The following is a 144,179-nucleotide window of genomic DNA, read 5'->3' as shown; positions in this document are numbered from 1 at the left end:
TTGCTAAGGGTGCAGTATGTTATGTCTTGGTCCCCTATATCGAGGGTACACTGTGTAGCCATGTTTGGGTCTCCTATATATTAGGACAAGTACTGATGGTGCACTGTGTAACCATGTCCGGGTCCCTATATATTAGGATCGGCACTAAGGGTGCACTGTGTAGTCATGTCTGGGTCCATTATATATCAGGGCAAGTACTAAGGGTGCACTGTGTTGTCATGTCTGGGTCCCTATATATTAGGACGAGTACTAAGGGTGCACTGTGTAGTTATGTCTGGGTCCCCTATATATTAGAACAAGTACTAAGGGTGTACTGTGTAGTCATGACTTTGTCGGTATTATTGTATCTTGTCACCACCAGAAGCTAGTGGTTTGACAGGGTTTGGATGGAGGAACACCCCTGTCACACCCCTAGTTCCCGATTAGCTACATTCTGTAAGGTCCTTGCAGCAGTGTGTGTAGTGATTTTTGCCTTGGGTGGAGGGTTAGGGATTAGTTTTCCTGCTAGGCTCACATTATTAGCTGAAAATGTGTCAAGCACCCTGTATCTTGTCTCCACCAATAATACCAACGTTGGCCCCTATATATCAGGATACGTACTAAGGGTGCACTGTGTAGCCATGCCTGGTTCTCTTATATATTAGGACTAGTACTAAAGGTGCACTGTGTAGTCATATCTGCGACCTACATATATTAGGACAAGTAATAAAGTTGTAATGTGTAGCCGTATCTGAGTCCCATATTTATTAGGTGTTAGGGAAATTCAACAGTTTCCTTTATATTCTGTCGGGCTCCAAATTAAAGTGGTACTGACCGATCAGGAGGATGCAGACACAGGGACAATGCTACTTTATTTACCCTATGTGCTGATTCTTTATAGTATTTTGAAAATGCCAAAGACAATTAATATACATACATAGCAGTTTCTTAATACATCACACTTTTTTCTATCAGTTGTCCTCCTCTCTGCAGATGTTAGTCCTTGAGATACTTCCTGACCATCTCATTAATCAGTTTTGGCAAGAAACATCTTAAAATAAGACAGGAAAATTTGTGGTGGGCTGCTTTTGGGCCCAATTAATATTTCCGACTAGATACTCAAGGTGACATCTAGCATATATCTAGGTGAAAGTTGAAAATCTACACATAAATGTACAAATATATATATGTGTAGCTAAGTCTTATAAAACATAAGGAAAAAGGAGACATCATGGAGTCTCTAGGCCTACAGCCTTCACATAGGTCAAGTACTAAGGGTTCACTGTGTAGCCATGTCTGATTCCCCCATATCTTAGGTCAATTGCTAAGGGTACACTATGTTATCATGTCTTGGTCCCCTATATATTTTAAGATAAGTACTAAGAGTGCACTGTGGAGTTATGTCTCGGTTCCCTATATATTGGGACTAGTACTAAGGGCGCACTGTGTAGTCATGTCTGGGTCCTCTATATATTAGGGCAAGTACTAAGGCTGCACTGTGTAGCCATGTCTGGGTCCTCTAAATATTAGGATGAGTACTAGGGGAAACTATGTAGCCATGTCTGCATCCCTATATATTAGGACAAATACTAAGGGTACACTGTGTATCCATGTCTGGGTCTCCTATATATTACGACAAGTACTAAGGGTGCACTGTGTAGTCGTGTCTGGGCCCCCTATATATTAGGACAAGTAGTAATAGAGCAGTGTGTAGCCAAGCCTTGGTCCCATATATATTAGGACAAGTACTAAGGGTGCGCTGTGTAGCCATGCCTTGGTCCTATATATATTAGGACAAGTAGTAAGGGTGCACTGTGTAATCATGTCTGATTCCTCATATCTTAGGACAATTACTAAGGGTGCGCTATGTTGTTATGTCTTGGTCCCCTATATATTAGGACAAGTACTAGGGGGGCACTGTGTAGTCATATCTTAGTCCCCTATATATTAGGACAAGTGTTAAGGGTACACTATGTATCCATGTCTGGGTCTCCTATATATTGGGACAAGTACTAAAGGTGCACTCTGTAGTCATGTCTGGGTCCCCTATATATTAGGAAAAGTCCAAAGGGTACACGGTGTAGCCATGTCTGGGTCCTCTACATATGAGGAGAAGTACTAAGGGTGTACTGTATAGACATGTCTAGGCCCCTATATATTTGGACTAGTACTAAGGGTGCACTGTGTAGCCATGTCTGGGTCCCCTATATATTAGGGCAAGTACTAAGGTTTCACTTCGTGGTCATGTCTGGGACCCCTATGTATAAGGACAAGTAATATGGTTTTACTGTATAGACATGTTGGGGTTCCCTATATATTAGGACTATTACTAAGAGTCCACTGTATAGTCATGTCTGTGACCCCTATATATTAGGACTAAGGATGAACGGAATGGTCATATCTGGGTTCCTATATATCAGGACAAGTAATAAAGGTGTACTATATAGACATGTCTGGGTTCTCTATATATTAGGACTAGTACTAAGGGTGCACTGTGTAGCTATGTCTGTGTATCCTATATATTAAGACAAGTACTAAGGGTGCACTGCGTAGTCATGTCTGGGTCTCTTATATATTAGGACAAGTACTAAGGGTGCACTGTGTAGTCATGTTTGGGTCTCTTATATATTAGAACAAGTGTCAGGGTAAAATTCTAAGTACAGCACCAATCGGGCCCACCCCACTTGCCCCGCTGCCGGCGGAGAGAAGAAAACACCACACGGAGGTCTGGTATAGTTTCTCACACGGGACATGGCTGCGCTTCCCGCTTTATTACAGATTACATGAGATCTTATACCCTTTGTCTCATCACCAGGAATGGGTGATGGGCTTATAACCATATATGGGAAGTCCGGATTTCCGGCCTGAGACAGTGAAAATTAGGTACATAGTGGAACATCTTGATATGGCACTTCTGGGAAAACGGCCAAGTACACGCGGCCTTCGTCTGGTTCTTCTTTTGCTGTACACTTTGTCTTCGCCTGGCAAGGCCTTTGGCATATCTGGTATAAGGCGACATATACGTTTTTTCTCATTTGGAATTGAATAGAACTTGCATATAGGTATAAAGCATAAAAAACATATGGCAATATATATATATATATATATATCCTCACACAAGTACCAATGGTGCACTGTGCAGTCATGTCTGGGTCTCCTATATATTATGACTTGCTGATATACCCTGCTTCTCCCGAGTTAATTTGGTACTGGTGTTTATCTGGTGTTCACATGGAAAATCTTATGAAGTCGTGGTTACTTTAGAGATACCGAGGAAAAACATATGTTCACCATTTTGCATAGTTCTCTGCGTTACCCAGGAAGCACCACAGGGAGGTAACCATGCAACGTTTCCTTTATATAAAATGACATCAGGAAGTGAGAGAATTAGATTCCATATGTAAAATTTGAGCACTTAGAATTGAATAATCGAGTTGGGACCCATTAACTTTTCCTATATATGACATATTCAATGCTTATGGCAAATTTCATGTTTCTACGAGAACGGGAAGTGAGAGAATTAGATTCCGTACGTAAAATTTGGACGCTAATTCTTTTGTGCTTAGAATTGAATAATTGAGTTCGGACCCATTAACTTTTCATGTTTATGACACAATCAATGCCCGTGCCAAATTTCAAGTTTCTATTACACCAAGAAGTCAGAGAATTAGATTTCGGACGTAAAATGTGGACGCTAATTCTTTTGCGCTTAGAATTGAACAATAGAGTTGGGACCCATTAACTTTTCCTATTTATGACATAATCAATGCTCATGCCAAATTTCAAGTTTCTCTGACATCGGGAAGTGAGAGAATTAGATTCCGCACGTAAAATTTGGACACTAATTTTTTGTGCTAGAATTGAATAATCGAGTTGGGACCCATTAGGTTTTCGTATTTATGACATAATCAATGCTTTTGCCAAATTTCATGTTTCTACGACATCGGAAAGTGAGAGAATTAAATTCTGTACGCAAAATTTGGATGCTAATTCTTTTGCGCATAGAATTGAATAGTCAAGTTGGGACTCATTAGCTTTTTCTATTTATGACATAATCAATCTTCGTGCCAAATTTCAGGTTTCTGTGACACTGGAAAGTGAGAAAATTACATTCCGTACGTAAAATTTGGACGCTAATTCTTTTGCGCATAGAATTGAATAATCGAGTTGGGACCCATTAGCTTTTCCTATTTATGACATAATCAATGCTCGTGCCAAATTTCACGTTTCTATAACACCGGAAAGTGAGAAAATTACATTCCGTACGTAAAATTTGGACGCTAATTCTTTTGCGCATAGAATTGAATAATCGAGTTGGGACCCATTAGCTTTTCCTATTTATGACATAATCAATGCTCGTGCCAAATTTCACGTTTCTATAACACCGGAAAGTGAGAAAATTACATTCCGTACGTAAAATTTGGATGCTAATTCTTTTGCGCATAGAATTGAATAGTCAAGTTGGGACTCATTAGCTTTTTCTATTTATGACATAATCAATCTTCGTGCCAAATTTCAGGTTTCTGTGACAGGAAAGTGAGAAAATTACATTCCGTACGTAAAATTTGGACGCTAATTCTTTTGCGCATAGAATTGAATAATCGAGTTGGGACCCATTAGCTTTTCCTATTTATGACATAATCAATGCTCGTGCCAAATTTCACGTTTCTATAACACCGGAAAGTGAGAAAATTACATTCCGTACGTAAAATTTGGACGCTAATTCTTTTGCGCATAGAATTGAAAAATCGAGTTGGGAGCCATTAGCTTTTCCTATTTATGACATAATCAATGCTCGTACCAAATTTCACGTTTCTATGACACCGGAAAGTGAGAAAATCACATTCCGTACATAAAATTTGGAAGCTAATTCTTTTGCGCATAGAATGGAATAATCGAGTTGGGACCCATTTGCTTTTCCTATTTATGACATAATCAATGCTCGTGCGAAATTTCACGTTTCAATGACACCGGAAAGTGAGAAAATTAAATTCCGTACGTAAAATTTGGACGCTAATTCTTTTGTGCATAGAATTGAATAATCGAGTTGGGACCCATTAGCTTTTCCTATTTATGATGTAATCAATGCTCCTGCCAAATTTCGAGTTTCTATGACACCGGGAAGTGAGAGAATTAGATTCTATACGTAAAATTTGGACGCTAATTCTTTGGCACATAGAATTGAATAATCAAGTTTGGACCTATTAACTTTTCCTATTTATGACATATTTAATGCGCGTGCCAAATTTTAAGTTTCTATGACATTGGGAAGTGATTTAGATTATGTACATAAAATTTCGATGCCAATTCTTTTGCGCTAGAATTGAATAATCGAGTTGGGATCCAATTACTTTTCCTATTTTGGAGATAATCTATGCTTGTACCAAATTTCATGTTTCTACGACATCGGGAAGTTGGAGAACTTTTGGCGAGTCAGTCAGTGAGTATGTCAGTCAGTCAGTGAATCAGTCAGTCAGTGAGTCAGTGAGGGCTTTCATCTTTATATATATAGACAAGTACTAGGGCTGCACTGTGTTGGCATGTCTGGGTCCTCTATATATGAAGACAAGTCCTAAGGGTACACTGTGTAGCCATGTTTAGGTCCTCTATATATGAGGAGAAGTACTAAGTGTGTATTGTATAGACATGTCTAGGCCCCTATATATTTGGAATGATACTAAGGGTGCACTGTGTGGCCATGTCTGGGTCCCTAAATATCAAGAGAAGTAATAAGGGTGTACTGTTAAGGCATGTCTGGTTTCCCTATATATTAAGACAAGTACTAAGGGTGCACTGTGTAGCCATGTCTCTGTCTTCTATATATTAGCACAAGTACTAAGGGTGCACTGTGTAGCCATGTCTGGGTCTCCTATATATTAGGACAAGTACTAAGGGTGCACCATGTAATCATATCTGGCGCCCTATAAATTAGGAGAATAAATGTCTCTTGGCCCATTTGCAATTCCAGAAAGGAGAAGATGAGTTAGAGGCATCGTATATGCATGCAGCTCTCTCTATTTTACTTTATAGGCCTTATGAAATGCCAGGCCATTACTTTGACATCCATCAACTGCAATGAAGAGAACCACATCCATTGTTTCCTCCTCTCTGGAGTGCTGATTTTGGGGGATGTGAACCCCCATTCTCCTAATAAGTGGGAGCCCTGAAAGTGGAGCAAAGTTACATTTATTATGGCATAAACTTAGAATATACCATAAATTTCTCCAATGGGAATACTCCAGCTGCCCTTAGAAGTGGTCCAATATCACAGAGCATCAGTTATACATGTTATAATACTAAAGTAGAATAGCTTTACTGTAGCTAGGTTGGAGCCTCTCTGATCTGTGTTAACACACAAAAAGGTTAAATGTGTGTTGCTTAGAACTGCTCTACCCTCCTACACATATAATTGACAGTCCTGTTGTTTTCTGCTGTGAACAGAAGAAACTTCCTAACTAGTTATTTAGACTAGGAACATAACCAGGTTTAAAATATATCACAGTGGTGTCCAGTATTCATAAAGACAGGCGCACTGGAAATTTAAAGAGCATCACATGAAAACTGATTTAAGCACATATAACCTTTCTTAGAAATACTTTGGGTCCAGTTGCTAGAAAGAATGGCGCAGTACTTCTGGCTGTACCTGTGATGAGTCAGAGTCCTCTGAGCACAATCTGACCAGGGTATCGTGGCCCTGCCAGTTCTAAAACACAGGGCCACATATATGTTATTCATGAAAGATTGCAGCTGGGAAACTACAACCGCATTGACTCTAGCTAATAGAGCAGCAGAGACATTAGAATAGGCTTCAATTAAGGCTGGTCAATCATTTTGGTTTCTTGTAGGTGTATTAGAGGCAGCAAAAACGCTTTTTCGCATTAAATATTTAAAAGCGGAGTAGTCTTAAGTAAGAGCAAGTCGTTTTTCTGTATTTTAATTATCTTTTAGAGTAGTGGAAAAATCAAGCTGCTGTAGACAATATTTGTCCATGGAAGCCTTTCCTGCATGGGGGATAATTAGCTTCTATTGCCTGTGTTAGAGCCTTCCTCTATGATCACTACAGTAAAAGCAGTATAGCTTCATGGTACTCTAAGAGCTAAAACACATGGGCGTGTTTTAGCACCGATATGCAGCGGTGAAAATCACAGCCACATAACTGCACAAAACAAACCGATGATTTCAATGGTTTCGTTTTCACTATCGTGATTCTTGCGGGCTATTGCTATGCGAAAGAAAAGATAGTAAAGCTGAATATAAATACCAGCTGTTAGTTGACATTTTGATCAAAAAATGGAAGCTAGCAGGCCACTTCACATCTCCTGGCTATACCGCTAGTCCCTACACTAACCAGGAGTCCAGCGGCACCGGACACAGTTCACACCGCAAGCTGCAACAGCACAGACAACAGGGCACAGGTCACACCGCAAACTGTACCGGACAGACAACAGGGCATAAGTCACACTGCAAACTATACCCGACAGACAACAGGGCACAGGTCACACCGCAAACTGTACCGGACAGACAACCAGGCACTGACTCTACAGGCACTGACTTACAGCAGACTACAGCATATAGTGCGAACCACACAGACTCCCCCCAGAGCTCACATGCACACAGATGAAACTCACAGCAAGTCCAAGTGTCCTCATACCGGGGGGATAGACAGACAGCCATCAAGCTGACATAGGGAACTGTGTCAGGAATCCACCAACTGACACACAGAGCGACGCATAAGACGTTTGGAGGCTGCACCTATCAGGAAAAGGGAAAAGGGGTGCTGTATGTGCTGCAGACTAGGACTACAGGTGTCCAAACCATCTTTAGGGAAGCAGAGAGACCCAACAGACCTACATGCAACCACAGATCTGAGTGGGAACAAAACAGATACATCCAAACAGTACAAGACTAGCATCATCTACTGACAGGAGCTGGGTTTATATGTGCTGCAGACTAAAGGTAATTGGCTACTGGAGAACACTACACCCAGCCAGCTCAATTAACCCCAACCTGTGAAGTTGTGCTGCTAGGAACCTTAGTACTACAGATCCCAGCAGCACACCCTGACAGGCTCATACGCAATGTATTGTGTATGGAAAGCATTTGCATATGTTTCCTATACAAATGTATAGGGCTCATGCTGCATGGTACACAGAGTAATAGAGCATGCTCCATTCTATTCCTCATGTGTACCTACGTGCAGTGTCTAAACACAGATGTGCATTGACTTTCATGTGATTGTTCCCAGCAAGAGAAACCAAGTAATCTTGTAGATATGATACCTTTTGATGGCTAACAAAAATACATGATGTCATAACGAGCTTTTGAACCTCTCAGGATTCTTCCTCAGGCATGATGAAATAGGTCGGAAGAGGCATGTGTATATATGTACACACACACACACACACATATGTACGACAAGGCACAGACATGGATGTGATTAATTTGCATTTTAAAGAATGCCACAACAGGATGAGTAGAGAAATAAATAAATACTTAAATAGTGCCTCGTGTTTCGTGCTCCCTCAATTAGTATTAGGGGGTCACCAGGCCAGAGTGTTATCTGTGCTATAGTCTGTGTCTCATACTTCCCATTCATGCATGAATCTTCTTGAAGAATTCAGCCCTCTATTGAAAGTGTCAAAAGTTGTTATAAATTTGTACTCCCAAATTCTTCTATGGCTTTCTGATTTGAAATTCCCTTTAAGTATAATGACTTTCATGTGTTCTATGTTGTGTTCCCCTAACACTATTTTTTGCATGATTTTCACTGCAATGTTTAGGCAGCCTTAATGGTACAAGCCATGTGAAGGGAATTTCAAAAGTCTCCTTTACATGGAGCAAAAATATTCTGCACTGAAATTCCAGAGTTTTTGAAAAGCTATTTGAATTTGTAAATCCACACAATGCCTCTTTATGCTGCAGATTTCAACACGGGTTAAAACCTGATTTTCCTGCAAGAAAATCTGCAGCACAATCCAAATCATTTTGCTACCTTCACACATTGTGAATTTGCTGAGGGCTTTCTGCAGCAAATACGTATCAAATCAAGAATGGCCAAATCTGCACCTACTTGTGGAAATGCTGCGGATTTCAACCCTTGCATTTAAAGGGTTGAAATCCAGAGCATAAGCAGACATGCTGTATAAGTAGACAAAAACGCTGCAAATTTGTTGCGGAAATTTTCCACTGCATATAAAGATTTTAGAAACCTCCTCCACATGGCTTGTACTGGATATGCTGCTGACTTTCTGTAGCAAAACCCACTGCAGAAATTCCACAGCACTTATGTTATGTTTGAAGCCTAGTAGAGATGAGCGAGCACCAAAATGCTCGGGTGCTCGTTACTCGGGACGAACTTTTCGCGATGTTCGAGGGTTCGTTTCGAGTAACGAACCCCATTGAAGTCAATGGGCGACCCGAGCATTTTTGTATTTCGCCGATGCTCGCTAAGGTTTCCTTGTGTGAAAATCTGGGCAATTCAAGAAAGTGATGGGAACGACACAGCAACGGATAGGGCAGGCGAGGGGCTACATGTTGGGCTGCATCTCAAGTTCACAGGTCCCACTATTAAGCCACAATAGCGGCAAGAGTGGGCCCCCCCCCCCTCCCAAAAACTTTTACTTCTGAAAAGCCCTCATTAGCATGGCATACCTTTGCTAAGCACCACACTACCTCCAACAAAGCACAATCACTGCCTGCATGACACTCCACTGCCACTTCTCCTGGGTTACATGCTGCCCAACCGCCCCCCCCTCCCCCCCACAGGGCACACCAAAGTGTCCCTGTGCAGCCTTCAGCTGCCCTCATGCCACACCACCCTCATGTCTATTTAGAAGTGCGTCTGCCATGACGAGGAACCGCAGGCACACACTGCAGAGGGTTGGCACGGCTAGGCAGCGACCCTCTTTAAAAGGGGCGGGGCGATAGCCCACAATGCTGTACAGAAGCAATGAGAAATAGAATCCTGTGCCACCGCCATCAGGAGCTGCACACGTGGGCATAGCAATGGGGAAACTATGTGCCACACACTATTCATTCTGTCAAGGTGTCTCTGAATGCCCCAGTCAGACCGGGCTTTTTAATTCATAGACACAGGCAGGTACAACTCCCTATTGTGAAGTCCCTGTCGACCGACAGCATGGGTGGCTCCCTGGAACCCACCGGCGATACACAAAAATATCCCATTGCATTGCCCAACACAGCTGAGGTAGTAATGTCGTGCTTAATGCAGGTGGGCTTCGGCCCACACTGCATGCCCCAGTCTGACTGGGGTTCTTTACAAGTGGAAACAGATGCATTTACAAGTCCCTGTGGACCCACAGCATGGGTGGGTGCCAGGAAGCCACCAGCGGTACATAGAAATATCCCATTGCATTGCCCAACACAGCTGAGGTAGTAATGTCGTGCTTAATGCAGGTGGGCTTCGGCCCACACTGCATGCCCCAGTCAGACTGGGGTTCTTTACAAGTGGACACATGTAGGTTAAACTCCGTGTGCACCTACAGCATGGGTGGCTCCCTGGAACCCACCGGCGATACACAAAAATATCCCATTGCATTGCCCAACACAGCTGAGGTAGTAATGTCGTGCTTAATGCAGGTGGGCTTCGGCCCACACTGCATTCCCCAGTCAGACTGGGGTTCTTTACAAGTGGACACATGTAGGTTAAACTCCGTGTGCACCTACAGCATGGGTGGCTCCCTCGAACCCACCGGCGATACACAAAAATATCCCATTGCATTGCCCAACACAGCTGAGGTAGTAATGTCGTGCTTAATGCAGGTGGGCTTCGGCCCACACTGCATGCCCCAGTCTGACTGGGGTTCTTTACAAGTGGAAACAGATGCATTTATAATTCCCTGTGGACCCACAGCATGGGTGGGTGCCAGGAAGCCACCGGCAGTACATAGAAATATCCCATTGCATTGCCCAACACAGCTGAGGTAGTAATGTCGTGCTTAATGCAGGTGGGCTTCGGCCCACACTGCATGCCCCAGTCAGACTGGTAATATGTACCTTAACAGTAACCGCGTTGGTGGTAATGTGTTGGTGACTGCGGACCTAGTAGCGCGGTTTTATTTTGTTGGTTTTCGGAATGTGGCCAGGATTAAGTGGGCTGTGGCGGGGGATGTTTTTGAGGCACTACGTGTCCTCTCCACGTGTCCGTGGTTATATGCACCTTAACAGTAACAGCGTTGGTGGGAAATGGCCTCGCCGCCATCATGTCTTTGGGAAGCCTCTGTTTCCACACCCCAGAGACATACCATTAGCAGCGGTATAGGCAGAGCCCATAATTAGTAACATTTCAGCCGTAGCATTAGGACAGGCCCCACTGACATATCACTAGCAGCATTATAGGGGGAGCACAGTATGCGTTCCATTTCAGTAATAGTAGCACTCAAGACAGGCCCCAGTAACAATTCCGAAGCAGCAGTATAGTGGGAGCGCAGTCTTCGTTCCATTTCAGTAGCTGCAGTATAGACAAGGCACAAGTTACATTTATGTAGCTAAAGTGTAGGCCAACCCCACACACCTTTCTGTACCATGAGTGCAGGCGAAGAACATAGAAATTGCTATGATTACACTGTAGGCGAGGGGCCACAAAAATTGCTGTATCAACAGTACTAATGTACATCCAAAAAATTGGCCATGGCCAACCAAGAGGGCAGGTGAAACATATTAATCGCTTTGGTTAATGTGGCTTAAGTGGTAACTAGGCCTGGAGGCAGCCCAGTTTAACGAAAAATTGGTTCAAGTTAAAGTTTCAACGCTTTTAAGAGCATTGAAACGTATAAAAATTGTTTAGAAAAATTATATGAGTGAGCCTTGTGGCCCTAAGAAAAATTGCCCGTTCGGCGTGATTACGTCAGGTTTCAGGAGGAGGAGCAGGACGAGGAGGAGGAGGAATATTATACACAGATTGATGAAGCAGAAATGTCCCCGTTTTGGATGGTGAGAGAGAACGATGCTTCCATCCGCGGGTGCATAATACGTATTGCTTAGGTATCGCTGCTGTCCGCTGGTGCAGAAGAGAAGTCTGGGGAAATCCAGGCTTTGTTCATCTTGATGAGTGTAAGCCTGTCGGCACTGTCGGTTGACAGGTGGGTACGCTTATCCGTGATGATTCCCCCAGCCGCACTAAACACCCTCTCTGACAAGACGCTAGCCGCAGGACAAGCAAGCACCTCCAGGGCATACAGCGCGAGTTCAGGCCACGTGTTTAGCTTCGACACCCAGTAGTTGTAGGTGGCAGAGGCGTCACGGAGGACGGTTGTGCGATCGGCTACGTACTCCCTCACCATCCTTTTACAGTGCTCCTGCAGACTCAGCCTTGACTGGGGAGCGGTGACACAGTCTTGCTGGGGAGCCATAAAGCTGGCAAAGGCCTTGGAGAATGTTCCCCTGCCTGCGCTGTACATGCTGCATGATCTCTGCGCCTCCCCTGCTACCTGGCCCTCGGAACTGCGCCTTCTGCCACTAGCGCTGTCGGATGGGAAGTTTACCATCAGTTTGTCCACCAGCGCCCTGTGGTATAGCATCATTCTCGAACCCCTTTCCTCTTCGGGAATGAGAGTGCAAAGGCTCTCCTTATACCGTGGGTCGAGCAGTGTGTACACCCAGTAATCCGTAGTGACCAGAATGCGTGTAACGCGAGGGTCACGAGAAAGGCATCCTAACATGAAGTCAGCCATGTGTGCCAGGGTACCTGTACGCAACACATGGCTGTCTTCACTAGGAAGATCACTTTCAGGATCCTCCTCCTCCTCCTCTTCCTCCTCCTCAGGCCATACACGCTGAAAGGATGACAGGCAAGCAGCATGGGTACCGTCATCAGTGGGCCAAGCTGTCTCTTCCCCCTCCTCCTCATGCTCCTCCTCCTCCTCCTGAACGCGCTGAGATATAGACAGGAGGGTGCTCTGACTATCCAGCGACATACTGTCTTCCCCCGGCTCTGTTTCCGAGCGCAAAGCATCTGCCTTTATGCTTTGCAGGGAACTTCTCAAGATGCATAGCAGAGGAATGGTGACGCTAATGATTGCAGCATCGCCGCTCACCACCTGGGTAGACTCCTCAAATTTTCCAAGGACCTGGCAGATGGCTGCCAACCAGGGCCACTCTTCTGTAAATAATTGAGGAGGCTGACTCACACTGCGCCGCGCAAGTTGGAGTTGGTATTCCACTATAGCTCTACGCTGCTCATAGAGTCTGGCCAACATGTGGAGCGTAGAGTTCCACTGTGTGGGCACGTCGCACAGCAGTCGGTGCACTGGCAGATTAAACCGATGTTGCAGTGTCCGCAGGGTGGCAGCGTGCGTGTGGGATTTGCGGAAATGTGCGCAGAGCTGGCGCACCTTTCCGAGCAGGTATGACAAGTGGGGGTAGCTTTTCAGAAAGCGCTGAACCACCAAATTAAAGACATGGGCCAGGCATGGCACGTGCGTGAGGCTGCCGAGCTGCAGAGCCGCCACGAGGTTACGCCCGTTGTCACACACGACCATGCCCGGTTGGAGGCTCAGCGGCGCAAGCCAGCGGTCGGTCTGCTCTGTCAGACCCTGCAGCAGTTCGTGGGCCGTGTGCCTCTTCTCTCCTAAGCTGAGTAGTTTCAGCACGGCCTGCTGACGCTTGCCCACCGCTGTGCTGCCACGCCACGTGACACCGACTGCTGGCGACGTGCTGCTGCTGACACATCTTGATTGCAAGATAGAGGTTGCGTAGGAGGAGGAGGGTGGTTTAGTGGAGGAAGCATACACCCCCGCAGATACCACCACCGAGCTGGGGCACGTAATTCGGGGGGTGGGTAGGACGTGAGCGGTCCCAGGCTCTGACTCTGTCCCAGCCTCCACTAAATTCACCCAATGTGCCGTCAGGGAGATATAGTGGCCCTGCCCGCCTGTGCTTGTCCACGTGTCTGTTGTTAAGTGGACCTTGGCAGTAACCGCGTTGGTGAGGGCGCGTACAATGTTGCGGGAGACGTGGTCGTGCAGGCCTGGGACAGCACATCGGGAAAAGTAGTGGCGACTGGGAACCGAGTAGCGCGGGGCAGCCGCCGCCATCATGCTTTTGAAAGCCTCCGTTTCCGCAAACCTATACGGCAGTATCTCTAGGCTGATCAATTTTGCAATGTGCACGTTTAACGTTTGAGCGTGCGGGTGCGTGGCGTCGTACTTGCGCTCAAACTGTGGCGCTAGCGACGTCTGGACGCTACGCTGAGAGACATTGCTGGATGGGGCCGAGGACAGCGGAGGTGAGGGTGTGGGTGCAGGCCAGGAGACGGTAGTGCCTGTGTCCTCAGAGGGCTGTTGGATCTTAGTGGCAGGTTGGGGCACAGGGGGAGAGGCAGTGGTGCAAACCGGAGGCGGTGAACGGGCATCGTCCCACCTTGTGGGGTGCTTGGCCATCATATGCCTGCGCATGCTGTTGGTGGTGCCTCCCCAGCTGATCTTGGCGCGACAAAGGTTGCACACCACTGTTCGTCGGTCGTCAGGCGTCTCTGTGAAAAACTGCCACACCGTAGAGCACCTTGACCTGTGCAGGGTGGCATGGCGCGAGGGGGCGCTTTGGGAAACAGTTGGTGGATTATTCGGTCTGGCCCTGCCTCTACCCCTGGCCACCGCACTGGCTCGGCCTGTGCCCACACCCTGACTTGGGCCTCCGCGTCCTCGCCCGCGTCCACGTCCTATAGGCCTACCCCTACCCCTCAGCATGGTGTATTACCAGTGATTTGATTTCCCAGGCAGGAAAGAAAGTGGCGCAAGCCTGCAGCCAAAATAGAATTTTTTCCCTTGTTTTTCAAAGGACAAGCCACACTGCGTGTATTCAATGAATACTACTAAGTTTAATAACTGTGTTGTGGCCCTGCAAATGTGTCAGAGAACTGCAGTGATGCAAAGTTATTCGCTCCAGCAGATCAGGGATTTCCCATGCAGGAAAAAAATTGGCGCAAGCCTGCAGCCAAAATAGAATTTTTTCCCTTGTTTTTCAAAGGACAAGCCACACTGCGTGTATTCAATGAATACTACTAAGTTTAATAACTGTGTTGTGGCCCTGCAAATGTGTCACAGAACTGCAGTGATGCAAAGTTATTCGCTACAGCAGATCAGGGATTTCCCATGCAGGAAAAAAATTGGCGCAAGCCTGCAGTAAAACGTAGCTGGCTGCGTCTGATTTTTTTTAACGTTCTGCACGCAGCACACACGTACCCAGAGCCCTGAGGACTGTCAGAGGCAGGCGAAATAGAATTTTTTCCCTTGTTTTTCAAAGGAAAAGCCACACTGCGTCTATTCAATGAATAATGTATGTCTTCTGGCCCTGCCTACACAATTCTATTCCTGTAGTATTAATGCCGGGTGCAATGGTCTGCACAGCCGGTTTTGAGAAAAAAAAAAAATATGCAACACTGCTAACAGCAGCCTGGACAGTACTGCACACGGATAGATATGGCCCTAGAAAGGACCGTTGGGGTTCTTGAAGCCTACACTCACTGCTAACACTCTCCCTGCCTAACCACCACTTCTGTCCCTATTGCAGGGCGCAATGCTCTGCAGATCCAATTTTGAAAAAAAAATAAAAATACAGTGCTAACACAGTACTGCACACTATTAGATGTGGCCCTGAGAAGGACCGTTGGGGTTCTTGAAGCCTACACTAACTCCTAACGCTCTCCCTACAGCAGCTCCAGTACGATACCACTGTCCCTCAGCTAACTCACAAGGCATCTGAGCCGAGCCGCGGGAGGGGCCGATTTTTATACTCGGGTGACATCTGATCGCCCCAGCCACTCACAGCAGGGGGGTGGTATAGGGCTTGAACGTCACAGGGGGAAGTTGTAATGCCTTCCCTGTCTTTCAATTGGCCAGAAAAGCGCGCTAACGTCTCAGAGAGGAAACTGAAAGTAACCGGAACACCGCGTGGTACTCGTTACGAGTAACGAGCATCCCGAACACCCTAATATTCGCACGAATATCAAGCTTGGACGAGTACGTTCGCTCATCTCTAAAGCCTACCTTTAGGTACAAAATTGGCCAATGTGGATTTGTAGTGCATTTCCTCCACTTTTTCGGGTTAAGAACACCTGCAGCACAAGGGTTGAACTCCACAGCAGAATTCTCCAATATAAACTGGCATGATGTGTGTCGCGGCAAAAATATATGGCCGTCTAGGGAAAGCGGAGTGTACCTTGTGAATGACGTCATATGACCCATGCTACGGCGATAGCCTGATGAGGGACAGCAGAGTGTACCCTGTGACTGAAGTCTAGGTGACCCGTGCAGTAGGGCTGCCACACCTAGAGTTCAGTACGTCATATGACGGAGGAATTAAATGACAGAGCCCACACAGTTATGGATTCATCAAAGAATTCCCAACAAATCGATGTTGGGCTTCTTTATTTATAGTCCCCTTACATTGGGGTGTCGCAACATCATTGGACAATTAACTAAGCCCGTTTACTGGTTAGTTTCCAATCCAACATTTCTCATAGGTCAACTTAACCCTTCTTCGTGTCCATTGGTTACACCTCATTACTCCAAGAAATATCATAGTTCTTTGCACAGTTCTCAGTCTGACCTCTGATTGGTTACTTCTCAGACATTTCATGGCATTCATTGGATACATTCTGATTCTTCATTTGCATACCTTCCAGAAACTTCCAAGTCAGCAGTGAATAACTCTTGATGGAGTGCTGAGAGGCCCAAGTAGCTCGAAGTCCTTATCTTATCTCACCATATGTGTTCCTTGTACTTTAGCTAAGCATGTGGTCGGCCATTTTGTGTAGTCCTTTTCATATGACTGTGGCGTAATATTAAATATTACTTATATACCCACATTTACATACATATAGGCACACATACATACACGTGCACCTACATATATAGATATACACATATATATATATATACATGTGCATATACATATACACATATTTCAAGTTTATGAACATTATTCTCTAGTCTTAGTGTGAGGCGTCAACCCCTCCCTTAGTATCTTGTTATTCCTAGGGCCCCTTCAGCTAACATGTGGAAGCTTCTTGATATTCTTATCTCATCTAGACATATGTCCCTAGTTTGTGAAGTAACTTCTCCTGGTATATTTCAATGGCGTCTCTAATTGCGCAGTTTTAATTCATATAACAATTATAATACCTTAATTTCCATTACATCTCCTCCTCTTATATGATTTGAAACTGGGCAATGCAATCTTCCTGCGGTGGCTTCTTAACGTCCTCCTCTTCACAATTAGTAAAATATATATATTCACAGAACACATTATATTCTATGTTGCTATTATCTTATGCTTTTGTCAAGGATGACCCCTGTGATAACAGGTGTCTCATTACCAGTTCCTGGTCTCGTAGGTAGTTATAGTGCTTTAATCACTTTTTAACATACCAGAGAGCATTACCTGGACCTTGGTTACTTGCTCCTTAAGAGAACAGCGACGTACATGATTTATTCTTTCATCATGTATATACTCACCCAATATGCTACTTGATATGTCAACTCCTAGAGTTTAGATTTCTAAGAAACACAACACTTTATTATCTTCCCGATCAGCCCTATTACTGCTACTCTTAATATTTCAATATATGTTAACTCAAAGACACATATACAATTTTATTATCATGACACAAATATGTATTCTTCATTGGTCCCACTGTTTTGAGATCACCTCTGCTGTCCTACTATGTTATACCACGCAAATATCTCACTCTCCTTCCCGACCCCAAACTAAACTATCCTACAGGGGCAGGTTGCCTTACCTAACACTGGGAGAAGGGCATAAACGCCTTGGGCTCTCTTCAGGAGTCCACACCCTTTACCCATACAAGGTAACACCCCATAGGGTATCCCCTCGCTGGAACCTATGGCAGCTATGCTATCCCTGGGTAGGAGAAGGAGCGTGCGTGTGTCTTCATGAGACAAGCAGAAGCGGAACACAATATTGTAAAGAGGTGTTTAGGAAACACATTTCAAAGTACAGTCCATCTTTGTTCAGCTGTCCATAATTCATGCAGTCTTTGTAAGCGAACAGTACTTGCTGCTTTGCTCTGTGGTTCAATAGCTTCATAGATCAGGTAAGCTAGTATGATAGACATCATGGAGATTTCTCCTTAGAGATGATACTGGAGGGACAACAATTCCACAATGTTAGAAGAACACATAGAAATATTAGACATTTTAAAGTTTATATTTGTCTGTTTCTCAGTCTCAATCTGTGATTCATAATTTGTGTTTTTCATCAATCTGATAACATTTCTTCACAAATGCTCATTATTGGTCATTAAGTTAGACTGAGTATACATATATCTCTGAACCTACATTCTATAGCATTAACACTCTAATATTTAAGCAAATTAGGCTGAGCAGCTAAGCTAGCATTTTAAAATTCCTAAGACATTTTATCACAATCCAAACATTAAACACTGAGGAGAATAAATGGATGGCATCCACTGGGCCTGTAGATTTACTTGCCTGAGCCTCATTTGCTCTGGCCTGAGATCATATCAGTAAAGTTCAGTACTCCCACTGCAATACCTATTGCTCCCAGTAGGGTGTCATACCATTACCCCTTCCCCATTATTATTATGAGGATAAGTATTACATTTATTTTACATAGGATACAATGATACATGATTACTCTCCTGCCCCGGTCACTCTCTGGCAGTGACCAGCGTGAACCCAGTTTGTTTTCCCTTCAGGCTTCACTGAAGTAGCTGTTATCATCAGAACATGTTTCCAATATCCTGGCTCCAGAACATGTGTTGTATACACGGAGTCAGGATCTGGAAGGGAAGCAAACACTGGTTTATGCATCCAATATGAATGTTTCTACAGGGCCTGGACATATCCAGAGAAAGTACCATACTGTATAAAAGCCGTTATTTCTATTATCTCTGGAATCCCATACCCACAGAATTACCTCGTTCAACAATTCGGTTGCTGCCTCTGTAGTGGCAAAACGATACCTGATCGGACAGGCCTTAACGTATACAGATAAGCTGTCAACACAGATATGGCATAATATACAAATACATACAAATTTGCAACCTTTAGAAGTGGGTAGAGCGGCCCAGGTGTGCCTCTGTACTGCCTTCAGTACTCTCCCTATGTTATGTAAAGCACAGGTCATATGATCCTGGGTATACCTGGCAGCGACCGTGCTGAATCCAGGGACAATCCAATGTTGAGACACAAGGTTTCACATCAGTCTTTGACTGGTGTGTTTCTCTGTGTGCACAATGGGCCATCATTGAGTAGAGGGCATGAGAGAATCATAAGCAGTGGTCTCTTCACACAGACCGGCGTCCGTCTGGCTTGCCCCTGCCTTCGTCCAACAGCTCAGTTATTAAGCTCACTGGAGGGGCTGGGGTTACAGGTTTGGACGTTGACCTAACCCTCTTACCCTAGGTCTTGCTACAGCTGCCTTGGCAGCAGCGCCCACGCGTGCGTTTCCTTTTGCTTCTATTCAGTCCTCCTCTAGTATCCCTAGCTATGTAAGCAACATAAGAGCCTGCATGTTAGGCAGTAATCTGTGTATATGTCTGCCTTACCCTCTGCCGCTCTACATGCTTCTGTCAGGGCCTTCACTTCCGCCTCCTGTGCTGACAGATGAGGTGGAAATGGTTCTGCTCTTGTTACCTCATTCTGTGTGACTACTGCATACCGCTGTACCTGCCATGTTCCTGGTATCCTCAGCCATCTACAAAACAAAACTTGAAATCTGGGTTAGCCATCAGTTCATCATTTTACATATTTAAACTTCTCAGTTTCTTGTGACATGAGGGTAATGCGGTCAGGTGACAGGAGTGCATCCTATTACTGTAACTAAAAAAACTAAAATATTCTCAGTCTTTCTCCCCCCTTCTAAATCCAGCGGAAGACCGAAGTGCGGTATAGCGCCCAATCCAGCCACATGGCTTCTGCCGGATTTAGAAGTACACCACACCACAAAACAAAATATGGGGGTAGAAGAAACTGTACACATGTTTCAAAATAAATACCACAATCCTGCCCTGATACATATACTGGGCATATCCTTGACATAAAAATGTGTTAAACCTATATATTTATTTATCTCTCCGCCAATTAGGAACGCCAGACCAAACCAAGAGTCTGACTGTAATATACCTGTGAGGACTGTATAGCACTTGAAATAAGCAGAACTAATACATATATTCTCAATATATATCATACACAGCCTGAGCTGTACATTTTCTATGTATGTTATAATTATTTAGTACTCATGTTCACAATATTCTTTAGCACAGGTGAAATACTAATTTACCAAGGGCAGTTACAAACATCAGCTAAAACTAAGTGTCCATATTGTAATGCTGACATTGTGTTCTTACCAAAGCCGTCACTGTCCAGCAGTGGCCACCTACTGGTTGTGAGAGAGGCAGAAAACAAAATATATATAAACCATGTACAAATACTATAGAGATATGCAGTTATTAAATGTAAAGGGAAATTCTATCAACAGCTCAGATAACAACAAAACATATAATACTGCATTCTGAACACATTATTTGAAGAGGCAGCGGTTGGTGGTCTCCGTATGCAGATGTCTCACCAGTATAGCAGGGTAACAAGTCAGTAATATTAACCTTTTATGCTGGACCGTAAGCTGTCTATACAGCGACCTATATCTTCGCCCAATCTTTCTCAGCTGTGTTATAGTCTTTCTCTTTTCCTGGATGTCTAGTGTCTGAGCATAAAGTTGCTTGCGAAGATTGTCATTGTCAATGTTAACTTGTATAAACTCTGTACACTGTCCCAGTCCAGTAATTGTCTGCGTATGCGCAGATGTTCTGTCATCTGTCACTACTGTGTCTGTATAGTCTAAGTTATCGACACTCTTATAAGTCAATCCATTGCAATCAGCGCATCTGACAGGGGTGCTTTCTGTCTCCAGGACTATCTGCCTAGTGGACGTTTGAACACATACTTCCCCTTCCCCCTCATTTCCCAGTGAGCCTTCCATGATCCACCTGGTTATTACTAAGCCTCAGGTGTATCCTGCAAAACCATGTACAAATGTCATCACATAGGTGGATGCTCCCCCCCCTTTGTCTATGCACAGCCATCTGGGGCTGATACCACCCCAGTGCCGTCACGACGGGTCACTAGGCGAAAAAAAATCCACCTCCGTCTTGTACTCTATGGGGTTGATACCACCCCAAAGTGACCAAGATGGGTGATGATATAAAGCTTAATATAATGGCTCACTTCATCGTCCTACCCAGGTTGCGCATACCCAGGTCACGGTGGTGAATAAGCTGAATCTCACCTACCTCAGGACAAAAAGAACTTATCACTCAGAGAAACAACAACATTTTAGCCGACCGGCATCTATACATTGGCATCCATGCCATACATGTATATACTTATGGGAAATGGGGGCAACTCAACTGCTACTGCTGTTCATACATCAGTGACTTAAGGGCAATACAGTACATTGAGTCATTGTCCAATTCACGTCTCTGACAGTGAAATTGGATTACACATATACACTTATAATGCTGGGGAATTATCAGCTGCTGAAGACCTACAGGCACCTCACAGCAATCTATCAAATGTGTGTTAACAAAAATCATAAAACTCCACTAGGAATGCAATTAATTAAATTAAATTAATTAATTAATTAATTAAGTAATAATGTAAAATATATATATACAATTCTCCCCAAGTTGCGGTGACAGCAATAAACTCTTATCTATACATATTCAGTCTCTAAGAAGTCAATTGGCAGTCTACCAAAATTAGTGTAATCTGCTACAGACGGGTTGCGGTAAGTTAACTCATTGCAACTGACAAGAACGCGCTCATCAACAGTAAGTTATTTGAATAACAGCATCTTTAAACTAATTTAACCGCACTCTATCGTAAGTTGTGTCACATATAACGGTCAAGTCAGTCTTGTCATCTGGGTCATTATATAGCGTGCACGTGACATGTACATATATATCTGCAGGCTGTTCCCTTCTGTATTGTCAGTCTATGTAATGCTTAAAAGGTCTTATTCCCTCAGTCAAGGGAGTCTCTGTACACACAAAACTTTGTCATCACATATAGAATAGTCAGGGGTCAGAAACGCTCTTTTCTCCTTAGGGAGAGCAACTATATACTATAAATAAGTGAGGAGACTCAAATGGCCACGCACGCTCCTCTGGGTAATATGCAAATAAGGGAGATGGAATAAATCCTCCACAGTGCCACCTACTGAAAGGCAGCATTCCTTCGAGTCAAAGTGGGACTTTTTATACAAGTCTTGCTACAATGACTGACTCCTACTGTACACTGATGATGGGCAATAACCCGGAAACAGCTGTATGTACATGGGGTCTGGCTTTGCTTTTGATTCCCAGTCATTGTAGCAAGACTTGTATAAAAAGTCCCACTTTGACTCGAAGGAATGCTGCCTTTCAGTAGGTGGCACTGTGGAGGATTTATTCCATCTCCCTTATTTGCATATTACCCAGAGGAGCGTGCGTGGCCATTTGAGTCTCCTCACTTATTTATAGTATATAGTTGCTCTCCCTAAGGAGAAAAGAGCGTTTCTGACCCCTGTCCCTGGCCTCTCACTAGCAAAAGCCAGACTCCTACTGTACACTGATGATGGGCAATAACCCGGAAACAGCTGTATGTACATGGGGTCTGGCTTTGCTTTTGATTCCCAGTCATTGTAGCAAGACTTGTATAAAAAGTCCCACTTTGACTCGAAGGAATGCTGCCTTTCAGTAGGTGGCACTGTGGAGGATTTATTCCATCTCCCTTATTTGCATATTACCCAGAGGAGCGTGCGTGGCCATTTGAGTCTCCTCACTTATTTATAGTATATAGTTGCTCTCCCTAAGGAGAAAAGAGCGTTTCTGACCCCTGTCCCTGGCCTCTCACTAGCAAAAGCCAGACTCCTACTGTACACTGATGATGGGCAATAACCCGGAAACAGCTGTATGTACATGGGGTCTGGCTTTGCTTTTGATTCCCAGTCATTGTAGCAAGACTTGTATAAAAAGTCCCACTTTGACTCGAAGGAATGCTGCCTTTCAGTAGGTGGCACTGTGGAGGATTTATTCCATCTCCCTTATTTGCATATAGAATAGTCATTAACACATTTAGACATACCATAAAAGTGTCAGTCTAAGACCTTGCAGCCAGCGACAGTCAATACAGGAAAAGTTACACAAATAAATCTGACAGACTCAGGAGGAGCACATAGGAGGGAACAGATAAGCACACATACAGCAGCAACATTCACTAGTACACGAAATAGCGCATCACGTCACACACCAAACCACAGACCAGGGAGCAGAGCTCAGGAGACAGGCAGTAACACAATGGGTTACTTACCGCGGTCTCTCTGTGTCCTGGTCTCCACCTCCGGAACGTCCGTGGCTAGGGGTGCTGTTGTGAGGCCCGCTTCATTCTCCACCAAAAATGTCGCGGCAAAAATATATGGCCGTCTAGGGAAAGCGGAGTGTACCTTGTGAATGACGTCATATGACCCATGCTACGGCGATAGCCTGATGAGGGACAGCAGAGTGTACCCTGTGACTGAAGTCTAGGTGACCCGTGCAGTAGGGCTGCCACACCTAGAGTTCAGTACGTCATATGACGGAGGAATTAAATGACAGAGCCCACACAGTTATGGATTCATCAAAGAATTCCCAACAAATCGATGTTGGGCTTCTTTATTTATAGTCCCCTTACATTGGGGTGTCGCAACATCATTGGACAATTAACTAAGCCCGTTTACTGGTTAGTTTCCAATCCAACATTTCTCATAGGTCAACTTAACCCTTCTTCGTGTCGGCCATTTTGTGTAGTCCTTTTCATATGACTGTGGCGTAATATTAAATATTACTTATATACCCACATTTACATACATATAGGCACACATACATACACGTGCACCTACATATATAGATATACACATATATATATATACATGTGCATATACATATACACATATCCACATATTTCAAGTTTATGAACATTATTCTCTAGTCTTAGTGTGAGGCGTCAACCCCTCCCTTAGTATCTTGTTATTCCTAGGGCCCCTTCAGCTAACATGTGGAAGCTTCTTGATATTCTTATCTCATCTAGACATATGTCCCTAGTTTGTGAAGTAACTTCTCCTGGTATATTTCAATGGCGTCTCTAATTGCGCAGTTTTAATTCATATAACAATTATAATACCTTAATTTCCATTACAATGTGGATTTAGAATCTGCAGCATTATTTATAAACACTGCAGATTCCATGTGGAAACTTTCTGCTCCACGTGAAGGAAATTTTGTTTTGTAAATGCCGCAAAATTTCCACAGCAATTTCTGCTGAAGAAATTCTGCAGTATTTACAGCCTGTGTAAAGCCAGCCTAAGGAAGAATTCATACTCGGCAGATTTGTTGCAGACATTTCTGCATGGGAGTTCATTAACATAAAATTTTTGTCTGCAACCCCAATTCAGATGAACGGAAAAAGTCAAATAAATAAAATGTCTCACCACTCAAACATCTGACTTACTCCATGGATCAAACAGCCAACATCACATAGATATACCTCCTGAAAAAAAATGCAGCACAGTGGCATAGCTCTAGCAGTCACAATGGTGACCTAGCTTCTAAGCCAGGGGGAGGGGTCAAAAGGCCCCCCGTACCACAATAAGACATATTGATGCCCCCCACTTCTCATTGTATAACACAGTTCATGCCATTCCCCCCTCCTCCGACTTCCTGCACTAAAATGGGACAGGAGATGGGGGAGAAGCTGAGCACTGTTATATAGTCAGAAGTGCTGTGTATCCTGCCTCTGTGTGAGTAGAAATGAAAATAACTTCACTGTGTATGAGATTGGACATGGTGGCAGCATGCAGAGTATATAGAAATTAGAATGTCTGGCTGGGGTTTGTCCTGTGGGGCATGGATTATATGGGGGGCACAAAGGGGGCCATAGTGGCAATAATGGTGATAATACTGTGCCTAATAGTGGCCTCCTCTGTGCTCTCACTTCCTAATTGTGGTCTCTTCTGTGCCTTCACACCCTAGTAGTGGTCCAGCTATTATTAGGGTATATGGGCACAAAAAGGGACACTATTAGAATGTGGGGGCACAGAAGGGGCCTGTATTAGAATATGGCAGCACATTGATTGGGGCATTTAAATGCTGCTGTCATAATTGGTAGCGTCATATAAAAGGTTAGCGGGCTGCAATCAGCGTGAGTGCTGATTGTGGCTATTGCAGGCGGATGTTAGGTGTCAAAAAGAACCAGCACCCACTATATATGGAACAAGATAGGCTTACTATCCTGCTCAATAGAAACACCGCACACGGAGGTTATACTTGTACGCTTTTTAGACTTTAGGGGTTATTTAAGACTTTAGCAACATGGATCGCAGCTAGTGCTGCATCTGTGAGTCAGTGGGAAAATGTCAGTACCATGTGAAGGACATTTTTTAAATCCCCTCCACTTGGCTTGTACGGTAAATGCTGCAGAATTTCCACTTCAATTCCATCAATCGAAATTTTGCATCATTTATGTCACATGTGAAGATGACCTTAGACACATTCAAAGGAAAGACACGTCAATTTGCTTGGTAAAATAACCAAAAAGATGTGCAATAGGATAATAGAAACGGAAGAAATGTTATTTAAAGAGGTTTTTGGAAACTTTAACTGGCACTCCTCTTAGGTTGATAGAGACAATAACTTGGCCTAAAGTGCCCCTGCTTTTCCCTGTACCACCGCTGGTCACATGATATGCTATTTCATGTTTTCTGGCTGCTGTGCTGACTCCTCATATAGCATACACCACCTTTCAAAAGTTTTAGAACACCTCAATTCTTCCAGTTATTTTAGACATTAGAACAGTTGTCCAGGAATGATGTGAAATGGTTCAAAGGTAAGTAAAAAACAAAAATATTATTAAATTTTAACCTAAAATGAAACAGTAATCTGAATTTATGATTTTAAGAAGAGGGCTTTTTTCAGAAAATACATTAGGGACAACTTCTCTGCAGAACAGAAAGCAGATTGTGGTTTGAATTTGGATGCAAACTATTCCTACAGGAGTTTCAACATTTCTAGATTACTTTCAAACCCTCTGATTCTATATAACTAGTGTTACAACAGACACTTGAATATGGTGTGCTGTGCTGTCAGCTTGCTCACTTCATATATCTCACGATCCACTGCTTGCTCAAGCGGGTTTACCTGCCCCCAGTTCTGGGCTTTAAACAGCAAAAAATTCCATGCAGGAAAAAAGTGTCATCCACGCTTGCTTGCAGAGTAAAATTTGTAATCTTCTTTTATTTAGCCATATTTAAAATTGCCAGGTGTACACATCTCTAACCAGACGTGTATCGGCTGCACAGAGCCTTCGTCAGTCACCACTGCATTACACCCTCTAGGCAATTAACCAAAGCAGACAGACTTCCAATTATAACCCTTAGATGTGTAGGTCTGACCTACAGAGAAATTACAAGAAAGCCAAGGTGGCAGTCAGTACAGTTTCCTGTAGCATCAAAAGACACTTGGAAACTGAAAGAAACGATCGCTCTGCTATTGGACACTGCCAAGGCCCTAATTCCCTTGCTTTGGAAACAAAAAGAGCCTCCCACTGTCGACTTGTGGAGGGATAGAGTTAACCTCCTCACTAACCTAGAGGAGCTTTCAAGCTGGGCGAATGGGACCCATGATAAATTTATTGAGACATGGGCCCCCTGGCGAGCAGTGGGGTTCGTCCGTCCTGGAGCCAACGTGGAGCAGACGACAACCTGAGATCCTTGCACTGACCCTGTACAATGTAAGTACTTTGGGCCTCCACGTAATCTCAACTCCTCCCACCGTCACCCCCCCTCTTAGAGGCTTCTCCTTTCTGGAATTCATCCACTGACCGCCTTTTCTCTGATACGCTCTATGTTAAACCCCATGGAGCAGACTGAGCTTCGTAACCAAACCAACCCCTCCCCCCCTCTCCCTACTCCCACCCCTTCCTTGCCCCCCCTAGCCCCTGCCCGTTTGTTTCCCCCTTTTCTCTTATGTATAAGGGGTCTACGTCTTTGTTTATCTCTCCTTTTGAAAATGGTTTTCTTATGCCCTGGCGCGTCGTTTAAGTTAATTCCCGCATTGGGATTGCGTGCTAGCTCAAGCTTTTATTTGCTTCACTAAGAGCATATATTATGGTTTGACAAGCCGGGTGGATACCGTGCTCAGACCCATTCTGTGTTTGTATGTATGTTTATATGAAAAATTTCAATAAATACTGATTAAAAAAAAAAAAAGAAACTGAAAGAAACACTGACAGGAAGAGGTCTGGCAGACCAAAGGCCACTACAAAATCAAATTACAAGTTTTTGAGAGTCAGGAGTTTGTGTGATCAGCAGCTTACATCACAAAATCTGCAAACACAGCTTAATGCAGCAAAAATAAACAAGTTTCTATTTCAACTGTAATGAGAAGACTTCTATCTATAGATTTGACAGGTAGAATATGAGTAAGAAAGCCACTGCTAAGATTGCAAAAAAAAAAAAGACTTGGTTGGACCAAGTAGCACCTCTAGTAAACTACTGAAGAATGGAAGAAGGTCTTATGGACTGATGAATCAGAATAGGACATCTTTGGTACATCACACAGGGTTTTTGTATGATGTAGAGTAAGTGAAAGGATGGTTCCTGAGTGTGTGATGCCAGCTGTCAAACATGGAGGAGGAAGCATGATAGTCTGGGTGTTACGAATTTATGGATGTGGATCCCCTGGACCAACCCACCAGGCCGAGGCCAGTCCTGGAGCGGTTGGTAGCTGACTGCTCAGATAGACAAACCGTTGCCAGGAAAAGGGAGACTGACTCTTGGCAACAGAAAGAATGGCAGACCCCCATCTTTAAGCAAGGCGATCACCCCGATAAGGGAAGTCCTGCACTGGAACCTTGGGTCTGACTATCCCTGATAGGGTAACAAACATAGGAACTGGCAGCAGACAAAGGAGCACACAGATGCAGGACAGATCAAGGGCAAATCATAGACAGGAATGGAAACTGACAGAAAATAGATGTACAAACAGATTACATATGCAAAAAGTCTCAGACAGAACAGAAGGCCTGAAGCAGACCCAACACAGAGAGGCAGACAAGACACAGGTCAGACAAAACTCAGACTGCAAATACAGAACTAAGACAGAACAGAGTGACCGAAGAAAGCTGAGTGTCAGGAACGAACAAGCACCAATTCTGAGGCAACCAGGAAGTGCATCAGCTCAGCTTAAATAAGTGGGTAGTGCCTAATTTAAGCCTAAATCTATCAATCCTGGATCAAACACCCGGGGCTGTAAAATATCTCGCTAGTGGGCGGTGCACAGCTTGTCACAAAAGGGTACAAGGAGTTAGCTTTGCTATGTCCAGCTGGAGGCAGGAAACCCTACAGATACAGAATTAGAATTGGTGACCATGCCAGCATAGACAGATCAGAAAGCCTACAACAGATCCAGCACAGAGAAGCACGGACACATATACAGATATGGAATGAGAGCTGGCAACCACGCTAGCATAGACAGATCAGAAGGCCTGAAACAGACCCAACACAGATCAGACAAAACTCAGACTGCAAACACAGAACTAAGACAGCACAAAGTGACCAACGAAAGCTGCGTGTCAGGAACTAACAAACACCTATTCTGAGGCAACCAGGAAGTGTATCAGCTCAGCTTAAATAGAGGAGTAATGCCTAATTAACCCCTCAGGTGAGCTGAGAGCAGAGAGCTGGTTAACCCTCTCAGTGCTGGACCAAAGCAGACAGGGAGAGCAGAGGGATGCTAGCAGCTGCTTGAAACCTCATAAGGGCTGCAAAAATGAGCAGAGACCTTACACTGTGGTTCTTTTGCTGGATCCAGAGTTAGTATTTGCGCAGGGTGACAGGCACACTGGACAGTAAGCGTTACCACAGCATTTTGGTACACCATGCAATACCCTTTGGTGTACGCCTAGTTAGTCAGGAGTTTATATTACAGCAAGACAATGATCCAAAACAAATTTCTAGGTTATGTCAGAACTACGTAAGACGTTGGTAGGCTTCAGAGAATGGAATGGCCTGCACAGTCTCCAGAAGTACACAGAATACACTGTCTGTGTCTTGACCTGGGGTAGGGAGATGGACTATCGAGTGGGATGAGTAGGTTCAGAGTTGGGGACCCCCTGTTAAGACATCTATATGCTTTAATAGGGTGAATGGAACTTATCTATGTGGGACAACCCATTAAATTGAAATAGGAGCCGACATCCATTACGATACCCAGGACATAGGAAATGAAGATTTATTCAATGTCGACATTAATGAGTCTAGGAGACATAAAGGTTCTCAAATCCAGACTGACTTGTGACATCACAACAGATTCTTAAATACTAGGTAGGCAGTCTTATTCGAAGCTAATACTTATTGGTTCATCTTATCTCTTTTACTAGTTACATGTACAGAAAATAGTGGTAGGCAGAGCCAAGGGGGGCAGCAGGTGGGATCATCGCTGCATCCCAACATCCAGTTTACACTCTGCTCTTCAGCTTTCCATATGTCCAGAGAGGAGGGGTACAGAATCAGCACCTGGGCAAGCTCCTGGTACAACAGCGCCCCGTTTCCTTGACGACCACTTACGTCACAAAGCAAAAGTTTACATTCTTGAGAAAGGAGATTACATACACATGTTTATAGTTAGGGAACTTTAAGAAAAGGTGAAGTTAGTATACAGTAGCTAAATTTCATTTGTTGGATACTTATAATTACGTTTATACTTATGTGTAACAGAACAATATATATTTAATATGCTTCAGCCTTCGGGCTGGTAACAGAGAAACAATAGCTTATAAGTCCCCGTACGACAAAATTACACATGCATAGCAACGCAGTGCAGAAGCCAGGGGAGGAGCTATAACACAGGGTTTTGCAACCTGCAGTGACTTATGTGAAATGTAGTTTGAACCTGCAATGACCTCCCACTCAGTTATTTTTTCAATATCTCAGAAAACCTCAGTTAAACCAGTTTCACAAGAGCGTATTGTAACACGTCTGTAATACAATTCCATATTGATCTGTATTTCCAGTCATTGGTTTTCTTTTCTACTAGGCAAATACAGATACGTACTTGCCCAGTAGAAAATAATACCAATAAATGCTAATACCACTGGCGTAACTATAGGGGATGCAGGGGAAGCGGTTGCACCCAGCCCCACGAGCCTTAGGGGACCCCATAAGGCCTCTCTTATCCATATAGGGAGCTCAGCACTATGAATTAAGCAGTATAGTTTAGGGGGCTCTTACAGGTTTTGCATTGGGGTCCAAGAGCTTCAAGTTACGCCTCTGGCTAATACGGAGGCAAAAACAGACAACAGTAGCACATGCTGCATTTTTAAAACCCTGCTGTGAAAAATATGGCCATGTGAAAAGACACATAGATTTATATTACGGACTGTAAAACACGGACTAACTACAGACCAAAAAATTATTCTATATATTCTTCTATATATATTCTAGATTATTCTATAATTTTTATAATATAGCAATGCTTGTATTTAGAAAAACTGAAATATGCTCTTTATTGATTCCTCTTTATTCTTTCATTCATTTCTATGACATGCAGTATAAAAGTTTCCTTTTGTGATTATTCATGGATAAATGATTATTCTGCAGTGATAAAGACTACTTTTCGTGCAACTGTTTGCAGTTGTAGTGGCCCAGAGTTAATAGGGCCCGTCCATAAATGTTCTACCGTGTTTTCCCGAAAATAAGACAGTGTCTTATATTATTTTTTGTTCAAAAAGTTTTAACTTTTTTACATGTATAGCTGCCTGGACTCTATTTAAATTGACTTTTTTAATTAACTGTTAGCAGGGCTTAATTTTGGAGTAGGGCTTATAATTCAAGCATCCTCAAAAAGCCTGAAAAATCATTTTGCATCCTCAAAAAATTCTGGAAAATCATGCTATGTCTTATTTACAGGGTATGTCTTATTTTCAGGGAAGCAGGGTATGTTTGTCTCATGTCAGTGTCTTGTTTGTGGAATGCATCAGGGTTGTGTGTGTTGCATAGCTGCGGGACTGAAAGGATTAATGTCTGGTATGTGCTGTCCTGTCTGGAAAGTGTAACGTTTTGTGTGTATCGTCTGTGGTCATGTGATTGCGCCTGATAAATATGTATTTGCAAGAATGCAATGAGCAGTCAGGTCAGAAGGAGAAAAGAGAAAAAAGTAGTAGGGAAGAGAAAAAGTAGAAGGATCAGTAGAAGTGGTGTATGTAGTACCGTAGTAGGAGAGAAGTGAGCAGTTCAGTCAGCGAGAAAGGAGCAAGTCATCTGTGTGTAGGACAAGTAAGAGACTCAGCAACTTCCCCATGCCCGACTTGGGCCCCTTCTACCCAGGAAACCTTGGCGCTGCTACTGAGCACCAGGAGTAGGAGAAGGCTCTTACAGAGAGTAGTGGTCTATGGGAGTGAGTGTTGGCCAGTAGAGAGAGAGAATTGCTGGGAACTGGATCATACAGATAACTGGCACTGTGGATTTTCCGAGTACCTCAAGAATCCTCTATTTTGCATCACTCTAGTTCCTCTATTTTTGTACAAAGACTATTTGTTGAATTGGAGTTTTGCCAAGGTTACAGTAAACGTACAGAACCAACTGTTCCCGGTTCTTGTTCAGACAGTTGTCCTGTTTATGGACTACTTTATTTCATCTGGAAGATCCATCGCAGCAGACGAATGGTGGTGTCACGAGTGACAATTGGATTTAAGGTAATCTCTGGTTACTACCCCTTTGATCTCCCTCAGCAGCACCGTGGTCAGGCCCCGAGCTACCCCAGGGGAGGAAATGGTAGAGCCCCGTGACAAGGCCTTTCTCTACCCCGCTGTCTCCTCGGCTGTGGGCCCGCTCCTCGGACGCTGCACAGTCAGTGTATATTGTCTAGGGAAGTGAAGGAAGAGCAACACAGAAGTTATAGGATGTTTATTTTATATTCTGATTAGAGATGAGCGAGCATACTCGTCCGAGCTTGATGCTCGTTCGAGTATTAGGGTGCTCGAGATGCTCGTTACTCGATACGAGCACCACGCGGTACTCATCTCGATTAAACGAGCACTGACCATTAAATTCAATGGAGCCGGCAATACAGCCGGCTCTATTGAAAGCAATGGGCTGCCGGCGTACGCGGGATGAATTGTCGGGAAGAGCTTAAATATATAAGCCCTTCCCTGCAATTCATCTAGAAATGTGTAAAAATAAAAAATATATATATACTCACCTGGTCCCGGCAGAACGATGTTAGCCCATTGAATTCAATGGAGCCGGCAATACAGCCGACTCCATTGAAAGCAATGGGCTGCCGGCGATCGCGGGATGAATTGTCGGGAAGGGGTTAAATATATAAGCCCTTCCCTGCAATTCATCCAGAAATGTGTAAAAATAAAAAATATATATATAGCATTTTGGTGCTCGCTCATCTCTAATTCTGATCAATATTTTACGTCTATCTAAAAATACAATCGCCCATTTGTGCAACTTGCTTATGCAAAGTTCCTGCATTTTAAGAAATCTCGTCCACAAGCTGCAGAGAAAATCTGCAGCGTAAATTGACCAGATTTAAAATCTATAGCACATCAATTCATGCTGCAGATTTTCGCTGCAAATTTCACACCTTAAAGGGGTTGTCTCGCGAAAGCAAGTGGGGTTCAGCACTTCTGTATGGCCATATTAATGCACTTTGTAATATACATCGTGCATTAAATCAGAGCTATACAGAAGTTATTCACTTACCTGCTTCGTTGCTGGCGTCCCCGTCTCCATGGCTCCATCTAATTTCGGGGTCTTCTTGCTTTTTTAGACGCGCTTGCGCAGAAGGGTCTTCTCCTTCTGGTCGGTCCGGGCACGAGCGGCGTTCTGGCTCCGCCCCTTCTACACGTCATCGCGTAGCTCCGCCCCGTCACGTGTGCCGATTCCAGCCAATCAGGAGGCTGAAATCGGCAATGGACCGCACAGAGCCCACGGTGCACCATGGGAGAAGACCCGCGGTGCATCGTGGGTGAAGATCCCGCCGGCCATCTTGGAGAAGGAAGAAGTAGGAAGAAGGAAGAAGTCGCAGAGCGGGGATTCGGGTAAGTAATATATATTTTTTATTTTAACACATCCCTTGGGTTTGCCCTGTGCTGAACGGGGGGCCTATGCAAAAAAAAAAACCCGTTTCGGCGCGAGACAACCCCTTTAAGGGCTCCTGCAGACGAGTGTAAGCAGAATTACACTTGCTCTTGTCCAGTGAATAAGCCTTTTTTGCACACGTAATAGCGTACATAAATATTTGTTTTCCATTCACTGTAGCTGTGCATTTGCACGCACAAAAAAAAAATTAGCCCTATGCCATGCTGTCATCATTGACACTGCCTACTGTAATCACCCATAAGTAGTCAAAATGTGCGGCATGACACCATCCTGCAGGGTTTCTGGGAAAGTACTTTGTGAGAGAGGAGCTGAGGTTGAAGACATGTCTTCTGATGACGAGGATGTTCTTTGGTTGTGGAGATTGTTCTTAGAAGGAGGCTTCGGCGGTTTGGGGTTCCTAACTATCTCTAAAATGTCTGCTGTGCCTTCCCTGCAATTAGTTGCAAACTTTATAGCTTCCTGACAGTTGGCTGTACAATTATGCCGTCTTTCACGCATGTTCTTGTGGAGTTCTATTGGGCCTTTGGTGTACAAATATGCAGAAAAATAGAGCATATTGTGTATTTTTTTCGCCCGACGGAAATGCGAGCGCAAAAATGAGTAATGTGAGTGAATGCATTGAAGTCAATGGATTTTAATGTAAGTGGTTTACGCAAGCATATTTCCACGCACAAAAGCGTGCCTGTGTGAAGAACCCTCATATGAGGTGAAATCCACACCAAAATCTGCAGAGAATCCGCTATGTGTTAACATACCCTCAGGATGAATTCATATGGGGCAGATTTGTTGCAGAAATAGCTACACCTAAAAATTTGTCACAAAATCTGAATTTGGATGTTTCGGCTGCATGTGTATTGTATTCTTCAAGCCCCATTCTGATGAATATAGTGGAAATTTAGGACTATCATGTAAATTTCTGCAACAAATCTGCCCCAAGTGAATGCATCATTAGTAAAGTAGTTTGTATCTTCGTCACTAAGATCATGTGCTGCTTGGTTTATGTTGTGAATTTGCAGAGTTCTCATCAGGTTCACTGTCACTGCGCAGTACAGACAGATATTCTATCATTTCTTGACCCTCTGACAGTAGATCATTGCTTGTTACTTCCATTTTCTTCCCATGAAATGGAACATCCTGTTTACTTTCCCGCAGTATTTTCTCATTTGCAAAAACTATTTTTTCTCCATTTTCCAATGAATAATTATTTTGGACAGGAACTTTTAGTTTTTCTGTGTTTAAAAATTCATCTTCTTTGAAATTTCCTTCTAAATGTTTAATGGTAACTTTATTATCAAGACTTTTCTGTGGGATGAAAAGAGAAAAGGTCAAGAAATATGTAATCCGATTTAAAGGAAAATCACACTTTGTTACACTTTTGCTAAATTAATGAAAAACGGACTAAAAGGGAATCTTTCACCTACTTTTCGCGCTTTAGGCTAAGCTTATGGGCTAAAAGTAGGTGAACTGCTGAGTCCTGGGATGCAAGTGTAATACTTACCTTCCCTATTGTTCCCCCAGTGTCAGTGCTGAAAACCACTGCTCAATGAGTGATGCTGCTATGTAGTCAACCTGTTCTAATTTTACAATTACTTAGCAGCGCCCCTCAATACAGTGAGCAGCAGCTCATACCGAGGGAAAACAACAGGGGAGGTACGCATACCACTTACATCCCCAAATTCAGCGGGTCACCCACTTTAAGCCCATAAAGAAGGTGATAGACTCTCTTTAAAGGCAAAAAACACATTTTTCCATCCTTGCCCCCCTCACCTGATTGCCTGTCACACTCTGTAGGTCTCTTCTCTATATTGCAGTCACTTCCATGCAGTGCAGCCCCCTGTCAGATGCTTATCAGACACCATTTTGAGAGTGAGATTTAATACTTTTACTCTAAATCAATCATTGATGCATCAGCACAGCATTAGCTAGGGGGCTATACCATCTCTGACTGCTGGGGGGTTGAGTTTAACTATCATTATCTTTTATATTCTTCTAAATAAGCTACAAAGTATGTAATCAGGAGGATGAGCTGTGATCGCCTCTATTATAACTGTGTGACAGGAGCTGTGTGGTCATCATCAGTAACAGAAATGTCTTTATCCTCCTTTAGAAAATGGGGAAACAATACTGGTAATCCGGCGCCGCTCTCCAATGAATTTCAACAGGCAGTGGGATAAGATTTATCCAACTTCTCTTTTTATTGCGTCAAATACAATCAGCAGATATGTGGTTTTAATTGACACAATAAAAAGAGAAGTTGAATAAATCTTATCCCACTGCCTGTTGAAATTCATTGGAGAACAGCGCCGGATCACCAGTATTGTTTTTCAATTTGCTCTATTTTGTTCACCAGTTTATAGCTCGTTCTGGTTGGCAGTGCCTTCTAGTGAAATTAAAGGGGTTGTCCCGCGGCAGCAAGTGGGTCTATACACTTCTGTATGGCCATATTAATGCACTTTGTAATGTACATTGTGCATTAATTATGAGCCATACAGAAGTTATAAAAAGTTTTATACTTACCTGCTCCGTTGCTGGCGTCCTCGTCTCCATGGTGCCGACTAATTTTCGCCCTCCGATGGCCAAATTAGCCGCGCTTGCGCAGTCCGGGTCTTCTGCAGTCTTCTATGGAGCCGCTCGTGCAGAATGCAGGCTCCGTGTAGCTCCGCCCCGTCACGTGCCGATTCCAGCCAATCAGGAGGCTGGAATCGGCAATGGACCGCACAGAAGAGCTGCGGTCCACGGAGACAGAGGATCCCGGCGGCCATCTTCAGCGGTAAGTATTGAAGTCACCGGAGCGCGGGGATTAAGGTAAGCGCTCCGGTAAGCTTTCTTTACCTCCCTGCATCGGGGTTGTCTCGCGCCGACCGGGGGGGGGGGGGGGGTTGAAAAAAAAAAAAAAAACGTTTCGGCGCGGGACAACCCCTTTAACTTTCACACAAATCCACCCCCCCCCCTTTTCCTTCAGTTCCTTGAGGCTTCTGGTCCCCGGACATCTTATTGGGCTCCGGACCCTCATACACACCAGGTTTGCTCTACCCCTTTTCTATCTCTCTACCCTCCTCTAGGGAGTTTCTGTGGTAGGATTCATGCAACAACATCACACAGTTTGAGTAATTCACTACAAACATATAAACTTTATTAGATCTGAGCTGGTCTGAGGTCGTATGACCATCTCAGGAGGCGTTATGAGGGACTTAAAGGAATATGCCAAGCACAGTGCCGTACAATATATAGTTGCTGTGTTCAGTATTGCAACTCATTCATGTTCACTTCATTGGGACTGAGCTGCAAAAAATGTCATGTGACCTATGGATGTGATATTACAGGCCAATAAATAGGTCAGTACACTTGTCCGTGTGCCATGGTCCCTTCAAAGAGCTAATAGGTCTGATTGCTAGAAGAGGGACTCCAACTGATCTGACATTGATGATTAATCCTAAGGATAGGTCATCATTAGCAGATCTTCAGGGACCCAACTTCTGACATCCTGACCAATCAGCCGTTTTAAGTGCCAAGGCACTTTGGCAAGCACTGGGACCTCTTCTTTGGCTTGTGACAGATTCCTTAAGTTCACCCAGGAAGCTGCTACTCGGTGAGCACATCGGACCAACCTATTTATTCCATGCACGTGCCCACACACTGTCCTCAATATTACAAGGTGAGTAAATCTTTGGATGAATTTACTACACGACTGAGTAATTTTCCTGTTCCATTCATACTCCAAAATGAAATCCAGTGAACCTCTTCATCATCTCTATTTACAACTTGACTTCCCTTGACTGTGAAGAATTCCTTTATAATACTGAAATAATGGGACTTACCTGTTCAGGAAAGTCCTCTGGCAAATAATAAAAACCTTCATGTTCTATGATATACCATCTACAAGCAAATAATAAAACAAGTGTGTTAGTCATGTGTCCTCTTGGTGTTACGAAGTTTACCAAAGTCTTGCCTATCATCCAAGCATTCTGCCATATAAGAAAACCATTATATTGTATATATACAAGGTTGGACTTCGGAACTGCAGGCAATCTTCTACCCAATGAGCTTCAGATGAAGTTGTCTTCTCTTGAATCTCATGGGCCAGGTTGTGTCAGGTCCCTGCTCCTTCCTCTGCACCTTTTAGCACTAGGTCATCCTGACACTAATCTAGTTCTCCTGCCCCCTTCCGTCATGCTCATCCTTTAAAGGCCATTCCAATTTATCCATTTATAGATATTGCCACTAAACCTTTGCTGTCTTCAATCCACTGATTACCTCTACATTGAAGCACTTATAGGTAAGAATGTTTGCCCATTACTCTCATCATAGCCCAGTACCTAAATAATTGTCACCAGCTCAAAAAAATCGTCCATTTGTGAACTGTGTGAAAAATGGTGCAACACCCCAAAGGGATCCTCTTCAGGTATAATGATCCTATTCAGCGTATCAGCTTAACCACTGGAGATGAGAAACCATTCTGCCAGCCTGGAAAACCACTAATCCAGTAGGGTGTGAGCGTGCTAGACCCCCAGGGCAGGTAAAGACAAAAATCCCTCAGCTTTGATGCAGATGTAATGGAGAGAAAAAGCAATAGGCTCATTCAAGGCTTGACCTGACTTCTCAAGATTACAATAATCAAGCCTCTTGGCTAAATGGGCACATCAAAACTTTATTCCAATTCATAAATGTGCCCAGTCCAGCGTGTATCTGATAAAGGGGCACATGCCCTAAAACTTTATATTTGCTTGCATTAATAAAGGGAGAGTCAAATTGGTTATACAATTCTTTCCTCAATGAGTCTACTCAACATACCACTTGCCCTAACTTGTATTAAACTAGAATTAGGGAGGCTGTGGTCCATATATAGAATCAAATTTTGGAAACTGGCTCTATAAAAATTTGTATTCCCACATGAACTTTATAAATGAGCATTCCACAGGCTCCGGCATGTCAAGCTAAAAAAAAAATATAGGTTTTATTTTTAACCCATGTGAAACAAAACTATCCCCCTCAATTTACAGCACTGAGTGCACTTCTCAGCGGGGCAGAGAATTTTTGTGCGTTCGTTGAGCTCTGGAAAAAGAAAGAATTAAGTGATAATAAGTGCAGTGTTTAGAAATTGTTCTTTGAATAGAGACTAGCAGAACGGCACTTGTTTGTTGCTTTCATAGCATTTACACCCCAAGGAATGCAAAAATGTCCCACTGAGACCCAAAGACTTCTATTGTTAGCTCCACAAGGCAGTGTGCGGTATGAAACATATTGCTAATTATCTGGGAAGAAAGAGCAGAGAATTGTACTTTATTCTGAACACCGTAATTGGATTGTACAGTTCTGAACTGAATTCAATTTGTTAGTTTTCAAACTAAAATGGTGCTTTCTTAGGTTATAGCTACTGTAGATGGCCACATACGGCAAGACACAAGTCCCAGTAAACTCTTGATTTCCAATATGGAAAAAATAAGTTGCAGATGATTACTGTAAAAACTTTGACACAAAAACGTGTCTCAAAGTAGATCTAAACTAATACAGTAGCTGTTGTTTTAACCATTTATGACCAAAGTGTTCAGTCCTGAATGACCAGAAGCTTTTTAGTGGTTTTATGCATGTAGTATTTTAATGACCTTATTTTTTTCCCGGGCTACTAAAATGATTGCTGTGTTTTTTTTCCTTCAACATATCTAGATATCTTTATGCATTAAGTCGGGATGGACCCTCTGACTATTTATGGATCAGCCCTCTCCACGCTTCTTTCAGTTCGATCATTTGCATGTTGGTGTTGTCTTTCATAGTATCAAACCAGTGCGTGCTTTGGCAGCCCGGTCTTCTTTTGCCGCTGACTGCTCCAAGTATTATCGATGTTTCTAATGAATTAGCTTGCATTATGTGTTCAAAGTATGGCAGTCTCTGTTTCGTAATTATGCCCTCCAATGAAAACTTTGGTTTGATGCGGACTAGGACTATTTTGTACGTAATCTTGGCGGTCCAAGGAATTTGTAGGAGTTTCTTTCAGCGCTAATGTTTGTAGGCATCAATTTTCCTCTTGTCCGTTTTCCTCAGTGTCCAGCCCAGTCATCTAGTCATGACAATTCGGCCCTTGTCAAAGTTACTCAGGACTTTACACTTGCCCATTTTTTTTTTTATTTCCAACACATCAACTTCAAGAACTGACTGGTTATATCCCAAACCTTAACAGATACCATCGTCACAAGATAATGTTCTCATATAACGTCACTTGTTCATGGTCCTGTAGTTTTGTGAGTAAAATGGCTGTTTACTGGTAAAATCATGCCAGCCATTGGCAATCAAAAGTTTGACAAAAGCATCCAACTAAATAAACTCCAAGTCTGCAAGGATTTTCCACTATTCTAGACTTCAAGAGATTAGAAAACGGCACATCAAAATCTATAGGACAGTAATGGGTACGCTCTGTATCATGTCCAGCAGTCACTGTGCATGGAGGGGGAAGAGATGCTGAGCTGTCCTTATTTATTATTATCAATGGCGTCATCCCTATGCCATATTGTATGATATTGTAACATATCTAAGATGTATTAATTGATCGTTTACCTTTGGGCTCTACCAGTAAGACGATCTTTTCCCTTTGCTCTGCTGCTCATGGTATTCATGATTCTGAGGGTCTTTTCGTTAGAGATCTGTTTTCCTGCACCTGCAAGGATTGGTACAACATTGTTTATAATAGATTTAGGCTGCTTTCACATCTGTGTCAGGGGTTCTATTTTCTTGCACCATTTGGAAAGCAGGATAGGGGAATCCTTTGGCCGAAAGGGATCCATCTTATGACGTAACTAAACCGTGCCAAACTGACCGCATTGACGTTAATGGGGTCCGTTTGGTTACTGCTTAGTTATCCAGCATTTTACGGAATGAAAAGGCAGTGCTTTTGCTTCCGGTATTTTGTGGCACATCTGCGATGTAACCTTCAAGCGGAAATTCCAGCGCAGATGTGAAAGTGGCCTAAATCATTGATAAACCTTTTAATATGATACTCTTCTAGCAAATGCTTTATCTTCAACTACAGTATAATATTTAGTGTAAATGTTGTAAAATGTGATACCAGTTCACATGTAGTATAATAATATACTGCGAATTTAAAGCAACCATGCAGTCAGGAGCTGAAAATTGAAATGTAAGTCAGTAACTACAGGGGCTGATTACCTGCTATTTATTTTTCCTCAACTCTATTAGACCAGAATGGTGATCTGTGACTATAGTTTACATACAGTGCCTAATTAGAAGTAGTCTGGGACACACACCCTGCTCATAATTGGTTCAGGCTGCAGAGAAGGCAGACAGGTGTGTGTCTCAGACTACTTTAGATTACATAATATATCTAAACTATAGTTACAGATCACAGCTCTGTCCTATTAGAGCTGAGCTAAAAAGCAGCCAAAGAGCATGATCTGAGGAACAATGCAAACAAGTAATCATTCCCCATATAGTATAATTCACAAACCAATTTTAAGCTCATACCGGTGAGTTACTTTTAAGAGATTGTAAGCAATGATAAATGGGTTTAAACTGTAAAACGTTGCAAACGCATGCATTTCCGAGCAGCTAGAATTGAGGTGGTGGCAACTCAATGACTTATTCTTAAAAAGAACTAGCAAGATTTATTAAACATGGTGCAAAGGAAATGTTGGGTAGATGTCTATAGCAACCAATCAGATTGCAACTAACCTTGAAAAAAGGCCTCTACAAAATGATAGCAGGAATCTGATTGGTAGATATGGTCTACTGCACCATGTTTCCTTTTGTACCAGTTCTGCTAAATCTCCCCATTGAGTCCAGTTTGCTCCCATTGGTATCACATTGACAAAATATGATTGCTTGAGTGTCATACATGTGCCAGATATGTGCTCCCACTTTCTTATTTCTATGCTGTCCGTTTGAAACAATTTTGAAATAGAAATGTGAGATGTTCACCACTATTAAGACAATCACCTTTATTTTCAGCCACATTGTCTCTGATGTGCAGTTTTCTTCCCCAGTCTTCTAAAAGGCAAAAATAAATAATAAAAAAAAAAATAGAATTGTGCAAACTTTTCATCAAGGTCAAAATCATACAGTACACTTTTAAAATTTACTCGGATTAGGTATGATGGGGTCTACAGCTAAATTGCATTTTTGGTTTATTTTTCGTACGTTATAATTACTTATCAGCCCCAAATTCTTACTTCCTTGAGTTGCCTAGCTCCAAACACAAACATTTTCAAATAGGCCACTCTGTCTCTAGGCATAACTACACTAGCACTGTCTTGCCCACTTTAATCTTCTTCTGCACTGTGAGTCAGGGTGATAAATCTAGGATACAGAGGGAAGGAGGAGGAAAACCGGAGGACTGTGGCGCTGCTGTGAAGGGAAGACTAAACTGGATGAAGAAGAGTCCTTTATTAGGATGATGCTGAAACAGCGTTTATATTTTAATAAAAATCCTAGGAAATGCGTCATCCTAATATAGGACTCTTCTTCATCCCATTTGGTCTTCCCTTTGCAGCAGTGCCATGGTCATACTCTTTTCCTCTTCCTTCTCTTGGTTTGCCTGGGGTTGGATACTCCATTTTCCCTGGATGGGCTGCAGATGTATACATTGTCCTCATAAGGGGTTGTGCCGTCAGCGCAACCCATACAGGTGAATGCTGTATCCTTTTATTTCTTGCCTGTGATCCGCTGATCTATGGAGCGCTTTTTTGTTTTTTATGATCCGGGATATGCTTCCAGACTACACAGCCACAAATGTTGATCCTGCCCTTCATTCCTGAGGTCCTGCAAAAAAGAGATCTAAAGGATTTTTTTGGCTTGCTCCCTCCATAGTATGGCACCTTCTAGGCATGCACAGCATAGTGTCACTATTCAACATGACCTTCCGTTGGATGCTGATTGAATAAATTATTGATCAATTGATTGCAATCAGGCTGTGTTCCCAAATGGCATCTGATTTTCACTTCCATCATGTTTCTATGACATTTTCTAAGCATTTTTGATGTGCATGTTAATTGCGTTTTTCTGCGAAATGCCATGGTTTTGTGATGTTGTTTCTTAAGGATTGGCTTGTACAAGTGAAGCAGATGATTCTGTTTGCTTGGAAAACACCAAGGAGATGCTGTAAAACAGTGATTTAGCTGCCAAGTGGGAAGACAGCTTTAAGCCTCTAGCACACTGCATGTTTGGGCTGGTACTGTATGTATTAATCCATTGCATGGCTCCATTACAGACTATGAGGCTATATATATGGTCGTTTTTTTTTACACCCACCTATGGTCCACGTGCAAAAACTTGAGGCATGTCCTTTTCATCTCTGTTTTACGAACGAGAAATAGGACATGCCAATGCATATTATGGTGCAGAGTCCATGTACTAATAGCAGCACATCGACAGGTGTTTTGTGCTGTCCGATGCAAGTGTACCGGAGTTATTTGGGTGAAACTCGCAGTACAGCAAGTATGCACCTAGCCTTAGATTGATTTCTTCACAGATTTGTTATGAGAAAATAAATATTTTTCCTCTGACTTCACTGTACTGCTCTAAATTGGTTATGAGAAGTGCATGCATGCTGATATAGCCAGGGACACACATCTGTGTCAAAGGCAATATAAATCTTGTTTATTAATAACATCATGGTACAAATATACCCAAAATGATGCAGCAATAGAAATACACGCCGCCCCAAAGTAATAAGAACTTATGATTGGCTTAGTTTGTAATTACTGATGTATGTTAACGCGTTAAGGTGTATGTTACTACTAAACACGTGATTTCTTATAAACAAAACTAGAATAGACTTATTAATATCACTGCTTGGCCTGAGGAATGCAAAGGTAGGGGGTATGAGCAGCTCCCCCTTATGAGCTGTGGGGGTCCCAGGGCTTCTTGTGAGAAAGACCTGTGGGAGAGCAATGTTAGGCCTGAGAACTGTGTGTGGGAGATACAGCATAAGAATCTAATACATACTAGTGTATAACATGAACAAGTTATCCACTTAGCTGCTAGCTATTTACTACCGTAAGGCCGCCTGCAGACGAGCGGGTCGGATCCGGCAGCGAGAAATCTCGCCGCGTGATCCGACCCCAGAGCCTGCAGGGACGAGCGCGTACTCACCCGCGCCTGGCGGCCCCGGCTCTTTGATGTGCCGGCTGCCGCGCAGCCGGCGCATGCGCAGACCGGAGCCGGCGGCCAGGTGAGTGCGTGCCCCGCAGAAAATTAGAACATGCCGCGGTTTGTTTGCCGCGCGAGATTTCGCGCGGCCAAACCGCGGCCATCTGCATAGGAGTGCGTATTGTAATGCACTGCTATGCAGACTTTCAGCGGCGGAAATCCCGCGGGAAATCCCGCGGCGGGATTTCCGCTCGTCTGCAGGCGGCCTAAGAAGGTAGATATACTAAGATATATGCATATTAGCCTAGGCTGATGTGAGAAACATATAAAAAATATATATATATACACAATAGTGAAACTTGTCACCGAAAGGACCAAAAATAATAAAAATTAGCTTTTATTGATTTTTAAATAATAAAAAGGCTTCCTTATATTTTCTCATATGTGCTAAAAGTCACACAATAATTAAAAACAGTAGGGCTTAGATATATAGATGAATACTGCTCTGTCCCAACAATCTAGGTGCATTGGCCGGGAATTGAAACCAGGCCTCCCGCGTGGCAGGCGAGAATTCTACCACTTCTACCACTTTTGTATTCCCTGATGTCTTTTTCTATCCAGGGTTACTCAGATTTCTATTTGTCAATGACTTGCGCCACCAGATGTTTATTAAAGTGTGGTGAAGCACTCACTGTCAGTGACCTTGAACACTTTTAGTTCTCTATCACAGGGTAGGCCTGATGTCCTCTGATTAGTCACGGTACAGTGATGTCTGTTAATTTACAGTCAGTAATATTGTACCTGACACACACATTTACTAGTACTGTCGTCCCATTTATAACAGTTGCTCATTAATATTGCTTGGGTCGTATTTGTTCTTATTATTTCTAGAACAATATCGCGGTGATTGATTTATATAGAAATCACCCCGATATGTCACCATTAGGTGTTAAGTCCGGAGTATGTTTTTGTATAACGCAGACCCAAGCTTATATTGGCTTGATACTCTATGGTATTCCCTTATGCCTATGACTGATCGCATGAGCCATTCATTTCTTATGGCTCATGTGATAATATACCAAGGTTAATTGCAACCAGACGACAGTTTCAGTGATTATCAAGGATAGAGATAAGTTGTTCCAAATAATAGTGTGTTTTCAATATGTTCTCTCTCCTACTTATACATAGGCTCTATTCCGGAGAGATGATGCTCCCACTTGTATAAGTGATTATTACAGGTAGAACATATATAAGATGAATAAAGACAGTGGCTGCATTAAATGGAACAGCTGCAGTATTCATCTATGAGCTACTCATGAGATCTCTGCTCATTTTACATCCTGACAGCCTGAGAGGCGTAATATTCCGCTGTGAAGCCCGTCACGGCGCCCCCCAGAGCCCCTATACTTACCTGCGGGAGATAGCGTGAAATCGCTTCCCCGCCCACCACCGCCGCGTCACCGCTCGTCACCGCTCGTCACCGCCCACCGCTCTCGCGTCACCAGCCGTGTCACGTGACGCGGCCGGACCGCGTCATTTGGCGTCATATGACGCTCGGCGGTGGGCGGGAAAGCGTTTTTTCACGCTATCTCCCGCTGGTTACAGCGGGAGATAGCGTGAATGGACGGCTTCCATTGACTGCAATGGAAGCCGTCAGTGCGTACAGCCCGTCCTCACCCGCAGAAAATAGAGCATGCTGCGGGTGAGGACGGGAGAAATCGCGGTGCGTAATTCCGCGGTGGAATTACGCATCGTGAGCATGGAGCTATTAGGTTCAATAGAACCTAATAGCTGCGTGCAACGCAGCGGATTTTCGCCGCGAATTACGCGGCGGAAATCCGTTCGTGGGAAGGAGGCCTAAGCCCTACTGTTTTTAATTATTGTGTGACTTTTAGCACATATGAGAAAATATAAGGACGCCTTTTTATTATTTAAAAATCAATAAAAGCTAAGTTTTGTTATTTTTGGTCCTTTCGGTGACAAGTTTCATTAAAGTTGAAAAAGGATTTCATTGCTACGGTGACAATATATACACAATAGAATGCATATCTTATTGCTATAACATATTGAATTCAGTCATCGCTACAAAGACCTGGGTGCACATATGAAAACTAGCAGGTTCTTGATGTTCCAGAATCTTATGTCTGCATTCAAGTAGCTAGGAACATCATCTCAGTGCATTGCAGTTGATCATCCCAAAAGATATTCCATGTTGATCCTGTATTAAATCTGCAGCAAAATTAGCAACTTAAGTCTCCCATTGATTTTAATAGGAATCCATGTTGTAGTCTATACAGAGTGCATATTTTTTTAAGCGCGTATTTTTACTCCACATCATGAACAAAAAGAACCGATATACCACTTCTTGACACGGAATCTGCATTGGTTTTAACGCATGCAGATTAACCACATTGAATGAGGCTAAAATCTAGGTACAGATGTAGTGGCAACTGATTTATTGTGTGTACCCACTCACACCATCCTTGAAGTATATATTTATGTCTATAAAATAAGTTACATACAGTGCTGATTCGGTGGTAGAACACACACCACCAATAGAGATGAGAGAACGTACTCGTCCGAGCTTGATGCTCGTTCGAGTATTAGCGTGTTCGAGATGCTGGTTACTAGAGGCGCGCATCACGCGATGTTCGAGTTACTTTCACTTTCATCTCTGAGACGTTAGCGCGCTTTTATGGCCAATAGAAAGACAGGGAAGGCATTACAACTTCTCCTGTGATGTTCCAGACCTATACCACCCCCCTGCAGTGAGTGGCTGGCGAGATCAGGTGTCACCCGAGTATATAATTCGGCCCCTCCCGTGGCTCGCCACAGTTGCATTCTGACATAGCTCAGGGAAAGTGCTGCTGATGCTGGAGCTGCTATAGGGAGAGTGTTAGGAGTGATTTTAGGCTTCAAGAACCCCAACGGTCCTTCTTAGGGCCACATCTGACCGTGTGCAGTACTGTTGAGGCTGCTTTTTGCAGTGTTGCACCTTTGGTTTTTTTTTTGTATATCGGCCGTGCAGAGCATTGCGTCCTCACTCTGCAGTAATTTTACATAGTATAGGGCCAGTAGTGCTGAGGCAGGGACAGTGAAAAACGTGAAAGACATATACTGTCTATATAGGCAGTGGGCTTTTCCCAAAAAATTTGGGCTAAAAATATCTATTTGGGCTGCCTGTGACCGTCCTGACTGTACTGCGTCTCTGCTGGGGGTAGTAGTCCTAATGAATACGCAGCCAGCTAAGTGTTACAGCAGGCTTGCGCAAAATTCTTTCCTGGCTCTGCGTTGCCCGTTACATCATTGCTGTCATCCTGTCCAGAGGGAAACAGTCTGCACTACAGTAATTTTACATAGTATAGGGCCGGTAGTGCTGAGGCAGGGACAGTGAAAAACGTGAAAGACATATACTGTCTATATAGGCAGTGGGCTTTTCCCAAAAAATTTGGGACAAACAAATATATTTGGGCTGCCTGTGACCGTCCTGACTGTACTGCGTCTCTGCTGGGGGTAGTAGTCCTAACTAATACGCAGCCAGCTAAGTGTTACAGCAGGCTTGCGCAAAATTCTCTCCTGGCTCTGCGTTGCCCGTTACATCATTGCTGTCATCCTGTCCAGAGGGAAACAGTCTGCAGTAATTTTACATAGTATAGGGCCAGTAGTGCTGAGGCAGGGACAGTGAAAAACGTGAAAGACATATACTGTCTATATAGGCAGTGGGCTTTTCCAAAAAAATTTGGGACAAAAAATATATTTGGGCTGCCAGTGACCGTCCTGACTGTACTGCGTCTCTGCTGGGGGTAGTAGTCCTAATTAATACGCAGCCAACTAAGTGTTACAGTAGGCTTGCGCAAAATTCTTTCCTGGCTCTGCATTGCCCGTTACATCATTGCTGTCATCCTGTCCAGAGGGAAACAGTCTGCAGTAATTTTACATAGTATAGGGCCAGTAGTGCTGAGGCAGGGACAGTGAAAAACAGGAAAGACGTATACTGTCTATATAGGTAGTGGGCTTTTCCAAAAAAATTTGGGACAAAAAAATATATTTGGGCTGCCTGTGACCGTCCTGACTGTACTGCGTCTCTGCTGGTGGTAGTAGTCGTAATTAATACGCAGCCAGCTAAGTGTTACAGCAGGCTTGCGCAAAATTCTTTCCTGGCTCTGCATTGCCCATTACATCATTGCTGTCATCCTGTTCAGAGGGAAACAGTCTGCACTGCAGTAATTTTACATAGTATAGGGCCAGTAGTGCTGAGGCAGGGACAGTGAAAAACGTGAAAGACATATACTGTCTATATAGGCAGTGGGCCTTTCCAAAAACATTTGGGACAAAAAAATATATTTGGGCTACCTGTGACCGTCCTGACTGTACTGCGTCTCTGTTGGGGGTAGTAGTCCTAATTAATACGCAGCCAGCTAAGTGTTACAGCGGGCTTGCGCAAAATTCTTTCCTGGCTCTGCTGTGCGTTCTGTAAGCTAAGTCAGCCTCCAACCACAGGCCAATAAGCGGCACATTTAATTACAGCGTTCTGTTTCTGCACTACTGGTAATACACCATGCTGAGGGGTAGGGGTAGGCCTAGAGGACGTGGACGCGGGCGAGGACGCGGAGGCCCAAGTCAGGGTGTGGGCACAGGCCGAGCTCCTGATCCAGGTGTATCGCAGCCGACTGCTGCGGGATTAGGAGAAAGGCACGTTTCTGGCGTCCCCACATTCATCTCACAATTAATGGGTCCACGCGGTAGACCTTTAGTAGAAAATGACAAGCGTGAGCAGGTCCTGTCGTGGATGGCAGAAAGTGCATCCAGCAATCTATCGACCACCCAGAGTTCTGCGCCGTCCACTGCTGCAACTCTGAATCCTCTGGCTGCTGCGCCTCCTTCCTCCCAGCCTCCTCACTCCATTACAATGACACATTCTGAGGAGCAGGCAGACTCCCAGGAACTGTTCCCGGGCCCCTGCCCAGAATGGGCAGCAATGGTTCCTCTCCCACCGGAGGAGTTTGTCGTGACCGATGCCCAACCTTTGGAAAGTTCCAGGGGTCCGGGGGATGAGGCTAGGGACTTCCGGCAACTGTCTCAAGAGCTTTCAGTGGGTGAGGAGGACGATGACGATGAGACACAGTTGTCTATCACTCAGGTAGTAGTAATTGGAGTAAGTCCGAGGAAGGAGCGCACAGAGGACTCGGAGGAAGAGCAGCAGGACGATGAGGTGACTGACCCCACCTGGTTTGCTAAGCCTACTGAGGACAGGTCTTCAGAGGGAGAGGCAAGTGCAGCAGCAGGGCAGGTTGGAAGAGCCAGTGCGGTGGCCAGGGGTAGAGGCAGGGCCAGACCGAATAATCCACCAACTGTTTCCCAAAGCGCCCCCTCGCGCCATGCCCCCCTGCAGAGGCCGAGGTGCTCAAAGGTCTGGCAGTTTTTCACTGAGAGTGCAGACGACCGACGAACAGTGGTGTAAAACCTTTGTCACGCCAAGATCAGCCGGGGAGCCACCACCAGCAGCCTCACCACCACCAGCATGCGCAGACATATGATGGCCAAGCACCCCACAAGTAGTCGCCACTACTTTTCCCGATGTGCCGTCCCAGCCCTGCACGACCACGTCTCCCGCAACATTGTACACGCCCTCACCAACGCGGTTACTGCAAAGGTCCACTTAACAACAGACACGTGGACAAGCACAGGCAGGCAGGGCCACTATATCTCCCTGACGGCACATTGGGTGAATTTAGTGGAGGCTGGGACAGAGTCAGAGCCTGGGACCACTCACGTCCTACCCACCCCCAGAATTGCGGGCCCCAGCTCGGTGGTGGTATCTGCGGCGGTGTATGCTTCCTCCACTAAACCACCCAACTCCTCCTACGCAACCCCTGTCTTGCAATCTAGATGTGTCAGCAGCAGCACGTCTCCAGCAGTCGGTGTCGCGTGGCGTGGCAGCACAGCGGTGGGCAAGCGTCAGCAGGCCGTGCTGAAACTACTCAGCTTAGGAGAGAAGAGGCACACGGCCCACGAACTGCTGCAGGGTCTGACAGAGCAGACCGACCGCTGGCTTGCGCCGCTGAGCCTCCAACCGGGCATGGTCGTGTGTGACAACGGCCGTAAGCTGGTGGCGGCTCTGCAGCTCAGCAGCCTCACGCACGTGCCATGCCTGGCCCACGTCTTTAATTTGGTGGTTCAGTGCTTTCTGAAAAGCTACCCACGCTTGTCAGACCTGCTCGGAAAGGTGCGCCGGCTCTGCGCACATTTCCGCAAGTCCCACACGGACGCTGCCACCCTGCGCACCCTGCAACATCGGTTTCATCTGCCAGTGCACCGACTGCTGTGCGACGTGCCCACACAGTGGAACTCTACGCTCCACATGTTGGCCAGGCTCTATGAGCAGCATAGAGCTATAGTGGAATACCAACTCCAACATGGGTGGCGCAGTGGGAGTCAGCCTCCTCAATTCTTTACAGAAGAGTGGGCCTGGTTGGCAGACATCTGCCAGGTCCTTAGAAACTTTGAGGAGTCTACCCAGATGGTGAGCGGCGATGCTGCAATCATTAGCTTCACCATTCCTCTGCTATGCCTCTTGAGAAGTTCCCTGCAAAGCATAAAGGCAGATGCTTTGTACTTGGAAACGGAGGCGGGGAAGACAGTATGTCGCTGGATAGTCAGAGCACCCTCCTGTCTATATCTCAGCGTGTTGAGGAGGAGGAGGTAGAGAAGCATGAGGAGGAGGGGGAAGAGACAGCTTGGCCCACTGCTGAGGGTACCCATGCTGCTTGCCTGTCATCCTTTCAGCGTGTATGGCCTGAGGAGGAGGATCCTGAAAGTGATCTTCCTAGTGAGGACAGCCATGTGCTGCGTACAGGTACCCTGGCACACATGGCTGACTTCATGTTAGGATGCCTTTCTCGTGCCCCCCGCGTTACACGCATTCTGGCCACTGCGGATTACTGGGTGTACACACTGCTCGACCCACGGTATAAAGGAGAACCTTTCCACTCTCATACCCGAAGAGGAAAGGGGTTCGAGAGTGATGCTATACCACAGGACCCTGGCGGACAAGCTGATGGTAAAATTCCCATCCGACAGTGCTAGTGACAGAAGGCGCAGTTCCGAGGGCCAGGTAGCAGGGCAGGCGCGGAGATCAGGCAGCATGTACAGCACAGGCAGGGGAACACTCTCTAAGGCCTTTGCCAGCTTTCTGGCTCCCCAGCAAGACTGTCACCGCTCCCCAGTCAAGGCTGAGTCTGCGGGTGCACTGTAAAAGGATGGTGAGGGAGTACGTAGCCGATCGCACGACCGTCCTCTGTGACGCCTCTGCCCCCTACAACTACTGGGTGTCGAAGCTGGACACGTGGCCTGAACTCGCGCTGTATGCCCTGGAGGTGTTTGCTTGTCCTGCGGCTAGCGTCTTGTCAGAGAGGGTGTTTAGTGCGGCTGGGGGAATCATCACGGATAAGCGTACCCGCCTGTCAACCGACAGTGCCGACAGGCTTACACTCATAAAGATGAACAAAGCCTGGATTTTCCCAGACTTTTCTTCTCCACCAGCGGACAGCAGCGATACCTAAACAATACGTAGGCTGCACCCGCGGATGGAAGCATCGTTCTCTATCACCATAAAAAACGGGGACCTTTTGGCTTCATCAATCTGTGTATTATATTCATCCTCCTCCTCCTGCTCCTCCTCCTGAAACCTCACGTAATCACGCCGAACGGGCAATTTTTCTTAGGCCCACAAGGCTCAGTCATATAATTTTTGTAAACAATTTTTATACGTTTCAATGCTCATTAAAGCGTTGAAACTTGCACCCGAACCAATTTTTATTTTAACTGGGCTGCCTCCAGGCCTAGTTACAAATTAAGCCACATTAACGAAAGCAATTAATGGGTTTCACCTGCCCTCTTGGTTGGGCATGGGCAATTTTTCTGAGGTACATTAGTACTGTTGATACAGCAATTTTTGTGGGCCCTCGCCTACAGTGTAATCTAATTAATTTTTTGCCCACCTGCATTAAAGCTGACGTTACATCAGCTGTGCTGGGCACTGCAATGGGATATATTTATGTACCACCGATGGCTTCCTGGCACCCACCCATGCTGTCGGTCCACACGGAGTTGTAACTGCATGTGTCCACTTCTAAAGAACCCCAGTCTGACTGGGGCATGCAGTGTGGGCCGAAGCCCACCTGCATTTAACATGACATTACCTCAGCTGTGATGGGCAATGCAATGGGATATATTTATGTACCGCCGGTGGGTTCCAGGGAGCCACCCATGCTGTGGGTCCACAGGGAGTTGTAACTGCATGTGTCTACTTCTAAAGAACCCCAGTCTGACTGGGGCATGCAGTGTGGGCCGAAGCCCACCTGTATTTAACATGACATTACCTCAGCTGTGATGGGCAATGCAATGGGATATATTTATGTACCGCCGGTGGGTTCCAGGGAGCCACCCATGCTGTGGGTCCACAGGGAGTTGTAACTGCATGTGTCTACTTCTAAAGAACCCCAGTCTGACTGGGGCATGCAGTGTGGGCCGAAGCCCACCTGCATTAAACATGACATTACCTCAGCTGTGATGGGCAATGCAATGGGATATAGTTTCTGTGTCGTTCCCATCACTTTCTTGAATTGCCCAGATTTTCACAAATGGAAACCTTAGCGAGCATCGGCGATATACAAAAATGCTCGGGTCACCCATTGACTTCAATGGGGTTTGTTACTCAAAACGAACCCTCGAGCATCGCGAAAATTTCATCCCGAGTAACGAGCACCCGAGCATTTTGGTGCTCGCTCATCTCTAACCACAAACAATAAAAGGATAACGTACAAACTTTGCAGCAGAGGTGCCAAACAGCACTTTCAACTCAAATGTGAACGTAGCCTAAGGAAAAGATTTTCCCTGATTACTTCAGAACTGGTCCAAAGTTAATGTTTTTGAATAGTGAACTATTAGCACTATTGGGCAATTATTTTGCTACTTTATTACATTGTACGTTGCTCAATATACAGTATAATTTATGTATATGTTGTGTGTGTAAAACTTTGCAAGCCGCAAAGTGATTAACGAGGCGGCGTAGGACTGGGGGCAGGGGGGTGAGGGGTTTAGTCAATTAGCGAGCAAAGGTAGTGGGGTGGGAGGAGTTAGAACAGGAAGTAGTAAGGAGAAGAGCGGGAAAAGCCACAAACGACCGAGGAGTGGAAGAAGAAGGACGTAGGAGGAGAGCAGACGAGCGGAAGAAAGATAGAAGCAGAAAAGACAAAGAACGAAAAAGCAAGTCGGGGAGCGCAGAAGACAGGAGTCGGGCAAGAGAGAAGCCATCAGCTGACAAGCTTGAAGAGTCGGGTGGAAGACAGTAACAGCGGAGGAAGAAGAAAGAAAATGGACGACTTACGTGCCATGATCCAAGAAGCAGTGATGCAAGACGGCACCGGATGGCTTGAAGAGGTGCTGGCAAGCTGCAGGACGACCGCCGGAGCCAGAGAACCAGCCGGAGAAGAAGGACAGCAGCGGAGATCGGGAGAGGAGCCAGCCTGCATGCAAGAACCGCCGCAAGGAAGACCGCAGCAGAGACCTGGAAAGGAGCCAGCCAGCACGCAAGATACACCACGAGGAAGACCGCAGCAGAGACCGAGAAAGGGGCCAGCCAGCACGCAAGATACACCGCCTGGGAGACCGCAGCGGAGATCGGGACAGGAGCCAGTCAGCCCGCAAGAGGCACCGCGAGGGAGACCACGCCGGCGAAAGCAGCCCCCGGCGAGGCTCAGTCCGAGCCCCGCGCCGAAGAGGGGAGGAGGAAGAGCCAGCCAGGGCAGCGCAGGCACCAGGAAGGACGGAGGAGCTAACCGGAAGTCGGCGCCGGCACTGAGAGGTACGGCGGGAGGACCGGCATCGGAGGCTCAGAGGACTGTGCCAGCGGAGGGTCCGGAGCTCGTAGGACGGCGCTCGGGAGTGACAGCGGGCGCCGAACGGAGTCAACATCGCGCAGCCGGGCGCAGGATGAGCGGAGGAGTCCGAGGTGAGCTGAGTGCAAGCAGCGGAGAGGAGCTGGGGAGCGCGCGGTCCGGCCGCACGTCCCCGCAAGATGGCGGCACAGCGCACGTGGCGGCACAGGCAGCGCCGAGGGCGCGAAAAAGAAGAAGCCCGGTGGGCAGGGGGGGGAGGGGGTGGGGGGAGAGTGAGAGAGAGGGGGAGCAGGGAAAGCTGGGGCCCACGCAACCCCCCCCTGACACACAGCCCGGGTAGCACCAGCGGGTCCAGCAGTAGCAGGGAGGGGGGAGGCAGGTCACGCTACCCTGCAGTGCCAGTACAGGGCGCAGGGTCAGCACATCACAGGGAAGGAAACAGGCCAGGTAGGACCCCACATAGCCCTCAGGGGGGAGCGGGGAGGGTACTTTTAGACACATGGCCTAGCCAACAACCCCCCCCTCCCCGGTACATGGACACATTCCAGGCCTGCCACCCCCACCAACAACAACTCCCACCCTCCTATACGCTGTACCAGCGCCCACCAGCCCAGACCAACGAATATAGACAGTGCTACGTGAACCCCCACTACATTCCCCCTCCAGCAGACCCCTCAGTTTACCTTCCCACACATAGCCAGGTCCCACGCCGGAGTTCTAAGAAGCAGGGCCAAGGCGCTAGGCAGAGGCAGAAAGAGCGAGCCAGACAGGAGAGGCAGGATAGAGAGTTCCAGGCGCAGCTAGAGAAGGCCAGCGTGGTGCGTAGGGCCAGCAGCAGGCCGCGCGAGTCAAGCGACGAAGTGCCTAGCAGTGACCAGGACGAGTATTGCGTGCGAAGGGAGCAGCCACGGAGGGCGGACCCGCAGTCATCCCTTTATCGGAAGGTCCGGGAACGCAGGAGGTGGCAAGAGCTTGCGCAGGATCGGTCAGGGCCGGACCAGCCTGGCACGTCCCAATCGGATGACACGAGGAGGGTTCGGCAATCGAATGGTCGGCAGTCCGCGTACGAAGTAGGACGGAACCAAGGGAGCGGTACAGCGAGGGCGTCACCCTTGGCAACGCCGGAGGTCCGTCCAGGCGGTGAGTCTACCTTATACAATGTCCTTAAAAGTGTGTCGGATCCCGCAGCGGGTGCGGAAAAAGATGATTTGGTGTCGGTTCTGAGGTCGCTGTTGAGCAAGGTTGATTCAGAAAAGGGGCTTTCAGTGTCCTGTGTGGCTCCAGGGGGCGCAGGCCCGCCTGCGGGTAATATTGGTGCTTGCTCAGCAGCGGGCACAGAAAGTGTTCCAACGGATAGTTTACAATATGCTGATTCGTTGTTTTGTGGTGTTGCCCCTTTGGGGGTGGGTCTGCCCGATGATGTAGTGGAAAAGATTAAAAATGGCTTGTATATTGATATATGGTCTTTGCTTTCTTCGGACCACGTCATGGTTGACAAGGAGCGGTCGGCAGAGCGAGGTGCTGACAAAAAACCGAAGATTGCAAAAACTTTTGGTAATTGGTTGCAGGCTTTTGTGATTTTGGTTCATGTAACGTGCCAGTTTCAGCCGCGCAAAGCGACGGAGATGATGGTATATCTAAATACCATTTATAGCGCGTATCGGTTGCACGGAGGTGCAGCATGGTGGCGCTACGACGAAGATTTTCGGCGTCGCGTGTCGGGAACGCATACGAGTTGGGCCTCTAAGGCCACGGATGTATGGATTCAGCTGATCCTAGCGCAGCGTCCAGCTAGGACTTCCTTTCCCGGGGGAGCCGCGGGAGGGGCATCTCAACCACCCGCGGCATCTCCAAGGCCGAATGGCTCCTGTTGGTTGTACAATGAGGGCCATTGTCGATTTTACGCAACCTGCAAATTCCGGCACGAGTGCTCGGTATGCGGGGGGCAGCATGCAGCGATCCGCTGTTTCAAGAAACAGAGGTCGGTACCCGCGGTGGGTAGCACCGGCGGAAATGCGAACTCCGGTGAGAAGCCAGTACCTGGATCCGTGGTTAAACATGTACCACAGGAAACAGGAAGCAGAAATCCTTAGGTTAGGATTTCGAGAAGGCTTTAGAATTCCGTACGCGCATCAGCCTGCCACTATGTTATGCCCCAATTTGAAATCGGCAAGGGACGATATCGAATTGGTAAAAGAGAAGGTTCAAAAGGAAGTGGAGTTGGGCCGGATGGCCGGCCCTTTCATTATCCCTCCTTTCGAGAACTTGCGAGTGTCTCCTTTGGGTCTGGTACCTAAGAAGGAAACCGGGAAGTTCCGACTGATACATCATTTATCGTTCCCAATAGGGGGATCGGTCAATGATGGCATCTCAAAAGAAGAAGCAGCAGTAGCCTACACGTCATTCGATTGTGCGGTTCGGCTGGTAAGGTCGGCGGGTAGATTTGCGCATTTGGCTAAAGCTGATATTGAATCAGCGTTCCGTTTGCTTCCGGTTCACCCGGAGTGCTTTCATCTTTTGGGTTGTAGAATCGAGGACCAGTTTTTCGTCGACATGTGCTTACCGATGGGATGCTCGATCTCATGCTATTTTTTTGAGTTATTTAGTTCCTTCCTTGAATGGATGTTAAAGTATGAGACGGGCATCACATCGGTGATCCATTATTTGGACGATTTTTTGTTCGTCGGCTCAGATACATCGGGTGATTGCGGTTTTCTAATGACAAATTTTAAGAGGTTAATGCGTTTGGCTGGGGTCCCATTGTCTGAGGAAAAGACAATGGGCCCAGTTACATGCCTAACGTTTTTAGGTATAGAAATTGATTCGGTGGATATGGTGTTCAGGTTGCCGGCGGATAAAGTGGCCAGGTTGCGGCAAACAGTGGGCGAAGTGGCTAAATGTAAAAAGGTGACGCTGCGGCAGGTGCAAGTTTTGTTGGGTCTTTTAAATTTCGCCTGCAAAGTGATTCCCATGGGGCGGCCGTTTGCCAGGAGACTGTCATTGCGAACCACATCATTTTATACGTGTGACGGCAGGAAGTAAGGCGGACTTGCATTTATGGACGGTTTTCCTGCATTCTTTCAACGGGCAGGTGGTATGCCCTAGGGAAGATGTGGAAGGAACTGAAATCAGTTTGTTTGCCGATGCAGCGGGTTCGGGCGGTTTTGGCGTGATCTTCAACAGCCATTGGTGCAGGGAGTCCTGGCCAAGGTCATGGAGAGAAAAACGGTGGACGAAGAACGTAACTCTGCTGGAATTTTTCCCGGTGGTGGTAGCAATTGAGTTATGGGGAGCAGAGTTACGAGATCGGAGAGTTTGTTTTTGGTCGGATAACGCGGCGGTCGTACAGACGATAAACAAACAATCGTCGGCCTCCCCGCCGGTTTTGGCTTTGTTGAGACACGTGGTGCTAAGATGCTTACAGGGCAATATGTATTTGCGTGCGAAGCATGTCCCGGGATATGACAACAGAGCAGCTGATGCACTCTCTCGTTCACAGATGGAGCTGTTCAGGGAACGGTACCCGCAGGCGGATGCCGAAGGGGTACGCTGCCCGCCTTCCTTATGGAATCTGGCAGAGGAGAGTTGTTGAAGCTGGTGGAGTCATCGGTGGCGGCTGCAACGTGGAAAAATTACAATTCAGTCTGGTTATTATGGTTGAAATTTGCAGGGGGAGCAGTGGTAGGAGGTGAAAGGGCAAAGTCAGCAACCTTGGATATGCTGACGGAGTTGCGGAAAAAGCGTTTGTCGGTGGGAGCAGCCAAAAAGCATCTAGCGGGAGTGGCGTTTTTGTTAAAATTACACGGTAGGATAGATGTTACTAAGGATTTCGTGTTCCAACAAATAATTCGCGGGTGGAAAAAAGAAAAGGTCCAGACGGATACACGCCGTCCAATCACGTTTCCAGTATTGACAAGCCTGTTGTCAGTTTTGGAGTCGGTCTGTGCGGACGAATACGAAACACTGTTGTTTAGAACGGCTTTTTCATTAGCATTTTTCGCGGCCTTACGTATCGGGGAGATGGTCCCGGCGAGTAAAGTCAAGTTGGGTGGCCTACGGGCCGCCGACGTGATAGCTACGGGAACAGCCATACGGATAGGTATAAGGAAGTCGAAAACGGATGTATACGGAAGAGGTGAATGGCTCACCATTAACCAATTAGGGGCAGGATGGTGCCCGGTTCAGGTCATCAGTGAGTTCTTAAAAAAGCGCCCACAGAGTGGGCAGTTTTTAGTACATTCCTCGGGTTCCCCACTCACGCGTTTCCAATTTTCGGCGGTTTTACGTTCGGCGTTAAAGAAGTGCGGTTTGGAGCCGGGGGAATTCGGGACGCATTCTTTTAGGATTGGGGCCGCTACGACAGCGGAAGCCCATGGTATGTCGGAGGACGGTTTAAAACGATTGGGGCGATGGAAATCGCAAGCGTACAAGTCGTATATACGACCGGATCGTACGGTAGATGTGGTTTTGGAATAGGACGGATGTGTACGAAAGACTTCGCGTTATGTAGGCGTTTTTTCTTGCAATTTGCGGGTATTTGCTATGTTTTTCTTGTTTCAGCGTCGGACCCATGGCATGTTTGGATCATCGGCCATTCGTTTATACATTGGGCGGAGAGAAGAGCGGCCACTCGACCGATGGGACGGAATCTGGGTCTGAGTGGCGCGCTGGTAAACTGGATGGGTGTGCGGGGGCTTCTATGGCCCAGGATTCTGCAATTCGTTCTCAAAATCAGCAGGTGGACCCCCCGGAGAGTTATACTGGTCGTTCACGCCGGGGGGAACGACTTAGGAAAAACAAAAATGAACGAATTGCTAGTACTCATGAAACAGGACATGATGCGTTTCCGGGACTGTTTCCAGGATTGTGTGCTCGTATGGTCAGACATCGTGGCCAGGAGATGCGGGCGGGGTGCCAGAGACGGTGACGCGATTGAGAGAGTAAGAAGATTAATCAACCTTAGGATGTCCAGATTCGTTAAATCATTGGGCGGAGTGGCAGTTCGCCATTGGGAACTCGAGGACAAGGAAAGAGGAGCACTTAGGGAGGATGGAGTGCACCTTAACGATGTTGGTTTGGACACGTTTTTGTCAGGACTCCAGGACGGTGTGGAAATGGCATTGGCTAGGGTTGGCGTGGTGGGGCGGGATGCGCCATAGGAATACGGCGCATACCGCGTGCCGGGAGCTTCCCATGCGGGCTACGGCTTAGAGGAGGGTTTGCAAGCCCGAGGTAACAAGGGGCTTACGAACGTCCTGTGGCCGTTCCGGTAATAAAAGTTCGACAGTTTAGGCATGGGAAAGCGTGAGGAATTTAGACTTAGGTAGTTAGGTTAAAAGTAAAGGTTATAATATATGTTTAAAAATGTTAATAAAGCTGTGGCCAACCCACGTTTTCAGCAAGAAGTTGTAAGTATTGGTTATTATAAGATATGTTTTATTATATGGTAAGCGAGCGTATGCTTAGGACTAGTATGCCCCCAGTCTTGCAAGCCGCAAAGTGATTAACGAGGCGGCGTAGGACTGGGGGCAGGGGGGTGAGGGGTTTAGTCAATTAGCGAGCAAAGGTAGTGGGGTGGGAGGAGTTAGAACAGGAAGTAGTAAGGAGAAGAGCGGGAAAAGCCACAAACGACCGAGGAGTGGAAGAAGAAGGACGTAGGAGGAGAGCAGACGCCCACCCACCCGCCCAGGTAAGGGGTAGGGTGCAAGGATGCAAGGCGTTCTAGAGAGGCGGAAGTTGTCACAGCTGGGGAATGGTAGGCCGGGAGCTTCCCATGCGGGCTACGGCTTAGAGGAGGGTTTGCAAGCCCGAGGTAACAAGGGGCTTACGAACGTCCTGTGGCCGTTCCGGTAATAAAAGTTCGACAGTTTAGGCATGGGAAAGCGTGAGGAATTTAGACTTAGGTAGTTAGGTTAAAAGTAAAGGTTATAATATATGTTTAAAAATGTTAATAAAGCTGTGGCCAACCCACGTTTTCAGCAAGAAGTTGTAAGTATTGGTTATTATAAGATATGTTTTATTATATGGTAAGCGAGCGTATGCTTAGGACTAGTATGCCCCCAGTCCTACTGTTACTTGTCTTCTTTATTTACTTATTTCTGACGTTCACAGAGTACATTTTTGATTCAGTGTCCAAAGTAGTCCTCAGTCTAATTCCTTTATATCTCATACAAACTTTATTTTATGAGCAGCCATTTGGCAATGTTTTTAGATTGTGGAAGTTCAACAGAGAATCTAGAAGAAAGTACGTAGAGTTCTTTAGATATACTGATATATAAATATGTGATTCTAGAAGGACCCTATGTCAATCTCATATATGCAGGTGAACTCAACTGTTCCTTTACGGGAATCAAGGTTTGGGTAGTTTGGAGTTTGACCAAAACCAATTCTTAGGTCCTCTAAAGGCTGCCCTTAATCGCCGTATTGAAGTCATCTGCACAATCAGCTAGGCTCAGTCATAGGTTTATAGAGTCAGGAAGATACTGTAGCTTCAACCAAGAGCTATCTTAAGGGACATATTATAAGTACACTGACCAAACCCTCTGACTTCAGCAGGTCCAACTGGTTGCCTAATGTATATAGAGACCTCCTGACTCTTTCCCAATAGCAGGTATTGGGGAGATAAAGATCAGGCAGTTGTATTTCAATATGCACAGTCCTTTGCTTTAGGGAAAATAAACTTGGCAGCAGCTTTCTCGCCGCTCTACATTCAGAACACATGCATGCTACACTTGGCTGAACTGAGTATGCATGTGTATGGAGGTGTCAGGCGAGATAGTTGTTGTCCTGAACAAGCATTCAGCAGACAGCTATCTAATGTGCATGGGAAACTTTTGACTCAATTCAGACCTTGTCTATTTCTTCCTTCAGAGGTAATAACTTCTGGAATATTTCAGGATTAGAGATGAACGAGCACCAAAATGCTCGGGTACTCGTTACTCGGGACGAAATTATCGCGATGCTCGAGGGTTCTTTTCGAGTAACGAACCCCATTGAAATCAATGGGCGACCCGAGCAGTTTTGTATATCGCCGATGCTCGCTAAGGTTTTCATTTGTGAAAATCTGGGCAATTCAAGAAAGTGATGGGAGCGACACAGCAACGGATAGGGCAGGCGAGGGGCTACATGTTGGGCTGCATCTCAAGTTCCCAGGTCCCACTATTAAGCCACAATAGCGGCAAGAGTGCCCCCCCCCCTCCCAACAATTTTTACTTCTGAAAAACCCTCATTAGCATGGCATACCTTAGCTAAGCACCACACTACCTCCAACAAAGCACAATCACTGCCTGCATGACACTCCGCTGCCACTTCTCCTGGGTTACATGCTTATAGCCGGTTCCACTGAAAGCAATGGGTTGCCGGCGTGCGCGGGATGAATTGTCGGGAAGGGCTTAAATATAGAAGCCCTTCCCTGCAATTCATCCAGAAATGTGTAAAAATAAAAAATATATATATATACTTACCTTGTCCCGGCAGACGGAGTTCAGCGCGGCCGGCCTACAGTGGGTGTGAAGGGGGTGTGAGTCAGACCTGCCCCCTGATTGGCTCAGCCTGTAACAGCTGTGGCAGAGAAGAATGATTTGTCTTCTATATGTTCTCAATGGGGTCCGCGCTGCTGCCGCTGGCCCCATTGAGCGCATATAGAGAAGAGAACAGGAATCGCAGATCGCAGATAGGTGCGATCTGCGATTTCTGACTATGGCCTAAGAAGGACCGTTGGGGTTCTTGAAGCCTAAAATCACTCCTAATGTTCTCCCTATAGCAGCTCCGGCATCAGCAGCACTGTCCCTGATCTCTGGCGAGCCGCGGGCGGGCAGATTTTAATACTCGGGTGACACCTAATCTCGCCAGCCACTCACTGCAGGGGGGTGGTATAGGGCTGGAACATCACAGGAGGAAGTTGTAATGCCTTCCCTGTCTTTATATTGGCCAGAAAAGCGCGCAAATTTCTCAGGGAAGAAAATGAAAGTGACTCGAACATCGCGTGGTACTCATCTCGAGTAACGAGCATCTCGAACACCCTAATACTCGAACGAGTATCAAGCTCGGACGAGTACGCTCGCTCATCTCTATTCAGGATGTATACCTCTGACATAAAGCTGCAAAGTATGCCACTATATAGGCATTCAGTGGTATATGTTGCCAGTGACTCCCATTGTAAAAGGCCCAATACCACGCAGTATAAATTTTATCCACCATGTCCCTCTGTATATGAATGCTCACCTTCATTATTAGAAAGTGCAGTAGAATCAGTTCTCTAATACAGTAAAAAAAGGTATGCTACACATATTAGTTCTGTGTGTACATCTTCTAAATATATTCAGTTATCTTCTGTATATAATATTCTGATCATAATTACAATGGGACATTTTTACCATGAATGGTATTCTGACCTGTCACATTTCTAGATAGTCTCATATACAGAATGGGAGGAAGAGCATCACATGTGAAAAAGACTTGGGTATACTAAGAGATCACAGACTGAACATGAGTCAACAGTGTGATGCAGCAGCCAAAAAGACAAACACAATTCTGGAATGTATTAGGAGAAGTATTGAGCCTAGATCACTTGAGGTAATTATTCCCCTTTGCTCTTTCTTGGTCAGACCTCATCAGGAATATTGTGTCCAGTTCTGGGGTTGCATTTTAAAAAATACATTGACAAATTGGAGCAAGTTCAGAGAAGAGTTACCAAGATGGTGAGCGTTCTGCAATCCATGTCCTATGAGGAACATTTAAAGGATCTGGGAACATTTAGCTTGCAAAAAAGAAGGCTGAGAGGAGACCTAATAGCTGTCTACAAATATTTGAAGGGCTGTCACAAAGCAGAGGGATCAGCCCTATTCTCATATGAACAAGGAAAGACTAGAAACAATGGGATGAAACTGAAAGGGAGGAGAAACAGATTAGATAATAAACAATGAGGGTGATGGATGAGTGGAACAAGTTACCACGGGAGGTGGTGAGTTCTCCTTCAATGGAAGTGTTCAAACAGAGCCTGGACAGTCATCTGTCTGAGATGATTTACGGATCCTGCATTGAGCAGGGGGTTGGACCTGATGACCCTGGAGCAAAAAGGATGTGAAAAGAACTGGTATGGAGGCGCAACACTCTAAGCTACTAGAAGATGTAGATCAAAGTCCAATGTGTGATGGTGAAAGCACTTCTTTTTTATTATTTTTTCAGAAATTAAAAACCAGCAATGGAATACGCGTTTCGGGGAAGAACCCCTTCGTCAGTTCGGCTGGATAGGACTGTGTGATAACTACAAATAGATAATGGAGGAGTGATTAACAAAGAAAGGGGAGGAGAGGGGAGAGGAAAAAAAAAATTCATATACATAATGAAGTCTCACAAATGTGTCAATAAGAACAATAAATATATGATGAAAACATCGATCTGAACAGTGATAAGATATATATGAGACAAAAAACATAAAAGAATATGAGCATCCGTACATGTAAATTAACATGAGATTTATACAAAACAAATATCTGTTAAAATAGGATGAAGACAATCCTGAGTAAAATACCAATCTTAAAAGTACCAATATGAGAGCGGATGGACTCAAAATCGTGTGGTTGCTTTCAGCTGAATGGAATGACTACAGAATTAAAATGCATGTACAGCCTATTGGGAAATATGATATGATTGATACACCCGAGGGGGTGCATAAATAAATGTGTATATGTATGTAAAAATGAGAAAAGAAGAAATAAATAAATAAATAAATAAAAAAAAAAAAAAAAAAAGGGAATCTATTGGAAAGCTACTTCAGAATGGTGTGCATTGACAGCATTGGGTTCATGGTGTGGGATAAAGTTAGGAAGAGAAAAAAAAAAAGGGGGGGGGGAGACCTTTATGTAACCAACCAAAATAAGAATAAAACTAATTAGAAATTGAGATAAGGGGCTCACCAACAGGATGCCTAGGGGTGACACGATTCTAGGCATCCTGTTGGTGAGTCCCTTATCTCAATTTCTAATTAGTTTTATTCTTATTTTGGTTGGTTACATAAAGGTCTCCCCCCCCCCCTTTTTTTTTTTTTTCTCTTCCTAACTTTATCCCACACCATGAACCCAATGCTGTCAATGCACACCATTCTGAAGTAGCTTTCCAATAGATTCCCTTTTTTTTTTTTTTTTTAATTTATTTATTTATTTATTTTTTTCTTCTTTTCTCATTTTTACATACATATACACATTTATTTATGCACCCCTCGGATGTAGCAATCATATCATATTTCCCAATAGGCTGTACATGCATTTTAATTCTGTAGTCATTCCATTCAGCTGAAAGCAACCACACGATTTTTAGTCCATCCGCTCTCATATTGGTACTTTTAAGATTGGTATTTTACTCAGGATTGTCTTCATCCTATTTTAACAGATATTTGTTTTGTATAAATCTCATGTTAATTTACATGTACGGATGCTCATATTCTTTTATGTTTTTTGTCTCATATATATCTTATCACTGTTCAGATCGATGTTTTCATCATATATTTATTGTTCTTATTGACACATTTGTGAGACTTCATTATGTATATGAATTTTTTATTTTTTTTCCTCTCCCCTCTCCTCCCCTTTCTTTGTTAATCACTCCTCCATTATCTATTTGTACTTATCACACAGTCCTATCCAGCCGAACTGATGAAGGGGTTCTTCCCCGAAACGCGTATTCCATTGCTGGTTTTTAATTTCTGAAAAAATAATAAAAAAGAAGTGCTTTCACCATCACACATTGGACTTTGATCTACATCTTCTAGTAGCTTAGAGTGTTGCGCCTCCATACCAGTTCTTTTCACATCCTTTTTGCTACACTTACGCCCACACTGGTGGAGCGTCATCTGGTTGGCAGCACCTCCACCATTCAAAATACTCAATCATTGAAAACTCTGTGTACTCCATAAATATTCCACTACCCTCACTGGGTCTTGCTCCACCCTCCTTTTTCATTTCTTTTACTCACTGATGACCCTGGAGGTCCCTTCCAACTCTAACATTCTATGATTTTATGATGCTCACCTCTTCTGCCACAGAATGTACTTGGAACTGTGTCAAAATAGCGCATATCACCTTCAAACCTAACAAATTAATGGAGACAAGGATACAGGTCAGAGGTCATTAGAACATGTAGAGTACCAAAAAGATTACGCCAGAATGCATGTATGGATGAATAGATAGATAGATGGATGGATAGATGATGGAGAGATAGATAGATATTTGCAAGTAAATAGCAGCATTACCTAAATGCTTATGGACAACTGATTCATTTGCAGAAGAAAATGTTTAGGTACTGAGCAAAATTTGCTATCTCTAAAAAAGTTGTGATCACGCATACTGTATAATTATAAATACTTCTGTTCTATTAAATCAGTGGAACCTTTAAATGTGTTCATTCTAATCGCCTCCCCTAAGATACTGTACCTTTTTCTATAAACATGGATTCTCAATTCCCTGTCTGGCTGAGTGACTTGCTTATCGTATTCCTATATAATGGAGAAGGAATTCTTCATAACTGATTGCCAGGAGCTCACGCTACAGTCTGAAATCTTGACATATTTCAGACTGCAATGTACTGTACCCCGAGAATCATTTTAGTACAGCACTCGTGAGCTATAATTTGCAGGATGCATAGGGCATAAAGAATAAAACAACCAGCAATTGACTGATCTTCTATTTTCTGGCTTTATCAGGAATTATGCAGCTCCTGTTCATCCTATTGCTTCCCTACCCCAGACTTCAGGTAAATCAAAGGTACAGATGGAATGTATAGCTTATAAAATGCTGCCATCCTCATTTAAGGAAGAGTGTTGAGTGAGATACAGTTATTTTTGTGCAGCCTATGATTGAGGCTATAAGAGAAATACATAACATTAAAACTAGATTTTGTAATACAATATATGAAAAAAGTCCAGAGGTAATATTACTGCGTATGGATAGCACCACAGGTCATGCAATGCTTCCTGGGGAAAAAAAACTTTGTAAATAATTGATGGATTAATCCTCCAAAGTGCCATCTGTAGGAAGGTAAGTAAGTCAAAATCATGAGGGGCAAGAACCCTGAAACACTTTCTATACATGGATATTGTTATGTCTGCAAGTGTGGAACCACTGTGTCGGCCCTCCGGGCAGGTGGAAAATGCCCGGCAGGAGCGACAGCTGACCCAGAGGACATATGCTCACTTCTTAGCCCGTGGCTTGGTATGAGACAGAACCTAAGACTGAGCTAGCCCTGGGCTGGTAAGGAATAGGAAGTCCTTGCCTAACATAAGCGGAGCAATCGTCCTGACAAGGACGGCCCCAAGCAGGAACCTGGGCACTGAATAACCCTGTCAAAGCCCTATAACAGGAACAGGTCATACCAAGCAGGATCTGGAACCAAGGATGTAAACAGGTGCAGACTGGAGAAGGTTGTCACAGAGGAAACTGCAGGAGCAGCAGCCACAAGCCGTCATAGGAATAACAACAACCTGGAAAGCACTAGATACCAGAACTGGGGAAGCTATATAGTGGAATGATTGGCAAACAGTCTCCAGCTGGGTGGAAGAGTCAGGAAAAGTTAACTCTGGAGATGCTGGAGCAAAATAAATGCAAACTCAGATAACAGACAGGGCAGAGCAGCAGAACTGTTTGCTATACCTAATAGATATTCTGGTTTGGCTTACATCCCTAGTCATATTACAGGCCTGTTAAAGGTCAGATATTTACTCATAAAAGTATCTACCTTCCAATATGTGGTATTCTGAAGGATCACTCACTTGCACAATATTTGAAAAGGATAAAAAATATATATATAAGATAGTATTAAAAAATGCTTGAATTTACATCTCATCGGTTTTCCCTTTATCCCAGATACGCCGCCACTCTCCTTTGGAATTCTTTTGCCGGGCTAACCGTTCAGTGTCAACCTGTTCACGCTCTTTCTTCCATTGTAAGTACTCACTAGGCTCCACTGCTGTCAGCGGGTTGTCAGAGCAGCTCAGCTCACATTTTTCACTAGGCTTCAAAAAAAGCAAAGCATTAAAAATTTAAGAATACAAAATGTCGAGGTTGTTACAATTTCACAAATGATGAGAGTGAAGAAATTGCTGCCGTCTGGATTGGCAAGGGTCCTTAGACAAAGCAATGCTTTACCTGATATTGTTTAGCGCCACAACTTATGTATAAATCCTTTTGATATGACCCAGTGGTGTCTTAGTGACAACTAAGTAGCTGTCTATATTCTGAAATCCATTATATCAATACTGCACGGATGTTATGTGTTTATTCTTATGCAATGACTATAGTTTGACGTCGCCATCCATAGACATTATACCCATATCTTTCCTACCAAAGATGGTGGCTCTATATTTGGTAGGAAAGAATTGTAGATATTTTAAAATAAAGGGCCACTCTGGTGAAATCTGTTTTTCATTCACTATGTAAGTAGTCCCCAGTAAATATAAGTTGGCTAGTATTACCTTTATTTAGTTATTCCTTTTTATTTGAAACTCCTGGCCTCTTTCTCCTCAGGTGGTCATGTTTTCTCAATTCTGACCAGCTCGCATCTACTTTGCTTTGTTTGGCTCAAAAACTAAGTTTTTCAGTCAGCATAATGTCGTATGACAGTTCCTGATGATGACTAAAGACTCCTGTCACATAGTTATAATGAAGGAGATGATGGTTTAGCATCTTGACTGTTTACTTATGGTCTGTAGCTTATTTAGGTGAATATACAGAGTAGTGATAATCGCACTGTCCTCCCAGCAGGCAGAGTCATTACTGGCTCAAGGTGGTTGTGTCGTGTGCTGATGCATCATGGGATTGCTAGCACAGCATAGAATGTGGTGGCCTGGACAGTGCCCCTATATGTCATGACCTGATGAACCTATAATGCTTCACAGATGGTGATAGTTGAAGCAGTCAGAGTGGTGTAAAAAGAGGAAACACTGAAGCAGCTTCCAACGGGTCCTATTGTGCTTGAGAAAGGAGCCGTGAGAGCTCCGAAACGCGTTGTATTACTTTGTCCGGTTCAATAAAACTCCACTTTTTCAAGTCATCACTGACAAGTCTTTTCACCTCATTTCATGAGTTATTGCACTTGACCATAGTTACGTATGGTCTTTTGAGGTACCCTGAGCACAGGAATTTTTCTTTCTTTCCATTTCCACTATAGCATAGCATAGAGGAAGAGAAAGCATGGAGAAATCTCATAAGTATCACACAGGAGGTTGAATTGCATGGAAGTGACTGCAATATATATGGGAGACCTCCAGAGTGTGACAGACGATGTGGGGTGCAGGGATGGAAAAATATGTTTTCACTGAGAGTGGCCCTTTAATACACACAAATGCTACTATTATAACCAGTGGTTGGTAAATAAGAAGCTGATGATACAGTTGCCACATATTCACCTGTGAAGTGTGACATTACAACAATCAGAGTTGACGTGTAATTGCCTTGCCCATTCACTATAAATTACTGGTTGTGTGACACTTGGACATATTGTTTGCCTGGTGACCCTTTACTGAGGAATCATTTCCCACAACATGACTACTGCGTCTGACACCTTCACCCCTGTGCTGCCCTCCTAGTCACTGCCCTTTGGCACTACCAGATTTATTAAAAGTAACTAATATGTACCACTATGTCCAGAAGAGTGAGTATCTTCAGTGTTTGTCTAACACTCTCTAAAAGCCCCCAACATGCACTTTTACACTGAACATACCCAGGGAAGTGAAGACATTATAGTCCACATTATAATCCACGGATGGATTGGATTTGTGAAATTCGCTCAGAAGATCCACATTTCAAGCTGCCCATAGGGAAGAATGAGCATCCACACCTCAATTAACACATGTAGATCTGTTTTGCGGATTCCGCATGTGGAAAACAAATTGCAGCATGCTCCATTTTAGCGTGGATTTCTTGCAGAAAGCTTCCATTGAAGTCGAGCTGCGGATTCCATGGGAAAAGCAGGAGATTTGAAACAAAAAATCTGTACTGCGCATGTCTGACAGCAAGCCATGTGGACCATCTGCAGTACAGAAAATGTGAGGTATGGGCGGACGGTGCTGCCAGGAGGGTCAGATTCCACTGCGGCCTTAGGGCCTTAGGATCACACATAGTGAAAATGTTGCATCATTTTGGCTGCAGAATGTATGCTGAAATTCTGCAACATTGTACAGTATAGTGTAAAGTGAATGAAGTTTTAACAAATCCCCTTCACTCACAGCAGAAAGAATGCACAGTGAAAAATAGCCATGCTGAAATTTTTTAAATCTCCGGAATGCTCTGCTTCAGAAAAGCGCCTGATTTTCACCTCAGATTTCATTCATTTCAAAGCAGTGAGTGAAAGGAGCAGTGAAAATCGATACTAAAATTCATATTGAAGTCATGTGCGGATTTTGTGATCTCACGTTTATGCTCCCCAGCAACATGTTAAGAGTAACAATGCATTGGTGATGAGGGGACTGTTGCACCGTACTGGGGTCACCAATATGAGGTCTTTATTCTCTATAAAGGGTGCCTTCACTAGGAACGGAATATTCTGCAAGGCGGATTTTACTGTGGACTATGTCAACAGGATTCTGCCATTTTCTATTCTGCATCAAATTCTGCATGTTACACATGCAGATTTTGGTGCTGATTTTCAGCAGCGTCCTGCAGAATATTTGTCCCTTATTATCTTAGCATTAGATGGACGTGTTTTTTTAGAGATCCATTACTATCTGATGTATATGTACTATAAGGGTCCTTTCACACAGGTGGAATTTTCCTGCATTTTGTACCTTAATCTGCATTTTAATCCACTGCTGCAAATTGCACACCCAAATCTGCAGATTTTAATGTAGAATTGCCGGCAGAAGTTGCATCAAAATCCGCACAAATTTTTGTAGCGGAATTTACTGCAGAACATGCAGTGTCGAATGCGGAAAAATTGTGCCCGTGTGAGGGGGCCCTAAAATGACTTGCTATACGTATTGAACTGTTCGGAGCTTGCTGTGACACATGTGAGGTGGTATTACTCACCTCTTTGTTTTGTTGTGTTTTGCACTTTTTCTTGGTTTTCTCTCTCTTCCTCTCTACTTTCGGCATGGCAACCTCCTAGAAGAAGAATGATTTTCAGAAGCAGCAGGCCTCAGATAGAAAAGAACGTCATGTAGCAGTTTGTCTTTGTACTGCAATGTGAAAAGGCCTGATTACACTCAGTAATGTTCTCTGTTCAATTATATGGTATGTGATTGACAAGTTGCTAATGATTCCGCGTTCTTTACATGTATCCCCAGATTACAAATACCACTTTTACATTTGATTTCCCTTAAATAGGTTTATCAGGATATAACATTGTATTATAAGTGGGGGTCCACACAAACAGGGGGGATAAAAGCACATGCTACCACACCACAGCCCGTTCCTTTCCCCCTTTGTGTCATTAATTATTATTTATTTAATATTTATTATCCTTCATCCTGCACTGTCTGATAACACGCAATAAACCTTTATTATTTTAGAAAGGGACTTTGTAGGTGTGAACTACAACTTACGGTCAGTTTAAGGGCTCCTTCACACAGGAGTATTTGTGCACGCAATATGCAGAGAATAGAACGCATTGAGTTCAATGGGTTCGTTCAAATAAACATGTTTTTTAGTGCTTTTCAGTCGCACAGACAAAAATGGAGCATGCTTAACTTTTGTGCACAATTGTACGCCGAGAGTCTCCATAGAAGTCTATGAGAGGTGCAAATGCACGCTCTATACTCAAAGGCATATGTGAAACACTACGCAATTCCGCAGGAAAAACTACGCTGAAACTCATTAGAATTAGGGAGGACGTGCCTATGCGCAATTGCGCACGCATCTGTGCAATGCATTTGCGCCACAAACAAGGCTTTTTTGGTCGTCACATGCTAGAGTAGTCTTTGTGTTCATCTGCGGGCGGAAAACAAGCATGCCACAATTTAATTGGCTATTTAGTCTAATAAGGTCCAGTGCATATTGCACTTCTTTTTGCATATTGCACGCACATATGCACCCGTTGGACCTCTCTGGGGACCCTTGGTGCACAAATGCGCATAACAGTAGAGCATGCTGCGGGTATTTTTTGCATGTGTATGAACCCATTGAAATCAATAGCTTCTATTGTCTGGTTATTGCGTGCATAACTTTTGCAGGTGCAAAACCCCACGCAAATACACCTGTGTAAAGACTGCCCTAAATAGCCATTTAAATCAGGATTTGTCTGCCATGTGCAAAAAATCATACCCTGCAGGCGTAAAACCTATGGTGCAGTGCACAAACATGCACTGCAGGGTCAGCCAGTTGTCAGCCTGGGTGTGAAGAGCTGTCAACAGCTCTTCGGACGTTTGGCTATGCTCCCTTAGACATATGAGTTGTAGGACAGCAATTTAGTGTTTACCACATGTACCGTTGCATAGAGGTTGGATCTGGTTACATTCAGATATCTGTGCCGATGTAGAGGGTGTTGAAAGGTGGTATGAAGAGGTGAAGGAAGAAGAGGAGGGGTGTGAGGATGAATGTGTCACAACTTTTGGGGGTACTATGAAACGTGAACCATCACTTTCGGCTTCATGCCCCATCTGCAGAACATTGACCCAATGTGCTGTTAAGGATATGTAACACCCCTGGCCATGCTTGCTGCACCACATGTCCATGGTCAGGTCCACCCCGCCACTGACAGTATTCTTCAATACCAGGGACACGTTATCACTCACATGGTGGTGCAGGGCAGGGATGGCTTTTTGGCCAAAGAAATGATTACTGGGCATCTGGTACTGTGGGTTAGCACAAAGCATCATATTGTGGAAGGCCTCTGTCTCCACCAACCTGAAGAGCAGCATTTCCATTACGAGCAGCTGTGCAATGGAAATGTATTCAGGCTCTATGCTTGTGGATGGTTGTGGTGGTATTTCCCTTTACGTACTCATAGCTGGGGGATGGAGGTCTGGTTGCTGATTTGGGACACGCTATAATATGAGGTAGATATCAATGTCACTGAAGTTGGTGGTGATGGTGGTGGCTCAACGTCTGCTCTCCATTTTCCACTCCTGACTCAGCAGCCTGCAGCCCGATAATCAACTGCGGAGAAGAGGCTTAAAGTAGGAGTTCAACTGGACCTACACAAAACTCCCTCTTTATGCTCAGAGCCTACTGCATAATCAGGGAGGAAAATGGAGGAAGGGGCAGCTACAGCAGTGGAAGAGGGAGTAGCATGAGGATGACTCTTTGCCTCATGGTCTTGGTGGGCTTTCCAAGGCAGCAGATGGTGGGAGTTCATATGACTGTTCATATATGCTGTTTTAAGGTAATTTACGTTCCTGCTGTGGTTTAAACACTTCAGATCTTACAGATGACTGTTCTTCTGTCATCACCTGCAGTTTCAAAGAATAGCGCACAAGTTTCATGTGCAGACCTAGTTGTGGGCCTGATGTTGGTGCTGCTGCAGCTAGTAGAAGCTAATGGGAACAGTACACCGAATATGTTTGTCTGTGACACCCAATCCTTATCTTAGCATGGTGCTGCCGCCTAGCGTCTGCCTCTTTCTCCTCCCCCAGCGGGCTGCTTTCATAACTCTTCTTGTCTATCCCTGTTGGATCAAGCACTTCATCATCTTCCACCTGTTCTTGCTCTTCATCGACTTTCTTTTCCTGAGCGGACTCTGCCACAGAGAGCACTGCGAGCTGGCACCTCTGTTTCCAAATTCCACTCTAAGACCTGTTTTGCGTGCTGCGGATGTAACGCATGGGCAGAACCACTTCTAAGAAATGGCAGTGAGCTTGCCTCATCTCCTGCAGAACATGCAGCTGTTGCTTTAGTGAGAGCCACTTAAAGTGCCCATCCTCTTCCACCTCCACCACCAACACGTCTCCTACCACTTGCTTTCTTCATGTTTCCTTTTTTTAAGATTTTCTTTTTGTTTACTTTTTAGTGTAGTTTTATGTAACTTATTAGCTACTTTTGTAGTTTGCAGAAAGTCACTTGTAGCTGCATATGGCCTGTAATTAATTCATAGTGGCCTGACTGGCGAGTTTGAACGACATCTGAGGCCATTTACCCACACTCTATGTATTCACTGTTTCCCTGTTTGGTTTTCTTTTTGTTTTATATTAACAATTCCTTTGTCAGCACAATATGTGAGAACAGAAGGCCACAGAGTATAGCTTGTATTTTTGTGCACTATCCCTGTTTGGTTCAGCGTAATTGAATTCCCCAAACCCCACTGATAGTTGCAAAAGACCTGCAAATAATGCTTAGTGGCTGGACTGGAGACTTTGAATGATGTCTGAGGCCACAAACAGAACTGCAATATTCCCACGCCAAAGCTTATTCTCCCTGTCTCCTTTGCTGCTATATACGTTGACAGCAACAGAAATATACACTCTTTCTATGTACAGACCATGCTTTGTATAGGCATACAAACATGACGTACGGTAGCTTCTTTCTCTGGTCCTTCCAATATCACCCCAATATACAAGCTTTCATGCTCAGCAGCAATGTATCCTCTGTAAAATATCTTTCCCTAACAGACCAGCTGTCATATAGGCATATAAACATGATGCAGCTTCTCTGTCCAGTGCTCAACTGCAAAATAACCGCTGGTTACACTGTGCCTATGTTATATATGGCTAGGTCATATCATGCAGGCGTCCATTGAAACTGCTGCCCATATGCAAAGTAAAGGACACATTTGGTGACATCAAGGTGCCCTAGCTGCTAATTGGCTGCACACTGACCTCTGCAGCAGTCATTATGGGGAATTTGATTTTCCTGCGATTTTTGCCAAAAATCGGTTTGGACAAACCCTATTTGATTGCCCAACTGATCAAGATGAGCAAGAATCAATGCAGAAATACAGTGGCTAGTAAATGTCTATGGGCACATTGCTGAATTCATCTGTTTCATAGAATCATAGAATGGTAGACTTGGAAGGGACCTCCAGGGTCATCTGGTCCAACCCCCTGCTCAGTGCAGGATTCACTAAATCATCCCAGACAGATATTTGTGCAGCCTTTGTTTGAACACTTTTATTGAAGGAGAACTCACCACCTCTCGTGGCAACCTGTTCCACTCATTGATCCCCCTCCCTGTCTAATATCTAATTTGTGTCTCCTCCCTTTCAATTTCATCCCATTGCTTCTAGTCTTTTCTTGTGCAAATGAGAATAGGGCTGATCCCTCTGCACTGTAACAGCCCATCAGATATTTGTAGATAGCTATTAAGTCTCCTCTCAGCCTTCTTTTTTGCTAAGGTAAACATTCCCAGATTCATTAACTGTTCTTCATAGGACATGATTTGCAGACCGCTCACCATCTTGGTAACTCTTCTCTGAACTTTATCCAGTTTGTCAATGTCTTTCTTAAAGTGGGGTGCCCAGAACTGGACACAGTATTCCAGATGAGGTCTGACTAAGGAAGAGTAGAGGGGGATAATTGCCTCTCGTGATCTAGACCCTATGCTTCTCTTAGTATACCCAACTCTTTTTCACATGTGCTGCTGCTTAGCTCAATTCCTCCCATTCTGTATGTGCTTTTTTCATTTTTCTTGCCCAGATGTAGGACTTTGCATTTCTCCTTGTTAAATACCATTCTGTTAGTCGCCGTCCACTGTTCAAGCTTTTCTAGATCTTTTTGAATACTCTCTCTCTCTCTCTTCCCTAGTGTTAGCTATTCCTCCTAGCTTTGTGTCATTGGCAAATTTGATCAGTTTTCCCTCAATTCCCTCCTCCAGATTATTTATAAAACAGATCATTTATTGAACAACACTGGGCCTAGGACAGAGCCTTGTGGTACCCCATTTGATACATTATTCCACTTGGATGTGCAGCCATTTATGACCACTCTCTGACCACTCTTTGAGTATGATCACTCAGCCAATTGTGAATCCACCTAACAGTTGCCTTGTCAATCCCATATTTGGTCATTTTTTCAATAAGTATGGTATGAGATACTTTGTCACATGCTTTACTAAAATCAAGATATACTATATCTACTGCATTTCTCTGATCAACCCAGTTGGTAATTCTGTCATAGAAGGAAATTAGATTTGTCTGGCATGACTTGTTTGTTACAAACCCATGCTGGCTCTGGTTAATTACTCCATTTTTATCCAAGTACTTGCATACATGCTGTTTAATAATTTGCTCAAAGAGCTTTCCTGGTATAGAAGTCAGGCTCACAGGCCTATAGTTTCCGGGATCCACCTTCTTCCCTTTTTTGAAGACAGAGACAACATTTACCCTTTTCCAATCTTCTGAGACTTCTGTTCCCCAGGAATTTTCAAAGATTATGGCAAGTAATTCAGCAGTTACCTCCGCTGCTTCTTTTAGTATCCTAGGATGTAATTCATCTGGACCTTGAGACTTGCATTCATTTAAGTTAGCTAACTGTTCTCTCGCCATCTCTTTGCTTATAGATAGTCTGCATTCTTTTATCCCCCCGAATAGCACAGGGAAGATCAGTTGATGTTCCATCTACTTTCTGAGAGAAAACCGATACAAAATAGGAATTTAAAAGTTAAAATGCTTACCACAGATGTGGTGTCAATATAGCTTGAAACGTATTCAAAATCTGACAAACGATACCAAAACTGTCTGGTACAATGATCCCAATGCACAGGCAGAGACTGATAAAACTGAATCATGTAACATTTGGAGATACTGTGATTTTGGAAAATAAAGTGCAAAATTCCTCTTCACAACTTACTATCTGCCAGCATTGTGTCTACTGGAATTCCTTCATAGGAATGTAAATTCCAGCATTCACGGTTTATTGTGCTTTTGCGTGGTTTGTATTTTGAATGCCCAGATCCACCAGCAAGCATTATTTATGCCAGGCTTGCAGTTTAATGTGCTGCTAACTTCTGTAAAGCCTCTTGTTCAATGTTACTGTATAAAGCTGCTGCCAACTGACATAGCGTTCTTTTTGTCCAATGTTTCAAGCCATAAAAGGAAACAGTACAGCTCTGACTTTACACTGCCATCTGACATTCATACGGAGGAAATAAACCGAGCAAATAAATAGTATTATGAGTCAAGGCTGAGTCTGTCCAATACCTCCCTCCTTTATAAGACCAGACACTAGCAATGTTGGACTGGGGCTCTTTAGGCACGCCCGAGCAAATAACTCAATCCGTATAAAATAGGTTAACTTTTAATTTCTTTCATAGACATTAGTACTAAGTGATTTGTCTATAAAGTCAGCTCCAAGTTGAATAGCTTTCCACTGGAACATTGGGGCCATTCATTATTGTGTGAGAACCTCAGCCCACCGGAGGATCCACTGGTATTTGGGTCATCCATTGCAATTTTGGGCACTAGGACTGCACAGATAATGAACTCATATGAAATCTTTATACTTGTGATTTTGATTTTAGACACTTTCATCTGGGTTCCATGCTACAGATGCATCAAGTTTTAACTAAGGTGACCAGTCGTCCCGATTTAGAAGGACAACCCCGCTTTGGGACCCTGTGTCCCGCTTTCCCCAGGGCCCCAAGCAGGACAGCTATTTGTCCCACTTTCAGAAGTCTGCCCCACATTTGTCCCACTTTCAGGACACAGGGTCACCGTGAAGGTGATTACCAGCCGGGGTGCCGCAGCTTCCCAGCTGGTAATCACTCACCGGCGCTGCTATGGGATGGGCACACTGACGGCAGTGTGTGCAACCGGGATCTTTCTCCTCAGACCTCGCCTTGTTTGTTCCGCAGGAGGAGAGGAGACGGGTTGAGGCGTTTAGGCACACACACTGCTGTCAGTGATGTGATAGACATGAGATGGATAGAGAGATACGAGAGGGAGAGAGATAGATATGAAAGAGAGATACGAGAGAGATAGATAGATCGATCCGAGATAGACAGACATGAGACAGACAGACAGATAGATAGATAGAAAGATAGATATGAGAAAGAGATACGAGAGAGATAGATAGATCCGAGATAGATAGACAGATATGAGATAGACAGACATGAGACAGATAGATATGAGATAGATGTTTTTTCCTTACTACACAACACAAAACCCATGATCATCAAAGTCATCGAAGACCCATTTACAAAAAGGGATTGTTAATACTATAAAGGGCACTTCAGAAGGATTGTCCCCCTACTTACTTTGCCCTATGAATTCCAATAACCCAAAGAATGCACAGTTTTAGTTTTTAGCATAATAATTTAACTCCTAATTAGAGATGAGCGAACGTACTCGTCCGAGCTTGATACTCGGGCGAATATTAGCGTGTTCGGGATGCTCGGTACTCGTAACGAGTACCACGCGATGTTCTGGTTACTTTCAGTTTCCTCTCTGAGACGTTAGCGCGCTTTTCTGGCCAATTGAAAGACAGGGAAGGCATTACAACTTCCCCCTGTGACATTCAAGCCCTATACCACCCCCCTGCTGTGAGTGGCTGGGGAGATCTGATGTCACCCAAGTATAAAAATCGGCCCCTCCCGCGGCTCGGCTCAGATGCCTTGTGAGTTAGCTGAGGGAAAGTGCTATCGTGCTGGAGCTGCTGTAGGGAGAGCGTTAGGAGTTAGTGTAGGCTTCAAGAACCCCAACGGTCCTTCTCAGGGCCACATCTAATAGTGTGCAGTACTGTGTTAGCACTGTATTTTTTTTCTTCAAAATTGGATCTGCAGAGCACTGCGCCCTGCAATACAGGGACAGAAGTGGTGGTTAGGCAGGGAGAGTGTTAGCAGTGAGTGTAGGCTTCAAGAACCCCAACGGTCCTTTCTAGGGCCACATCTATCCGTGTGCAGTACTGCCCAGGCTGCTGTTAGCAGTGTTGCATTTTTTTTTTCTTCTCAAAACCGGCTGTGCAGACCATTGCACCCGGCATTAATACTACAGGAATAGAATTGTGTAGGCAGGGCCAGAAGACATACATTATTCATTGAATAGACGCAGTGTGGCTTTTCCTTTGAAAAACAAGGGAAAAAATTCTATTTCGCCTGCCTCTGACAGTCCTCAGGGCTCTGGGTACGTGTGTGCTGCGTGCAGAACGTTAAAAAAAATCAGACGCAGCCAGCTACGTTTTACTGCAGGCTTGCGCCAATTTTTTTCCTGCATGGGAAATCCCTGATCTGCTGTAGCGAATAACTTTGCATCACTGCAGTTCTCTGACACATTTGCAGGGCCACAACACAGTTATTAAACTTAGTAGTATTCATTGAATACACGCAGTGTGGCTTGTCCTTTGAAAAACAAGGGAAAAAATTCTATTTTGGCTGCAGGCTTGCGCCAATTTTTTTCCTGCATGGGAAATCCCTGATCTGCTGTAGCAAATAACTTTGCATCACTGCAGTTCTGTGACACATTTGCAGGGCCACAACACAGTTATTAAACTTAGTAGTATTCATTGAATACACGCAGTGTGGCTTGTCCTTTGAAAAACAAGGGAAAAAATTCTATTTTGGCTGCAGGCTTGCGCCAATTTTTTTCCTGCATGGGAAATCCCTGATCTGCTGTAGCGAATAACTTTGCATCACTGCAGTTCTCTGACACATTTGCAGGGCCGCAACACAGTTATTAAACTTAGTAGTATTCATTGAATACACGCAGTGTGGCTTGTCCTTTGAAAAACAAGGGAAAAAATTCTATTTTGGCTGCAGGCTTGCGCCAATTTCTTTCCTGCATGGGAAATCCCTGATCTGCTGTAGCAAATAACTTTGCATCACTGCAGTTCTGTGACACATTTGCAGGGCCACAACACAGTTATTAAACTTAGTAGTATTCATTGAATACACGCAGTGTGGCTTGTCCTTTGAAAAACAAGGGAAAAAATTCTATTTTGGCTGCAGGCTTGCGACAATTTTTTTCCTGCATGGGAAATCCCTGATCTGCTGTAGCGAATAACTTTGCATCACTGCAGTTCTCTGACACATTTGCAGGGCCGCAACACAGTTATTAAACTTAGTAGTATTCATTGAATACACGCAGTGTGGCTTGTCCTTTGAAAAACAAGGGAAAAAATTCTATTTTGGCTGCAGGCTTGCGCCAATTTCTTTCCTGGCTTGGAAATCACTGGTAATACAGCATGCTGAGGGGTAGGGGTAGGCCTAGAGGACGTGGACGCGGCCGAGGACGCGTAGGCCCAAGTGAGGGTGTGGGCACAGGTCGAGCTCCTGATCCAAGTGTGTCGCAGCCGACTGCTGCGCGATTAGGAGAGAGGCACGTTTCTGGCGTCCCCACATTCATCGCCCAATTAATGGGTCCACGCGGGAGACCTTTATTAGAAAATGAGCAGTGTGAGCAGGTCCTGTCGTGGATGGCAGAAAGTGCTTCGAGCAAGCTATCATCCACCCAGAGTTCTGCGCCGTCCAGTGCTGCAAATCCAAATCCTCTGTCTGCTGCTCCTCCTTCCTCCCAGCCTCCTCACTCCACTACAATGACACATGCTCAGGAGCGGGAAGACTCCCAGGAACTGTTCTCGGGCCCCTACTCAGATTGGGCAGCAGTGGTTCCTCTCCCACCAGAGGAGTTTATCGTCACTGATGCACAACCATTGGAAAGTTCCCGGGGTCCGGGGGATGAGGCTGGGGACTTCCGGCAACTGTCTCAAGACCTTTCAGTGGGTGAGGAGGACGATGACGATGAGACACAGTTGTCTTGCAGTGAGGTAGTAGTAAGGGCAGTAAGTCCGAGGGAGGAGCGCACAGAGGATTCCGAGGAAGAGCAGCAGGACGATGAGGTGACTGACCCCACCTGGTGTGCAACGCCTACTCAGGACAGGTCTTCAGAGGGGCAGGCAAGGGCAGCAGCAGGGCAGGTTGCAAGAGGCAGTGCGGTGGCCAGGGGTGGAGGCAGGGCCAGACCGAATAATCCACCAACTGTTTCCCAAGGCGCACCCTCGCGCCATGCCACCCAGCAGAGGCCGAGGTGCTCTAAGGTCTGGCAGTTTTTCACAGAGACGCCTGACGACCGACGAACAGTGGTGTGCAACCTTTGTCGCGCCAAGATCAGCCGGGGAGCCACCACCAACAGCCTCACCACCACCAGCATGCGCAGACATATGATGGCCAAGCACCCCACAAGGTGGGACGAAGGCCGTTCACCGCCTCCGGTTTGCACCGCTGCCTCTCCCCCTGTGCCCCAACCTGCCACTGAGATCCAACCCCCCTCTCAGGACACAGGCACTACCGTCTCCTGGCCTGCACCCACACCCTCACCTCCGCTGTCCTCGGCCCCATCCACCAATGTCTCGCACCGCACAGTCCAGCCGTCGCTAGCGCAAGTGTTGGAGCGCAAACGCAAGTACGCCGCCACGCACCCGCACGCTCAATAGTTAACCGTCCACATAGCCAAATTTATCAGCCTTGAGATGCTGCCGTATAGGGTTGTGGAAACGGAGGCTTTCAAAGCTATGATGGCGGCGGCGGCCCCGCGCTACTCAGTTCCCAGTCGCCACTACTTTTCCCGATGTGCCGTCCCAGCCCTGCACGACCACGTCTCCCGCAACATTGTACGCGCCCTCACCAATGCGGTTAGTGGCAAGGTCCACTTAACTACGGACACGTGGACAAGCACAGGCGGGCAGGGCCACTACATCTCCCTGATGGCACATTGGGTGAATTTAGTGGAGGCTGGGACAGAGTCAGAGCCTGGGACCGCTCACGTCCTACCCACCCCCAGAATTGCGGGCCCCAGCTCGGTGGTGGTATGTTCGGCGGTGTATGCTTCCTCCACTAAAGCACCCTCCTCCTCCTCCTCAACCTCTGTCTCACAATCTAGATGTGTCAGCAGCAGCAGGACGTCGCCAGCAGTCGGTGTCGTGCGGCGTGGCAGCACAGCGGTGGGCAAGCGTCAGCAGGCCGTGCTGAAACTACTCAGCTTAGGAGATAGGAGGCACACGGCCCACGAACTGCTGCAGGGTCTGACAGAGCAGACCGACCGTTGGCTTGCGCCGCTGAGCCTCCAACCGGGCATGGTCGTGTGTGACAACGGCCGTAACCTGGTGGCGGCTCTGCAGCTCGGCAGCCTCACGCACGTGCCATGCCTGGCCCACGTCTTTAATTTGGTGGTTCAGCACTTTCTGAAAAGCTACCCACGCTTGTCAGACCTGCTCGTAATGGTGCGCCGGCTCTGCGCACATTTCCGCAAGTCCCAGACGGACGCTGCCACCCTGCAACATCGGTTTAATCTGCCAGTGCACCGACTGCTGTGCGACGTGCCCACACGGTGGAACTCTACGCTCCACATGTTGGCTAGGCTCTATGAGCAGCGTAGAGCTATAGTGGAATACCAACTCCAACATGGGCGGCGCAGTGGGAGTCAGCCTCCTCAATTCTTTTCAGAAGAGTGGGCCTGGTTGGCAGACATCTGCCAGGTCCTTGGAAACTTTGAGCAGTCTACCCAGGTGGTGAGCGGCGATGCTGCAATCATTAGCGTCACCATTCCTCTGCTATGCATCTTGAGAAGTTCCCTGCAAACCATAAAGGCAGCCGCTTTGCACTCGGAAACAGAGCCGGGGGAAGACAGTATGTCGCTGGATAGTCAGAGCACCCTCCTGTCTATATCTCAGCGCGTTCAGGAGGAGGAGGAGGAGCATGAGGAGGATGAGGAGGAGGGGGAAGAGACAGCTTGGCCCACTGCTGACGGTACCCATGCTGCTTGCCTGTCAGCATTTCAGCGTGTATGGCCTGAGGAGGAGGAGAAGGAAGGAGGAGGAGGAGGAGGAGGATCCTGAAAGTGATCTTCCTAGTGCGGACAGCCATGTGTTGCGTACAGGTACCCTGGCACACATGTCTGACTTCATGTTAGGATGCCTTTCTCGTGACCCTCGCGTTACACGCATTCTGGCCACTACGGATTACTGGGTGTACACACTGCTCGACCCACGCTATAAGGAGAACCTTCCCACTCTCATTCCCGAAGAGGAAAGGGGTTCGAGAGTGTTGCTATACCACAGGACCCTGGCGGACAAGCTGATGGTAAAATTCCCATCCGACAGCGCTAGTGGCAGAAGGCGCAGTTCCGAGGGCCAGGTAGCAGGGGAGGTGCGGAGATCGAGCAGCATGTACAGCCCAGGCAGTGCAACAGTCTTTAAGGGCCTGGACAGCTTTATGGCTCCCCAGCAAGACTGTGTCACCGCTCCCCAGTCAAGGCTGAGTCGGCGGGAGCACTGTAAAAGGATGGTGAGGGAGTACGTAGCCGATCGCACGACCGTCCTCCGTGACGCCTCTGCCACCTACAACTACTGGGTGTCGAAGCTGGACACGTGGCCTGAACTAGCGCTGTATGCCCTGGAGGTACTTGCTTGTCCTGCGGCTAGCGTCTTGTCGGAGAGGGTGTTTAGTGCGGCTGGGGGAATCATCACAGATAAGCGTACCCGCCTGTCAACCGACAGTGCCGACAGGCTAACACTCATCAAGATGAACAAAGCCTGGATTTCCCCAGACTTCTCTTCTCCACCAGCGGACAACAGCGATACCTAAGCAATACGTAGGCTGCACCCGCGGATGGAAGCATAGTTCTCTCTCACCATCCAAAACGGGGACATTTCTGCTTCATCAATCTGTGTATAATATTCCTCCTCCTCCTCCTGCTCCTCCTCCTGAAACCTCACGTAATCACGCTGAACGGGCAATTTTTCTTAGGGCCACAAGGCTCACTCATATAATTTTTCTAAACAATTTTTATACGTTTCAATGCTCTTAAAAGCGTTGGAACTTTAACTTGAACCAATTTTTCGTTAAACTGGGCTGCCTCCAGGCCTAGTTACCACTTAAGCCACATTAACCAAAGCGATTAATGGGTTTCACCTGCCATCTTGGTTGGGCATGGCCAATTTTTACTGAGGTACATTAGTACTGTTGGTACACCAATTTTTTTGGGCCCTCACCTACAGTGTAATCATAGTAATTTCTATGTTCTTCGCCTGCACTCATGGTACAGAAAGGTGTGTGGGGTTGGCCTACACTTTAGCTACATAAATGTAACTTGGGCCTTGGCTATACTGCAGCTACTGAAATGGAACTAAGACTGCGCTCCCACTATACTGCTGCTTCGGAATTGTTCCTGGGGCCTGTGTAGGCTGCTACTATTACTGAAATGGAACTTAGACTATGCTCCTCCTATACTGCTGCTTCGGAATTGTTACTGGGGCCTGTCTTGAGTGCTACTATTACTGAAATGGAACTAATACTGTGCTCCCCCTATAATGCTGCTAGTGATATGTTAGTGGGGCCTGTCCTAATGCTACGGCTGAAATGTTACGAATTCTGGGCTCTGCCTATACCGCTGCTAATGGTATGTCTCTGGGGTGTGGAAACAGAGGCTTCCCAAAGACATGATGGCGGCGAGGCCATTTCCCACCAACGCGGTTACTGTTAAGGTGCATATAACCACGGACATGTGGAGAGGACACGTAGTGCCTCAAAAACATCCCCCTCCTCCTCCAACAATGAAAACATTCTTGGCAAATGCCTTTGCATTGGTTCGTCTGGTGGCAGTCCAAGAATTTCACCTTTACCGACACAACAAGAGAGCCCCCCCACCATCCCCCCGCCACGGCCCACTTAATCCTGGCCACATTCCGAAAACCAACAAAATACAACCGTGCTACTAGGTCCGCAGTCACCACCACATTACCACCAACGCGGTTACTGTTAAGGTACATATTACCAGTCTGACTGGGGCGTACAGACACCTTGACAGAATGAATAGTGTGTGGCACATAGGTTCCCCATTGCTATGCCCACGTGTGCAGCTCCTGATGGAGGTGGCACAGGATTGGATTTCTCATTGCTTCTGTACAGCATTGTGGGCTATCGCCCCACCACTTTTAAAGAGGGTCGCTGCCTAGCCGTGCCAACCCTCTGCAGTGTGTGCCTGCAGTTCCTCCTCATGGCAGACGCACTTATAAATAGACATGAGGGTGGTGTGGCATGAGGGCAGCTGAAGGCTGCGCAGGGACAGTTTGGTGTGCGCTGTGGACACTGTGTCGTGCAGGGGGGAGGGGGGTTGGGCAGCATGTAACCCAGGAGAAGTGGCAGCGGAGTGTCATGCAGGCAGTGATTGTGCTTTGTTGGAGGTAGTGTGGTGCTTAGCTAAGGTATGCCATGCTAATGAGGGCTTTTCAGAAGTAAAAGTTGTTGGGAGGGGGGGGGGGGGGGCACTCTTGCCGGTATTGTGGCTTAATAGTGGGACCTGTGAACTTGAGATGCAGGCCAACATGTAGCCCCTCGCCTGCCCTATCCGTTTCTGTGTCGTTCCCATCACTTTCTTGAATTGCCTAGATTTTCACACATGAAAACCTTAGCGAGCATCGGCGAAATACAAAAATGCTCCGGTCGCCCATTGACTTCAATGGGCTTCGTTACTCGAAACGAACCCTCGAGCATCGCGATAAATTCGTCCCGAGTAACGAGCGCCCGAGCATTTTGGTGCTCGCTCATCTCTACTCCTAATCTGAATTATAAGAATATTAGGAATCACCAAAGAGGCTCATGCCTCTATATCAGCACATAAGTAGGTAGATAGATATATAGATAGAAATATGAGATAGATAGATACAAGATAGATAGATACTAGGTAGATAGACACATGATAGATATGATATAGATAGATAGATAATAGATATGATATAGATAGATACAAGATAAATGGATAGATAAATATGTGATAGATACATACGAGATAAATACATATGATATAGATAGATATGAGAGATAGATAGATAGATACAAGAGATAGATAGATGTTAGATAGATAGATACGAGAGAGAGATAGATATTAGATAGATGGATAGATAGATATGAGAGAAATGGATAGATAGATATGAGATAGTCAGATAGATATGAGAATGATAGATAGGATATGAGATAGATACCTGAAAATAAGACCTACCCCAAAAGCAAGCCCTACCCTGATTTGTTGGGAGGCTTGAAATATAAGCCCTACCCAGAAAATAAGTCTTAGCTGCATTACATTAAAAAAGGATACTTACCTAGCAGGTTCAGGCTAGGTCCTCCTGCTGCGCTCCGGAGCTCCGCCATGCGTTCTGCAGTCCTCGGTTACCCACAGAGGATCACTTCCTGGTTACAAGATTCATAAATCCCACCTCCAGGAAGTGATGGCTCTGATTGATACTTGAGCGCTGCTCAGCCAATTCAATACAGTGCTCAATGAACCAATGTGATGGCCGTGATTTGTTAATGAAGCGCTGCATTGATTGGCTTAGCAGCGATCGGAAAACCAATCGCCCTTTAGAGGGGAGATTTATGAAATGGTCAAACAAAGCCGCAGCTCAGTGTATCAGAGCTCCAGAGAGCGGTGGGAGGGACCTGGACCCTGGATACCTGGTAAGTATAATAAGACACCCCCTGAAGATAAGAGCTAGTGCCTCTTTTGGGGCAAAAATTAAAATACGACAGGGTATTACTTTCAGGGCAACACAAAAGATAGATAAATAGATACCCCTTTTCCCTGAAAATAAGACAGGGACTTATATTAATTTTTGCTCCAAAAGATTTTACTTGTTTTTACTGACTGGACACTATTTAAATTTACTTTTTTAATTAATTGTAACTAGCGCTTAATTTTGGAGCAGGGCAAATATTTTAAGAATTCTCAAAAATCCTGAAAAAGCATTCTGCGTCCTCAAAAATCATCCTAGGGCTTATTTTCAGGATAGGTCTTATTTTCAGGGAAACCGCGTAGATAGATAGATGTACATCACAGATTTCGCATACAGTTTTACAGTTTGTATAAGAAGGCTTGGTATGTCAGCAGCGCTGCTAGGCAAGTAATGATTAATGTATCCAGCAATGTGTTCTGAAGGCTGCAACCTTCCTTCTAGCAACAGAAGTCTAAAGTGTCCACATCAAACCAACTCCTACAATCAAATTCTTCCCTCAACCACTACATCTACAATAACTGTCTATGAAGAATCTCTGTATGCATAGCACCATCTTCTGGACTCATGTGGAAGTGCAATTAATAAATTAGTACGGCCTATATTTATCATTGACTTTAAAAAAGTTTAATTTCTGCAGTTAGGTACCGTGTTTCCCCGAAAGTAAGACAGTGTCTTACTTTCTTTTTATCCCCAAAAGCCCCACTATGTCTTACTTTCGGGGTATGTCTTATATTGGAAAAAAATTGTCGAATTTTTTGTTTTAACCATAAAATTAACATTTATTAACAACCTGAACAGTATTGTATCACAAAACATTTTTATAAAAGGAAGTGCCAAGAATGTCTTGTTACAACATTGCATAACATGTAAAACAATGAAAAATGGTAAGAACGAACAGTGGAATACTGGAAGATAAAACAGATTTATTCCATGACAACCATGTCATCATCCTCAGGAATATCATCATAAACATCCACACTCTTAGGTTCCTATAAAACCCCCTTTTTTTTGGAAATGTTTTTTTTTTCTCTATAGCTGCATTCAAAGTCCTGTAACTTTTTTTTTTTTTTATGTACGGAGCTCTATGAGGGCTTACTTTTTGCGAGGCGAGCTGTAGTTTTTATTGGTACCATTTTGGTGAATGTACGGCTTTTTTGATCACTTTTATTGCACTTTTCTGAGGCAAAATGCTAAAAATTAGCATTTTGCCTCTGTTTTTTAGCTTTTTTTTTTACGCTTTTTGTCGTACAAAATGAAAAGTGTGTTCAACTTTTTGTACACGTCATTACGGACGCGTCAATACCAAATTTGTGGGGTTTTCATTTTTTTCTCCTTTTTTTATGCTAATATTAGAAAAAGCATAAAAAAAGGGGTTTTTTTACATTTTTTTTTACATTTTTCTTTTTTTTACATTTTTCTTTTTTTTTTTTTACACTATTTGAGTCCCTCTGAGGGACTTGCAGCAGTATGCCTATGATCGCTGTGATAAGGCATGGCAGAGCTACTGCTCTCCCATGCCTTATCGCCTATACAGCGATTATAGGCACAGGCAATACAGGACGCCAGTGTCTGGCGTCCTGTTGCCATGGCAACAGGCCGGGCTCTCGCGATGACATCGCGAAAGCCGGCCGGAGACACAGAAGGATCGCGATTCCTCTGTGAACTCTTTCGCTGTTAAGGGGTTAACAGCGGGGCGGCGCATCTCTGATGCCCTCCCGCTGTTGCAGCCGGCTCCCGCTGCGGGATAGCACGGGATCTTATGTGATCCCGCGCTATCCCCAGGACGTACCGGTACGTCCTGTTGCGGGAAGTACCAGGCTCCCAGGACGTAACGGTACGTCCTGGAGCGGGAAGGGGTTAAGATCAGAGGGAGGTGGCAGACGCGGCGACGTATGGAGAGGGGGACGGTGCGGACGTGGGCAGGAGGCGGCGCGCAGCTAGATGAGAGGGAGGCGGCAATACCCCCGTGTTTCCCCGAAAGTAAGACATATGTCTTACTTTCGGGGTACGGCTTACATTGGCCGACCCCCCTGAAACCCCCGATACGTCTTACAATCGGGGGTGTCTTACTATCGGGGAAACACGGTATATATAAAAACCAAAGCCAGATGTCTGTAGCCACATGCCTTCTTAAAAAAAAAAATTGCAACGGTTCAATCTCTAGTGAAAGAGGTTAAGGATCCTTTTACACTGAAGAATGTCATTGAGATTCTCAGTGGATTAAGCATCCGACAGTTGTCCTTTGAAAAAGCACCCTAAGGGCTCCTTTACACTGGGGAGGGCGATATCGGGTTGTAAATCACGGCCCGATATCACCGGCACAATCCATGTGGAAACCCCTGGATGAGGGGCGTTTTCATGTGTCACAACCACGGCAGGGGATCGTGGAGTTCTCCCATTGTTTTCAATGGGGCTGGTGCTGCTGCCGCGGGCCCCATTGAAAGCAAAGGGCGATATCACAAAACGATAGAACATGCTGCGATTTTTTTTCCCTGCATCACATTGTGGTGCCATGCAGGACAATATTGCTAATGCGAGCAAACCCATTCAAAAGAATGGGTTTCATATCTGTGCGAGATTTGTGCATCTTGCAACGCTTGCTAATCTTGCACTATTTTAACGCCAGTGTAAATGCGCTCTAAGGCCTTATTCACATGAACACATTTGCAATGCGTATTATGAGTGGAAAATTTGCGCAAGCAGTGTGCAGTGAATAGCACCAATTGATTTCAGTGGATTTGGTCACATGTGCCTTTTTTGCGCGCACATTTCGGTTGCACAAAAATAATACAGCATGTCCTATTTTGGTATGTATTTCGCACCGAATACCCATATTAAATTTAACTGGTCAATGCAAAAAATACAGGCAGGCCCAAAAATGCAAAGCAATTGCAGAATTGTATGAATAAATAGGCTTATGCCTTTGTGAAGTTTGGTCTTACACTGAGACCCAAACCTACAGATGCAATAAAGTTTAACGTAATCGTGATAACCTGCTGCAACAAGGTATCTATATATATAAAGCTGAAAGCCCTCACTGACTCACTCACTGACTTACTGACTGACTGACTGACTAACTCGCCAAAAGTCCTCCAACTTCCCGATGTCGTAGAAACATGAAATTTGGCGCAAGCATAGATTATCTCCAAAATAGGAAAAGAAATTGGGTCCCAACTCAATTATTCAATTGTAGCGCAAAAGAATTGGCGTCGAAATTTAACGTACGTAATCTAAATCACCCACTTTCCAATGTCATAGAAACGTGAAATTTGACACGAGCATTGATTATGTCATAAATAGGAAAAGTTAATAGGTCCCAACTCGATTGTTCAATCATATGCACAAAAGAATTGGCGTCCAAATTTTACGTACATAATCTAAATCTCTCACTTCCCAATGTCATAGAAACGTGAAATTTGGCAGGAGCATTGATTATGTCATAAAAAGGAAAAGCTAATGGGTCCCAACTCGATTATTCAATTCTATGCGCAAAAGAATTAGCGTCCAAATTTTACGTGCGGAATGTAATTTTCTCACTTTCCGGTGTCATAGAAACGTGAAATTTGGCACGAGCATTGATTATGTCATACGTAGGAAAAGTTAATGGGTCCTAACTCGATTATTCAATTCTATGCGCAAAAGAATTAGCGTCCAAATTTTACGTACGGAATCAAATTTTCTCACATTCTGGTGTCATAGAAACGGGAAATTTGGCACGAGCATTGATTATGTCATAAATAGGAAAAGCTAATGGGTCCCAACTCGATTATTCAATTCTATGTGCAAAAGAATTAGCGTCCAAATTTTATGTGCGGAATGTAATTTTCTCACTTGCCGGTGTCATAGAAACGGGAAATTTGGCATGAGCATTGATTATGTCATAAATAGGAAAAGCGAATGGGTCCCAACTCGATTATTCAATTCTAGCGCAAAAGAATTGGCGTCGAAATTTTACGTGCGGAATGTAATTTTCTCACTTTCCGGTGTCATAGAAACGGGAAATTTGGCATGAGCATTGATTATGTCATAAATAGGAAAAGTTAATAGGTCCCAATTCCATTATTCAATTCTAGCGCAAAAGAATTGGCGTCGAGATTTTACGTGCGGAATGTAATTTTTTCACTTTCCGGTGTCATAGAAACAGGAAATTTGGCACGAGCATTGATTATGTCATAAATAGGAAAAGCTAATGGGTCCCAACTCCATTATTCAATTCTATATCTGGACTTCTCTAAAGCCTTTGACACCGTGCCACATAATAGGCTAATATACAAAATGAGGCAGCTCGGACTGGGCGAAAACGTGTGTAAGTGGGTAAAAAATTGGCTCAATGATAGAAAGCAGAGGGTGGTAATAAATGGCTCATACTCTGATTGGACCACAGTCGCTAGCGGGGTGCCACAGGCTTCAGTACTAGGCCCCACTCTGTTCAACATATTTATCAATGACCTGATAGAGGGGCTGCACAGCAAAATATCAATATTTGCAGATGACACAAAATTATACAATATAATTAATGCAACGGAGGACAATGTGCGGCTACAAATGGACCTGGATAAGCTGGGGGCTTGGGCAGAAAAATGGCAAATGAAGTTCAATGTTGAAAAATGTAAGACTATGCACATGGGCAGGAGGAACGGATGTCACAAATATTCACTTAATGGGGTACCACTAGGGAAAAGTGATATGGAAAAGGATCTGGGGGTATTAGTGGATAATAGACTAAACTCGAGTAACCAATGCCAGTCAGCTGCTGCAAAGGCAAATAAAGTCTTGGGGTGCATTAAAAGAGGTATAGGGGCGAAGGACGAGAACATTATTCTTCCATTATATAAGGCACTTGTCAGGCCTCACATGGAATACTGCGTACAATTCTGGACACCGGTGCTCAGGAAAGATGTCACAGTGCTTGAGGGGGTACAAAGAAGGGCAACTAAACTAATACATGGAATGACGGGACTGGAATACCCAGAGAGGCTATCCAAATTGGGACTATTTACTCTAGAAAAAAGAAGGTTAAGAGGCGACCAAATAACCATGTATAAGTACATGAGGGGACAACACATGGATCTCTCCCGCGATCTGTTAACACCCAGGACCACGACAGTAACAAGAGGACATCCGCTACGATTAGAGGAAAGTAGGTTTCATCACCAACATAGAAGGGGATTCTTTACTGTAAGAGCAGTTAGACTGTGGATCTCTCTACCGGAGGAAGTGGTGATGGCAAAATCCATAGAGGAGTTTAAAAGGGGACTTGATGTCTTTCTGGAGAAGAAGGATATTACAGGATATAAATATTAGGTTAAGTGTCAATCCGGGTATACAGGCAGGTAGTAACTATTAGGGGTTGATCCAGGGAACAGTCTGATTGCCATTAGGGAGTCAGGAAGGAATTTTTCCCCCAAAAGGGCTAATTGGCTTCTGGCCTTGGGGTTTTTTGCCTTCCTCTGGATCAACACAGTAGGATAGACAGGCTGGACTAGATGGACATTGTCTTCATTCGGCCTTACATACTATGTTACTATGCGCAAAAGAATTAGCGTCCAAATTTTACGTACGGAATCTAATTTTCTCACTGTCCGGTGTCATAGAAACATGAAATTTGGCACAAGCATTGATTGTGTCCTAAGTATGAAAAGTTAATGGGTCCCAACTCGATTATTCAATTCTAAGTGCAAAAGAATTACTGTCCAAATTTTATGTACGTAATCTAATTCTCTCACTTCCTGATGTCATTTTATATAAAGGAAATGTCGCATGGTTGCCTCCACGTGGGGTTTCCTGGGTAACGCAGAGAACTATGCAAAATGGTGAACATATGTTTTTCCTCAGTATCTCTAAAGTAACCACGACTTCATAAGATTATCCGTGTGAACACCAGATAAACACCAGTACCAAATTAACTCGGGCGAAGCCGGGTATATCAGCTAGTCTTATCATAAAGGGGTTTTCCAGGACTAAACTATTAAACTATAGATGTCCTATCTTCAGAATCCGTCATCAATAGCTAATTGGGTTCACGGTTTTGGTTCCGTCCAGCTCAGTTCTCTAAAGACGGCCCGGCGCTCTTGCTAATGCCATGCCAAGGGACGCAATGTTCATCAGTCACATGGCCCGGGAGCAGCTTCGTCCCATTCAAGTGAGTAAGATTGAGTTGCTATACCAGGCACAACTGATATACAATGTATGGAGCTGTGCCTGGTACGAACAGTTGCTGTCATTTCAATCAGCTGATCGTCAGAGATCCTAAGCAGCTGATCCCCACTGATCAACTATTAATAATTTATCCTGAGGATAGGTCATCAATAGTTTAGTAATAGTTTAAATTCCTTTAATACAATAAAGGCAATTGCAAAGCTATTAAAAAAGGCAAAGAGAATGTGACCCAGAAAGTTTTCTTAACCTATTAATTATTGGGTTATTAAACTTTGCTAGATCTTTATAAGTGTCACGTCCTGATAGAATAGAAGTAAGAAGGAGGTGAGTGTTTGGACTGTATATACTGTATATCTACAAGATGTTGGTAGGACTATTTATGGAGACACTCTGATGGGCACTGCCTTTAAAGGCACTCACTGGTACTGTTTAAGATATGGGAATGCTCTGACTGTTAGGCATCTTACATACGAGCGTTTTATCGCGGCTATTTTTCCGCAATAAAAACGCCAAACAAAAATCGCAACCATCTGAAACATTGGTTTCCAATGCATCCATTCAGATAAACAATTTTGCAGCACGTAAAAAATTGGGCGGCTAGAAAAGATAGCACATACGGCGCGCATTCTGGACAGCCGCTTCTACGCGTGGCCAGAAAAGATAAGACTTGTCCTATCTTTTGTCGGAATATGTAGCCAGTCTCCATAGACTCCTATGGGAGCGTATGAGTGCCATCAGAAAAGGGGAGGGGTAGGGAGTTTAGCAGCAGGTCGTATTTCTAATGTCCCTTCCGCTCCCCTTGCTTGCAGCTCCCGAAGCCTGGGGAGAGAGGGGAGGGAAATTAGCATGGCAAGCGCTGCTGAAGTCACTTCCTCTCCCTTTACTGGCAGCTCCAATCGGCTTCTATGGGAGCTTCTATTGCCACGATCAGGTGGCAAAGGGAAAGGGAGTGATGCTGGCAGCTGAAAATCGCAATGCCAGTGTGAAAGAGGCCTAAGTAGGATGATCAGCATTAAAGTGCAATTTTCTTGAATTTTACAGTATAATTATAAGCTCTGGCTCTACCTAATAATTAATATGATTGTTAATAAAATTAGTATGGACTCTTCTAGCAGCTTATGACCCTGTTAAAGTAATCACTGAGATTTAGGTGATACTCAAGGAGTATCATAGCCATATCATTCAGGTATACCTAATTATTATTCGATGCATCAGAGAAGAATACAATGAAAAGCACTCAAGTAAAGTTTTATTGCTGCAATTCAAGAAGTTATATAGTGTGGTATTGCCCACAAGGTAAACAATTCAAAGTTTACAGCATGTGTGATACATTTCTCTTAGTAAAACATTACAAAGGTTAATTATGACAAACCTCAGTGTCTGTAACTAAAATGCATCTTTTTCTCACACATTTCTTGCTATGAAATATGATTTAATACTTTCACAATATAATTCAATACTTTCACAACCCCTATCCTTGATCTAGAGGCATACCTTGAAGATCGGGGCTCCAATGCAAAATCTGTAACAGGGTTTCCAACGATAGTGCTTTATTCATAGTACTGGGCTCCCTATATGGAGAAGAAAGGTCTCTGCATCCCCTATAGTTACGCCACTGCCTTGACCTGTGCTTTGTAGTATCCTATAAGGGTACTTGCAGGATTTTCTCTGTGGAGCTGGCTATGAAATCTGTGCTTCATCACCTATGCTAATTCCAATCTCTCAATGGCCCCCAAAAAATAACAACATCCAATTGCCAATCACCATAGTCAATAGTGAAGCAGTTAATACTCACTCTTTGTCTGGAAATTGCAATCTGCATATGAGGACTTCGGCCAAAGCTAAACACATTATTAACCTCCTCGATGGATAGCTTAGAAGTTTTACTTGTCAGAAATAAAACATCTTGGTCAATCTTCTTGCTTATTGTCCTCATGCCCTGCAGACAATATATCATATATCATCATTCCAGCTATGGTTACAGCAAAGTTACATTTGGCTACATCTGTCTTGCATTTCAGTCCCACACATAACAATTTAGTTTTCTTTCTTCATAAAAAACAATTCAATTGATGAATGTGATTATAGAAGATTATAGAAAAGAACATCTTATTAAAAGGTTGCTGACCTCCACTTTACTGTCCATAGAAACGGAGAGCTGCATCTTATTCCCCATGAGTAAAGTAAACCTCTGCTCCGTGCCATCCGCGCTCCTGCCGCCCCTCCTTACTATTCTTTTCTCCTGTAACACAAGTCATAAATGCAGATTGGGAACACTTAGTCCGATTGCAATAGACGAGAGTCTTTCTAACATAGAATACTAATTTCTGAAGGAACATCTATGAAGGTCCTGTACATAAAATGTATTTAAAGGGTTTGTATCATGAAGACAATCCGTTCTTATAAAGAAGGCACTGCAGCGATTAGCTGATCACCCCAGATCTGGATTCTCTGTACTGAGGCTACGCGTTTCCCCGGAATTACGTGGATGAACCAGGTCAGACAGGGTATTATTGTATCTTGACGCCACCGGAAGCTAGGGGTTTGACAGGGCATCGAAGCAGGAACACCCTTGTCACACCCCTAGCTCCTGATTGGCTTTGTTGAGGAAGGTCCTAGCTGTGTCTGGATAGCTTTTTGCTGGGGCTGCAGGGTTAGGCTTAGGGATTGGTGTTTGTGTTAGTCTTACTGTAGTAGCTGTTAATGCTGTTAATACAGCGGTAACATGAAAGCATTAACAGGCAAAACTGTAAGGCTAACAGCCAAAGTAATCCCTAACCCTGCAGCCTTAGCAAAAATGGAGCCCGACACTGCTGCCGGCTACAAGCTCCGCTAATCACACTGTGCTCCCGGCTCATTGCACTGCGCTCACTACCGCTGAAGGCCGCTCGCAAGTGTAGTCTGCCAGGTGTTAGATGTGCTACAGCAGCGGTCACCACTGCCGTCCGCCGGTTCTGCCCTTCCTGCACGGCCAGCACTGAGAAATGCCGACCGCCGCCTGTCACCTTTCTCCACCGCGGACCAGGTACTGGGAACAGAGGGCCCACAACGCCACCGCCAGGGACAGTCACCGCTGGACTGCTGCAAGGGAGCGGAGGCCATCAGGTTCTGCGCTGCAGAGAGGCCATTGCCGCCACCTACAGGACCTGTGAGGCCGAGGACGGGGAGACAGGTGGCAGACAATCATCACCAGGTGGCGTCAACCACCAGTCAAGCACACTGTTTCTTGGCTCCACCAGTACTTCCGGTGACGTCAAGATACAATAATACCGTCAGGCAGACAGAGCAGAAGCCTATAGGCTAACATACGCTTCCCAGCGTACCACTGTGTATAATATTTGCGCTGTGAACAAGACTTTTTTGTGCAAGTGTTGGTATATTTTGCTGCACTTTTTCTGCCTGCAGGGCATGGATTTTTGCACACAAGACAAGGACGCCCCAATTTAAGTGGTTAATTTGTCCAATTAGTTCTAGATGTATTCTTTTTCCAGTGGTATTATGCAGTGGTTCACGTATCTCCTTGCGTATTGTGTGTGCATTCCACCCCCCCATTGACTTTTATAGGAGACCCTTGGGACACAAATGCGCATAAAATTAGAGCATCTTGCAAGTATATTTGCATGTGCAAAATACAGAAATGTATACAAGTCCATTGACAACAATGGGTTCTATTATCTCCATATTTGGAAAAACGCAAGCCTGTGTGAAGTCGCCTTAAGAATGGAGTTTATGCTTTTCACATGTGCAAAAAAAAAAACAACTCACAGTAGAAGGCTATCAGGGCTTCTGCAGACAAGCGTAGGCTTAGATATGCTTGTGATAGCATGACAAAATTGCGCAATGAATGGAGCGCTCTCCCTAGCTATAATGTGTGTATCTGTGCATTCTACTGAACTTTTGTATGCTGCCAGACCCGTTCAAATTGGTGTGGGACACGCTGTGATTGAACCGGCTGGGCAGGGCAGCCTAATTAGTCCTCTGTGTTATCGATTCACACGGCAAAATTCTGCGGTCCAGTGCACAATTTAGTACGGAAGGGATGCGCATTTATGCACTCCCATAGACTCCTATGGTGCCTTGGGTGCACTAATGCACAGAAAAATAGAGCATGTTGCATATATTTTAGCTTGCACGTAACAGTTGAGAGCAAAAACACAGAATGTAAGGCAACTCATTGAAATCAATGGCTTCTATTCTCTGCGGTTTGTGCAAACTATTGTGCGTGAGCGAAAACGCATGCAAAATCGCATGTGTGAGGATGCGTTCACACGAGCGCATAAACGGCGCCCAATGGTATAAACGTGAGCATCTGAGGCATTGGTTTCCAATGTATTCGTTCACACGGGCGATTTTACGGCGCGTAAAAACGGCAACCCGAAAAAAACCCGGAACATATGCGACCGAAATACGTGCCAACGCATATTCGATGGCCGAAAAGATAGTTTGCAAAGTAGGAACAAACGATAATACGCTTTCTAGCTCTGGTCATGATCGCCGAAAAACGTTCTTTCTGGCGATTAAACGCTGCGCACGTGCGAACGTAAATACGCCTATGCTCGTGTGACCGCGCCCTTAGACCTCAAGTTGTGTATAAGTCACTGAAGCAGTGGCCCCAGGTTATCAATGTGATTAAAGGGGTTGTTTGAAGAAGATAGCCCGCGGTTATTATAGACCTCATGGTGTGGGGTTCTTTGTATCAGGACCCTTCCCTCTATAAGCCAGAACTGAACCCTTTTCTATAAGAGCCGCTCTTGTTCTCATGGACTTCGGGCACTTCTTGTATTATGGCTGCTGGCTAGTGGTTGCTTTGCCTGGCAAATTCAGTTGTTTGCTAAAGGTGCTGATTGCAGGACTTGGGGTGATCAGCAGTCTGAAGGGTTGTTTCTAAAGGTAAACCCCTTTAATCCATGGTAGATGAGTAGCAATGACAATTAAGTGATGGACGATCATTAATTTTTGTTGGACGGCAAAGGAAACTTTTGTGTTAAAAAGACAGCATTCTCCGGTATTTTATAACAGGCAAAGACTTGATAGAGGCTTAAGCTAAACCTAACGTGTCACTTCAAGGTGATTAGATCAATGAAAATTCTGCGTAAGGACCGTGTCACACGAGCATACGCGTATTTGCATGCACATTTGCACAGCACTTTTGAGGATGGGTGTTGCGTATTTCTGTGCACAAGGGAACTTTTAATGTAGGGCATGCTGGATTTTTTTTGTGCAAGGCAATTGGGCACTCAAAATACGTGCTTGTGAACGAATCCATCCAATGGACTCTATTTTCTGCATATTGCTCGTGCACAATTTTGTGCGTAAATACACGCGCATATCCAGCCATGTGACCCAGGCCTAAGGGCTCCTGTATATGAGCGTATACACGCTCGCGAGAGCATGATGTGATTAATAGCTAGGACGTTTAGCACTGTCAAAAATGCGGCACCAAGTTGTGCCGCATTTACAGCAGCGTTTAAAGGAGCTGACACGCCCAAAAATTGAACGTGCACGGCTTGAAAATTGAGCCACTGTCTGTGCCTATGTGAGGCGTTGTACCAATATTAGCGCAGTATTGCCTGGGTTCACACGGGATGGAATTGCTGCAGAATTTCCGTGCGGAACGTCTACACGGCAATCCCGTCCACGGCTCCTAATCCCGGGATTAGGCAGCAAAGTGGATGAGATTTTGCAAAAATCTCGTCCACATGCTGCAGCCAAGCCGTGTGGAAACAGACATGTGGTGCAGAAAACAAAGACGCAGCATGTTAATTTTTTTTTCATTTCTGCAGTGGCCTCTCTATGGGAAGAGATGGCCACTGAGGAAATGCAGGCGGTGAAGCTGCTTCAAAACCCGTGGCTGCATCCGTGGGTTTTCAAACTGTGCTTATTTCTCAGAAATCTTCGTTTTTTCGGTGCGGTCATTCCGCGGGATATCTGTGCCGTGTAACCCCAGTGTTAGGGCTTATTCAGATGACCGTTTATCGGCTGGGTATATAATAGGAGGGGTGGGACAGGGGCGAAGCTAAGTTTCAGGACTTTGCTCCGCCTCCTCCAATTGCAAATAGTGCCGAAGGGCAAAGAGGGGGCGGGAGCTCAGAGCACTGCTCCCGGCTCTTCCAGCCTCCTCCTTCTGCAGAGAGGGACACCGTATATCGGCCAGGCGTGAATACCTGGCCGATATTGGGTCATCTAAATAAGCCCTTAAGGTGGTTTTACATGCTGATGAAGTTTTGGGTAAAATGCCACTATTTTTGTGACAAATTTTCATGCAGATTTTTTGAGCAAGATCAAGAAGTGAAATATAAAGAAATGGGAAGTATAAAGGATTAAGTTCAGGTTCACATGCGGGTATTTCTGCACACAATACGCAGTGAATTGAACCATTTATTTCAATGGGTTTCTTTGCATTTTTCGGTCACACAAAAAAACCCCTCAGCATTCTCTATTTTCCTGCACATTTGTGGACCAAAAGTCCCAAATGGGGATGTGTAAATGCATGCAAAATATGCTAGGAGATGCGTGAAACATTGTGCAATTGAGCAGGAAACAGAATACTGGTTGAACACAGACTAATTATGGCTGGGGGCACTGATGTGTATTTTTTTGCGCATGGAAAAACGCTACGCTCCCGTGCATGCAAATACGTTTACATGAATCCGGCCTTAAGGGTGCATTCAGACGACCGTATATCGGCCGGGTATTCACACCCGGCTGATATACGGCCTCCCTCTCTGCAGGGGGAGGAGGCTGGAAGTTCCGGGAGCAGTGCACTAAACTCTTGACCCCTTTCCACCCCCTATCCACCCGTCTGCACTATTTGCAATGGGAGGGGGCAGGGCTAAGTCATGGAACTTAGCTCTGCCCCGCCGCGCCTCCTCTCATTGCAAATAGTGCAGGGGGTGGAGAGGAGGCAGAGAGGGGGCGGGAGCTCACAGCACTGCTCCCGGCTCTTTCAGCCTTCTCCCACTGCAGAGAGGGACGCTGTATATCCGCCAGGCGTGAATACCCGGCCGATATATGGTCGTCTGAATAAGCCCTTAGGGTATGTTTTCACATGTCAAAAATGTAGCAGATTTTCTGCGCAGAATATATATACAGACTATCTGCAGCATATACAGTACAAGTCACGCGGATGAGATTTTACCAAATGTTATTGACACAGTGTGGAAAAAAATCTGAGCAGAATCCACAGCGGAATTGACATGCGGTGCAGCTTTTTCTTCTTCTTCCTCCCTCCTATAAGCGCTGCGGAATATGTTGGCGCTACATAAAGATTATTATTATTACTGTAGGATCCACTTCTGGCTGAAAAGTTGCACCAAAAACTGATGGCATTTTCCCCCCACAAAAACGCTATCTATAAAGCCACCTAACGATGTAACAAAAGAAGTAAAAGTGTCTTACATTAGGAGTTTTTGTGATTGTAATGGTGAGGCTGTCTTGCTTGGGTCTACGAGGTTTGACTGCCATGCCATCTTTCTCCGCACGTAACCGATCGTCTTCTATTTCCTGCACAAGAAAATAGTATTTGTGGAGTTGGAAGGGACCTCCAGGGCCATCTGGTCCAACACCCCCTTACTGTTTGTGGGCACATCACAAATACCTAGTAATTAGAGATGAGCGAACGTACTCGGTAAGCGCCCCCGAATACCATTCACCCGAGTAGTAAAGTACTCGAAAATTGCGGTGCTCGATTGTGAAATCGGCCTTACCGAGTACGTTCGCTCATCTCTACTAGTAATCTAATGCTATAATGCCAATTATATAATGCATATATGATAATACAATATGATCATACAAACTAAGCCTTTAGGCTAAAGGATATGTGTCACTTTTCCTAATCATCATCATCAGTAGTAGTAGGAGCAGTAGTAGGATTACACTGATTGACAAAAAAACATAATGCACCAAGGAGTTTTTTGGAATTTGATGAAACTTTCTCTGTGCGATTGGAATGATGATATAAGTAAGTAATTACAAGATCAGTGCAAATGGATCATTTCTTGGGGAAAACTGTACACTTCAAGGAAGCACTAGTACTCTGTTGGGCAGCCTCTAGCCTTGACACATGATGAGATGGGGTCGGCCATTGAGGCATACAGGCTCCATATGTTGTCCAGTCCGTAATAGTCCAGATTTCAGATTCACGAAACCACTGTTGTGATAGACATGATAATTTGTCAGTGTAAAATGTCTATTGATTTGTACTAAACTAGATGTATTACGCAGCTGTAGTGACTTTAACTCTTAGAGGCTAATGACTGCATAATTTCATTATAGTAATTGCTGGACAATGGCATGGTGAAAAGATGTGTGTGTGGTATAATGTTGACTTTGCACACAGTTCCACAGCAGCCTCTTAAAGAGTTAAGTCACATTCCAATACTGAAGAAGCCCCCTCACCCACTCTCCAGCTTCTCAAACAAGAGATACTTTCAGTTTTGAGGGCATGTGATGGAACAAAGGACAGGCTTACACAGTGGACTTTGGAGAGGGGTGGGGGATTCTATATGATCCGACAAATGAGAATCCTATATGTTACTGATGTAATCTGTTGCACGCCCATAAAAGGGCAGTTATCATGTGTTACAATAAAAGCCTGAGGCTCTACACAAAGAGAGACTCTCCCAGCTTAGACCGGCAATTTGGGAGCTACAGAATACCCCGAAACCTGCTGGAGCAAAATATGATCCAGCTCAATTGGAGTCCCTGGGTGAGCCGAGTAGATTTCTTTTGATTTCTTTCATTCTAGAAAAATACAGAGATCGGCAGATAACACGTAGAACTCAGGGGCCCGAAAATCTACAGAACACGGTAAGATTGCTTTATCTACCTGTGTCAAGCTGATTTCTAACTGTTAATCCGCCTATGTCTAATCCAGAGTGATAAATCAATGAAAGGCAGGTAATATAGTCCTTTCTATTCGGAAAAAAAACACCGTTTTAACCTGCCTAGGGGTATTTTGTATGCTGGGTATGTTATGTCTGAGACGGTTAAAGATTGTGTATGCAAGACCAAGAGATAAATTCTGTGAGGGTTAATGTGTCAGAAGGGTGGACTTGGCTGTTTAAGCCTGAGGGTGCGCGCTAGTGGGACACATATACTCCTAGGTAACTAGTGTGAGGTCAGGAAAATTTAAAATACGCGTATGCACTTGTATGATTGAGCGTGTTATGTGCTCTCATACTGAGGAGGGATACGCAGGGTTTAAAAAAGGTGTATTTACCTGTATGATTGAGCGTGTTATGTTTTCATATGTGAAAAGGTATATACGCGGAGAATTATAGCTCCAGAGCTCTTCGTCATTAAAAAAAATCATCAGTCTTTATGTGTAGTCAGAGGTCTTGTTTAAACAATGTGCAGTGTTTATTATTGGGGGAGGGTAGAGTGGGCTGTAGTTAAGCCACTGAAAGCATTTCCCAGTTAACCCGTTTGTTCCCTTTGTCTTGTGTTTTGTAGTGTTAATGTGCATTGTGATTTACGAGGGATATAAGAAGAGATGGGTGGAATTTGGTAAAGGAGTTTTATAGAGATGAGCGAACGTGCTCGGCCACGCCCCTTTTTCGCCCGAATACCGCGATTTTCGAGTACTTCCGTACTCGGGCGAAAAAATTTGGGGGTCGCCGTGGCGGTGCGGGGGGTTGCAGCGGGGAGTGGGGGGGAGAGGGAGAGAGAGAGGGCTCCCCCCTGTTCCCCACTGCTACCCCCCATGCCGCCACGCCTCTCCTCGCCCCCCGGCGCACCCGAGTACTTTTCACCCGAGTAGTGAAGTACTCGAAAATCGCTGTATTCGGGCGAAAAAGGGGCATGGCCGAGCACGTTCGCTCATCTCTAGAGTTTTACTGTGTCCAGAAATTTCAAATAGGATAGAATAAGCAGGCAGAATAGAATACGGGATCAGTGCAGGATGTTTTGGAATATGCAAAACATGTAGATACAAAGAAAAGGATCAGGAAAAGTTGCAGAAAGAAATGTCGGGTTATGGACAGATAAGCAGAAAGAAAGGTGTTTTAGATTGCTAGGTGGTATAATGTAGGAAAGAGATTCAAGATGAGAAAGTATAGTGGGAGATGTGTATTGCCTGTATTGTGAACAATGTAATGCCTTTGTGTTGACTACAGCCCCTCCCTATAATGGCGACCGCACTTGCAATGTTTAAAACCCCACATAGTGTGACTCTGCAGCAAGTGTGGTGAGCCCTGCCCCCACCCTGAAATTACTTCCCCCCATGTGCTCACTTTCAGGGTGTGTGATGTTACTTCTGGCCATTCCAATCTGGGATAGGACTAAGCCCCGCCCCTTCCTCCTCCAGCAGCCATCTTGCCTCACCTGGGAGATTTGTAGCCCCGCCCCTTTCTGCCTCTTGCTGCACTTGGGAGGCCTACATTCCCCAATGCCACTGTATCCAGTACTAACATCATGATTGTCTGATGTAAGGTTTTGTTTGACCAAACTTTGTTACACTCCAAAATGTGGCCACCTTGGATGTGTGATAAGTTCAGGGAAACAAACCTTTGTGAAGATGCAGCTTGGGACATAGTAGACGACTAAGCTGGTTTATAGTGTATGGAAGATTGGAGTTGATGCATGGGGGACAGAGGCCAGGGACCCATGAAAAGGGGACGCCCTCTCATGGTGTGTTCCCAGGGGCTCTGTTTTCCACTGCCTGCTTCTCCAATGGATGTTCAGACAGATGATGTTAAGGAAGGCTCCTACAGATGGAATAATTTCCCTATAGTCACCCAGCAAACTTTTTCACGCAATTTGATGAAGTAATTTTACTTTTTATGTGAGAAAGAGGGACTGAATCACTCAGAGTAGGATGTCAATTCATCCGTATTCTTTAGTTTTTTCCTTAAGTCTTTTGTATATTCTAGTGTCAGTCTACACTGAAGCTATAATTATATTCCGACAGGAGAGTGAAAGTTAAACGCTGGCATTCCCTGAAATACTATTACACTGGGTGACCATAAATTTTGCTTGTGTTGCGCCCCCTTGTGTTAAAAAATGCAAACTGCGATCTGGAAAAAAAAAATCTAAAGGAGATTTTCGCTCAGGCTTCGCTGCATACAATGTCACCTTGACCTACAAAGTGCTTGTTTTTGTGCCTCTTGGTTTCCTTTTTCAACGTTGTACTAGTTTGAACACGATTGCTCTTTTTTCCATTGAGTATTCTGGTTTAAAAGGGGGGAGGCATAGGTGATCTGAGTCATAGATGATCTAGGTGTTGTAGATCAGCTATTGGGTTTAAAAATAAATAAATAAATAAATGAAATAAGATAAAAAGGAAATAAATGATTTTGTGCTATAAGATTCTGATCCATGTGAAATAGAACATCAACATGATTATTTAGTGCTGATACAGTAAGAAACTGCAGATATGCAAACAGTTACCGGAACCTCTATTGACAATGTATATGTTGAGCTTTTTGCAGATGGTACCAGGGTGAGAATTGATGACTCCACATCGGATATGCAGTGGTCACACAACAAGATGTCCTAGAAGCAGAAGCTCTGCCTCCGCATGTCTCAGCACAAGAAGCGGAACTAAAGGCCGTCACTGAGGCGAGTAGAGTGGCGAGAGGTAAGACGGCAACCCTTTACACTGACTCCTGGTATGCATTTGGCATAGCTCATGATTACGGCCCAATATGGAAGGCCAGACAGTTTTTTACTTCAGCAGGACAACCAATTGAGAATGGTGCAGTGGTGCAGAGTCTCATGGAGGCCCTACTTCTACCTGACAAAGTTGAGAGTTCGCACCGATTCCTACACTGGAGAAGCGAGAGACGACACCCTCGCCAACAGCACAGCAAAAGCAGCGGCCATCAAGCGAAGTTGCAGCGAAGCCCAGACTTTAGGCCTGTTTCACACGAGCTACATAATTGCACGATTTTGTAACAATGCAACATCGCTACAAGATGCATGTATGTGAGGCCTCTTTCACACGGGCGACAAAGTCACGCAATCTTCTCACGTTGCGACAATACTACAAATCACATGTATTTGAAGCCCATGCTTTCCTATGGGTTCCTTCACATTTGCGATGTTTTGTAGCATGCAACATTGCGAGTCAAAAACCTTATGTGTTTCACCATATGCTCGCGACTTGCGAGGTTTGTCGCCCATGTTTCCCTATGGAGCCTTCCTCTTTGTTGCATCGCACAAAAACGCAGTTTTCGTGCGGTGCGATGCAACTTTGACAGTAGGAAATCCTACTGTCAAAGCCCTAAACTAAGCCCTAGCTGCAGGAAAAAAAAACCCCCAAAAAACACATACATCACCAAAGAAGCGCTGTCCGGCTCCGGACCATCTTCTCCCCGCTCCCTGGCACTAAACTTCAGTATCTCTTCTGGTCGGGGAATAGAAAATCCCTGCCTCCAGAAAGCGCTGCCTCTGATTGGCTGAGCATCACAGCACTCAGCCAGTCAGAAGCAGCGCTTACTTGAGGCAGGGATTTTTCAATCCCCCGCCAGAAGAGATGCTGAAGACTAGTGCTGGGTGCATATTAAAAACTTCTTCAACACTTCTGCCACAAACAGCCAATCAGGTTGCTGGAATTGTGAAAACAACCAATCAGGTTGTTGGAAGCCAACCCAAACAACCAATCAGGTTGTGATTGTGGCAGAAGTGTGGAGGAAGTTGTTAATATGCGTGCTATGGAGTAGGGAGAAGATGGGCCAGAACCAGACAGTGCTTCTTAGGTGATGTATGTGGTTTTTTTTCTGCAGCTAGAGTTTATTTTCAGGTTAGGGCTTGTATTTCAAGGCCCACCCCCCAAAAAATCCTGACACGTGGTGCTACAAAGTTGCACGACTTTGTAACACCATAAAATCACGGACCACCGATGCAATATCACTGTGATTTTAGCTATGCTATGTTGTGAGAAAAAAAAAAAGCGTGGCATGCTTAATATTTGAGCGGTGTGATTTTTTTTGTAGCCCATGTTTCCCTATGAAGCCCCCTTGTTGATCGCGTCGCATCTCACAAACTAGCAAATTTCATGCGATGTAATACCTTTTTCCTACTCCTAAAATAAGCCCTAGCTGCACTCCCCAAAAAATAAAATGTCCTGTGCCACACTTTATTTGCCTTGTCAATGATTTTGTTGTGTTAAGGCACACAAGTGAAACACAAGGCCAAATCTGTCCCACCGCCTCATTTTATGTGGCCCGCCAGCCATGCAGCATTCCACTCACCTAGCCAGCAATGCAGTCTGTAACCACTGACCTCTCTGTCCACGGCTGTGTGCACCATCCTGTATGCAGTGCAGATGCCGGGGGTTGAGGTCAACGGTCACAGACTGCGCTGTTGCCGTCGGACTGAACTGCGGGCTAGGTGAGTGGAATGCTTGTAGGGATGTTGCCCAACCCGAGGCCAATAGAGAGGTTACTGTTAGTACTGAGAATACTATGGTGGTCACAATTAGGGCTCATTCTCATGCGTGTTAGCACATTTCGCGTTCTTTGGCCGCTCTGGCATAGTTTTCTGTGTCCCAAGTACACTACGTATTCACACACGCAAAAAATAACACAGACAGTCCTATTAAAATGGTGCACAAATATGCAGTGATTACGCGGGATTCCTGCATATTTGTGCTGGCACGTTCCCTGTCTTAAGGTAAAATAACTTATTGCACTAAGTTATTACAGTTAAGTCCTCCCTCACACCGGAGGCATGGCATCACTGCGAGAAAATCGCAGCAATATCGCATCACTGGTCTATGCAATATTGCTAAGTTTTCTTGCCGCAGTACTGCAATTTTGTAACACCACTTTCGAGGATTTTCGGTAAGGAGTGGGGGCTTAAAATATAATATACCCCAAAAATAAGCCCTAACTGCAGAAAAAAATAAATAAAAAAGAATACATCACCATAGACGTCTGGGGCTGTGCTACATCTTCCTCCCAATCCCCAGCACTGTTCTTCATCTCTTCTGTCCGTTCGGGGATTGAATAATTGGAAGCGCTGCCAATCAGAGCCAGCACTCGATGAAGCAATCACAGCCATTCATCGAGTGCTGACTCTGATTGGCTAAGCGTCAGCCAATCAGAGGCAGCACTTCCAGAAGGAGGAGATTTTTCAATCCCCAGCCTGAAGAGATAAAGAAAAACTGTTTCAGGGATGGGAGGAAGATGCAGCAGAGCCGGGCATCCCTTCTAAGGTGATATATTCTTTTATTTTTAATTTTACCTGCAGCTAAGGCTTAGATTAGGGCTTTGACAGTAGGATTTCCTACTGTCAAAGTTGCATCGCACTGCAATAAAACCGCATTTCTGTGCAATGCGATGCAACCGAGAGGAAGGCTCCATAGGGAAACATGGGCTACAAAACCTCGCTTGTCACGTGCATATTGCATAGCCAGCGAGGTTTTGGACTGAAAATGTTGCATGCTACAAAACACCACAAATATGAAGGAACTCATCGAAAAGTATGGTCTGCTAACACCATATTACAGAGCAGGAGGAGCTGAGCAGATTGTTTTACAGTTTTATGGGGAAAGATTCAGTATAACTGTCAGCTACTCCTGTATGTACACAGCCATATACAGATAGCTGCCCATCCCTGATAGGACCGCCCATTGGACTGTTCAGTTTAGAATAAGCACGGTTAATAATGAATAAAATACAAGTTATACTGAATCTTTCCCTATAAAACTATATGTTATTCGGAAATTAAAACCATCTGGTGTGTGCGCTGCAGCCATATTCGGGGAGATCTCATAAACTGACACAAAGTGGACAACGAAGTCTTGTACGAGCTGTGAAGGCATAACACATAGTCTGCTGAAACACTTGCACAGGAGGTCTTACAGGTCATTGGAACATCCATTAGCACCAGAATTATCCATAGATAACTGCATGTGAAGTGTAACCATAGATGAGTGGCTACACACAAGCCCAACATCACAGCATTGAAGGCACAGAGGCACCTGCGGTGGTGCTTGGAACGTCATTCATGGAATTTCAATGAGTGGAAGCAAGTGTTGTGGACAGATGAATCACAGAACAAAAAAGATCTTCCATTCGGCTGTGGCGGTTGCTGGAGAGTATGACTGCACTGCCCCAACAGTGAAGTTTCTGTTATGGTGTGGGGTGTTTCTGCTGGGAAGGACTAGGGACATTAGTTATAGTGAAGTCCACCCTCAACACCACTGGGTTCAGAGGTATTCTGAAAAATGTGGCATTATCTACCCTGTGGCAATACTTTTGGTACAGCTCCATGTCTCTACCAACATGGCCAAGTACAATGTCATACAGCAAGCAGTGTTGAAGCTTAGTTTAAGGAACAGAACATTTCCAAACTTCGTTCGCCAGCCCGAAGCCCGTCTCTCAATTCTATCGAGCATCTTTGGGCTGGACTAGAATGCCTTAGCCATGCATGCCTACTATTTCCCGCATCACTATCTGAAGCTCTCTTCAAAGAATTTGATAGAATGCATGATGCAGTTATTGATGCCAAAGGCTGTCCAACACCATATTGGAAACGGAATCAAGTCGAATTTCATAATTTTCTATTCGTATACATAAATAAATCTCCTTCCCTGTAATCTAGCAGACCCACACTCTGAGACACAGATTTTGGTAATATATTAAATATTGTTTACAGTAATATCTCCCTTAAAATATCTACCACTCTAGAAGACACTTTGTCTTAAGCTAAATTGGTTCAATATTCTGCTGATTCATTTCTTAAAGACTTTGTCTACTTTCACAACCAGTTATTTTTTATTGTAAGGGGGTGGCAAAGCTAAATTGCTTTATTCTCAGAATTAGAGAGTAAATAATAACTCCAAACCAAGTCCAAATGTAACCACCACAAAAACCAGTATTATCATCATACAGTGCCCCTATTGTGGTTAGATACTAGGACTATACTGGTGCCCTGCAGTGTATAATCCCAATGTAGACTTTATAAATAATATAATCCAGTTACACCCAGTGACTCACATGTAACATATTCACTGATCGTAGTCATCAGCTTCGCTTATATTCTTCATTGGGCTTAAACTACCATGACTACTTCTAGCTACTACTCAACTCTTCAGAGTTTGTTGCCCCTCTTAGTGGCTCATAATAGTGCCTTATATAGTAATAGTTACTTCTTTAGTGCCCCCTCCCCAGAAGTCGTTTCCCTTTGACACAGTAGTAGATCCCCCTTTGTGCCTTCCATGAAGTAATAGTGCTCCTCGCACAATAATGGCATTCGCTTTGTGCACCCACTCAATACTTTCCCTTAACTTAGTGCTTGTAACTGTTTCTCCCCCTTAGTAATGGTGTTCATCACTCAGTAATGGTGTCTCTTAGTGTCTACCACTTTGCAATGATGCCCCCTTAATGCCCCACCCAGCAGTAGGTGAACTCTGGTGAATAGAGCCTCAGGCAGACATGCTGGAACAGGTCAGCTGTCACATCTGGCGCATGGCCACGCTGTTATTGGTGGGACCGTAGCGGAAGCTGTCTCCAGCACTGCTTATCAGATTTATCCAGTACTATAATGGCAACTGCCAGATCCCTCTTCATTGGTTAGTGTGCCCATAGGATGTTCAGCTATGCCATCCTGTTCCCTTTTTCTCTACTCAGTTCACGGATGGTGTTGGGGATTTGAATAAAAATACACTGCCAGTTGCTTCGAGTAAACGCGGAACCTGCTCCTTAGTCGCTAGTTGCTTTACTTCAGCTCACTGAAACAAGAGGACTAGTAAGCGACTTCTTGCTCAGTGTAAATAGGCAGTCGTTCATGATCCCTGGCACCAGTGGCGTAACTATAGGGGATGCGGTTGCACCCGGGCCCAGGACCCTTAGGGGGCCCATAAGGCCTATCTTCTCCATATAGTAAGCCTAGTAGTATGAATAAAGCATTATAGTTGGGAGGCCCTGTTACAGATTTTGCATTGGGGCCCAGAAGCTTCAAGTTACGCCTCTGTTCGGCACACTCCATCTCCATTCACTGAACAACTATTACTCCATGTCCAGGAGCGAGAGTTATCCCATCTTTAAGCAAAATGACTTAAACTGATATAACCTAAACTTACAGTACTATTGAGCTATTGCCTCCCCATCCTTTAGTCTTTACATGCCATATATGCCCTGCCCAATTATTCCTCTAAATAGGGTTTTAAAAGGTGGACGTTAGCTTGAAGGTCATTAGAAATATTTATTATGTATTGGCCTACAGGTTACACCAACTTGAACTAGACACATCTCTGCAGGTATATTAATGAACAACTTATTTTGTGTCTAATGCCACCTACAGAACTGAGACAATTTACACTGTCTTCCTACTTACCCGATGTCTTTGTACAAGGGCTTCATTTTTCTTCTTTAGGGCTTTGATCTTTTTGTCCAACTCAGCATCTTTCTGCTCCTTCTCCATGACTTCTCCATCACATGGTGAAACCTGTTAAAAACAATATAAAAAAGATGTACATAAAGGCAAAAAATGACTGTACTGCACCAATATGTTACATAGCAGATGAAGTATTTCCAACTAAACTTGTAGGATATGCCAGTAAAGTCTGACAGGTGCTGGTCTCACCTTTGGGACTTGCTCCTATCTCAGATTGTGGTCCCCACTGTCCCTGGTCCGGTTGTATGTGGTGGTGAGGGGTGGTCAAGAATTACTGTGCTGTTTCCATAAGTCTCATAGAAGTGAATGAGAGTTTCAAAAATAGTGTTACACAGTGCGCTACGCTGTTTCATCAGATCCTCCACAGGAGTTTGTAGTACTCCCTGAGCTCGCATTAGGACACCTGCGTTATGATTTGACAGGTGTGCCTGCCAGTCAAACTCCCCACCTGCCACTATCAAAAAGAATCAAACACCTAGAATAAGTTTTTGTTTTGCTGCAAAATACGGCATGCAGTTACATCTCAGATATACAACAGGGTACTAGAGCCTCCATGCCCCCCCTTATCACATCTAGTATCTAAGCTAGAGGCTGTACAACAGGGTACTGGAGCCTCTATGCCCGACCGTATCACATCTTGTATCCAAACTAGAGGCTGTACAACAGAGTACTAGAGCCTCCATGCCCCCTGTATCACATCTTGTAACCAAGCTAGAGGTGGTACAACAAGGCACTAGTGCCTCCATGACCCCCGTATCACATTTTGTATCCAAGCTAGAGGCGGTACAACAGTGTACTAGCGCCTTCATGCCTGCCTATCACATCTTACACACAAGCTAGAGGTGGTGCAACAGGGTACGGGAGCTTCCATGTGTAACGCCCTATTGGGGACGCCAGAAGTTGTAATTCACAGGAACATGAACCATTTGACTTGTGTATGACTGGAGGCCTAGTCCTTGTCACTGTGTAGCCGAGTGTTAACACAGAGGGAATGCTTATGGAAGTATATATGTATATCACGTCATAACACCACCGTTCCCACACCGTTATTCTATGCGGCGGAGTAATAAACAGTGGACAAGTGTATAGTATCTCAGGAACGGTTTAGGCCGGGTAAAACTTTACTTGAATAAACTTTGCAAACAGGTAATTACAGGTACATTCACAGCAGCAGTTACAGGCAGAAGCTCAGAGGTTGGGAGGCAAAAATACACAGGAACAATACGGTCATGGAGTGCACGATAGCTATATGTCACCGATCCAGGACATAAAATATATTCCGAAGGAGGTAAAAAGACAAGAACCTCTCCACATACTCTCTGGCAAGAAATCACTTAGAAGAAAGCTTAGCCTAGATGCACCCCGCACATTCTTCGCGTGGGTTTTAAAATCATATACCTCTGTGTGGTGATCCTGTTGGTGGACGGCCACACAGGAAAAATAAATGCCTGTAGTGTGAACGGGTACCTGGTTTGTGTGAAGTAGGATGATGGTTGTTGTGCACTCTCTCTTTCTCTGGCATGGACTCACTCCTATTAACATTCATTCTACATGTGCTACGGGTAGTTGTTCCTCTTCCTCCATCTTCACCAACATGGAAGCTGATGGTGCTCACATATGGCTCTGTGTTCGCTCCAAGAAGCAGGTAAGAGGGAACCCTGCTCCAACACAGAATCAAGAAGACCCTTTCCTGCTCTCAGACACTCACATTTATAACCTCACTTGTACCACATGATACAGTAGGATAGATACATTCAGTATGCAGACAGAGCTGACAAGCAATGATTTTAAGAGAGTTAACCCTTCAGACGCTGCAGCTGTGCAACACATACAGAAAATGACATGTCAGCTTTGCACAGTGCATCCACGTGAGACAATACATGTATGACAATTATGGAGAGGACCAGAATGTTATTCTGGGCCACTACACATGCCCGCCTGTATCACATCTTGTATCCAAACTAGAGGCGGTACAACAGGGTACCAGAGCCTCCAAGCCCACATGTATCACATCTTGTTTCCAAGCCAGAGGCGGTACAACAGGGTGCTAGAGCCTTCATGCCCGCCCATATCACATCTTGTATTTAAGCTAGAGGCGGTAGAACAAGGTACTAGAGCCTCCATGCTCCCATATGACATCTTGTATCCAAGCTAGAGGCAGTACAACAGGGTACTAGAGCCTCCATGCTCGCCTTCATCACATCTTCTATCCAAGCTAAAGGGTGTGTAGTAGTGCAGTACACAAAAGTCCGCTAAGAGGTTAAATGCAAAGGCGAAGCTCTGGGAGGTAAAGGGTCATATTGCTGAAAAGAAGATTGTGAACGTCATTGGGAAAGTGAGAACTGAGCTACAAATAGAGGGTGAGTAATCCTCTGAAGTTCAAGTGACCAAAGAGAAGGCAGAAGGTGAAACTGCTGAAGCAGAGAAGGCCACTAAGGTAGCAAAGACTGGGGAAAAGGCCTCAGAAATTATTCCTGCCCTGGATAAGGAAGTTGTGCAAATGAATGGAAGTATCTCTGTGGTAGAGGGCACACAGATGGAAATAAGTACACATGCCGCTACTGAAGTGCAGACTGAAAAAATGGCACCTGCAAAAGTTGAATAGATGAGTATCCAATATGGAAGTTGAGCTTGAGAAAGGGCCAGTTAGGGCGAGAGATCACCGAGCTTGGAGTTTTGACCTTGGAGGGCCAAAAGAAAAGTGTGATACGGCCTACGGCCTATATCAAAGGGGGATATGTAGTAGTGTGCAGTACACAGAAGGGCCTGTAGAGGGCTGCAGACAGGACTTCTGAAGAGATAGGGTTAACACCTGATGGGTGTGGCAGGAATTGGTTGTATAAAATCCAGTTCCTGCCAGAAGCAAGGGAGAAGTTACAGCTCAGGTGAGCTGAAAGGGCTGTAAGCCTGGGGTCCAGTGTGGATCAGTGGAAGCGGTGGAGAAGCCGCGTCAGGAACTGGGAGCCTGATCCGTGCGGACAAGTTTTGGGTCAGTCACACGTCTGATAGAGGAAGACGCCCTCTAGACACCCCTGGGCAGGGTAGTGACGGTGACCCAGTAGGTGGTGAACCCAAGATTACAAATGGACTGTGTTTGTATGCTGTTTGCTGTGAAATAAAGGCTGTCAGGAGCCAGAGCTAAAGCAAATCCACAACTCTGGAGCATTTCTACACATGCGGTGCGCCATTTTCATGTCTGAGAGTTTAGCGATCCGCAGGTGAGTGACCCCAACTTGCCACAGGTGATACAACAGGATACTAGAGCCTCCCTTCAAGGGGACAATTTAAATTCTCCTTTTGCTCTGATATTATAACCACTTACTTAAATCAACGTTAAAATCACACAAAGAAGGTTTGATCCGATCCGACAACTTCTAGGGAAGGATTTTCTTTTGACAATGAATGTAGATCTTCATATCTTGCATAGACAAAATGTATAGCCCCCACTAGGAGAGTTTATCATTTTATTGAATAATAATCTTTATATAGCAACAATATATTCCACAGCACTTCACAAGTCAGAGGAAACATAGGCAAAAGAGAAGATGAGAAACATTGCAATAGGCAGCAGCAGACAGTTTGAACATTGGCAAGGGCTCTGTTCACAAGAACGTACAGGCTATGAGGAAATAGGGACGACACAAGAGTACAAGACCTTGTTCTTTACAATGGTCCAGCCGTCATTTATATAAATACATATATATATATATATATATATATATATATATATATATAGCTGGGTGCAGTGGTAACCAGCTGGTATTTGTGTATATACAGATCTGACGTGTATTAGGCCTCCCTCACAGAACAGAGGCATTCGGCAAAGCACTACGACTTTACTTTCACTTTCGGATGCAGCTCCCTGCGGCCGACAGCGGAGTTTAGCATACCTCAGCATGGATGATGTGCACTAAACGTCAAAAATAGAACAGACTCCGCTTGAAAAGCGTGGCTGTCTGAGAGGCTCCGTTGAAAACCACGATTAATGTGGCTCTGAAAACGCTGCATTAATCGCAGAAAAAAGGCCTGTGTGACGGAGCCCTTAGGCCTCATGTCCATGGGGAAAAGGTGGCCCGCCGCAGATTCTTCATGCAGAATCCGGCAGCGGGTCCCTCCTTTCTCGCGGACCTGAGGCCTAAAAAGAAGATTTACTTACCTGTCCGGACGCTGTGGATCTTCCCTCCGTCGCGGCCAGATCTTCTTTCTTCGGGCCGGCGGATGTGCTCGGCAAGCCGTCAGCGTGCCGCGCGCATGCTCCGTACACTCTTTTTTTTTGAACTCCTGCTCTCCCGCGCTGGAGAGCAGGAATTCAGCTGCGGGTGTGCCGCGGATCCGGACGGCTTCCATAGGCTTCAATAGAAGCCTGTGGTAGCCGTTCCCGTGGGAGAACCACACTAAAAGGGAGCATGCTGCGGGTGTTTTCCTGCACATGCAATCCGCGCCTCAGGGGAAAATGACATCCGCAGGCATTTAACTACCTGCTAGTGTCCAATGCCTCCCTATGGGGCGTGGGTCACGTGTGCAGGAGAAACACTGCGGATCTGTTGCCGTGGACATGAGGCCTTAGGGTGTATAGTTTGTGACGGATACAGTGGGATGAAGGGGGTCAGGTTTCCTGGGGATAATAGGGGGAATATAAAAGCAGAGTAAATGGAGAGGAGTTAGATTAGAGAATATTGTAGCCCTCCCTAAAAAGATGTATCTTAAGGGCACGTTTAATACTGTGGAGCATTGGGAATTAAACTTATTGCCTGGAGTGGCACATTCCGGTGAACTGGTGCAGCTTAGGAAAAATCTTGGAGACGAGAATGGGAGGTTCAGACTAAACAAGAACTTAATCTAAGGTCATAAACAGAGCAAAAAGTACGAAGAGCAGAAGTAGGATGATAGACAGAGACAAGGGAGGAGATATAAGGTGGTGCAGTAGTGTGGAGAGCTTTATGGATGGGAGTTATGAGTATAAATTGTATTCTATAGTAGATCGACAACCAGTATAATGACTGGCACAGGATGAGGGCATTGGTGTAGTGACTGGTAGAGGGTGTGGGCATTGGTGTAGTGGTTTGACAAAAGAGATAAGCCAGGCTACTGTTTTCAGGATTGATTGGAGAGAAGAGAGTTTAGTGAAGGGAAGTCCGATCAGTAGCGGGTTGCAGTAATCAAGCCAAAAATGGATCAAAACAACAATAGGTTTTTGATATGTCTACAGTAAGAGAAGGGCGGAATCTGGAGATGTTTCTGAGGAGCAGGTGACATGAGCGGTTAAATATGACCTCAAGACAGCGGATGAGGTGATAGCACAGACTAGAATGGAAATATCCAGAATAAGTAGGAAATACGTTATAAATTATATATTTACGTTGTAAATAAGTTCTGTTTTTGAAAGATTCCCTTTTAGATAGAGAGGGTATTTTATCAGAGACAGATAACAGACAATCACTGGTGTTTAGTAGTAGTGATGGTGAGACATCATGGGAAAAGGTCTATAATTGGGTGTCATCATCGTAGAGATGCTATTGAAGGTCAAATCTGCTGATAGGGGCTGTGTAGATGGAAAATAGGAGAGGAGCTAGCACCGAACCCAGAGGCACTTCAACAGCAAGAAAAAGAGGTGAAGAAGAAGAGTTGGCAAATGATACACTGAACGAGCGGTTAGAGAGGTAGGAGGAAAACCAGGAAAGAGCAGCATCCTAAAGGCCGACAGAGAGGAGCAAGGTACTGGTGTATCTTCACACCGTCGGAAGCTAGGAGTTTGACATGGCTAGCATCTAGCAACGCCCCTGTCACACCCCTAGCTACCAATAGGGTGAAGAATGGAAGGTCCTAGCAGCTTGTATATTGCTTGTGTGGCTGTCCTGGAGGTTTACTTTTCCTATTAGGCTTACGCCTGTGCTGACACCCCTCTCACTCTTTTGCTGCTCTCCTGTGCTGCCCTGGGGAATTAAAGAGAATGCCGCTCAGCCTGAGAAACCCACTGTACGCTGTCCTCTGGCGCCTCACTGCAGCTGTCCCTTGCCCTGCTCACTAACTGCTCAGCAGCGGATTCCTTGTGCCTCAGCTGTCTCTGCCACCGCCACTCTAGCAGTCTTGGGGCTGTCCTGCTGCCGTGGAAGATTGAAGATAACGGTACTCCCAGCATTGGCGCTCTCCTCAGGTGCCTGTGGCTCTGCCGCCGCTCCCAGCCTGAGAAGCCCACTGGCTGAAGTCCTCAGGCACCGTGACTCCCATCATCGCCGCTGTCCCCTGTAGTGTGACGGCACTTGGGGATTAAACACTCCCCTAGCCAATCACAAGGCGTGAACAACTTTTTTGACAGCTGTATTATGTCTGCACCCCTTACTTCCGGTGGCGACATAATACACCAGTACCGAGGAGCAGTTGGTGATCTATAGTATTGAATGCCACAGAGATCCATAAAACTCAGTAGAGGGTGCTCGCCATTTAATTTAGTCATCAGGAGATTGCTTGACGCTGTTTTAAGGGTAGTTTCTGTAGAATATAGGCCGAGAATTCTTGCAGCAGGACCCGACCCGAGCCCCTGCAGGGACCAGTGTGGCGCTCACCTCTCCCGCGACTCCGGCTCTCTGATGTGCTGGCTGTCGGCCAGCCGGTGCATGCACAGAGCGGAGATGGCGGCCCAGGAGTGACATTTGTGTGCAGGCCTCTGCGAGACTCGCATAAAAATAGCGCATGCTGTGATTTGTTTTGCGGCCGTCTGCATAGGATTGCGTATTGTAATGCAATTCTATGCAGGTGGGCAGGGGCAGAAATTCTGTGGGAAATCCCGCTGCAGAATTTCCGCCCGTGTGCAGGGGGCCATAGAGTACAAAAAATCTTTCATTCTGTTTATAAATCAAAATCAATTAGAATATAGTATGCAGTAAGCGCCCCTTAGTGGTGGCTGTAGGAATTTTGTCATCACTAAAATGCACCACTGACTGAAAATATATTAGAAAATGTATCAGCACAGAATGTTGGACCTAAAAATGGAATAGTATTACAAGGTGCACATTTACCTTAAAGAAGGTGGTTTGGATTGCAAGAAAGAACAGGGCTAGGATAGTTCCTAGCATAGGTTGGAAAAAATTTGAGGAGGCCTGAATGATGAATGTAGAATGAAAGCTTAGGAAAGGTGATAAGACAGAACTTGTCTAGATTTACCTTTAAGCCACAAGAGCCTCCCACCCCATTATGTTAGAACAGGTCTGAAGATTTTTCGCATTGTAAAGCTACATAACCAAATATAGTGTGATTATTTGTATCTCTTATATTGTTCTTCTATGTTCATCCTACATGTCACCTCATGGTGAAAGAGCTTACATTCTATTATTACATGTATGTTGTTTTTTTAAATGCTATGATTTTGTTTTGTTCAGGTTTTCAAATCTTTTTACGGCTCTTAGAAAGTACTTCTGTTAACAGATATAAGCGACCTGACACTATAGAGACAGAAATTGTAGAAATTAAGATTTCCTATAGCTTCTCACATCTACAGGGTTTTACAGCAGGTCAAAGGAACTCTGACTGCCATAACTGCAATAGACAAGCAGTTGTGGAAATACTTAATTCTTGCAGCTACGAGCTTGGTAGTATCAGATAGCAGATACTGAAATAGAGAATGTCATAGAGTTATGTAATATTTAATTAAGCTCTAAGACGGGGTGATACTTTAAAAGGAAGAGGAAGTAATGAAATGTTATTAAATTTGTCACTTACCTCTTCCTCTCCATCCTCCATTGGAAGATATTCAGATTTCACACTATAAAAAATATTATAAAATATAAGAACATTTTATGTAGCATATATATGTATATAGTCTTTTTCTATATAGCTTTATTTCAACTTCAGTAACATGTACAGTGGATATAAAATGTCTACACAACAATGTTAAAATGACAGGTTTTTGTCATGTTAAAAAATCTGACAAAGACAAATCATGTCAGATTGATTTCTACCTTCCATGTGACCCATTGAATTCCATCGAAAGACAAACTGAATACTTTAAGGGTGGAAATTAAAACGAAAAAGCTAAAATATTGTGGATGCATAAGTGTGAACACCGTCTTGTATTTGGGGATGTGGTTGTGTCCAGAATTAAGGCCCATTTACCAACAACCATTATCGCTCAAATGAGCAAAAGTGAGCAATAATCCGTCAGTGTGAAGTGAAAAAAAACAAAAAACGCTCACTTAACGTTTCTGGTTGTTTAAATTGACTTTTCAGGCAGCTTAAAAAACCTTGTTAGCACTCACTAGTTCGCTGGCTTGTCGTCTTGTGTTAAAGCTCCCTGCTCAGCGTTTTACATAGGAAGCGCTAAGCGAGAAGCGGACGAGAAGCCAGCGAGCCACTGGCAGGACTTCCAGTTTGAATTCTATGAATGAGCGCTGACAACCTTAGGAGGTGATGGAGGCAGCATTGTGCTTTGGGGCTGTTTTTCTGCTGATGGAACTGGGGCTTTAGACACAATGGAGGAAATAATAAACTGTTCCAAATATCAGTCCATTTTGGCACAAAACCTTCAAGCCTCTGCTAAAAAGCTGAAGATGAAGAGAAATTTCACCTTTCAACACGACAACCTAAAGCAGAACTCCAAATCACCAAAAGAATGGCTTCACCAGAAGATCAGAGTTTTGGAATGGCCCAGCCAGAGCCCAGACCTCAATCCCATTAAAGATCTGTGGGTTGAACTGCAGAGGGCGCTACACACGAGATGCCCTCGCAATCTGACATATTTTGAGAATTTTTTCAAGGAATTGTGGGCAAAGATTTACAAGGCAAGATGTGCCATGCTGATAGACACCCACCTAAAAAGACTGAATACTGTCATAAAGTCAAAGGGTACATCAACAAAGTATTAATTTTAGGGTGTGTAAATTTATGCAGCCACATTATTATTATTTTTTCCACCCTAGAAGATTTCAGTTTGTTTTTCAGTTGTATAGATAACAGGTCACAATGAAGGTGGTAATAAATCTGAAATGATTCAACTTTGTAGGATTTTTTACATGGCAAAAACATGGCATTTCACCAGAGGTGTGTGGACTTTTTATATCAATTCTACTACTCCTTCAGGTTCTCTAATCTAATCACTATCACTCTACATAGCCTGGTTGGATAGAAGATCAGGAATAAGGCCCAATGTCCATGAGCAGATTCGATTTGCAATGCAAGCCCCCCATAAGGAATCATGGGCGTCTGTAACTGAATTAAAGCAGCGGATTAGTTTTGCAGTCCTTTGGGTGCAGAAAACAAATTGCAGTATGCTCCATTTCAGTGCAGCTCCTGCACAGATGGCTTTCATTGAAGTCAATGAAAGCTGTCTGATCTGCAGCCTATCCGCAATTCAATTGCGGATGGGCCATGGATTCCATGGGAAAGCAGGAGTTTAAAAAAAAAAGAAATGTACTGCGCATGTGCGCCGGCCTGCACTTCCGCACATATCCGCAGCACAGAAAAATGAAGACCAGGACAGGTACGTGTGGTCGCCGACCATGGGCAGGGTTGGATTCTGCTGCGGGCTCCTGCATGCAGAATCCGATCTGTCTGTGGGCATGAAGCATTACTTAATTCAAAGCAAAAGTGTCATACAGACCTAATTACCCTCTGTTTTTGCAGTACTGGTGGGGATGTTAGTACTCATACAAGAGTACACTGTCCATAAATGTATTTCCTCCGATAGCATCCTTTTCTGAATATTAGAGGGATTGGATATTGGCAGATATGCCATATGCCCTGTACGCAGAAGGACTGGTAGAGCAACTTTCAGAGTTGTAGTGTCTGGCACCGCAACTGCTGCAGCAGCTTCCACCCGTATGGTCCCAGCGTTCTTTTCTTGTGTTCAGTGGCATCAACATGGTCAAGCAGCAGTAGTCAGCAAGCGAGCAGGCCAGGGGCAACGGGCTACTGCTTTTATACACTTTGTCCTCAGTTGCCTCGGCCAGCCAATCACAAGCTGTGGGCATGCACATTAACTAAGGCCACACAACCCATGTTTCCACTCATTCTGCGGGTGGAGACATATTACAATAGTACTGCCCTAGCAACAGCAACTAGTAATAGAGCACTCTTGACTCACAGTCCTTCCCCAGGACAAATATCTAACAACAGAGACTAGCATCGGAATACAAACTTACATACAATAGCTGCTGATAGGCTGCCTATATGCAATACTCTGGCTGTTAACAATTGGGGGCAGAATAGCATGGGATTCTAAAACATGGGTGTTGTATTTTACCAATACTGCAGTATGACACTATGATAATTACTATATGACTGGCAATATTTGCACTAAAACACAACTGACATTATGGGTATTAAAGGGAACCTGTCATGCTCAAAATGCCATCAAGTCTAATGGCATCGTGTTATAGAGCAGGAGGAGCTGAGCAGATATATAGTTTTTCTGGGAGAAGAGTCAACATAAATAGTCATTAATTCAGTTTACTAAATTAGTTGTCAGTCACAGACTGGACTCCTAAGCTCAGAAAAAGCAGGAATCGATATCGCCCATTGTGTTCAGTGGGGCTGGCATCAGCAGTGTCGGCCCCATTGAAATCAATGAGAGAAGATCGCAAAAGAGCTTTGGATTTCCCCATAGTGAGGAGAGCAAAAGGGCGGAGCTACAGGTGATCTCTTACATATCTCCCCATATTTGGAGAGATAGGTGGCGGGGCTAGACGGCTTTCCCAGGGCTTCCCCGAGAGCGAGGGCGAGTGGGCTGGGCTAGAGGGCTGTAAAAAAACTAAAATCATTCTGCTATCTATACTGCCATTCATTGTGTGGATATAGCAGCTGACTATATGGTATTAGTTGCCCCCATACCCATTCTCACTAAAAGGGTAATGATGAGCAAACAAAAACTTTGATTCAAATTAGTTTGAACTGAACAAGAAGTTCTCCATAACCCCTAAAACTGGTATATAAGATCAGAGTCACACGGGCGTGGGTGGATTTGCACTGCATATTTACGCAATGTGCATGTTTAAACGTACTTTTAACTTGCGCCAATTGTGCACATTGTGTGCAAGAAAACAAACAACCATGCTCCCATTCATGAAAATAGGCATTAAGTTAATTTGTTCATTACATGCAGAGTTAAATAGGACACAATGCATATTTTTTGAAATGTGCGTGCAGAATATACTAATGTGAATATGGGTTCTATTCACTGTGTTATGTGTGCACAAAAAGCTAAGCAAATGCATTTGTGTGACACGGGCCTAACACTGTACACGCAGTGAATTGAACTGATATCAATAGGTTTGTTCACTAAAGCTTATTTTGTGTGGTTGTGGTTTTTTTTGTTTGTGCAAAAGGTACAATAAGACATGCTCATGTGCGCAAATACGCAAATACGCTTACGCCGGTGTGACACCTAGAAGTGTTCTACAGGGCTTTTATGGCTCTTGGACAGCGTGATACACCAGGTTCAGGTTACTGTTGAGCGAACCGAACCAGTACAACCCTGTTTTGGGTAGAATTTTGCTAAAAGCTCGGTTTGGATTCGTGCCAAATCAAGCTTTTATGAAAGTTGGACCCAAAGCAGGGTTCTATTGATTTGGTTCATTAAACACTATTAAAGGGCATTTAGGTGATGATAGATGGACAGATAGATAGATAGATAGATAGATAGATAGTAGAGATGAGCGAGCGTACTCGGAAAAGCACTACTCGCTCGAGTAATTTGCTTTATCCGAGTATCGCTGTGCTCGCCCCTGAAGATTCGGGTGCCGCTGCGGCTGACAGGTGAGTCGCAGCGGGGAGCGGGGGGGAGCGGGCGGGAGAGAGGGAGAGAAAGATCTCCCCTCCGTTCCTCCCCGCTCTCCCCTGCAGCTCCCCGCTCCGTGCCGGCACCCGAATCTTCAGGGACGAGCACAGCGATACTTGGATAAAGCAAATTACTCGAGCGAGTAGTGCTTTTCCGAGTACGCTCGCTCATCTCTAATAGATAGATAGATGCCCCTTTATTAACATTCTGGAAGACGAGACATAAAACAATTGGATGATCTACTGCAGAGGTCCCCAACTCCAGTCCTCAGGGACCACCAACAGGTCATGTTTTCAGGATATCCTATAGTAGGAACTCCTGTGGCAACGTCTGAGGCACTGACCATAATTACATCACCTGTGCAATACTGAGGAAATCCTGAAAACATGATCTGTTGGTGGTCCCTGAGGACTGGAGTTGGGGAACACTGATCTACAGTACTATGAAAAATTAACATAAAGAGTTAAACTGAAGCACGGCACTATATGGTTTCAGCTATGTCTATTCTATCATTAGTCAAGTAAATTATGATTATGCCATGAAATGAAAAGAATAAAAATTATGTAAGGTAAGGTATGGTAAGGGTCTCAAGTTACATGCTCATGTCGCTTCTTCACCCTCGGATGCGTGTCATCTATGCTGGAATGCTTCTTCAGGAATAGCAACTCCATATGCGGTGCTGCAGAGCATAACTTCATACTTAGCATCTCAGGGCTTAGATTTAAAGGGCAACTCAAGAAATTGGTACATATGGATAAAAAAATACTGCAAATACAATAGACTAAGATGCAACTAATAGAAGAACTCTGCTGAAGGTCTAGAGAAAACTTACTATACTTGCCGACCTGTTAGAACTTCAGCTCATACAGGAAACCTTAATACATGATTGAGAATGGCCAGTGCCAATGTCTACTTGTATCACAATCACAAAAGCACACAAAGGCAACACTCACACTTTTGTGCATATTGGACATCAGTGGTGAAGCTGGGTATATTCCAACGCAGAGCTGAGACAGTGGAGACATCAGACGGCTTCTCTGCACCGGTTGCATAGCATACAAGATCATGTTTTGATTACTAAGGCTTTTTCTGGGCTGCCCGCCAAATGCACAGGCAGCCTAATATGCTGACCATAGACGCATCATGCCACCGACTCAGTCCCTATTTATTTCTTTTTTAACAGCTTCTATGCTTTCTTATTAAACAGTTTATATGACAGCTTTATTTTAGGCATTGTTAAAAAATCTGCAATTTGCTCCAAGTTGTTTCTCATGTATATAGGAGTAGTTAAGTGTGGAATTGTATAAAAATATAGGAATCCAGACCTATATAAATTTAATATTATGCAAAAATATTTATACTTATTTTTAACCCCTTAGGGCTTAGTCAATCGTCCGTATATCGGCTGTGATTTCATGCTGATATACGCTGTCCCTCTCTGCAGGGGGAGGAGGCGGGGTGGGAGCAGCGCACTGAGAGCCGACCCTCTCTCTGCCCCTCGACACCATTTGCAAAGCAAAGTAGGTGTGACAGGGTGGAACTTAGCTCCGCCCCTCCCCTCCCATTGTAAACAGTGGAGAGGGGGTGGGAGCTCAGTGCACTGCTCTCGGCCCATCCCACCTCCTCCCCCTGCAGAGAGTAACAGCGTATATCGGCCGGGCGTGGAAATTCGGCCGATATACACGTCTGAATAAAGCCTTAGGGATATGGCCCTTTTTTTTTTCTTTTTAATTTTCAGTTTTTCCTCCTCACTTTTAAGAAATCATAGCTCTTTTATTTATCCATCGATGTCGCTGTCTGAGGGCTTGTTTTTGCGTGAAAAGTTGCATTTTTCAATGGTGCTATTTAATGTACCATATAATTTACTGAAAAACGTCTTAAAAATTCTAAGTGGTATGAAATGGAAAAAAATGCACAATACCATTTTTGGGAGGTCTATCTACGGTAGACACACTGCAGCAAAAATGACCTGCTAACTTTATCCTATGGGACAGTATGACTGATAGCAAATTTATAAAGTTTTTTTTTCCTGTACTACTTTTAAAATATAAAATAAAATAAAATTATTTTTTGCCGCCATCTTCTGACAGCCATAACTTTTTAATTTTTTGTCAAAATAGTGGTGCGAGGGCTTGTTTTATGTGGGATGTCCTGCAGTTTCTGTTGATACCATTTTGGAGTACATATTGATTTTCGATCGCTTTTTATAACATTTTTTCTTGAACACTGGGAGGCCAAAAAAGCGCAATTCCGGCGTGTATTTTTTTTTCTGACGACATTGACCGTGCAGGGTAAATAATGCTTTACTTTGCTAGATCAGACTTTTATGGACACAGCGATAGCAAATGTGTTTTGCATTTGCGCTATACAAATAACATTTATTTTTTATTTTATTATAAATATAAATATATATAAAAGTTGCTTTTTTAAAAAACTTTTTTTACCTTTTATTTTTTTAATAATTAATAAAACTTTTTTAAACTAATTTTTTTTTTTTGTCCCTATAGGGGACATAAACTTGTAATGGTTTGATCGCTCCTGCAGTATGATATAATACCAAAGTATTATATTATACTGCGATCTGACAAGCAATCTATCAGGCCACACCACAGGCATGGCTTGATAGCCCTGTTTTTTTTAGAAGGCTCCTTGTTGCCATGACAACTGAACAGGGGCTGTTCGAGACCCCTGAACTCGGATGGGGGCATTTAAAGGGTTAACAGCTGTAATCAGCAGGAGTGCTGATCACAGCTCTTGCTGGGGTGTCGGCTGTAAAAAAAAAAACAGCTGGCACAAGCATAGTATGGAAAGGGATCAACTGTTCCAAGCGATTGTAACAGTTTCCCCTAAAATGAGGCAAATTTGCTTGTAGGTCATGGGTGTTTTTTGTCTTCTGAATTAAGATTGCAGGTTAATAAGCTGAACAGGATGGACATATATCTTTTTCAGCTACTAGTCCAGAAAAAAGAGTTGCACAAGCAACACTCACTTATTGCCCACAGGCCGCCCCCGTCCCACCCCTCCCATTGCAAACAGTGACGAGCGGCGGAGAGGGGGCTGGAGCTCAGTGCACTGCTCCCGACTCTTCCATCCTCCTCCGCCTGCAGAAGGGGACACCGTATATCAGCCAGGGCGTGAAAACTCAGCCAATATACGGACGTGTGAATAAGCCCTTACCATGATACTCTAACTAGTATTAAACCTTTATTTACATGGCCCATAGCAAGTTGCGGCTATAATTCTCAGGTGCAACTCGCATCACGCAACACACTGGAAACCTGTATGTACAATGTGCAAGACACCACACATTGCATGTCATATTCTTGTGTAAGGTTCCGTATAGTATTCTGCGGCATATCAGTCCACATTTGCGGTAACTGAGCCCTTAGATCCTGCAAAGTCGTAGGCTGTCGAAGTTGGCATCTCAGATGGTCCCATACATGTTCTATTGGCAAAATGTGATTGTTCTCAGCAAGAGAAACCAAGTAATCTTGTAGATATGATGCCTTTAAAGGGGTGGTCTCGCGAAACAAAGTGGGGTTATACACTTCCGTATGGCCATATTAATGCACTTTGTAATATACATCGTGCATTAAATATGAGCCATACAGAAGTTATTCACTTACCTGCTCCGTTGCTAGCGTCCTCGTCTCCATGGTTCCGTCTAAATTCGCCGGCAGCTTGCTTTTTTAGACGCGCTTGCGCAGTCCGGTCTTCTCCATTCAGCACGAGCCGCTTCAGTGTGCTCCCCACTACAGCTCTTCTGCGCATGCGCAGACGAGCTGTCACTGCTCGGGAGCGCGCTGGAGCGGCCATTCTGTACCTTCCTCTGTTAGAGGAAGGTGCAGAGCTGCCGAGCTGTCCGGAGAAGCCGCCCAGCTGTCCCGCCGTCCAGCTGTCCTGGTAAGTGATGGGCCGGGGGGGCTGCCGCTGCGCCGGGGGGCTGCCGCTGCGATGGGGGGGGCTGTCGCTGCGCCGGAGGAACTAGCGCTGGGCCGGGGGGGGCTGTCGCTGGGCCGGGGGGGCTGCCGCTGTGATGGGGGAACTAGCGCTAGGCCGGGGGGGGGGGGGCTGCCGCTGCGATGGGGGGGGCTGTCGCTGCGCCGGGGGAACTAGCGCTGGGCCGGGGGGGCTGCCGCTGTGATGGGGGAACTAGCGCTAGGCCGGGGGGGCTGCCGCTGTGATGGGGGGGCTGTCGCTGCGCCGGGGGGGCTGCCACTGTGATGGGGGGGGGCGCTGCGCCGGTTACCTTCTGCCTGGCGGTGGGTGACAGGTCGGCCGTGTTCACTCCAGGGGTCCGGTCGGCGGCTGCGGGGCGTCTGGTTGCCATGGAGACACAGCTGGTAGCGTCTCGGGAGCGCGCACGTCGGGCTACAGCAAGCGATGCGAAAAGAGCTGGCAGCCATCTTGGGAAAAAGTTTTATAAGTTGCTGAAACACTGGAACGGTAAGTACAAACCAGCTAGGAAAGTAATTTACAGGGGTAATTAGTAATGTATGTTTAATTAGGGGGACAGGGCAAAAAAAAAATTCACTGCTTCCTCGAGACATCTCCTTTAATGGCTAACAAAAATACATGATATTATTGCATCCAAACCAACGAAGGGTTCTTCTTCCTCTACCGGGCTGCCACGGAAGTGTGACAATGTTGTGTAAACATTAGAGATGAGCGAGCACCAAAATGCTCGGGTGCTCGTTACTTGAGTCGAACGACACAGAAACGGATAGGGCAGGCGAGGGGCTACATGTTGGGCTGCATCTCAAGTTCCCAGGTCCCACTATTAAGCCACAATAGCGGCAAGAGTGCCCCCCCCCAACAATTTTTTTTTAAAACTCGTTTTATTGAAAACTCTGTATTTTGTACAGTAACTGAATAAAGAACTTTGGTTACATCATTGGCTCATTACACTCATGTCAACAGTGCTTTAGTACATTACATTAACACATACAGTTGTTACATTCTTTATGACAATGTAGTTTCTTTGTAGTGTCAGTAGAGGGTATGATTCTTTGTTGGTTTTATTAGGTGTTTCTAGGCGTCACTGTCCTCAGCACGTTATGGAACTGATCCTGCGTGAACACCGTACTCGTTGACCCACACCATCTTTCCCACACTTTATTAAATTTTTCAGGGCATTTTCTGTTTTTGTATACAATTTTTTCGTATGGCAGAACGGCATTAATAATGTTCTGCCATTTTGAAAGTGTCGGGGGGCGTCTGTCCATCCAACGTAGGGCTATTGCTTTCCGGGCATAAAATAATACTTTAGTGAGAAATATCTTGTCATGGTACTGCCATTGTTCTTCGTCTAGGACACCTAACAGGCACACTGCGGGATTGTGTGGTACTGGTATTTCCAGTATTTGTGTTAGGAACTCTATGATCTCTCTCCAGTATGCCTGGATGTCTGCGCAATTCCATATTAGATGGTTAAAGTTTGCATTAGGTGCTCCGCACCGGTGACAGCGGTTAGTGGTTATCCGATTCATTTTATGGAGTCTGATCGGCGTTAGGTAACACTGGTGTAAAATATATAGTTGTGTTAATTTGTTGTTTGCCGCCGGTGATACTGTGGTGTATATGGACATTGCTGTTTCCCAATCCTTGTTAGTGAGGGTGGGGATAAGTTCTCTCCATCTCTGCATTACTGTCATTGGTGTGTCGGGAATTTTAGCTTGCAGTATGTGGGTGTACAGTACCGAAATCAGGCTTTTAGGTCCTTGTGTTTGCAATATGCCTATTAATGGATATTACAAACAGAGCTCTATGGAGCCTACCGGTAAAGTTGTTCAAGGGGAGCGAACCGAACTGGAGTATTTTGAGAGAGAATGGTTGTCCCTCCCTGGAAGATTCCAAACCATGATAACAAAAGAATTGGAGAAATTCAAAGACACTATCAAAATGTACCCTTTTAAGGAATTCCCCAAAGAATGGGACTCCTCTATGATACAAGAACTGGCTAAAAGGGACGAAACAGCCCAGAACGACCAAAGGTCCATAAAATATATGGTCAAAGAGACTATGGAGAAATTATGGCGACATGCCTTGGATTGGTTAATGTTATGCATTTATAAAGATACTAAAATGGTACCTAAGGGCCTCCAGATACTGATTAAATCTGCGTTCCCTGAGGACGGAGACTTCTCTGGGGGGTGGGAAATCATGTTGGGCACTTTTTCGGATTTAATGTTGGGAAAATTAATTGAAAAACGTAAATCCCTCTGTGATAGCTTTTTAAAAAATCTGTTAAGTTTGGGAATGAAATGTGATAGTAACACCATTGAGTATATTACAAAATTTATGCCACGGATTGAAAAAGATATCATGAGTCGTAAGATCAGGAAACTATCTAGAGACCTTACAGTTTTGATTAAGAAAAATAAAAATAAAGATAAGAACAGCATAATCCCCAACCAGGGTAATGATTCTGAGAATAAAGATGATGAAAATACAAAAGAGAACGAAAAGAGTAACAGAAGGGAAGCCAAATATAATAAGATAAGACCTTCCAAAAAAGGTTTTTATTTAAAACAAAATCACTCAAATAGATATAACCATGAAGTGATAGACAATCAAACAATTTACAATAGACACATATCTAGAGAAACCCAGAATCCATATAGGGGATCATCGAATATTCAATTCAAGCAATGGGGAAAACCAAAATACAACCAGTGGAAACCCCAAGATCTTGGTAACCATGATCCCTGGAGGAGGGACCTCCCTCCTCTGATGAGTATACCTACAAGACCACCGAGCTATTTGAGGGAAAACCAATCATATAGAATGTCCCCAGGATCTACACATCAGCCATATAGACATAATCGTATATATTATAATCAACCCCCCACACAGGATTTTGGGTCATTTCAAGGGAGGGTAGAGTGGCATAATCCATATACTCATTATAGAAATAATAGAATTTATTATAAGAACTATAGGAAGAATTACACCCATATGCCAATACACACTGAAAGTAGTCACTCGAATAATACAAATAATGCCACTTTACAGGATAAGAATAATGGTACATTACGAAAGGAAAAAATACCGAGTCCCAAAAACATAACACTTCCAATACCAACCACACAAGATGTCAGAAACATCACACAAAATAGCCTAATAGGGAATAATCTGTTGGACTCCTCCCCCAATCCAATGAGAAATGAATTGGGTTTAGCAATGGACATACCAGGGAGTCCCACAGATTTAATTCAATTTCTACAAATAAGAGACCCATGTGACACTAGTACCACTCCTAGGGATGAAATATCAGTCCAAAATGCCATCAGTTGGAAAATTCCCTGTACTCCAAAAACATTCCCTCAAGCGAATTCAATATTATCTTTACAAGTAGATGCTATTAATCTCCCAAAACCAACCTTAAAACCTTTTCTAGAGGAGACGAGCAATGGTTTTCAAACGACCGAGAACCTCCCCAACACTAGAGTCACGCGAAGTACAATGGCAGCCCTTTCCACCAAAACAAAAAGTATAATCAAACCCAATGTAGGGAACCAGACAACCAATGCAACGATAACTCAGTACTACAAATCACCAATGAGAACAATAACATCCCAGGGGGTAGAAGAAAACCCAGAAAGAGGAGGGGGAAAAGGGCAGGGAGAAAAAACCACCAAAGGTCAAAAACATATAAAAATCCAACGAACCAACCAATCACCAACGACGAGGCGTTAGGGATGGGCATCTTTAACATCTCGGATCATATATTACTATCCAGTGAAGCAGAAGTATTATCTAGAGGTCTCTCGTTCAGTCCAACGTGTAGACCAGATATGTTTGAATTATTTATAGATCTCAATCGCTTCATCCGTAAGTTGACCCTTAAGAGATTTTTTTCTATTAATAAATATAGGGACCAATTGGAACCAAACCCCAGTCCTTCATTAATCTTTAATTCTAGAGCCCCAGATACAAATGAAGAAATAATACCAATCACTACAGATCTAAAAAGAACTAGCAACTTCTATCCAACCGAAGCCAAGGGACCCTACATCACCTCTTTCTACAATGAAGTCTTGAATGACTTCAGAAAATTAACAGATAAAAAAGAAACATAATTAAACCAAGAGAATAACTTAAAACCATATCAAAGAAAGGTAGTACAACAATTAGCCACAAATAAAGATCTTGTTATAAAAAATGCGGATAAAGGGGGGGGGGGGAATAGTGCTCATGAACAAGAAATATTATCTAGAAGAATCAGCCCGAATATTGGGAGACCGAGACCAATACAGACCCCTCCCAGGAGACCCTACCCCTACTTTTAAAACTCAGTTACAAAATTTAATTGAAAAAAGCCTATAAAGAGGGAATTATAACCAAAGACGAAAAATTATTTTTATTTCCATTACAACCTGAGACATCATATTTTTATTTTCTTCCCAAAATTCATAAATCTCTAAACAATCCCCCTGGAAGGCCTATTATATCTGGCATAGGCTCACTCACAAGTTTTTTATCAGAATATATCGATAAATAGCTACAGCGATATGTTACACATCTACCGGCATATCTGAGGGACACTCTACATTTACTCTCCATGCTAGAAACCATCACATGGAAAGATACATTCTTTTGGGTCAGTTTAGATGTCACATCTCTCTATTCAAATCTCCCTCATATAAAAGGAATCCAGGCCGTAAAAACTTTTTTGGACCGTGACATAAAAACACCAGAGAAACAAAAATCTTTTATCCTAGAGAGTCTCTCCTTTGTATTGGAGCACAATTATTTCAAATACAATAACCAGTATTACATACAAACACAGATTAAATGTGCCCCATGCTATGCAAATCTGTATATGGGGGCATATGAAGAGACCATCAATGACCCACATATACGATTCTATAAGAGATTTATAGATGATATTATTTTAATTTGGGAAGGTCCTATAGAAGAGATCCAATGTTTTATTTCAAATATGAATAATAACACCTGGGGCCTAAAATTTACTAGCACAGTTGACCCAATAAGTATAACTTTCCTTGACCTAGATATTTATATCGAAAAGAATAATATATGTACTAAAATGCATTTCAAAAAAAGTAGATGCAAACAGCCTATTAGATTTTAGGAGTGCCCATTTGAAAAAATGGAAAGTAAACGTGCCATATGGGCAGTTTAAACGTCTAAGATGAAATTGCTCCACGATAGAAAAATATAAAGAACAGGCTGATATTTTATATGACCGTTTTCGCAATAAGAAATACCCTGAGAGTCTGATAAAAACATCATACACAAGAGCCTTAGAGGAAGAAAGACATATAAAACAGTCTATAAAGAATAAAGATCAAGTACAAAAACATATAAAAGATAGAGATAAATTTGGATTGTGTTTCACCACGAGATTTAAAACTAAACAACAAAATCTCCAAAAAATTATTCTAAATAGGTGGAAAATTTTGGAAAATGACCCCCATCTTGGAGATATATCATCTTCTCGTCCCAACATTGTATATAGGAGAGGGAAAACAATGGGGAACCTTTTAGCACCATCGCGCCCCCGTATATTAAATTCGAAAAAAAATTAAAAATCTGTGACTTTTCCGTTAATAGGTGCTTTTAAGTGTGGAAAAATAAATTGTAAGTGCTGCCCAAACATATGCCATAAAACACAAGTGTCAAACACAAGGCCCGCGGGCCGAATCCGGCCCGCCGCCTCATTTTCTGTGGCCCGCCGGCTGTGCAGTAAGTTCCCTCACCTCCGTGCTGCTGTCAGTAGGCGATCTTCTATCGGCTTGTACTGTCTAGTGCAGACAGTAATAGAGGAGTGCCGATAGCAGACTGACAACGGCCATGGAGGAGGGAAGAAGACAGCAGAAGATATGATCTCTGTAGCGAGGAGAGCAAAGCTGAGGAGGAGCAGCTACAGGGTGGGATCCTTGTTTGTATATGTGTGTGTGAATGTATATATATATGTATATATATATATATATAATGTGTGTGTGTCTGTACGTATATATGTCTAATGGTGTGCGTGTGTATGTGCAGAATGGTGTGCGTCTGTGCGTGTGTATGTGCAGAATGGTGTGCGTCTGTGCGTGTGTATGTGCAGAATGGTGTGCGTGTGTATGCGCAGAATGGTGTGCGTGTGTATGCGCAGAGTGGTGTGCATGTGTATGCGCAGAATGGTATGCGTGTGTATGCGCAGAATGGTGTGAAGGTGTATGCGCAGAATGGTGTGCGGGTGTATGCGCAGAATGGTGTGCGTCTGTGCATGTGTATGCGCAGAATGGTGTGCGTGTGTATGCCCAGAATGGTGTGCATGTGTATGCACAGAATGGTGTGCGTGTGTTTGCCCAGAATGGTGTGCATGTGTATGCGCAGAATGGTGTGCGTGTGTATGCGCAGAATGGCGTTCGTGTGTATGCGCAGAATGGTGTGCATGTGTATGCGCAGAATGGTGTGCGTGTGTATGCACAGAATGGCGTGCGTGTGTATGCGCAGAATGGTGTGCATGTGTATGCGCAGAATGGTGTGCATGTGTATGCGCAGAATGGTGTGCATGTGTATGTGCAGAATGGTGTGTGTCTGTGTGTGTGTATGCACAGAATGTTGTGTGTCTGTGTGTGTGTATGCGCAGAATGGTGTGTGTCTGTGCGTGTGTATGCGCAAAATGGTGTGCGTCTGTGTGTGTGTATGCGCAGAATGGTGTGCGTCACTGGCCACTATGGGTGACCTTAATACCAATCGGGCCACTGTGGGGTTCACTTTTACTTTACTGTCTTACAATTAGAATCAGCCCTTTGAAGGCAACCATAAGGCTGATGTGGCCCTTGGTGAAAATGAGTTTGACACCCCTGCCATAAAAGAAAAATTATTGAAAGAAAGTTGGAAAATCATTATTCCATCAAACAATACCTGAATTGCAGTACTGAATATCTAATATACATGATAAAGTGCCCATGCGGGCACCGTTATATAGGTCGCACTATCAACTCTTTACACAATCGCATCAATCACCATAGACACAACATAAAAAGAGGTTTTTTAAAACATAGTTTATCGAGACATTTTTTTCTCGAACATAACTCAGATCCAAATTTAATAAAAATCACCCCGATAGAAAAAATAAAGGAGATATCTTTTTCTAAACACACATACAGGATGGTCCGGGATTTTGTCCTTAAGGAGTGGGTCTTTAGTATTGACCAGTTATTGTTTAAAATTTTCTTAATTGTACTGTATTCTCTACTGTATTTAGTGGTGAATGCCAGTCTGAATTGGTTCGCCCCTCCTTCCTTGTTGGTCTCCTTCTTGTTGTGTTTTGCTTCTTTTTCTTTCTTCTTTTTCAGGACTTTATGATATGCTGAATCCACTAGGCGTTTTGGATATCCTTTATTTCTGAACCTTTCTTTTAGGATTTTTGCTTGTCTTTTAAATTCTTCTATGTCACTGCAGTTCCTTTTTATTCTTTGGAGTTGCCCATATGGTATGTTCAGTTTCCACTTCTTGTAGTGGCAGCTTCAAAAATCCAGATAGCTATTAGTGTCTACTGGTTTAGAGTTAGTGCGAGTTTTTATTCTCTCGTCCTCTGATATCAATTCTAAGTCCAGGTACACTATTTTTTCCGTATTGATTGTAGAAGTGAAATTGAACCCGAACTCATTCTTTGCTAGGTCACTGATGTATTTTTCCAAATCCTCTTTTTTCCCTTCCCAGATAATTAGTAGGTCATCTATATAGCGTCTATACATAATGATGCGGGGGTCAGAGAATTTGTGTTTCTCGAATAGCTATCTGGATTTTCGAAGCTGCCACTACAAGAAGTGGAAACTGAACAGTGGGCAACTCCAAAGAATAAAAAGGAACTGCAGTGACATAGAAGAATTTAAAAGACAAGCAAAAATCCTAAAAGAAAGGTTCAGAAATAAAGGATATCCAAAAGCCTAGTGGATTCAGCATATCATAAAGTCCTGAAAAAGAAGAAAGAAAAAGAAGAACACAACAAGAAGGAGACCAACAAGGAAGGAGGGGCGAACCAATTCAGACTGGCATTCACCACTAAATACAGTAGAGAATACAGTACAATTAAGAAAATTTTAAACAATAACTGGTCAATACTAAAGGAAGACCCACTCCTTAGGGACAAAATCCCGGACCATCCTGTATGTGTGTTTAGAAAAAACAAGACCCTAAAAAACCTCCTCGCACCATCCTGCCCTAAGAAAGAAAAAACCTAACCAAAGAAAAAAACTTAATCAACATGAAATCACACAATACAACGGGTGTTTTCAAATGTGGAGAAAAGAAATGTAAATGTTGCTGGAATATCACACACAAACGAAAAGAAATAGAAACGAAAGAAGGAGTACCCCTGGAAATCAAACAATACCTCACATGCAAAACAAGATCAGTTATTTACCTACTAGAGTGCCCATGTGGGCACAGGTATGTGGGTCGAACTATAAATTCCTTAAGAGAGAGGATAAACAAACACCGTAATAATATAAAAAATGGGTTCATAAAACACAGTGTGTCGCGCCATTTTTTACAGTCTCACAACAAGGATTTTAAACATCTGAAGGTCACACCCCTTGAACATATATACACTAAATCCATTCAAAATTTACGCGAGAAGGAGATGTTTTGGATTTTTCGCTTAGACACACTAGTACCTAATGGATTAAATGAAGTACTAGAAAAAATCTAACCATGTGATAATTTACTGTGTTATAAATGAGGTCTTATTATGCATGCAACTTTCCGCATTTTATCATAACTATAAGTATGCATAACTTCCTCTTTTGATCATATGGCTTTTTATTCGGTTTTTTACTGTGCTTTTTATTGTGTTTTTTTATACATAGTACCAAATTACATCATTATTCTAACAATAATAATTTTTTCCAGACTTGAACCACACAAAAAACCTCATCTGACATGTATGTATATATATTATCGAGTAGTATCTCATTGAGATGAATTTTAGATAATGTATAGAAAATTCTAATTTTATTTATTAATTTTTTAACAACTTAATGAATATTCCACTGGTTATATCAGTTTATATATGTACTGTCTAAATGCATCTATGAAGATATGTATTTATTTATTTATCTATGTATTCTGTATGTTTATATATCCACGTCCTACCACATTAACACACATCAGCCATCTGATTTAAATTCATGGTTTACTAAGTTTAGGAACAATGTTATTCCAATCTGATAAGCAACAGGGACAACCTGCGATTCACATGCTAACACAGATTGAACTCCTATAGTTGGGAAGGTTACCAAGGTAACACAGAGCCCCCGTGCCCAGCGTGTACACACTGATGACGTCATCACGTCAATCAGCGTCATTACGCAGCTTCACTAAGTAACATTTTCATTTCGTTATCCTCAATCTAAAAGTTCACACGCCGGTGGCTTATTCTTGCCACCCGGCGTCACTACATCTTCTAACGCTGTTGTCTAATGCAGCGGAGAGAGACCCCAATTCCCCATGGCAACGTCAACACGCCGGTGACATCATCACGTCAGCCGACGTCATCACACTGACTAACATGGCCATCCAACACCATAGAGAGTGAATCCAACCCCCACCTCTACCTGCAACATACTGCACACCACTAATCTTATGTAGTGGGCATGTAGGCACACTTGCATCATCGATCATGTGACCTCCGGGTCACATGATCTCCCGGAATCCCGGAAGTAGTTTCAGTTTCACCTTTCTTACATTCCAACACCGCACAGATGATGTAGAGGTCATGTGAGCAGCCATCACCTGAACTACAATGAGATTACCACCACACTGCACTTGTAACTAACTATATAAAGCTGTTTTATCTTGTAACTGCATTATGTACTTGATAAAGTCGTGTTTAACGACGAAACGCGTTGTACCTATACCAGAATAAATCTTTTAGACAATATTATTATTGTCAAAACCGGTCGTTTGTTTGAGGCAGCGCAGGAGCATTTTTTTATTTTTAACCCATTTTCACACCGTGGGCCCAATTCTACATTGGACACAGCAGCTCTGCAGCAGCACTCCAGCAACCAGGGAACCTGCCGGACGTCGTATGAAAGATCCCACAAGAGATCTGATAAGCCAACTCAGACTTTGGAGGCGCTGGTGGGACTCCTCTCCACAGGAGTTTCCACCACACGCCGGGTGAGTCATTTTAATTTTATTTGTTTTAGTTTCATCTTCACTCTCTTACGTGTTACGATCATCCAGTGGTCACACTAATATACTTCACCAACTAGCCACCTGAAGCGCCTCCCTGACCATTTCTTTATATTTCTTTACACACGGGCTCCCTCCTGCGAGGTTCCGGATCCATTTTGAAGGGAGACAGCGATTCTTAGTGTGGCAGTGGGATGGAGAGGATTAAGAGAGCATGGTCAACACTCGACAGCAAAGTACTGGAAGCGTTGACCCAAATAAAAGAAGATCTACCTGACATTGATTTAGAATCTATTCCTACCATCACGAACGAGGACTTTGAATGGACAACAAAGGAAGATCAAGAGATCACAGGAAAATACGAAATTAAAGACCATATACAGACCATATGGAGACATTTTTTAGATCTGATTTTTTTACGCATATATAATATCAATAACATTGCCCCCAGAGGCCTCAGGGTTACCATAGGCCCAGCTTTTCCCCAAGATAAAGACTTCTCGGGGGAATTGCTTCTTATGTTGAATACCTTTTCAACACTTATGCTTGATAAATTAATTGCTAAACGGTATCTTCTTCTTTCCATGTATATTAGAAGTCTGGTATTTTCTGAAGATAGGGCTGACACAATGCAAGATATTGCACGACACATAGAAAGTTTTGAGAAAGATATTATTATTAGGAAAACCAAAAAATTATCCCGAGATGCTATAGATTTTAAACACAAAAAATTCTACCCTAAAGACTACAAGAGAAATAGGAGAAAAAATATCAACCCTGCAGAAAATACAGACAAGAATACAGACCAAAACACTGATAAAGACACACAAAGAAGTAGAAATTATAACAATAACAACATGTTCAGAAGACACAACCATCAAAGAACATTTAGAACTCATCAAAACCCCACATATAGGAAGCAAAAAGAAAGTTTACAAAATACACATACATACAGACAGGAACGTGACCTAACACAAATGCATAATCGAACCCCAAGATACGGACACGCATACCACCAGGAAGAAGAGAGAAGGGACTACAATACTCATAGAAACTTTAGAGAAAATGAGGGAACTAGAGATGAGCGAGCACCAAAATGCTCGGGTGCTCGTTACTCGAGACGAACTTTTCGCGATGCTCGAGGGTTCGTTTCGAATAACGAACCCCATTGAAGTCAATGGGCGACCCGAGCATTTTTGTATATCGCCGATGCTCGCTAAGGTTTCCATGTGTGAAAATCTGGGCAATTCAAGAAAGTGATGGGAACGACACAACAACGGATAGGGCAGGCGAGGGGCTACATGTTGGGCTGCATCTCAAGTTCCCAGGTCCCACTATTAAGCCACAATAGCGGCAAGAGTGCCCCCCCCTCCTCCCAACAATTTTTACTTCTGAAAAGCCCTAATTAGTAATGCATACCTTAGCTAAGCACCACACTACCTCCAACAAAGCACAATCACTGCCTGCATGACACTCCGCTGCCACTTCTCCTGGGTTACATGCTGCCCAACCCCCCCGCACGACACCAGTGTCCACAGCGCACACAAAACTGTCCCTGCCCAGCCTTCAGCTGCCCTCATGCCACGCCACACTCATGTCTATTTATAAGTGCGTCTGCCACAGGAAAAGCAGGCACACACTGCAGAGGGTTGGCACGGCTAGGCAGCGACCCTCTTTAAAAAGGGCGGGGCGATAGCCCACAATGCTGTACAGAAGCAATGAGAAATATAATCCTGTGCCACCGCCATGAGGAGCTGCACACGTGGGCATAGCAATGGGGAACCTATGTGCCACACACTATTCATTCTGTCAAGGTGTCTGCATGCCCCAGTCAGACCGGGCTTTTTAATTCATAGACACAGGCAGGTACAACTCCCTATTGTGAAGTCCCTGTGGAACGACAGCATGGGTGGCTCCCTGGAACCCACCGGCGGTACATAAAAATATCCAATTGCAGTGCCAATCACAGCTGAGGTAGTAATGTCATGTTTAATGCAGTTGGGCTTCGGCCCACACTGCATGCCCCAGTCAGACTGGGGTTCCTTAGAAGTGGAAATAGATGCATTTACAACTCCCTGTGGACCCACAGCATGGGTGGGTGCCAGGAAGCCACCGGCGGTACATAAATGTATCCCATTGCAGTGCCCATCACAGCTGAGGTAACGTCCGATTAAATGCAGGTGGTCTTCGGTCCACACTGCATGCCCCAGTCAGACTGGGGTTCTTTAGAAGTGGAAACACATGCATTTATAATTCCCTGTAGACCCACAGCATGGGTGGCTCCCTGGAACCCACCGGCGGTACATAAAAATATCCCATTGCAGTGCCCATCACAGCTGAGGTAGTAATCTCATGTTTAATACAGGTGGGCTTCGGCCCACACTGCATGCCCCAGTCAGACTGGGGTTCTTTAGAAGTGGAAACAGATGCATTTATAATTCCCTGTGGACCCACAGCATGGGTGGCTCCCTGGAACCCACCGGCGGTACATAAAAATATCCCATTGCAGTGCCCATCACAGCTGAGGTAGTAATCTCATGTTTAATGCAGGTGGGCTTCGGCCCACACTGCATGCCCCAGTCAGACTGGGGTTCTTTAGAAGTGGAAACAGATGCATTTATAATTCCCTGTGGACCCACAGCATGGGTGGGTGCCAGGAAGCCACCGGCGGTACATAAATATATCCCATTGCATTGCCCAACACAGCTGAGGTAGTAATGTCGTGCTTAATGCAGGTGGGCTTCGGCCCACACTGCATGCCCCAGTCAGACTGGGATTCTTTACAAGTGGAAACAGATGCATTTATAATTCCCTGTGGACCCACAGCATGGGTGGGTGCCAGGAAGCCACCGGCGGTACATAAATATATCCCATTGCATTGCCCAACACAGCTGAGGTAGTAATGTCGTGCTTAATGCAGGTGGGCTTCGGCCCACACTGCATGCCCCAGTCAGACTGGGGTTCTTTAGAAGTGGAAACAGATGCATTTATAATTCCCTGTGGACCCACAGCATGGGTGGCTCCCTGGAACCCACCGGCGGTACATAAAAATATCCCATTGCATTGCCCAACACAGCTGAGGTAGTAATGTCGTGCTTAATGCAGGTGGGCTTCGGCCCACACTGCATGCCCCAGTCAGACTGGGGTTCTTTAGAAGTGGAAACAGATGCATTTATAATTCCCTGTGGACCCACAGTATGGGTGGCTCCCTGGAACCCACCGGCGGTACATAAAAATATCCCATTGCATTGCCCAACACAGCGGATGTAACGTCAGCTGTAATGCAGGTGGGCTAAAAATTCATTTGATTACACTGTAGGCGAGGGCCCACAAAAATTGCTGTATCAACAGTACTAATGTACATCAGAAAAATTGGCCATGGCCAACCAAGAGGACAGGTGAAACCCATTAATCGCTTTGGTTAATGTGGCTTAATTGGTAACTAGGCCAGGAGGCAGCCCAGTTAAAATAAAAATTGTTGGAGGTGAAAGTTTCAACGCTTTAATGAGCATTGAAACGTATAAAAATTGTTTAGAAAAATTATATGACTGAGCCTTGTGGGCCTAAGAAAAATTGCCCGTTCGGCGTGATTATGTGAGGTTTCAGGAGGAGGAGGAATATTATACACAGATTGATGAAGCAAAAAGGTCCCCGTTTTTGATGGGGATACAGAACGATGCTTCCATCCGCGGGTGCAGCCTACGTATTGCTTAGGTATCGCTGCTGTCCGCTGGTGGAGAAGCGAAGTCTGGGGAAATCCAGGCTTTGTTCATCTTGATGAGTGTCAGCCTGTCGGCACTGTCGGTTGACAGGCGGGTACGCTTATCTGTGATGATTCCCCCAGCCGCACTAAACACCCTCTCTGACAAGACGCTAGCCGCAGGACAAGCAAGCACCTCCAGGGCATACAGCACGAGTTCAGGCCACGTGTCCAGCTTCGACACCTAGTAGTTGTAGGGGGAAGAGGCGTCACGGAGGACGGTCGTGCGATCGGCTATGTACTCCCTCACCATCCTTTTACAGTGCTCCCGCCGACTCAGCCGTGACTGGGGAGCAGTGACACAGTCTTGCTGGGGAACCATAAAGCTGTCAAGGGCCTTAAAGAGTGTTGGCCTGCCTGTGCTGTACATCCTGCCTGATCTCCGCGCCTCCCCTACTACCTGGCCCTCGGAACTGCGCCTTCGGCCACTACCGCTGTCGTATGGGAATTTTACCATCAGTTTGTCCGCCAGGGTCCTGTGGTATAGCAACACTCTCGAACCCCTTTCCTCTTCGGGTATGAGAGTGGAAAGGTTCTCCTTATACCGTGGGTCGAGCAGTGTGTACACCCAGTAATCCGTAGTGGCCAGAATGCGTGTAACGCGAGGGTCACGAGAAAGGCATCCTAACATGAAGTCAGCCATGTGTGCCAGGGTACCTGTACGCAACACATGGCTGTCCTCACTAGGAAGATCACTTTCAGGATCCTCCTCCTCCTCCTCCTCCTCAGGCCATACACGCTGAAAGGATGACAGGCCACCAGCATGTCTACCCTCACCAGTGGGCCAAGCTGTGTCTTCCCCCTCCTCCTCCTCCTCCTCACCGCGCAGAGATATAGACAGGAGGGTGCTCTGACTATCCAGCGACATACTTTTTTCCCCCGGCTCTGTTTCCGAGTGCAAAGCGTCTGCCTTTATGCTTTGCAGGGAACTTCTCAAGAGGCATAGCAGGGGAATGGTGACGCTAATGATTGCAGCATCGCCACTCACCACCTGGGTAGACTGCTCAAAGTTTCGAAGGACCTGGCAGATGTCTGCCAACCAGGCCCACTCTTCTGAAAAGAATTGAGGAGGCTGACTCCCACTGCGCCGCCCATGTTGGAGTTGGTATTCCACTATAGCTCTACGCTGCTCATAGAGCCTGGCCAACATGTGGAGCGTAGAGTTCCACCGTGTGGGCACGTCGCACAGCAGTCGGTGCACTGGCAGATTAAACCGATGTTGCAGGGTGCGCAGGGTGGCAGCGTCCGTGTGGGACTTGTGGAAATGTGCGCAGGGCCGGCGCACCTTTCCGAGCAGGTCTGACAAGCGTGGGTAGCTTTTCAGAAAGCGCTGAACCACCAAATTAAAGACGTGGGCCAGGCATGGCACGTGCGTGAGGCTGCCGAGCTGCAGAGCCGCCACCAGGTTACGGCCGTTGTCACACACGACCATGCCCGGTTGGAGGCTCAGCGGCGCAAGCCAGCGGTCGGTCTGCTCTGTCAGACCCTGCAGCAGTTCGTGGGCCGTGTGCCTCTTATCTCCTAAGCTGAGTAGTTTCAGCACGGCCTGCTGACGCTTGCCCACCGCTTTGCTGCCACGCCGCGCGACACCGACTGCTGGCGACGTGCTGCTGCTGACACATCTTGATTGCGAGACAGAGGTTGCGGAGGAGGAGGAGGGTGGTTGAGTGGAGGAAGCATACACCCCCGCAGATACCAGCACCGAGCTGGGGCCCGCAATTCTGGGGGTGGGTAGGACGTGAGCGGTCCCAGGCTCTGACTCGGTCCCAGCCTCCACTAAATTCACCCAATGTGCCGTCAGGGAGATATAGTGGCCCTGCCCGCCTGTGCTTGTCTACGTGTCCGTTGTTAAGTGGACCTTGGCAGTAACCGCATTGGTGAGGGCACGTACAATGTTGCGGGAGACGTGGTCGTGCAGGGCAGGGATGGCACATCGGGAAAAGTAGTGGCGACTGGGAACTGAGTAGCGCGGGGCCGCCGCCGCCATCAGACTTTTGAAAGACTCCGTTTCCATAACCCTATACGGCAGCATCTCCAGGCTGATAATTTTGCTATGTGCACGTTTAACGCTTGAGCGTGCGGGTGCGTGGCGGCGTACTTGCGCTTGCGCTCCAACAGTTGCGCTAGTGACGGCTGGACGGTGCGCTGAGAGACATTGGTGGATGGGGCCTAGGACAGCGGAGGTGAGGGTGTGGGTGCAGGCCAGGAGACGGTAGTGCCTGTGTCCTCAGATCGGGGTTGGATCTCAGTGGCAGGTTGGGGCACAGGGGGAGAGGCAGCGGTGCAAACCGGAGGCGGTGAACGGCCTTCGTCCCACCTTGTGGGGTGCTTGGCCATCATATGTCTGCGCATGCTGGTGGTGGTGAGGCTGGTGGTGGTGGCTCCCCGGCTGATCTTGGCGCGACAAAGGTTGCACACCACTGTTCGTCGGTCGTCTGCACTCTCAGTGAAAAACTGCCAGACCTTTGAGCACCTCGGCCTCTGCAGGGTGGCATGGCGCGAGGATGCGCTTTGGGAAACAGTTGGTGGATTATTCGGTCTGGCCCTGCCTCTACCCCTGGACACCGCACTGCCTCTTGCAACCTGCCCTGCTGCTGCCCTTGCCTCCCCCTCTGAAGACCTGTCCTCAGTAGGCGTAGCAAACCAGGTGGGGTCAGTCACCTCATCGTCCTGCTGCTCTTCCTCAGAATCCTCGGTGCGCTCCTCCCTCGGACTTAATGCCCTTACTACTACCTCACTGATAGACAACTGTGTCTCATCGTCATCGGCCTCCTCACCCACTGAAAGGTCTTGAGACAGTTGCCGGAAGTCCCCAGCCTCATCCCAAGGACCCCGGGAACTTTGCAATGGTTGTGCATCAGTCAGGATAAACTCCTCTGGTGGGAGACGAACCACTGCTGCCCAATCTGAGCAGGGGCCCGAGAACAGTTCCTGGGAGTCTGCCCACTCCTCAGAATGTCTCATTTTCATGGAGTGAGGAGGCTGGGAGGAAGGAGGAGCAGCAGCCAGAGGATTCTGAGTTGCAGCAGTGGACGGCGCAGAACTCTGGGTGGACGATAGGTTGCTCGAAGCACTTTCTGCCATCCACGACAGGACCTGCTCACACTGCTCATTTTCTAATAAGGGTCTACCGCGTGGACCCATTAAATGTGCTATGAATGTGGGGACGGCAGAAACGTGCCTCTCTCCTAATCCCGCAGCATTCGGCTGCGCTACACCAGGATCAGGAGCTCGGCCTGTGCCCACACCCGGACTAGGGCCTCCGCGTCCTCGGCCGCGCCCACGTCCTCTAGGCCTACCCCTACCCCTCAGCATGCTGTATTACCAGGAATGCAGAAACACAACACTGTAATTAAATGTGCCGCTTATTGGCCTGTGGTTGGAGGCTGAGTTCGCTTAGGGAACTCCAGGAAATAATTTTGCGCAAGCCTGCTGTAACACTTAGCTGGCTGCGTATTTATTTGGAGAAATTTTACCCCCAGCACACACGGACCCACAACACTAAGCAGAGTGACAGGCAGGCCAAATAGATTTTTTTCTAATCTTTTTTTGCACAAGGACCACTGCGTATATTCAATCTATAAGATGTCTTCTGGCCCTGCTTACGCAATTCTGTCCCTGATGTGTGTGACGGAACTGCAGTGTTGCACTGTCTGTTATTAAGTGCAACAGAGCGGTGATTTCAGAGGCAGGAAATAATTTTGCGCAAGCCTGCTGTAACACTTAGCTGGCTGCGTATTTATTTGGAGAAATTTTACCCCCAGCACACACGGACCCACAACACTGAGCAGAGTGACAGGCAGGCCAAATAGATTTTTTTCAAATCTTTTTTTGCACAAGGACCACTGCGTATATTCAATCTATATATGTCTTCTGGCCCTGCTTACGCAATTCTGTCCCTGATGTGTGTGACGGAACTGCAGTGTTGCACTGTCTGTTATTAAGTGCAACAGAGCGGTGATTTCAGAGGCAGGAAATAATTTTGCGCAAGCCTGCTGTAACACTTAGCTGGCTGCGTATTTATTTGGAGAAATTTTACCCCCAGCACACACGGACCCACAACACTGAGCAGAGTGACAGGCAGGCCAAATAGATTTTTTTCTAATCTTTTTTTGCACAAGGACCACTGCGTATATTCAATCTATATATGTCTTCTGGCCCTGCTTACGCAATTCTGTCCCTGATGTGTGTGACGGAACTGCAGTGTTGCACTGTCTGTTATTAAGTGCAACAGAGCGGTGATTTCAGAGGCAGGGAATAATTTTGCGCAAGCCTGCTGTAACACTTAGCTGGCTGTATATTTATTTGGAGAAATTTTACCCCCAGCACACACGGACCCACAACACTGAGCAGAGTGACAGGCAGGCCAAATAGATTTTTTTCTAATCTTTTTTTGCACAAGGACCACTGCGTATATTCAATCTATATATGTCTTCTGGCCCTGCTTACGCAATTCTGTCCCTGATGTGTGTGACGGAACTGCAGTGTTGCACTGTCTGTTATTAAGTGCAACAGAGCGGTGATTTCAGAGGCAGGAAATAATTTTGCGCAAGCCTGCTGTAACACTTAGCTGGCTGCGTATTTATTTGGAGAAATTTTACCCCCAGCACACACGGACCCACAACACTGAGCAGAGTGACAGGCAGGCCAAATAGATTTTTTTCTAATCTTTTTTTGCACAAGGACCACTGCGTATATTCAATCTATAAGATGTCTTCTGGCCCTGCCTACACAATTCTATCCCTGTAGTATTACTGCAGGGCGCAATGCTCTGCACGGCTGATATAGCAAAAAAAAAAAAAAGTGCAACACTGCAAAAAGCAGCCTCCACACTACTGCACACGGTTAGATGTGGCCCTAAGAAGGACCGTTGGGGTTCTTGAAGCCTACACTAACTCCTAACACTCTCCCTGCCTAACCACCACTTCTGTCCCTGTAGTATTACTGCAGGGCGCAATGCTCTGCACGGCCGATATAGCAAAAAAAAAAAAAGTGCAACACTGCTAAAAGCAGCCTCCACACTACTGCACACTGTTAGATGTGGCCTTAAGAAGAACCGTTGGGGTTCTTGAAGCCTACACTAACTCCTAACGCTCTCCCTACAGCAGCTCCGGCACCAACAGCACTGTCCCTCAGCTATCTCACAATGCATCTGAGGCGAGCCGCGGGAGGGGCTGATTTTTATACTCGGGTGACACCTGATCTCCCCAGCCACTCACAGCAGGGGGGTGGTATAGGGCTTGAACGACGCAGGGGGAAGTTGTAATGCCTTCCCTGTCTTTCAATTGGCCAGAAAAGCGCGCTAACGTCTCAGAGAGGAAACTGAAAGTAACTCGAACATCGCGTGGTACTCGTTACGAGTAACGAGCATCTCGAACACGCTAATACTCGAACGAGTATCAAGCTCGGACGAGTACGTTCGCTCATCTCTAGAGGGAACAAATAACCAACGAATTCCACACTATCAAAGACATGGACACGAGAGACGTCAGTTCGAAGGCCGTAATATTCATAACCAATACAGACTACGAAACCCTACTACAAGAGTAATTAGATACATCTCGGATGGGACAACACAGACTGACATCAGTCACACCAAAGACCTAAGTAATAATCATAGTAGAAATAACAGGGTTTCCTTCACCTCAGGAGCACAATACGTAGACGAAAATATAAATTCACTCATCACTATTGACTCCACTTTCTGTAGAACTACAGAGTGTACTCCAACACAAACCAAAACCCCAAATCAAAGTCGACAAAATGCACGTACCAGAGACAGGGAAGTGTCCAATCAGGACTATATGACCTTTACCCCTGAAATGGACCCACAAAATACTGAAAACATAGAAAGGATTCTATTAAACTCTCCTATGGCAAATTCTCCCACTGACATATTAGATCTGTGTATCTCCAATACCGTTAACAATACAGAGAAACACAGACAAATAGGAATGAGAAATAATGAAGGGGAAAAACGGTCTTTTTTAGACAAAGCACCACCCCCCATCACAGAAAACAGGTCACTGAATCCACCCTCTGTAGCGGATACAATGACACCACTTATTCCATTAACCAATATCCCAAACACAGGGAATATCCGAACACATAGAATGAACAACACACCGGTTGTGCGTTCAAGAATAAACCAATTCTACCACCCGATACAGGGACCAGCCAAAGCAATGACTCTACCAAAAAGACCAGGAGGAGAAACAGGAGGGGCAAAAGGGGCGGCAGAAATAGGAGCAAAAACAAGAACCACCTTACAGCAGAAGAAACTGTAACCTACGAAGAAGCGAGGGGTCATGGCATATTTAACATCTCCAATTATATACTGAGAAGAAAAGAAATGGAAATTTTAGCCAGAGGTCTGTCTTTCAGTCCCATGACCTCATCCAACCTATTTGAGCTATTTGTGGACCTTAACTCCTACATAAGAAAAATCACTTTAAATAGGCACTATCGTATACAAGA

The 144,179-nt window shown here is 44.8% G+C and overlaps 1 protein-coding gene across 2 annotated transcripts; it reads right to left on the bottom strand.

Annotated features, from left to right (window-relative positions):
* Window positions 1-29,311: 29,311 nt before the first annotated feature.
* CCDC9B (coiled-coil domain containing 9B) lies at window positions 29,312-120,846 on the bottom strand. Of its 2 annotated transcripts, none has more exons than XM_066588770.1 (13): window positions 120,733-120,846; window positions 115,729-115,771; window positions 107,953-108,063; window positions 98,068-98,172; window positions 92,798-92,911; window positions 92,465-92,608; window positions 69,173-69,247; window positions 65,987-66,162; window positions 64,184-64,242; window positions 41,107-41,157; window positions 39,712-39,811; window positions 36,981-37,038; window positions 29,312-34,464 (listed from the first exon to the last, which is right to left on the bottom strand). In XM_066588770.1, exons 2-13 carry the CDS (start codon window positions 115,747-115,749, stop codon window positions 34,144-34,146), a joined length of 1,335 nt encoding a protein of 444 aa, XP_066444867.1. In that variant the 5' UTR covers window positions 115,750-115,771; window positions 120,733-120,846; the 3' UTR covers window positions 29,312-34,143. The 2 variants fall into 2 exon arrangements, with proteins under 2 accessions (XP_066444867.1, XP_066444868.1); XM_066588771.1 differs by having other exon boundaries at window positions 41,107-41,154.
* Between the last annotated feature and the right edge of the window lie 23,333 nt (window positions 120,847-144,179).

Source organism: Eleutherodactylus coqui, unplaced genomic scaffold, assembly GCF_035609145.1.
Source record: "Eleutherodactylus coqui strain aEleCoq1 unplaced genomic scaffold, aEleCoq1.hap1 HAP1_SCAFFOLD_85, whole genome shotgun sequence".
Taxonomy (NCBI): domain Eukaryota; kingdom Metazoa; phylum Chordata; class Amphibia; order Anura; family Eleutherodactylidae; genus Eleutherodactylus; species Eleutherodactylus coqui.
The sequence above is the reverse complement of the archived record's forward strand: the minus strand, read 5'-3'. Positions and strand labels throughout refer to the sequence as shown.

Bases quoted from the DNA above. Each gene is read 5' to 3' on its own strand.
- CCDC9B (XM_066588770.1), bottom strand. From the start codon at position 115,749: ATGGAGGATGGAGAGGAAGAG. The intron at 69,248-92,464 runs GTGAGTATTAAC...TTCTTCTTCTAG, and splicing joins TTGCAATTTCCAGACAAAGA to GAGGTTGCCATGCCGAAAGT. The intron at 41,158-64,183 runs GTGAGCATCATA...TTTGCCTTTTAG, and splicing joins TACATTCTGTGGCAGAAGAG to AAGACTGGGGAAGAAAACTG.